At 43.6% G+C, this 120943-nt stretch overlaps 2 protein-coding genes and 1 long non-coding RNA gene across 6 annotated transcripts; 1 reads left to right on the top strand and 2 right to left on the bottom strand.

Annotated features, from left to right (window-relative positions):
- Nucleotides 1–818: 818 nt before the first annotated feature.
- Nucleotides 819–96582, bottom strand: LOC126547085 (pyruvate dehydrogenase phosphatase regulatory subunit, mitochondrial-like). Of its 4 annotated transcripts, XM_055062757.2 has the most exons (20): nt 96422–96582; nt 94942–95012; nt 92985–93112; nt 89530–89657; nt 82130–82211; nt 65949–66030; nt 64463–64544; nt 60514–60635; nt 47740–47854; nt 47367–47519; nt 37263–37387; nt 32499–32723; nt 29769–29898; nt 18646–18779; nt 18036–18184; nt 15879–16077; nt 8801–8890; nt 7875–8054; nt 6358–6648; nt 819–1203 (listed from the first exon to the last, which is right to left on the bottom strand). In XM_055062757.2, the coding sequence occupies exons 3-20, from the start codon at nt 93110–93112 to the stop codon at nt 1084–1086; spliced, it is 2535 nt and encodes an 844-aa protein (XP_054918732.1). In that variant the 5' UTR covers nt 94942–95012; nt 96422–96582; the 3' UTR covers nt 819–1083. The 4 variants fall into 4 exon arrangements, with proteins under 4 accessions (XP_054918732.1, XP_050050895.1, XP_054918733.1 ...); XM_050194938.3 differs by lacking the exon at nt 94942–95012; XM_055062758.2 differs by lacking the exons at nt 92985–93112; nt 94942–95012.
- A 2654-nt stretch (nt 96583–99236) lies between these two features.
- PheRS-m (Phenylalanyl-tRNA synthetase, mitochondrial) lies at nt 99237–110379 on the bottom strand. Its single transcript, XM_050195265.3, has 5 exons — nt 109721–110379; nt 106156–106309; nt 101881–102012; nt 100579–100739; nt 99237–100264 (listed from the first exon to the last, which is right to left on the bottom strand). Exons 1-5 carry the CDS (start codon nt 110306–110308, stop codon nt 99974–99976), a joined length of 1326 nt encoding a protein of 441 aa, XP_050051222.1. The 5' UTR covers nt 110309–110379; the 3' UTR covers nt 99237–99973.
- A 352-nt stretch (nt 110380–110731) lies between these two features.
- Nucleotides 110732–114132, top strand: LOC126547315 (uncharacterized). Its single transcript, XR_007602692.3, has 2 exons — nt 110732–110907; nt 113966–114132. It is a non-coding gene; the product is annotated as an uncharacterized lncRNA (long non-coding RNA).
- The last annotated feature ends 6811 nt before the right edge of the window (nt 114133–120943 follow it).

Consider the following 120943-nt stretch of genomic DNA (forward strand, 5'->3'; position numbering starts at 1 on the left):
TAAAACATGGAAGAGGTCACTATGTACAATAGTTATCAGCCATTAAGTAAGCATGCTTGCCATAGGCAGCCTACAAATTTCCTGTTTTAAATAAGACAAAGCAATTTATAAATTGCTTTGTCAATCTCACCATGTTTGGATTCTATCAAAACAATGTGCGGTGCTGTAGTATGTGCAATACAAGGTCCTTCAACAAGAAGTACGCTCTATGACATGCATCTGGCATGTGCAGTTCCTTTTATTTATTACTGTCATGGTTATGGTGCACCAGACCTGATCATACTTTTTTTTGTAATTCTCATTTATAAGCCTGTCAGTTGACCTGACATTTAGTTGACGGCATTACATGCATCAAATAATGAAAGCAAGCCTTTTGTTGCCAAACGAGCTCCATGGAATATTTCATCTAACACACACACGCACGCACACACACACACACACACACACACACACACTTAGAAATTAGGAATGTTCAATATTTGATTTGATATTCGATAGACATTTTACTCAAATATTTATATTTGACTTCATTTAAAATTTTTCTTATTTGAACACATGTAATACAAGTGCTGGAGCTTTACTTATGCAATAAAGGGGCAAACAATGGGAACTCACTTGTGAAAGAAAGTTCATCATCAAGCATTTATAAGAACTAACATAAAACCTTGTTTATGTCTATTTTTGGTGATATTATCTCCTTGCCATAAATGTTTTGACAGCCTGGGAACATTGGTAACAAGATCAACACTGTCACTTGCACTGGTGCACATGTTTTTCTTATATTAAAAGCAAGGAATAACTTGACAGGACAAAGTGAATGAATGAATTTGTTGTTTTATGGCGCAAGGGCCAATTATGAGGCAGGACAAAGTCAACACAGCAATGGGTGCACGTAATAAATAGAATGACATCATTCTGATTTGAGGCGAGGCTCCTAACATGCACAGTGAACACGACAGCACAGAGCACTGCAACATTCTTGCTGCTGTAAAGCAGAAGACATGCTTCCATGATATTGAAAAACCACAAACAAAATTCTAAACATGCAGGCCCTTGCTTTTGTAAGCAGCTCATTCTAACACGTCAAGGCAGAGTTCTGGCTTGAGGTTTGTAACGGTCACGTATGCCACCCATTGGTGCAACAGAGAGCTCAGGTGGTGTGACAGATGCTTGAACTGGAAACCTGCGCCCAGCAAGCTCCACCTGCAAAAGTTGAAGCAGGTTAGTGCTCTGCCAACACTGAAATTGCAAAAATTGCAACTGTGCCACATAACAGCCATTAATCATGTATACAAAGTGTCTGGAAAGTTGGTGTCTATTGTAAATTTCTGATAATATACAAAGTTTAGAAGTCAATTTTATGAACAAAGTTTATTTTGTAAGGCATACACCAGGAATATTTTATTGTTCTGAAATTCCCTATGGCTGCCAGCATGGTTCACAAGTTCACGCAATCCTTCAAGCTCTGCATTTACTGTTTTGTGCAGAAACTCTGGCGGTACACTGTTGAGGACATCGTGAATTCATCTCTCAAGTTCTTCCAGAGTATAGTGCTAGGAGGTAACACTTATTGCTTCACCAATACCAATAAGAAAAAATTGCACAATGTAAAATCAGGACTTTAAAACAGCCAGTCATGTGAACGAATGCAGCTATACAAATGTCCAGGAATGTGACTACCAAGATGGGGTGCACCAAATGGGGAAATGTGCCATCTTGCATAAAAATTGGGTCATAGATGTTCTTATATTTTTATATATGGGCAAAGAAGGCGAAACTCCATTGTGCAGCACTGAACAGTACTTTTCTGCATTTTTTGAATAATGAAGAAGAAACTAGACAACATTGGTTGACGTCATGCCACACAAAGTACTAATGCCACACAAAGTAATGCCACACAAAGTTGCAAAGATTCCAATGTGGCTCTCGAATTGTCTTTTCTCAAGTACTGGCAGTTGTGACAATTCACATCTGTCACATCTGTCATGTTAGGGTAGTCTCATGGGCAGCTTCAAAAGTGAATTTGTTGGGAGTTTTGGATTAAATTTTGTGCACAGCTCCCGCAATCTCACCCTAAGAAGAAGCAGCTGGCTGGCCACTTCTGCCACATCAGCTTTGGATTCTGTGTTAACAAGCTGAGAGTGGCAATTTCTGACAGTTCTTGCACTGACATACGCATCTTACTCATGGAAGCCATGCCGTTGCTGTTGCATGCATGCTAATGAATGCCACATTTTGTATAGACATGCCTGTTGAGCACATTCAAAAATGGCAGGTTGCTGCAACATCCAAAGAGTCTGTCATCTGCCTTAACTGGCATCACAGTATGCCGTTTGCAATCGTAACCGCAACAAAAACAAATCCTATATACTTCTGTTCAGAATAAATAAGTTCACCAATATAGATGCAGAGTTGTCAATGTTAAAAGAATTTTAAATAGGGACTGACTTTCCGTCAAACCTCTTATGTAACAAAGTCATACTTCTTGCTAAAAACTTCTTAACATCAAGAAATTCGTAAAGCCAAGCTTTCTGTTTCACTCCAGAGGCTCCTTCCTCTAACACTCCTGCTGGTTAAAACTCATGAGTGTAACCTGTGATAGCACACAATGCATGCAGAAGAGAGCAAAGCTGCTTTGTGGGCACATTTAGTGCTCGAACCTACTGGCAAATAGTGCCGCACAATTCACCTCTAGCAGCCAATGTTGAACCTCCACTGTTGGTTCGTTTACAGTGCTGTAGCAGCATGTAGTGCTCTTGCGCACTTTAGGGGTGATACGCAGTTCATAAAGTGTACCGTGGTAACTAGTGGTGGCAAAAAAATGAAGAAATACACCTTCCTGATGGCACCAACAGTAATAGAAGAAAGAAAAAATTCGGCAGCATGTTACACTCCTGTAACACGTGAAGGCAAAAGCCTGCGGCACACTTGGTAATGTGCCGTCTCGCATCGTCGCATTACTGCTTTCGCAGTTCGGCTTCTTCGGCTCATTTTGAATGCTTAGCTGCGGCCTCATGAGCTCGTATAGCAGGGTCAGACTAGCGCCAACGACGTTTCTCTTCGACTTTACATTGTATCCTCTCAGTAGGGGATTGAAACATATTTCTACGTGTAGCTGATGCACAAGGCTATTAACAATATATTTACATTTAGGCCAACGGTGGCCAAGGTGGCAACCCTACAGCAATCGGGAACACGTTGTCTTCCTCCCCTTCAGTACAGCCACACTGTGGCAGCTGTTCCCTATTATCACCACTGGCAGTAGAAGCATCGTCCCGGTGCTTAAGCTACACATCCTTGGTGAAAGGTGTCTGATGGGGCTTAAGAGGAAGCTTTAGCTCGAGTGCTCCTGTCTAAATACATGTAAAAGGAGAATTCGTTTTTCTCGGCAACCACTGCACCAAACTTGACGAGGTTTGTTGCATTTAAAAGAAAAACTTAAACGCTAGTGACTGTTGGTTACGAATTTTTGAGTTACGTCGTAAATTTTTTATTAAAAATCGACAAAAATCGAAAATTAAAAAAAAAAACGAAACTATCAAGTTTACAACTCTGTCACTCAACAACGAAAAAGGATAATACAATTCTGTGAATTGCATCTAATAGTACATCTAAAGCGGACAAAATTGATATGTTACACATGAATATATAAAAAAATTTAGTATTATAGAAATACAGCTTTTGCAGAACCCTTGTAACCAACGCAACCAATTCACGTAAGATGTAAAATGACATATAGAATTTGTCCGCTTTGAATGATCTAATGGATGCCGTTTACAGAACCGCGATATCTGTTCTTGATGCAGAGCTATGAATTTGTAAACTTCATGCTTCTATTTTTTTCAGACGGTCGAATATTTGAAAATCTTTTTAACAAAATTCAGGCCGTAAATCGAAATTACGCTTCCAACAGTCACCAGAATTGAACTTTCTCTCTCAAATGCAACACATTTCATTAAAATCGGTCTAGGGGTTATCTCAGAAAAATGTTTTTGCGTTTTACATGTATTTCAACAGGCCGCGTCGGAGTTGGGCCCGAGCTAAAGCTTCCTCTTAAGTCTCGCTACGTGAACAATGTCACTTGCAGCTGACAACGATCCCGAGGGGTCAGCGGGGATGATTTCATACGTCACATCGGTCACTTGTTGCACCACATGGTATGGACCAGTGTAACGTGACAGCAGCTTTTAGGAAAGGCGCACATGGCAAATGGCTGACCAGAGAAGAACCAGAGAACACAGAGAAAACCGCACGTCGCGATGGTGGCAATCACAGAGGCGTCTCTGATGCTCCTGTGAGGCCTCTAGACGGGTGTGGATGAGCTGCCGCACGTGGTCGGTGCATGCAATCACGTCGCAGGTGTATTCAGCAGCAGAACGTGCGGATGAAGTTCAATGAAGGCAGCAAGGTATCCAGGGGCAATGCAGGTTCTCGGCTGTATAGAGCGACCCCATAGCAATTGGGAACACGTTGTCTTCCTCCTCTTCAGTGCAGCCACACTATGGTGGCTGTTCAGTATGCTGTTCTGTGTGTTTTATGGGTGATTTCAATGAATGTATGCACTGTTTGCTTCACTTCGCTGAGCACTTGTAGGCTCAGCCTTACCGGGGTATGAGCCATTGAGAAGGTCATATGGTTGTTTTTTGTACCACTCGACTAGACGCTGCATTTCTGTACTTTGTATACATGATTCCAATGAATGTGTGCACTATACACTTCACTTTGATCAGCTATTGTAGCCTCTGCATTACGGGAGGGATGAGCCATTGCATTTTTTGCTTGCTTAGGGGGGTACAAGCCATTGCTGATGATGATAGTTTTTGTACCATTGGACCGGACAATGCATTTTTTTTTCAAAGGCATTGGGGGTATAAGTCACTTAAGGCTTTCGCCTTAATATGCGTTTTGTGCTGCTAAAGGGAGCTAAAAAACAAAAACACAGCTCCTCCTTGCTGACTGCCATAAAAAGAAAGAAAAGCTTATTTCTCGTATGTTATATGGTGGGAATTTTACCCCATTTGAACCTCTTTAGTTTTTATGGCTAGCCTTCAAGGTTGTGATGCGACACACCCAGATTTTTCATCTTCCATAATAAGCGGAATGAGCGGGCATGTGTCACAATAAGAATGCACCATGTGCCAGCTTTATACCAGGGCAACAGGTGGCACATCACGATCGCGGAACCTCCTCTCCAAATATGGCAACGTGCGGTTTTTTGTCCTTGGATACTCAGGGAATAATTGATTGGCCTAGCTGTGCAAGGAAGACGAAGACAGAAGAATACACGATAGGACAAGCACTGTCCTGTCTGCAATGTTAGGCCAATCACACATTCGTACTGAAAACTCTGGTGACCACTGAAGACATGCAGATCATAAGAGTAACATTGAAGGCAATTACAGAAGAGCAGCTCCAGAACTGCTTTGAGCTGCAGACGAGGCACTGAAATTAACATGTACAAGGACATTCACTCCTAGGAAAGATATCTTATTAACTAATCTGATATAACCTCAACATCTCCAAATTTATGAGAACGAAGTATTTTATTATACCTAATGCAGATATATATATCAATGAAAGACTAATCTGTAGGTATTCCGGCAGAACTTTTTGTTGGGCTAGTTTGTGCATCTTACTGAAGTACTAAAGCGCCAACAGATGTTTCCGCCAATAAAGCATCAGTTGTTAGTAAGCGCTCGTCCGTGTCTCTTGTGTTGTCTCTTTGGCGCTTTAGTACTTCAGTAATCTGTAGGTCTCTGTTGCAAATTTAGACTACCATGAGCACTTGATAATGTATCAAAATGAGCTGTTTTCCTTAAAGAGTGTACAACCTGCACGTTCTCGAAGTGACAGCATTGAAGACGGACATAGTGATCATCAGTAATAGGATATGTGGTTCACAACCTTTATTGTCATCCCTTGTATATCAATGTAAAAAATGCAGGCAAACAATGTATTATGCACATGATATGCAACACATTATAGTGTAGGTCTACATCTTGCATGACAGTTGCTTAATAACATGCTGGCTGCACATAAGTTTAAATAATGTAAAATGAATACTGTGCACTGAACAGGAACTTCCAGAATTTTAACATGCATTTGGTGAAAGCAACAGCTTTCACATCAGGTTTAATAAAAGTGGGACATAGTTGCACATGCAAAGTGCAAAAAAAAGAACTGATGTTAATTGTGGGTACATAGCATAGAATCTTACCAGATAGAGCATGTGCAGCACGTGTCAAAGCAAGAACCACTCTCATACTGCAAACATGGCTCCCAAGGATAATAAAACTATGCTACTGTGCACCTGCAAATGGACATAATGCAGGATCTGAATCAGAAGCAGCCACTTGCCTCAAAACTTCCTTCAGAGAAAAGGTTGTCTGGCAATAGTTCAAGCTGCTTGCTGCTCGGGTTGAACCAATGAACAAAGCCCTGGCAGACGTTGCGCCCCAGGGCGAAGGCATAGCTGCCAGATGTGGTGAGCCCCATGAAGCGGCCATCACGAAAAATGGGCTCCTGGCCCCAAGCCCAAGGATCTCGTTCAGAGTCATGGCCAGTCAGCTGGAAGAAGGCCAGTTGCCGACGCAGGCCTTCCACTGCCTGCTGCTGTAAAGCCTCTTGGCCAATAAATGGTGGCTCTTTCTGCATTAAATATACAGATATTTTTAATTACAAAACAATTTCTTGGATGCACCCACTGCATATTCTCACTTTATGACAAGGATGAATAAAGAAGTGCGAACTGGAGATATACATAAAAAGGTGCAATCACAAGAAAAGTGCCTGTGTGTGTGTGATTGCATCTTTTTTTGTCCATGTTCAGTTCACGCTTCTTTAGTCATCCTTTTGGAATACCAATGCCCAAACAGCCACTCTGGTGAACTTTATGACAAGGCTTTGTAGAGTGACATAACACTATGCACAACAAACTTTTTAGTTGCAAAACAAGGCCATGGGAAAATAATACTGCAAGCACATATTAGGGAAGTCTACATAACACTATAAGAAAAGAACTAAGAGGTATGTTTACCTCTGCACCTCCCTATTTCAATACATGTGAAATACTCTAATTTGGTCACCACTCAACCAATTTGAATGAAGTTCATTGCATTTAAAAAAAAATTAAATTAAACAAGTTGTCAGAAACAATTTTTTTTGTTTAGGCCTTCAATCTATTTTACAAAAATTGTCAGAAACTGTCAGTTGGCATGTCTCGAGGGAGCCCCCTCTGGATCTGCCAGTAGTCAGAAGTTTTCTATTCTTATAAAAATGTCATAGTGTATTTAGTACCCTGCTACTTCTTATACCCTGCTCTTAACAGCATATGTAATATGATCTGCAATATATCATAGTTTTTTAGAACATGCATTCAATTGTATATATAAAGTATTATATAATATCTAAGTTCTCTTATGCCCACATCTTTTGTGTCCTTCAAGAAAGTAAATACCCACAATATTACTACTTCAGATATCTAGTGCTTTTACATTAAGTATACTAGTAACAAAAGTGCAGCTCACTGTTGGTCTGTGAGCAGCACACAGCCAACTCTCTGGTCAAATAGTTATTTTCCAATGCCATTTTGTGTGCCCAATTCTGCATGAGTTTTGACCAAACTAAAGAGATTATACTTATAAGCCTTTGCAGGACTGAAGAACTAGAAACAACAAATACAAGGCAAGTAACTGCTGGGTGTTGGAAATATGACATTAAAACAAGTTAATCCAATAATGATAATCTTGGAACAGCTCTTAAGCAAAATAGTTAATTTTTCAAGGTTCTTGAATGCCCCCCTGGCAAGAAAATGCACAAACATCTGGTGAAAGCAGGAGCAACTTTTGCAACAGGAAAACAAGACCTGCACTTACCTGAAGCTTAACGCGAGCACTCCGATTAGCCTCCAAGGGTGTGACACTGCTATCGAGTTCTTCAGCCCAAAATGGAATAAACTTCTCAATCCTCAACATCCTTAGTGCGTAATAACCAACATCCAATATTCCATAGTCACGACCAGCCTTTTTTAACCTGCTGTAGACATTCTGAGCATACTGTAGGAGAAACAACACATACACAGAAACAGCACTGTCAGGACAACCATGTTTCCTTCAAACAATAAACACTCAATGCAACACTCAACACAACACTCAACACAACTTATAAGTGTACGTTGGAGCATACCTCAGTTACTCACAATTCAATACTGAACATAAATGTGATACAACCCAATCATTTGCATATATTCTACACATATTAAATATAAACTTGGAAAACAAGGTTTACAGCTGCTCATTTTATTTGACAGAATTCAACCCATATTCTTTGTATCCGAGAGTAGTGTATTGTATCTTTGTATCTGAAGGATGGGGGAAAGTGGTGCACTCTCGCATTTATAATCAAATTGCTGCTATGCAATGCACCAAACGTGTAGAGTGTCTCAAAGCACAATCTTTTATGAGCAAAATGCAGTGGTAAGGTTGTTATTCACTCGTGTCATGAATGTGTCTGTGGCCTAGTGGGTAGAGAATCAAGCTATTGTGCCTGGCGACCATGGTTCAAATCCCATCATCAGACAAAATTTTTTTTGCTTATGCTAAAACTCCCGATGAGCCTATCTGGCGAGACAGCCAGATGATGACATACCAAACCCTGGAGAGGTCGGCAAAGAAAGCCTAGCTTTAAAACTGTTCTTGAAGAATGTTATTTGGTGCTATTACTATTCACTTCACATTCTATTCAGAAGTAAGACCTATTATTAACATGCTTCAAAACTAGAACACATGTGCAACAGTGGTACCTCTGAGGGAATGTACATTGAGTAGCCAGGTTCTAAGGTGTTGTTATAACCCAAGAGCAGCACATTGGTCGAATATGCAAAATCCATTTCCTGAAAAAAATGCAGAGAAAAATAGGTATATTCATGCTGGATGATGTGTTTATGTGCTTTAAAATAAGGTATAATAATAACTTAATGTGGTACAATACAATTCTGCCACCAAAGAGGTTCAGAAAAGTCAAGAGAGAGCTCTGGACCTACATGTGTAAGAACACAGTGCACAATCAAAAACTGCATGAGTACCTACTTAAGTATTCACTACACGAGAATTTTCATAATTTCTCTGGGCACGAAGAATGCCCTTCACAGAAGTGACATTACAGGCAACGACTACGGAGGGGGCGAAGGGCTCGAGTCCCCCCCCCCTCCCCTCCGAAATTTTTCTGAGGGTTGTGCCCCCCCTCCGGAAATAAGAGATTAGCAATGGAGTCAGGCGGCATCATGTCTTCTTTTGTGCAGTTTCAGACAAATCGACTGAAGAACTACAGTTGCTTAAAAGTTGAAAGAACAGCACAACCTTAAATTTACATGGCTACATACATTTGTCTTGCACCAACAAAGGAGAAGGATGACAACACCAAGAGTTTTAGATCCAGTTCACCATCAGGGATTCAGACTGGCAACAGCAGCTTTTCAATCGTCTACTGTTCCAAGTCTCTGTGCAGGATCAAACGAACGGCCACTTGATAAGTGCAGGTGTTTCTTTCATGCACATTCTCTTCTAAGACTTTGAACCCTTTCCAAACACCCAAATCAACCCTTTACTCAGAACATCAACAATGAACTTACCTTTAAAAGTAAGCCCGGCTGAGACTACACATCATCCTTGCAAATATAAATAAAATGCTTAATGCAAAATTAATGGGACTCCGAGCTCCATAATGAACTCCACAGCATTAAACCCATGCTGAGCGAATGGCGGAGTGCCAAAGACAGGAAACGGTTCTACGAGGTGGTCTTGTGCCGTCTGGGAATTGGACTCACACACTTAACCCACAGCCACCTCTTAAGAAAGGGGGACCCATCAGTCCGTGAAGAGTGCTCGGACAGCTTATCATCGGTACATTCAGTGGAGTTTTTCCCACGGTCTCTACGGGAAGCCGTCCTTTCTCGCCTGTGTCTCCTTCACCACTGTGGCATGGCAGCCTGTTACGCAGCAGTTCCGGTGAATATTCTTCTTCTGCTTCGAATTCTGAGAATATATGTCAACCAGAGCAATTGAAATTGAATTGAAACCTGCCGCCAACTGTCGGAATCACAACCACTGCGGGACAAAAAATCGAGTGTGTCACTGACATCTGGAATCAACATGGCCATTAAAACTGCAGACTCGACAAACGATGGCTGCATATTCCATGAATGATCTATGTCACTCGTGCTCTACTCACTGAAAGGTATGACAACGATGTCGCTGGAAGCGACCTGTAAAGCCGCTATGGGTAATGCCAAACGTTTTTGGCGTGGCCGCCAAAGAAAGAAAGAAAGAAAGAAAGAGAAAGAAAGATGAGAATTTTCTCGAACAAGCTCGAAGGCCTGTGCACCCGCGAGCACGTCCCAGAGCACGGCCCAGGCCCTCCTCTCCCAGCGAGAGGAGGGCCTGGGTACACACGGACAGACAGTTTGAGGAGGCTCGAGCTCTTTGAAGGAGACAAGTGAGAGAGAGAAGCAACTTAGCACGTACTGCAGTGCCTACTGCCTTTCTCAGTACTGCCGCCCGTTGGCAGAACTTTCGGGCCATGTTATATAAGAACGTACTCAGCGTGCTTCATGTTATTATTTGGTTTTTAGGACAGGTTTAGAGCCGCAAAGCAGACAACCCCAGCTTATGGGAAGTCATAAAGTGTGAGCATTGAGCTCAAGTGTTAAGTGTCTAGTCAGCTTTGGTAGCTGAGTGCAAAGCTTTTGTTACTTCTCCGAGTGTGTTACTGTACTGTTTTTGAAGTGTTATATAAATCAAGTTCTTCTGTTTCTCCATGTGTCGTCCATCCATCGTCAGCAAGTCTGTCTGCGATACATCCCATGCCAAATCAGTGTGCACCTCGAGGTAGGTACCGAAGTGAAGAAAGAAGAGCCTTGAACATTACTGGACCTATTTGTTCCTTGTACATACACTGTTAACACGAACGATTGGTGCGCTTTCTTCTTTTCTTTACAGCGAAGCTGTACACCTCTAGCCCATGTATGAATGAGCCACATGTGTGCTCTCATGGGGGGGGGGAGTATCTGGGCTGGCTAATGTCCACGTAGTGAACAAAAATGCCTTGCGGCAAAGCTAACTTTATCACGAATGCTCTGCAGAAAACGACTGTAACACTTGTTTTATCAAAAATATATCCCAAAAATTATGACAATTGGCCACTAAGACAACTATCGTTACACCGAGGTTCATTTACTTTTCATAATTAGGTAGTTCACAGTGAAGTTGTAAAAGTTGTGGAATCCTTTATTCAAGCTGTCACAGCCCCTGAACTTAATTTATCACCTCCCATAAAAGCTGCATTTTGGTGCTTCATTGTTACAACCTCTGCCCTTTCAGTATTGTTCTTGTCTTGTATCGAGTTTGGTAATTCATTTACATTTTTGAAAGGTGAAGAGTTTATGATCTGTCTTTAAATGTTATACTGTTAGCTTATTGCGGAAATGTTTGTACTGCCCAGTGTTTCTTCGACACGAAGAGTTTAAAATCTCTTTTTAAATTTGGATTGTTAGCTTATCGTGAAAATGTTTGTATTGTCCAGTGGTTCTTACGAACATGTGCACTTGTTTGAATAAGAGTTAGGTCAATTCGTATTTCCTTTCTGTATAAATCACAGGGCTGAGATACCAAATATGCAAATTCTACTAAGCCTATAGGCCCAAGTGTTCCTAGTGCCATATGGTCCATATTGCCACCTGCAGTAGTGGGCACAGTGCAAGAGAAGAGGCAAGAACAAGAAGGAAGAAAAGTGCATGCTGCCCCTTCCCGCTTGATAGCCAGGTCCCACCGCCGTGTTTCTCGGGAGCCAGCTGTTTGCATTAAATGTCCCGAATACTCTTTGAAGACACGTGACAAAGTGGTGGAGCTGCAGGGTATTTCTATCTCATGCCGCAGACCCCTCCTGGAAGCGGAACGACCAGCCCAGTACCAATCGAGACTCCCGTCCATCGGGCCAGCCGTAGGATCAGGGGACTGCCTCCGGAAGACAACACAGCGATTGCAACCACCTGAACTGGCATGGATAGCACGATGACCGACCAGGTACACACTTCAGAACCCATGGGTTCCAAAGTCGTTCCATGGCGACGTGTTCGAAGACGTCGAAGACTGGATGGCTGACTTTGAGCATGTGGCCGAGTACAACGAATGGAACGATGTGACTAAACTTAGAAACGTCTATTTTTGCCTGGAGGATGGTACGCGCACGTGGTTTCAAAACCGTGAGGAGCAACTGACATTGTGGCCTGAGTTCCGGCGTCAGCTCCTAGACACCTACGTCAGTGCTGATCGCCGCGAATGAGCAGAACGCGCGACACAGGCCCGCGTCCAGCTTCCTAATGAAAGTGTCACCACGTTCGTCGAAGACATGACGTGCCTCTTCAGACAAGCAGACCCAGAAATGACCGCTGACAAGAAGTTGCGTCACCTGATGCGAGGAGTGAAGGAGCAGCTCTTCGCTGGTCTTGTGCAGAGCCCTCTGAAGACTGTCACTGAATTTTTATCTGAGGCTGTCAGTGTGGAGAAGATGCTTCAGCAGCGATAAAACTACTGCGAGCGGCAAGTGAACGCGACTTCTCATTCTGATATTTTCACGGCCACCGAAGGCAACGACAACAACCTCCGAGAACTCATCCGCACCATTCTGGGCGAAGAAATGCAGAAGCTTTAAGGCGCGTCACAGACTACGGTGAGCTCCATTGCAAGTGTTGTAAAATATGAAGTGCACCAAGCGCTCCGGTCCATCTTTCCTCTCGTTAACACCGCACCTGCACCGACTGAACACCGGTGTGCGACCTACGCAGAAGCCCTCAGACTCCCTGCTTCATCACCACCGTTATTTGTTCACGCCGCTCACCCAGTTGCACTTTTACCAGCCTAGCCGGCACATCACATCGCAGAACGACGCGTTCCTTCAGCGTTTCCCCTGCTGGCCCTCCTGCTGTGCTTCAGCCAGAGCAGCCAGTGCATTACGCCGACGATTGACACATGACCCCTCGGAAGTCGGAAGTTCGTTGCACACCAAATCGCCGTCCTCTGTGCTTCCACTGCGGTGAGGCAGATGATTTGTACCGTCAGTACCCATCTCGGGTTGCGGGGCTTTTCTGCCTACTCGCCGCCACCCAGACCTTGCCGACGACCACAGGATATTAAAGATTATCTGGCTCAACAGTGCACGCCACCGCCTACCGGGCAACAGTCACGCTCGCCGTCACCAAGGCGATTTTCACCACCACCCCAGCGATATTCGAGCACAAGATCGCAAAGTCCCCACTAGGAAAACTAACTACAGCAATCTTTGGGGGCGAGGCACCTGTGAGTGGACACGCTGAAGACCTCCGATCGACGCGAACAAGGATGGGCACCGATTCGACATCAACTACAGCTGAACAGAATGAACGGCTTTCGCTCGACATACCGGTGGTGGTCGATGGTTACGCGGTTAGCGCTTTAGTGGATACCAGCACAGACTTTTCTATCTTAAGCGGGAAGATGGCGACGCTTCTGAAGAAAGTAATTACCCCTTGGCATGGCTCACAGGTTCGGACGGCTGGTGGTCACGTCCTTACTCCACTCGGAACCTGCACGGCTAGAGTTTGGATTCAAGGATCAACATTTGTTGCGAGCTGCCTTGTCCTGCGTGAATGCTTCCATGATATCATTCTCGGGGTTGACTTTCTGCAAGAATACAGTGCTGTTATTGACCTACGGGGAGGTGTAGTCACCTTCTCAGCCGACTAAGCAGTCGACGGATACGACGACAACCGACATGACGACGGCCTTCGTGTTTCCGCCGAAAGCGTTATGCTTCTTCCACGAGCCAGTGTCCTAGTCAAAGTTATGTGCGGTGGAATGCGCGAAGGCAAAGTGGTCACAGAAAGCAACTTATCTCATCTACTGACACAAGGTGTTTGTGCGATTAGGAGTGTGCTACAGCTTAGTTAGCGGAACCCCTGACTCGCCTTACAAGGGGTGACACACCATTTGCCTGGACGAGTGAGCAACAAACGGCCTTCGCTGAACTACTTCAACGCATGCAGTCAGCACCCGTCCTGGCACCTTTTGACTACGACGCTGACACCGAAGTGCATACTGACACCAGTAACATCAATCTTGGCACAGTACTCGTCCAACGTCAAGACGGCATTGAAAGAGTAAAAGCTTATGCTAGCTGCTCACTGTCCCGTGCTGAGGACCACGAGTGCCTCAGAAAAAGAGTGTCTCGCAGTTGTGTGGGCGATCACGAAGTTTCACCCTTATGTTTACGGCCGTCCTTTCAAAGTGATGACAGACCACCATGCCCTGTATTGGTCAGAAAACATACGCAATCCTTCAGGATGACTGGCAAGGTGGAGCTTGCGGCTACAGGAATTTGACGTCACTATCGTTTACAAGTCTGGCTGCAAGCACAAAGACGCTGACGCACTGTCGCGTGCACCCGCCGAATCTCTAAGTCGAGAGTCAGAGGACGACGATGGCTTCCTGGGCGCCGTTACCGCATCGGACTTGATAAGGCGACAGCGAGACAACGCTGAAATTCGACCTGTCATCGACACCATCTATGTCATGCCCACTACCTGCAGTAGTGGGCACAGTGCAAGAGAAGAGGCAAGAACAACAAGAAGGAAGAAGCATGCGTGCTACCCCTGCCCGCTCGATAGCCAGGTCCCACCGCCATGTTTTTCGGGAGCCAGCTGTCTGCATTAAATGTCTCAAGTCCTCTTTGAAGACACGTGACAATATGGGACAGCTGTAACACTAGTACAAGCTATCACACAAAGCTTTAATGTGACAGGCCTCTAAGCAACACACTACTATGCAAATATTCTTGACAGGTATGGTGACCACAAAAGGATCTTAAGGCAATAAAAAGAAAAAAAAGAAAAAAAAGGAAACAAAAAGGAAAGGAAGCCAAGCTAACCATGACAACTTGGGTTAATGTGTTCATAAGCCATAACAATAAAAACACTGTGATAGCTAAGCTAAGCAAGGAACAGCTTCCATGGCAGATTTTTGAAAACTTGAACGCACAAAAAAGTCACAGTTTTGCACGACAAGTGAAGCATTAATTGTGATAGAAAATTATTAGACAGCTATACGAATCAAGGTTAGTAATTTAATCAGCTGCACAAGCTGTTGTAAACACTCACTTACAAACTAAATTAACAAGCACGTCACACGTGCACAGGCAAGCATGAACACATCTCATTCGATCACCGCAGGCACGCTGTCAGAATGGTGCCATGATGAAGACCAGCAGCAGCGGCGAGCGAATTCCCCCTCATGCTGCCTCTCACTTCAAAGCAAACTAGGAGAGCAAGAACACAGCACACATGAAGCCATCAGCTATCTCTGGTCAGCTGGCCTTTAACCCAGCACAGATGGCCACCAAGATAGGCGTGTGCGGCAGCACTCAGCCGCTGCAGCTGGAGTAGAAGGGAAATGTGCATTACTCTGCCCTCTTCAGCTTGCCCCCCACCTCTCACAGCGCGTGCTCATCTCCCCACTCCCCACCCTTGCACGTGTGAGATTGCACGCACCCTCCCCACCTTCTTCCCTTGCGAGCATGAGAAGACACCGCCACATCAAGCTACCCTCTTTCTCGATTCACCCTTGCAGGCTTTTGCTCGCACCTACAGCATACGGCACATGGCTGCAATGTTATCGCACTTGGACTTTATATGGAACATCACGGCGGTGGCGGAAATTTGCCTGGAGTGTTCATACAACTGCTATCGCAATAAAATGTTACTTAAAGCACTTAACTAAAATAAATCAATGAATAGTACACACAAATATAGGTGGATGATCACTAGTAAGCAGCTTATTGGATATTTGACCTACTTGGCACGTAAATGGCTCTACTTGAATTTCTTGGTCAGTGACTTCTTCTAAAAGGGCCCTGGATTTGGGCCCCAGAATGTATAACACTGTGTAAAGAGATGTAACATCTCGCAGTGACACTGAACCATCCCGTGGCAGATGCCGCCGAACCCATTTGGCAATGCGAGTTTGCTGCGCTGTTGGTGAAACCATGAAATAACTGCGGAGGAAAAAAAGTAATGAGCAAAATAACTTTCAGATCTTTCCAGCTACATCAAGATATCTTCAGCACATGAGTCACAAACCACCAATCTGGCACTACATAATCTAAAGTAGCTTGCCTGGGTCTGACTATAACAAAGGTGTACCTTCTGTGAAAGAAAGCTTTCCTAAATTTAACACAATAAAATTGAATTTTCTTTGTTTTGTGAGTACAGATAATGCTCTTTATTTTTTTAAATTATGCAGATCCCTCATACTGTAGAAATCAATGTTAAGCAAAGCATCTTGAAGGTAGCTGGCTATCAAGTATCATATGGGGTTCTTCAACGCGTTACCAGATGCACCAACATGTTTGTGTAAGGCAAGCACTTATATGTGTGAAGCAAGTTTCTGTATGTGTGACTAAAGCACGAAGACGACAGCAACAACTTGATGTTTTCTCTCTTTTTTTTTTTACTCTGGCAAAGAAACATTGCAATCTGTTTCGTTATGACCTGGGCCAATCCCGAAGGTGGTAGAATGTTGCACAGCATCTACGTAGCATTAGCTGCTATGAGGAAAGGACTAAGGAATGTAGGCCAAACCCTGAAAGTGGTGCCATTTAACAACAGTGCTAGCTGCCACGAAAAAAAAATGGGAAAAACTGGCCTGCTCTCACTTTTGTAAGCAACTTTCTGATCATATGCGACCACATGTGAAAGACAGTGGTATGTCTGTAGCCAAATCTTAAAGAGCTAGTTCGCATTGACATGAGAAAAGTATGCATGCAATTGTGGCCTAATGGTTGAAAAAAAAGAATCAGGCTTTTGTGCTGGTTGATCAAGGTTTGATCCCAGTATCAGGCACTTATTTTTGTTTTTGCTTTTTTTTACTTGAAGAGGTCCAAAACAATGTGAGACAGGAACCTACCTACCTACCTTCAAAGTGCCTCGAATGAGCCAAAAAATGATTCACTCTATATATATTGCTGTCCACTTGCACTTTAGAAATACATGCCTATAACAACATTTTAGCCTAACTTTTGGTGAGAATTAAGGTATCCAGTTGCACCCACTGTTATAGTCGCTATGCTAATACTCCATAAAGCATCAGCACACACAGCAAAGTCGGCAAAATGAAGTTGGAGAACAGCCATGGTGTGAACACACACACAGTGTTCACTCAGACTCAATGTGCAGTTAAATTATACAGTAATCGCAGCTGCCTCATACTGACAGCTGTTGTCAGAGGGGTAGAAAATGCATGTCAAACTGCTACGCTGCTGTTAGAACGAAATTGCTATGTATGCATGAAACTTTATCAAACACATTTAGGCCTTGCTGCTACTGCCAGCTCACAGAAGCCAACAGCAGTATTCACTTATGCACTCATGTGTTACTGACAACTTTTTCCTCAACAGGTGCCTGTGCTGCCCTCAGCAACATTTTTGGTTCATTGATGACACAATCAACTATTTGATCCAACAGTTCTGTTTCCCACTATAACTTCTGACCTCAAACTTATATAGGTAAATAATTAAGCTTGTCTTAGTCATAATTTCTCTTTCCCTATTCTTTGAAGAGGCTCCTAATGCATGTATATGATATACAGGGAATTCCATTAATAGAAAATGCAGCGCAAATGAACTTTCCAAATTTAGAAAAACTTCAGACTTTTTGTAAAGGTGGGATACTGTTTATGGAGGTTGAACATTGTTAGGCTAGAACTGGGAACCACTCTAGGAAGTAGATATATGCCAAAAGTAGAGGAAGAGGAAGACAAAGCATAGTGGGAATCGAGAAAATAGTGTCTAGCAGGCGGAACATTTAGGGCAGTTTGATGTGCCCATAATACTACTATACATATACACAGTCATCATGTAATGTCAATTGTACCTAGCTTTACACCGATGGTTATTCAGAGGCCTCAACACAAGCACCATTACATTACACCACAGATGCAATACAAGAAACATACCGATTTACATCCATGCGCACCAGGATGCAATCATTTTCATAGCCACCATGATCATTCTGCATGCCTGTCTGCACAATGTGCCCAACTGGAACATCAACGTCATTTGAGCAGAGCAGCTGCAGGAAGTCCACAACCTCTGATCCACCAGACTGCAAAGAACCACTCTCAAATAACTATCTGGCATAAAAACTACAATGCATAAAACTAGCATAACTATGGGTACGCAGCACATCAGTATTAAAGGGAATACAAGATTTTCATTTAAAGCTGGCATTTCTTTTTGTTCCTAAATAAAAAAAAAAGGCTTCATGAGGGGGATTCTTCAACATGACATCTATGCAGAAAAAGATATGAGTGGTGAGGTTCTGATATATATATATTTGCAGGAACAACTGTTTGAAAAAAGAAAGTGTCCCCTTTCACACTGGTACAGTGTGTACCAGTGCGAGATTGCCCATGCAACACAGCCTCCTGCATAATGAGACATACAGATATATAGAGAAAGGTAAAAGGAGAAAACAAGAGGGAAAGACACTTCCTAGCTTCCTCTATAACAAGGCCAAGATGGTATCTCAACACCAACCTGTAAAACAGAAAGATCAGCGCTCACCTCAAGGTAAAATTTTGTAAATGATGACATGTCACTTAGGCCCACTCTCTCTCGGCAGGCCACATACTCCCGATGCACATGCTCCAACCACGCAGGCTTCCCATACGTGGGCTCTGGACTGGTGTGGTTCTCTCCTTCAAGTGAAGAAACCATCTGCTGCAGCTTTTGTTCCCCCTTACATTATACACAACAAGGTGCCTCAACAGAAAGTAAACATTTTCACATCTATGTAAAAGAAAAGAATCTCTGCCAATCCACTCCTGCGAAGGTGGTTGGTCACCGAAGCTGTAGATATGTTGCACCTAATGCAGAGCAACTTGTCAAAAACTGATCCCATGATGTGTGCCCATTACGCACATTACTCTTCAAAGTGATATATGACACAAACACACGTTTCAATGCAGTTTACAAAACCTTTATTTCATTTATTACTTTGACATTACTGCTACAACTGCTTTGTGGTTGCTATAATACACACAGATGTTTTCCGTTCTTATATGAGAAATGTTTTTGGCCAAAGTTAAATCGATGCATGACCTGTTTACGGTAGTTGGTTGAATTGCATCGTTGAAGTAACTGAGGCCAAAGTTTTCCACGAAGTGGGTGAACCACTGCTTTGTTTCCGGTTTGGAGATGTCTACGTTAAAGCCCTCGACAACGACCACCAGCGAGAGATTGGTGGCAACGTACGGTGATCAACACGGAAGTGCGCACACCTCGTCATCAATCACGTGGTGTGACGGCTGTTTTTACTTGTGCGTTTCGTATTGAAACGCAAGCTGTGCTGTATGTTCGCTTCACGCCTCTGCCTTACGGTGGCATGATCCATTGCTCCTGGTCCTGCACTGCCACTGGGATCGGCCCACTGGGTTTTCTGTCGACATTATGGACATAAAAAAATCCCAGGATTCTAGCCATCGACAGCTTCACTGTAAAGGTATCAAACATGCACCGAACATATAGGTAGTGTCCACATCTACGCCCCAGTGACAGCTCTCTCTGGGTAACAGAAACGGACCTCAAAGGCTATGCTTTTACTGGCTGCATGCATTGGAAGTGATTGCAGAAGCTGGAAACAGGTCATAGATGGCATGTTTTGGACACTACCTATCCACAGTCACAAAGCTACTGCCAGCGAAAACCAATAAACAAGTTTAACATAATTGCTGTACCTGCATCAAAAACCTGCAAATTAGGCCATAAGGAGAGCTGTACTGCTGCATTTTGTTCACATTTGTCCTTATCGAAAGTTGGCCATTGTGGCCAGGAACTGTAGCTGCAATGCCATGCTCAGTGCGAAAACACTTTAGGCTCCATGTTACTGCATCAGATAACAATTATGCAGTAATTATGTTGTTTTGTTTGCTTTTTTTTAAATTCTATATTAAGCCACCAACTGCACATGGGAAGCATTGACGTTATAGTCGTGTTTTCAAGAAAAAATAAATGGTGCACCAGGTATGAGCAAAGTAGCATGTTGATCACTCCATATCATTCATTCATTGCTAATGCAGCTTACTCAAAGCCAATACCCAATGCATACTTCCAGCAGTAAGCTGACCTTGAAAGACATTTCCCATATAAACAGCTTGCCTTTACCCAAAGCCACTTCAATAGAACAAAGACAACCAAAAATTATGCATACCATACCTAAGCATGCAATTATGCAGTATTTTTCTGGGTAACAAATATAATGTGTTAGAATTTATAACAAGTCTCATTTAAGCAGTGACACTGTGGGTTAAATTGTTCATTAATCCACGTCCCAGTGACCCATCAAGACTGGTCATTGACATTTCTTTTCTAGTTTGGTCCGGTGCACATCCACCTGAAGTTTGTTTGATTTTGTGTACTTCACAAGTTGCAGTGTTTGAACATATGCTGGATAATGAGTGAACTCAAAAGGTCTATGCAGCGAACATTAGTTTATCTAGTGCTTATGCTAACTCCACAAGTTTTGCAATTAAGCAACAGCAAAAAAGAAAAAAGGGAAATGAAAGGAAAAGAAACTGCCAAGTCATAACAAGAGTTGTGGCATCAAATGGTGTAAATAACCAATAGGATGTTCTTTCCAATGCAATGAAACAAAAATAAGCAACTAGCAAATTAAACAAACAATAAAATGCCCTAAAACACAATAAAAGTTATCACATAAAAGCCAACAGTACTGAAGAATAAAAAAAATTTTTCTGTCAGAAACAACACCTCCCTACTGATATATATGAACCACCACTATCACATAAAAAGCTTTGTTCACACATACACATATCTCCAAACAGTGACCGCTGGAAACACACTAAACAACGGCCACCACAGTGGGAGCAAAATCTCATATGCATGTTGATTGCAGCACAAATGGGAGGTAAGCACATGACATAGAAGCACAGGACAGGCCTTGACTATTATTATTATTAACTTACATTTTATTAAGAACAGAAAACAATGACAAAAGACCAACCTGCATGTCTAAGCACTCAATCCAAAGCATGTTCCAGAAAATCTATTTCCCTCAAAAAAGGAAGAAGAAGAAGGTACTGTACACAATTATCCAAGTTTTTCCTGACGTGAAATGCTTTCACGATCTCACACACCCTCTGCTTTTACATCTTGTTATCATGCATGCGTGCTCAAATAAAGGTCTACAGTCCTACCACCTACAATGGGAAGACAGATGCAAGCAGGACATACCATTCATGTTGTCATTAAATCATTGCAGCTGTTCATTTGAACAACACCCTGTCTGCCCAATCTAAACCTTTTCATGAGAAAGGGGTATATGATACACCAACACATGTAATACAAGCGACAAAAAGATTTCTGTACTTTACATCACAATGACCCTTACCCTGTTGTTGGCTATCCTTTCTTTTGATCCCCATGCTGTTTCAACTTTTTCAGTCATCGAAAAACCAACACTACATCAAAACACCTTGATTTGTTTTGGCCCTGAAAAAGTCTTGCATGCATCAAATAGAGCAGTGATCATGAACAGAACACTCCTTAAAGAGTGACGGGTTTTTCAGATTTTGTCCTGTCTTCAACTTCAAAATGCTTGGTCAAGAAGTGCACATGGTCTTTGTCATTAAATGCACAGTGTATTGTTGAGAATATGTGCACTGGGGTAGCTGTGATGACCAACATGCATGGCATTTTGTATTGTTTAAAAATTATTGCAAAGGGCTTTGATGTGAACATTTTTTTCTGTGGATGAAAGAGGTGGAAGTCTGTGTGCAGCAACTAAAAGAAAGGCTAGCCAAAAACAGCACAAGGGCCATTGTGGTGTAAAGCACAGAAATACTCTTGTCACCAGTGTTACGTGTGTTATGTCTCTATACCCCTTTCTCATGAAAAGGTTACTATTGGGCAGATATGGTGTTGTTGAAATGAATGGCTTTGATGACATAATAACAACTTGAAAGGTACAACCTGCTCTCATCTGTCATTCCACTGTAGTGAACAAAACCGGGTGCGATTACAAAAATATTCAAGTAAATAAAAATCCAAGGACACCTAAGCACTTCTTACACGAGTTCTGAATGTGAAAGCTTCAATGTCCAATCGAATGCCACTGAGCGGTTCTCTTCAAGTTATGAACTTCTCGTGAGCAACCTAGCACGTTGAGATGCTTGGCCAACACCTCCTAGATTGCAGAAGGCTGGTGCACTTCGATCTATGACATCATGCTACCCTGCCCGACTATCATAAAATCTAATGGGGACGCTCCCGAGTAAGCTGCGGTGATTTTGACGTCACCACTTTCGGCAGGCCGGGCTTGGCAACGGAAGTTTAGGTCCAAGTAGCATGATGTCATTAAGCAGAGTGCACAGGCCTGCTATTTAGGAGGCGCTGGTTTAGCCCAGCAGGTAAAATACTTGGCTTCCGAGAGTGGGGTCATAGTTTCGAAACTCACTACAACCACTCACTCGTTTTGAATTTCTTCTGTTTTCTTTTGCATTAAGTCTTTTATAGCGATTACCAAGGCGAAGTTAGAACACAGGCGAGAGCCTGCGCAGACAAGGAGCACAGGGATAACACAGGCTTCCGAGAGTTGTGTGACATGGCGTCGCAGCCATGCCTTCTGCCCTCATGAAACACCTGGCGTGCCCAGCAGGTGTTCCCTTTCGCCCGCTCTGCTCCGTGGAAGCCCGCACATGACGTGGCGTCGCAGCCAATGGGAATTTAGATGTTGTTTCGCTGCTCCAGATGACAGACAGTGGATTTCTCGCTCAATGGACCATTTTATAGTTTCGCATCAATAACAATATGTTGCAAAAGTATCAAACACTTTTAAAAGTGAGTGGACATCATCACTTTCAATAACATTTGCTGGTTATGAATTCCATTCTTGTATAGTTCTAGGAAAAAAACTAATATTTGTAAATACTGTTAAAAGCACACAGTCCTTAGCACACCCAGGATTTTTGCCTGGGAGGGGAATGGGGGAGGTGTGTTACTGCACGAAGTTCTTGGAAGAGTTTCCAGCTGTTATGACAAATGTTCATGTGCAATACACAGTAAAGATTAAAGAGACTTTGATTTTGATGATATTGCTACATGCATATCGTGTGTTTCTTTCGGACGATACATGCAGGCCCCCCAAAGAAGAAGATGAACTGCTCCCAAGTCTCGAATTGTCGGCTGAACTGGTCAGCGCTGCAGTTGTTTTTATAAATATACTTTGTAAATAGCTTTTAGTGTTCAATACATCATTCGTGTAACATTTTCGTGAAGGTGTGGGGTACCAAAGCCTTAGAGCCTGTTTCACATGCATGTACCAGTTGAAGCGATTTGAGATAAGGAAGCTCACAATTTCCAACACGCTATCAGTATGCCTGTAACAGTTGCAGATAAACCTGGATGCAATTCACTGTACCTATTTTATCTTTACTATAGCGTTCTGTATAGGTGTGCATCACACAGGCATAAAGCATACCCTAATCAAAGTAGTGTAAGCTCTAAGCTTCACATGGATGAGGATTCCTGGGAGCTTAGGTGAATGCCCGATAAAGTTTTGAGCGCACTTGAACAAATGGCATTAATGTGTTTGTTCTAACACATATTATTAGTAATTGTTCCCCCTAAGTATATATATGCCAAGATTTAACCACTAACTATAGTAGGGCTAAGTAGTAGGCAAAGTGTAGGACAGTCTGTCAGTTACATATTCTCATCACTGAGCACTTACGTGAGTGCAGGCTTATTCGTTATTCCCAATTTTTCACACCAACTGACTGCAGTCGCTGACTGATAATTCGGACTCGATGGGGAGTGATGGGGATGCCCAAAGTATCGGGAGTCCAAAATGCCGGTTTTGCCCCAAAATAAGTGGCTTCATTCCACAAGTGGCCAAAAAAGGTGCGCCATATTCTTGCATCGTCACTTTCTGAGATACCTTCAACTTCACGTGTTTAGCGAAAGATGCATCAGCGTCTAGGAGCGACGGCATTCTTGGCAGAGGTCCAAGCACACCATCTTTTGCATGGCTAGCACAAGACGCGTCGCATCTACAAATGCCAAATTCATGATGATGAATTTGGCATTCTGTAGTGCAAGGACCAGGTACGGCCAAAGAGCACCAGGTCAGTGTTAATAAGTTGGCAATGAAATACATGATATAGATGTGATGTGGTGGTAAATGGCCTAAAAAATAGTCGCAGTAAGTGCATAAAATGTATATGTAATAAAATTCTCGCAATGACTAATGAGGTGCACTAGGAACATGAGAGATAAATGGAGAAAGGATTATATTATATACTAAAATATGTCCGTTATAAAAGTTTCCAAGAAGCACTACTGCGTACATGTAATAAAATTATGGCAATGACTAATGAGGTGTACTAGGAACATGAGAGATACATGGTGAAAGGATGATATTATATACTAAAATGTGTCAGTGACAAAAGTTTGCAAGAAGCACTACTGCCTTAACTGAGTCCTTGAACGCAAGGGTCTGGAGGCACGTGCTATACAGAACGATGCTATAACAGCAGCACCCTATGGTGAGAGGATATGCTATGAATTTCTTGCAAGACAACATTACTTAACGAACCTAAAACTGCTTTGGTGTCAAAAAATGGTTCTGCAATAAGAAACCGGATGGAGAGGCATATGCTTCTGGTATGCTATGCTAAAGGAAAGTGTTTCCGTCTCTCAGCTTCTGCTACTTTTTGACACTCCAGCAGAACATGAAGGACGGTCAGCGTCTCACCACATCGACCACAGACTGGGAATTCACCCCCAGTCAGCAAGTAATTGTGTGTGCTATATGTGTGCCCTAAACAAAGTGCCAAGTACGCTATCCTATCACAGTGCGGAAAAGCTGCCAGCCATTGATGTATCTGGTGCTAGTCATGCAAAATATTGTCAAATGAAAGTATCTTTCAAAAGTGATCATCCAAGAATATGGCCAAAGTTTGTCAATCTGTGTTCATGCGTGCTCATATACTTGCCCTTGGCCTAGACATATTGTGGCCACGATTTTCTAGCAATACCTTTTATGCAGTTCCTTTTCATGCTTTTCCTGCTTCATAAGTGGTCAGAGCAATGCTCAACACGCATTATAAGTGGGACCAGCTGACCATGAACCGTGGATAAGAGCAGCACTGATTCGAGTGGAAAGCATCACTACAATATCTTGGCACGTGTCTCGACTGTTGTCATGGGGTCATTGCAGATAAATGAAAGTAAAATCAATGCATGCACCGAATTCTCATCAGTGACTACTAGATGGACTAGGCTTCGCTAGTTTCAGTTTTGTGGAGCACCAGCGACATGGCTGACGACCATGCCGGCGACATCTCAAAATGAAAATACCGCAATCCCTTGTTGTAACGAAGTCAGCGGGACGGCAAAAAAATGCATTATAAGTGGTAATTTGATATAAGCGACTACTCGAGAAAAGCTAAAGCAGTCGAGCTTTAATTGCACCACAACTGCGACGAAGTCAAAATACAATGTATTCAGTAAAGCAAAACTTTATTCAGGTGCAAAAAAGGCAGGGAGCTTTGGCTGTTTCAAGTTCTTACCGGGTGCGAGCAACCCCTGCTCTAATTTGACCAAGCATAGCACGACGCCATGGTCGCCACCCATGCATTCAACCTTATTTCACAGCAGGCGTAGGTACTCCCACGTCTGCACCATAGTTGGCACTTCACATGGCTCATCATCCGCTGGCTCTTCATCCTCGTCAGGGCCACCAACAGTGTAAATTAGTATCTCCGCATCTGTCGCCGGGGCGACCACAAGAGCTGCAGCGTCAGCCAATGTGATTGTCTCGAAGTCGCCTTCTACCTCTTGGTCAGCAATTTTATGAACAGCCTCATACAGATCGCTGCAAGTCTGGTCATCGTCAGGCCGGTCATGGTCAGGGTCGCTGACAACGGCGCAGGAAAAGCCGGCGTGCGCAAAGCAGAGTTTTTTCCATGAAAAGTTCAGTAAACGGATCGCACCAAGCAAATCAATGTTGTACCTCTTGCTGGCATCATATGCTGTGAGCATGCGCTACAAAAGAGCCTTGTGGTACAACTTCCGGGTGGTCTCAATGATGCCCGAATCCATCGGTTGCAGTACCGTGGTTCTGTTTACAGGCAAAAATTCCACAGCGATCGCCTTGAGGTTAATGATCTTCCTGTGGCTCGGACAATTGTCAATTATGAAAAGCATTTGCCGATTCTTTGCGTCGAACCGTCTCTCCAGAATGCGCACATAGCCTTCAAAAATGGCAGCAGTCATCCATGCTCTCTTGTTACTTCTTTAGATGCATTTCCTGGGAATAGTTGCATTTCAGAAGCACCGTGGCTTCTCCGCTTTCCCCAGTATCAACAAAGGAAGCTTGTCCTCACCTGTTGCATTGGCACCAAACAGCACCATGACACGCTCCTTGCTCTGTTTTCCTCCAGATGAGGATCCACCAGCGATAGTGAACGTGCGATTCAGTAGCATTTTGTAGAGAAATGCAGCCTCATCTAGGTTGTAGATGTCTTTGTCTTCATATTTTTCAAGTAGAGCTTGGAGCCGATGTTGGAGCCATACATCTGTGTCATGGTTCACGACTGCGCTTTCGCCAACAATCAACTTCAAGGTCACATAGTGTCGTTTCTTGAACCGCTCAAGCCAGCTATTGCAGCACTTGAAATCTTTATGGCCCATTCGGAGAGCAAGAGCTTCGGCTTTTGCAGTAAGTGCAGATCCATGTACGGGGAGAGTTGCACTCCTAACGTTCTTCAGTCACTGTAGAAGTGCACCTTCCACTTCGGGGTGCTTCGAGTAATGATTCCTCTTTCTCCTTGCCGAGAAGCTCTTTTCAAAGCCATCCAGCACACCTTCCTTGTTTTTCAATACAGTTGGTAAAGTAGACGGCAGTATGCCGAATTATTTCGAGATGTCAGTTTCTGCCAGCCGTCTTTTTCGACTTTTTCTATCAGCAGAACTTTCTGCTCCAAGTCGGACACTTTCGCCCGGAGGCTGATAGAGCCATTTATCACTGTAGACCACAAAACCACATGCGAGGCATGCCTAATGAAGCACTTCGAATAACACACAATCACATGGCCTGCAGCACGGATACAAACGTATGTGCCGTCGGAGCCAAAGTGACTGAACGTGGCGGGCGATGCAGAAGGCAGAAGCTTATAAACGTCATCAGGGCATCTTGCTTTCTTCGTCAGTGTGCGCTGGTGATGGTGACGGTTGCAATGGCAGGCTTGGGATCAGCTTCACGTGTAGTGGAAGAAAGGTGATCGGAGTTGTGGAGACGAAGCAGGAACCGCAGAAGGGCACCCGCTAATGGAAGATTGTGCTCGGGAGGGCAGCTTTGGAGGAGCAGCAACGTTGAAACTGGCAGCAAGGAGGTGAGGAGTTGACATGAAGGAGAGTGAGAGGAGTGACTAACGTCCAAACGGCTTGCAGACTGGAGAGTCAATGAGTAGGGGAAGGCAGTGGCTGCTTTTATAGGGCGGGTGTGGAAGTCATGGAAGACTACGAGAGTCTCGCGCTGGAAAGCACCGCAAATGCCGTGGCTCGAGTCTGAGGTTGTGTTTGTTGTGCTCAAAAAACGATTAGCCGCTCATTGTGGGTACACAGCATGATCGTGAAAACTGAACGGTTTTGCATTAGGGGCTTTGCATGACCACTGGGGAATTTTTTCCCGAAGTATGCAGCCGTGAAGTTTACAAAATGAGAGTTTTTCAGCGCACCATTGTCAATGACACTGTGTTAATTCTATGGTTCGAGTGTCAGTATTCCCGCACCGTCGCGTCTGCACCATTGACAAATGTCTAGGAACAAAATTCAATGACCCTACCACATATTTAGACCGTTTGTCTAAACTTGATGGCGCGAATTGAGCATGATCGGTTCGAGAAAATTGCCAGGGAAACACCAGCTTGCGTCGCACCATGTTGACAGCCTGACCTAGCGCCGCTGGCGGCGCTAGGATTTTTCATGTTTTCGGCAAGCTATCGGTCGATTTTCACCGTCAAAAGTGCAACAAAGCTAGGGGCGGTGTTTTATTGTGATGCAGAGCGATTATGGCGAGCGGCAAACAAGTTTTTAGGCTGCCCCAAAGTCGTCTTCCCGATTTGTTAACACAGCTCCTTGCGTCGAACATGGCCCTTATAATCGGAGGGACACTTCTTTTGTTCTTTTCAGCCCATTTGAGCACCAGAGGTACTCTCTAGAATGGTAAAATTTGCTCATTGAGCGAAACCCATGGAATGCTACAGCACAAGCCTGCCCGTGGTTTTGGGCCACTTTTCAGCTTCTAAGAAACGACGGTTTTCTGGCATCGCAAAGCATCAGGAAAACTTTATTTTCGTGTGGATTATATCACGGGGGACACCAGCAATGCGAGTGCGACTGAGATTCCATGGTTCGGGCGCACCGCACCATGGAATTTGACAGCTTCCGTTCACTCCACAGTAAACAGCTGGGAGCACTCAGCATTCACTTGTACCCGTTATTACGCGGTCATCAGTCGTGGGTTTGGTACTTTTGTGGCCTGTTCTGTAGCTGCATGAGAATAATTCATCAGTGGCATTAATTTGACACTGCATGTGCAAAAAAGTCTTCGCTCGCCACTTCGCTCTAAGTGGGTCAAGCTCTTCATGTGCTTCGAGTAATGTGGATTAAAATGCATGTTTTTGGGTTGGGACCGGAAGAAATTTTAAATAAAGTGATATTTTGAGTAAAGCGATTTTGTTATAACGAGGGATTACTGTATACTATTTTGCTTCACTCGGTGGCCATACACTAGCACATGGTTGCACAGTCTGAGTTTGAATTATTGCATGACGCACTGTGACATGTCCATGCAGTGGGTAAAATGGCATGGACACCTGACTGTGGGTGAAACTGTGTGGAATTACATGTTTTACCCATGTAGCAGGCAAGAACTGCGTGTATAAAACCTATTGGTCCTGTGCACTTCTATCTTATATGCTTATTTCCAGTTTGTACTACAGCAAAATTAATGTCCGCCAAATTGTCCAACAGTCCCCATTGCTACAATCTTACATGCAAATTAAATTGCCTGTTTTAAGCATATCCAAATGCATTGTAATCTCAGTATTCTTGCCCTGCTTTACATCATATACGTTACCTTAAACCCCTTAATTTTTTTCTCTTGCTATCTGCTCATTCAATATTTCTTTATGCTATAGATCAGGGCATATCATAACAATATGCTGCAAGTGGTGTCATCTGTTGAAAGGACCACAAAGCAATAAGTTCTGCGTTTCCAGATCACTTAATATGAAATTGATTCCAGCAGTCACAACGATCATGTTCAACAAAAATCCATCTGGAAACCAACCGATCTTACGCTATGCTAATTTAAATAATGCGAGACAGTAGTGCAGCACAACACATTACAGAAATGGGGTATTTTACAGTCATAAGAGAATCTGGTATTCTTTCCCTGTAGCACAAGCACTGCTTGCAAGAAACACTACACATTCACACGCTTTAAATGAGCATAACACAAGAAGAAAACGAGCTGGCAAACTCAGAAAAGTTAACTAAGGACAGATTATGAATTTGTTGAGGTGTTCTTTGACAGAAATAGTGCAAAGTGTATCTAAAATGTCTCCACTGAAAAATAATTAGCTTAAACATCAGAAGCCTACCGAGAATGCGCTGAGGATCAAAAAACAATGCTCGTTCAAAACCCATTCTTTCACCAAGCACAGCACCCTGCTGTTCCTGAAGTGGCAGCAATGGTGAACAACGAAGGCGACGTCCTGTTCGAAATTCAGCCTGCAAAGCATTCCAAAGTCCATAATTAGGTACAAGAAAATGATATGTAATAAAACAGCTTGAACAATGTCAAAAAACAGTTCCCCATGCCAAACATCAGTCTTAATAAATATAGAAAAAGTTGTCACCACCACCATTATCACCATCAGCCTATTTATGTCCACTACATGGCGAAGACCTCTCCCTGTGATCACCAGTTGCCCTTGTCTTTATTATAAGATGGCCAGTTGGGCAAGTTGGTATGTTGTCACAGCGAAAACTGCCGAACCAGAGACAAGACACAGGAAGAACGACACATGGACTGTGCTTGTCTGTGTATCCTTCCTGTGCCTCATCTCTCATTGTGAAGTTTGCAAAGTTTGAATGTGTAAATGAAGGGAACTTTACTTACAAGCACAATGTAAAAATGTTACAAAAAAGAAAAGCACTTGGATGAAGAAATGATACACCTGTCACTGCCTGACTAAGCACCCTAGTTTCGCTGAGATCCTGCAATTAGTGATTGTCAAATTCCAAATAGAGAAACAAAAACAAAAAACTCATGCTTTATTTTACAGCCCTTCTTCAAGCCTGCCCAACAGATAAGCACACTGCTTTGCTGAAAAATATTTTTGGTTAATACTGCTTCCACCGTGCCATTACCGTACCAACTCGCCCAACTTTCTATCCTTTTGCTTCTACCATAGGGTATATTTTTTTTTTGGGGGTGGTTACTGCCCGACACATGGCACGGCAAGGTCAAATTTAACTAGGTTTTATAGAAACAGCAAGCATACTGGAAGAACAAATGGAAAAGTCCTACAGCGCTTATGTAGCTGGAATATTTGGCAGCACAAACACCACGAAGTAGCATAATGATACAACTCTAGCACTGCAACAGATTTCCAAAAGTACAATAGTTTTACATCCAATTAACTTTGTAACAACACAAGATACTTCACACAGGGTGACCGAAAAGTTCTCAGCCTATCAATGAAGTGTAGTCAAGAGCTCAATTGTTCCTGGCTATTTTTCAACAATAGTCCCTTTTCAGTGCCACACACTTTTTTTCCCCAGTGCTTCGGGCCCATTATCCCTACCTTGTAGAATGCTTCATCCTGCACGTCAAAAAAGTCCTCCGTCAGAGTCATGACTTCATCTTTTGATGGAAAGTGGGTTCCAACTAAGTGTTTCTTGAGCTTAGGGAGAAGATGAAAGTCTGAGGGAGCCAAATCTGGCAAATGGGGAGGGTGTGGAAGCAGTTTGAAGCCACAGGACTAAATGGCAGACATTGCAATGGTGGACTTTTGTGCTGGTGCATTGTCCTAGTGGAAAAGAACATGCTTAATTCTTCAAAATTCCAAGTCGTTTCACCTTGATGGCCTCACGCGAACACTTCAGTTTTGCAGCACAATATGCTCCGTTCACTGGTTCACGCTTTTTGAGGTACTCAGTCAGGATGACACCCCTCACATCCAAACCTGAATTTATTGGGGGTGAGGAAGGAGGGGTGTTTCCACTTTTTTATTGCACCTTGGACTTTGGCTGAAAGTGGTGTAGGCCGAGAAGTTTTCAGTCACCCCTTGTATTTCAGTTTCCCCCTTTTGTTAAAGAACAGAACAAGTAGCATTTATTTTAGCTCTTTCAGTCAATTTCTTCTATAAATGTCTGCAACAAAGTAAATGCCGATGCAGCAGCCCCTCCAGGTGAAAGGTGTTTGCATGTTACATGGGACTGACTTGAATTTTTGCGGGTGATGGAGGAGGAGTGTTTCCACATTTTTTATTGCACGTTGGACTCTGGCTGTTAGTCGTGTACCCATGCTTCGTCCATGGTCACAAAACATTTGACAAAAGTCACAGGATCTGCCTCAATGAGGGTCAACTTTTCAGTAGACATGACGTGTCTCAGGCGTTTGTTTTCAGCAGTCAGGATTTTCAGGAGCCACCAACTTGACACATTGTGCATGTACAGTAGAACTATAAGGACGTGTCCAACTCATTCCTGGGGCATCCCCACTTTCTCTGCAATAAAACATTCTGTCAGATGCCTGTCTACCATTATGAAAAACCGGATTGCTGCACCGTTTTCTTCTGTAGTGGCCATTGCTGGCCTTCCACTGCAAGAGGAATCTTGGAGAGAGGGGGGTTCCCCTCTTGAACTCAGCCACCTACTTTTCACAGTGGAATAGGATGGGGAATCCTCCCCTAATGTTTCCATCATGTCCTTGTGAATGTCATTTCCACTAGTGCCCTTTTTCAGCAGTTATCGAATAACTCCATGTTTGCTCATTTTATCCACTTTTCAGACAATGTTCACCTCCCCCATTTCAGTCTTTAATATCTGACACAAAGAATCAGCTATTTGCAAGGAATTTGATACGAGGCCTGGCAAGGACATATACAATGAGTTGCAATACTAACATTTGGCTAAGACAAATGCATTGTGGTTAGGCAAGGAAGTTTTCAGTCATCCCTTGTATTTCAGTTTTCCCCTTGTGTTAAATAAAAGAAGAAATAACACCTATTTTAGCTCTTTCAGTCACTTCCTTCAATAAACTTTTGCAACAAAGCATATGCCAGTGCAGCAGTCCCTCCTAGTGAAAGGTGTTGGCAAGTTACCTGAAGTGGGTGAGGAACCAGATATGTTCTTCCAACTGCCTCTGTGACACGCTCACGTAGAAACTTCACATTGTTGTGCAGGTCCAGGAAGCGACGACAGTCGCAAGGCAATAGGTATGCCCGAGGCGCGCCATCACACAGCCAAAGGGCTAATGCTCGGCCAATTCCACCAGCCATCTGTGTCTGTGCACCATTAGTGCCAACAGCCAGAAAGAGGCGTTCCACCTGTGTGCACAAGGAATACAGGTGACATTGTTCTCAATGATGTGCTAGTTATCTCAAATAAATTAAGCTTCATTTACAGGAGAACAGCATAGAAATATGATGAAAACAAAGTGAGGGATGAAAAAGACACGCTTTGTCTTCGTGCCTTACTTTCTCTACGTCATATTCCTACGCTGTTCCTAAGCAATGAACAACCAACAAGCCAAACTAGAAGCGCTGCTGAAATTAAGCTTTACACAGATACACAGAATATGATATTCTTGACGTCTTTTCTTTTTGCATTAAATTAAACCCTAGAAAAAATAGTCGTAAGTTCCAGAGTGCTCTCTATAATTTACAATACAAATTGTTCCTAAGAACCAGTTTCATTTTTAGTACTCAGGATGTAGATGTGCAATGATGTCAAGATACACTGGCTCACCCAGTTCCTGCGACCGCTGCGTTTGCCACAATGCAAACGCAGCTAAAATAAACGTATAGTGGCCTTGCTTATTCTTTTATGAACAGCATCATCATACCTAGCCTTACTGCCACATGATGTCAGCAAATTTCACTCTTTGTCACGATGTCACAATAGCCGATGATGCCACGTCCTGCTTAAATGCCGGACCTGGCATGGCCCAGTGGCTTAGTGCGTAGGGCACCCGGCTCGGCTGTGGGAGGTGCACGGTACAATCACCACCACTGAACATCCAGCAGCTTATAAGATGAGTACAAGCAATCCCTTGGCCAAGGTGTCATACTCTCCAGGGGTGCATTGCCCATACAGACTACTATGCTTTCTGTGCAAGAACCAAGAAAAAAAAACACCAAACAACTTCAAAAAAGGAGACTGATGGCCCCATGCCACCAACTCCCCATAGTGGGTGTCCTTCCAAGTGTCTGAAACTCCCGTAGTAGCCGAGCACCAGGCAGGAAGCATGCTTGTACCTATTTTACTGGTAAGTACCTGGAGGCAGCACTCGCCTGTTTCCAAAGCAGCAGCAGATGGTCAACTGTTTCATCAAAGCTGTGGTGGGGACAAGGGGCACCCAAAGACCCCCACAAATCTCTATAGGACCCCCTTTCGAGATTAGAACCCATATAAACAACCGAGCACCAGGTCGGGTACACCTCTACCAATTACAAAAAACAGTGCGTTTTCAGCAGCACCAGGATTCCCAGTGCTTTCCACATGCAAGCCAGACATTCTACTATTTCACCACTGCTGCAGTTTATGACTCGCCAATCTTGACCTACTTCTCCTGGAAGAGATAAAGCGAAACCACCTAAGAACCTTTACAAAATGCAGCCTGGAACTGAATGAGCATTTGAAAGCTGAATATTATAATTAGAAGTACAAATTGTTGGGCGTGTTGGTAATCCATCCTTAAGGGGGAATGGTGTGAATGAACAGGGATGAGATAGGAAACACAGACGAGTGCAGACTAGCAACAATGGTTTATGTTGAAAAACACACAAAATATATACTCTGACATAAACATGCGTAGCAGCTTAAAGACTAGAGGTTAAATAATCAATTTCTAGTTCGTGTAGACTCACTGATGGCCTCACCATGCACATGTCACCGGACTTATGAATAAACAAAGCTTCCGCAATCTCCCTATTTATTCTATCTTAGTGTCTTGACAGCACCTTAGTATCTCCACAGTCCTTCCATTTTTTTTTCTGGTCACGAAACTGCCGCCTCAGTTTCATATAGAACCAGCGCCCGCCGCTAGAGGCGCAACCGTGCATGAGAGGGCATGTGAACGCTGCTACCGCTGTGGTTGTGTGTGGGGCAGCCTTGGTATTCTAGCTTTCTCAACTTCCTTAACCATCGCTTTAGTTTCATGTAACTATTTTTAACATTGAATATGCTTAAATTGCTGCCTGAGCGCGTCTTCTGCCATGATATGAGCGCCCGGGAAGGAAAAAAAGCCGCTTATAACATGGAGCTTGCGGCGGTCTCAGACAAAAAATAAATAAATAAATAACAAATATATATATATATGGTATTTTAAGAGCCAGAACCGCGATACGATACGAACCGCGATACGACACGCCATAGTGAGGGACTCAGGATTGATTTTGATCACCTGGGATCCTTTAAAATGCACCTAAATTTAAATAAACAGGTGTTCTGCATTTTGCCCCCGTCGGAATGCGTTTGCTGTACACGGCCGGGCAGTCTCAGTCCAGATTTCTTCATCATCGCCGTTCTACCCGCCGTGGTTGCTCAGTGGCTATGGTGTTGGGCTGCTGTGCACTAGGTCGCGGGATCGAATCCCGGCCATGGCGGCCGCATTTCGATGGGGGCGAAATGTGAAAACACCAGTGTGCTTAGATTTAGGTGCACGTTAAAGAACCCCAGGTGGTCAAAATTTCCGGAGTCCTCCACTACGGCGTGCCTCATAATCAGAAAGTGGTTTTGGCACGTAACACCCCATAATTTAATTTTAATTTTAAATCATCGCCATTTGCCTCAACACTTCGGTGGGCTCCGCTTTTTAATATTTGCCTGAAATTAAACACCGTGCATTCGCAACAAAGCGCCAATGGTCCCACTTGTCACCAGATGCAAACATATGGGCTGTTGCACCCCCGCTTACCCGTAAGTAAGCGCCAACTCTCCATTGCGCATAGCGCCAGATTGTTCGCTGAGCACAGCTGTTCACTTTCTGTTAAACTGAGGCAGAGAAGGACTCTGACTGTGGGCAGTATCTTATAAGGAGATCAAAAGAATGAAATTGTTATTGCAAAAGGCTGCTACCGTAGAATACTTAATGACAAAGAAAAGGAAATTGAGCTGCTCCGTGGGCTTAAGATTTCTCTGCAAAGCGATGCCATTTCCGAATGAGATTTAGGTAGGATTAATGCAAGCCAAACTTCGCTACTAAATGTTTTTGGCGCGGCTTTTAGCAACAGATTAAGGCGAACGTGAAGTGTTAGGACCTGCACAGTTGAAACTAGCTATATTGTAATTAAGTAATTGCCTTAGCAAGCAGTCGTTTAGAAGCATCAGTAAGCCTAGCACTTATTCACGCTGCTTGTGGTTTCGACACAGAAACGACGAGACTAGGTATTTTGGTTCTTAATGCGCAACTATTTACAATATGTTAAAATGCTGCAATCACCGGTCCTAATATTCTTATCATGGTAAAAAAATGAAAAAAAACACTTTATAATTCGATTAAGAAAAGAAATAAAACGTGTTGGTGCAAAAACAACAAACAAGCACGATCATTTCTTTATCATGTAAAATAAGCGGAGCGAAATACAGACAGCACAGAGGCGTCCGGTCACGAATGGTCCACCATTCACAATGCAAGAAGTTTGTTAAAAGTATGACACTGATATAATAAGCATAAAGAAATAACATCAAATGTGAGAGATATGCATTGGGGGGCAGGAAACAAATACCAGCAAATGAATGACAATACAGAATGCATAATTGATTGTTTCTATAAACAAGAAAGTGTAAAGCATAAGCATTTCATAACACATGGCAAAACCACTCTCAAACGAGCATAAGTAGCCACATCACAAATACAGCAATTTTTTTTAAATGGCTTGTTAGAGATACCACTATTCTACTTCTTCAGCTGTTACTTGCAACACGTGTTCGGCATCGTTGTCCCACCCCGCCACTTCAACTAAACAGCCCAGCACTCGAAAAATAGCGCAGCACATGCACAGAACGCACCCAATCACTAAGCTCGCCTCGCACTGTGCACGCGTTTCGGTACGCGAATAATGCCCTCTGTGGCACAATGGCGCCGCCTCGCGGCACCTTTGGGCAGCATATGAACCTCTCCCATAGCGTGACGGCGGAGTTTCGTGACGAGAAAAACATGGAAGGACTCTGGTATCTCTTAGCAACGGTTTGCACTTACATTTTTTGCAATATAGGCACAGATTAGATGGTGGCTGCCCTTTCAAAGAAACTCTGAGGTCCATTAATCAGTTATTCAAACACCTTCCTGTATGGCCAATGTACCACTTCCCGCAGGACAGGGGTAGCGGCGTTCACATGCCCTCTCATGCACGGTTGCGCCTCTAGCGGCGGGCGCTGGTTCTATATGAAACTGAGGCGGCAGTTTCGTGACCAGAAAAAAAAATGGAAGGACTCTGGAGATACTAAGGTGCTGTCAAGACACTAAGATAGAATAAATAGGGAGATTGTGGAAGCTTTGTTTATTCATAAGTCCGGTGACATGTGCATGGTGAAGCCATCAGTGAGTCGATCTGCACGAACTAGAAATTGATTATTTAACCTCTAGCCTTTAAGCTGCTACGCGTGTTTAGGCCAGAGTATATATTTTGAGTGTTTTTCAAAATAAACCATTGTAGCTAGTCTGCACTCGTCTGTGTTTTCTATCTCGTCCCTGTTCATTCACACCATTCTCTCTTAAGTATGAATATTAGAAGTATTCATCGAAAAATACATGATTCTATAATGCAATTTAAAAATTCTGACAAAGAAAGCATACCTATGCAAATCAAAGAATACAACATTTTTTAAATAATTATACATATATTTTAACATTATTTTCTCACCTCTGAGGTTTCCCCTAATATACAATGATTGTCAGGTGTAAAAGTCTCTGGTGCAGTGACCAACTCAGCAAGCTCTAAGTGCTGAAGTTGTGGAAAGCGGTGCTGGAACTGGCTGTAGATACTCTCTGAAATGTTAAGAATAGAATGTGTCAGTGACAAAAGAGTCATATCTATGCCAATTACTGCTCTAATTCTGAAATAAATTAGGAAGCTTTACATTTTTGAAATCACGTTTTAATATGAACACACAAAGCAGGTCAAAGGAAAGAACTGGAAGGAATCAGTGAAGCTGCAGCTGCAATTCCTGTTTTGCAATAAATTTTGGGATTAAACCTTCTCCTACACTGTCTTAAGCAAGACGAAATTTTTTTTTTTAAAACCATGACCATTGCCATCGTCACTGACATACATAAAGACATCAGGGCAAGAAATTTGGTTAGGCTAAGTAGTAGTAGTAGCAGTAGTAGTAGTAGTAGTAGTAGTAGTAGTAGTAGTAGTAGTAGTAGTAGTAGTAGTAGTAGTAGTAGTAGTTATTTATTGTACATAGAAAGAAAGAAAAGGGAGTGGGGAGTAAAGAAAGGGGTGCAAGCATCGTAACTGTTTCACTTTCCAGTGGACACTTGAACTGTCCCATGGCTGTGGAAAAAGGATAGAGGGCAAAGAAATAGAGAAGAAGAGGGCAAATTTAAATAAACAAGACAATGTAAAGAAAATAGGATACAAGAAAAACATGCATGCTGAAGTAGATTCCTCAGGTTGGAATAACAAACATGCAACTCTTATCAAAACTTCAGGCACAGTAAGCGAGATAAATTATGTAAATATGTGGAACAATGGCAACTGCACCATCAAATTTGCTATGAAGCTTTCAGCCAAGGCACAGCCAGTTTGTTTGTACCTATCATCATCATCATCATCATCATCATCATCATCATCATCATCCTGTTTTATGTCCATTGCAGGACGAAGGCCTGTCCCTGCGATCTCCAATTTCCGCTGTCCTGCGCCAACCGATTACAGCTAGCGCCTGTGAATTTCCTAATTTCATCACTCCACCTAGTCTTCTGCCGTCCTCAACTGCGTTTCCCTTCTCTTGGTACCCATTCTGTAACCCTAATGGTCCAACAGTTATCTAAACGGCGCATTACATGACTTGCCCAGCTCCATTTCTTTCTCTTGATGTCAATTATAATATTGTTTATACCCGTTTGCTCTCTGATCCAAACCGCTCTCTTTCTGTCTCTTAACGTTATGCCTAGCAATCTTCGTTCCATCGCTCTTTGCACGGTCCTTAACTTGTTCTCAAAGTTCTTTGTCAGTCTCCAAGTCTCTGCCCCATATGTCAGCACTGGTAAAATGCACTGATTGTTCACCTTCCTTTTCAATGATAATGGTAAGCTTCCAGTCAGGAGCTGACAATGTCTGCCGTATGCGATTCAACCCATTTTTATTCTTCTATGAATTTCTTTCTCATGATCAGGGTTCCCTGTGATTAATTGACCTAGGTAAACGCACTCCTTCACAGACTCCAGAGGCTGACTGGTGATCCTGAACTCTTGTTCCTTTGCCCAGCTATTCATCATTATCTTTGTTCTTCTGCATATTAATCTTCAACCCCACTCTTACACTCTCTCTGTTAAAGTCCTCAATCATTTGTTGTAACTCATCTGCATTGTTGCTGAATAGAACAATGTCATTGGCAAACGGAAGGTTGCTGAGATATTTGGCGTCGATCCTTACTCCTAAGCCTTCCCAGTTATACTGTATACTAATCCAGGTACAACCTCTTCTTACACACTGTTTAAAGCCCACTAATATTTCAGCCTCTGCAGTGGTGGTGCTAGTGCCTTTTACTATAGTTTTTATCATAGTTCTGTGTAGCTTATCGATGCCAATTACTAAGTGTTATGTTAAGTTTGGGGTTTAACATCCTGGATTGGATTAGATTCTAGGGTATTACGTCCCAAAATCACGATTTGATTATGAGGCACGCTGTAGTGGGGGGTTCCGGATTAATTTTGACCACCAGGAGATCTTTAGCGTGCCCCCAATGCATGGGACATGGACGTTTTTGCATTTTGTCCGCATCGAAACCGTGATCATATGCTTAGCAGTGCAACACCATAGCCGCTTAGCAACCGTGGTGGCTGGTTTAATCTCCTGAAGCTACACAGTGGGCTATAAGAAATGCCTTAGTGAGGAGCTCCAGATTAATTTTGACTATCTGGGGCTCTTTAACATACACCCAAAGTATGGTACACTAACGTTCTCGCATTCTGCCCCCATCGAAATGCACAAGATTTTGCATTCACAATGAGCTGGACTGAAAGACCCAAATGAACTGGAAGCGAACATTAATGTGCTGATAAGCACTTTTAATACCAACACTGCAGAATGGTTGTAAAATTTCTTTTTTTTAATAATCATGAGTTTGACATCTAAAAAATAAATTAAATTTTGGAGTTCAATGTCTCAAAGCAACTCGGACTGAGAGATGTCATAGTTGGAGAGAGAGGCTCCACATTAATTTCGACCACCAGGGGTTTTTTAACAAGCACCCAAAGCATGGTATGTAAAGGCTTTCCCTGATAAAGAAAAATCATGTATAAAGTCTAAAAATAAATAGAACCATGTCTTTGTCATATGTGTAAATTAATTATTAAGTTTTTATTGCCACTTACCAATCCAGATTTCAGCAATGCAGCCAAAGGCGGCTCAACCATCAAGAACCATAATTTTCACTGTTGTTTCACAAGACACAAACATTAAATGTTTCACTGAGAACACAGACGGAATAAGCTAGATGTCAAGACACATAGGTAGTGTGGGGACGCTCGATTCTCTTGCGCCCCCTTATGTTGTTTTCTCCGCATGGCTCTCACATCTCCTGTAATCTGGCTTCTCTGCATAGCTGAGCATTGCTGGAGGTCAGTGTAGTGACAGAATAGTGTGAGATGATGCGAGTGTTGTGTTGCTAATGCCACCTAACGGCGGGATTACTCAGGTGCCTCTTCTTCTTTGGCTTGGGGTTGGCAGGGTGCGCAGACTTGTACACCTGTCGACACGCTCTGCGGGAGAGGGGCACTGGGATGGATGAACTCGATCGTTCTAACGTGCCACCGTTCACATGACTGTACACGCAAACGATTAGGCTTTGATGTTCCACATGGGGGGCGAACATATTTGCTCGATATAGTAACGTAGATTGAAGACGAGTCTTACAAAATAGGCACTTCTCTTTAATGGCGGGCCAGAAGAAGAGGGTGCAGCTTACCCGCTTTGTCGTCTTCCATGGCGCCGGCCGTTGCGTGCACCGTCCCGCGGTGCGGGAGCCCCACATCATTGTGTCAATTGCCCCCCATGCGAAAAGCAACCGTCTTGGTTGCGTGAAAAAGTTCTTTCTGCGACGACAAGAAAGGGAGCTCCTCAGGTGTATCTCGGTGTTCACGTGCGCGCATAGTAGTGTTTCATGCGCACTACATGAACAACTTAAGCGCGAGGACGACGACGGGGCGAACCGGGGTCAGAACTGCAGGGGACGACTTTGTAGGTCACGTCACTACCGCGGGAGCCCCACATCATTGTGTCAATTTCCCCCCATGCGAAAAGCAACCGTCTCGGTCGCGTGAAAAAGTTCTTTCAGCGACGACAAGAAAGGGAGCTCCTCAGGTGTATCTCGGTGTTCATGTGCACGCATAGTAGTGTTTCATGCGCACTACATGAACAACTTCAGCGCGAGGACGACGACGGGGCGAACCGGGGTCAGAACTGCAGGGGACGACTTCGTAGGTCACGTCACTAAGGCGGCGTGTAACCTTGTAGGGACCAAAATACCGGCGGAGCAACTTTTCCGAGAGTCCACGGCGACGGATAGGCGTCCAGACCCATACGAAGGTGCCGGTATTGTAATGGATGTCGCGTTGACCCTGATTGTACCGAAGGGTGTCGGCATGCTGTTGGCTCCGGATACGATGCCGAGCAAGCTGGCGGGCTTCTTCAGCTCTTTGTACGAACTCTTCTACATGTTCGCTGGTCGGGCTATTATCAGCCAGAGGCAGCATGGCGTCAAGTGTGGACGTGACGTGGCGCCCGTATACAAGCTCGAATGGCGTATACTGTGTAGTCTCCTGTAGAGCAGTGTTATACGCGAAGGTCACATAGGGTAAAATCTCGTCCCACGTCTTGTGCTCTACGTCGATATACATGGAGAGCATATCAGCCAGCGTTCTGTTCAGACGTTCCGTTAATCCATTGGTTTAAGGGTGATACGCAGTGCTCTTGCGGTGAGAGCAATGCGTCAGCTGGAGAACGTCCTGCATAAGTTCGGCTGTAAATGCTGTACCGCGGTCGGTGATGACAACAGACGGTGCACCATGTCGTAGGATGATGTGGCGTACAAAGAACTTGGCCATTTCATACAAGGTTGCTTACGGAATAGCTTCGGTTTCGGCATACCGGGTTAAGTAGTCGGTAGCGACGACTATCCATTTGTTGCGCGAAGAGGTCACTGGGAATGGCCCAAGTAGATCCATTCCTATTTGTTGGAACGGTGCTTGAGGAGGGTCCACAGGGTGGAGAAAGCCAGCCGGTTTAACTGGTGGTTTCTTGCGGCGCTGACAATCGCGGCAGGTCTTCACATACCGTTTGAAAGAAGAATAAAGCCGGGGCCAGTAATACTTTTGTCGTATCCTTGCTAATGTTTTTGCGAATCCCAGGTGTCCCATGCATGGCTCATCATGGCACGCTTGCAAAATGTCTTGGTGCAGTGCCGACGGCGTGACAAGGAGGTATGTATTGGGACCGCTTCCGCAGTTTTTCCTGTAAAGAATGTTGTTGTGCAAGTAGTACGATGATAAGCCGCGCACGAGTGAGCGTGGTAAAACACCTTGAACTCCTTGAAGGTGCTCGATCAGCGGCAGCAGCTCAGGGTCAGCGCACTGGTGCTCAGCCATCTTTATGGCGTCAATAACGCCGACAAATGGCAAGTCATGGTCAGGGTCCAATGACGTCGTAGGGAGTGGTGCACGTGACAAACAGTCAGCATCGCTGTGCTTCCTCCCAGATCGGTAGACAACTGTTATGTCATACTCTTGTAAGCGCAGGCTCCAACGGGCTAGTCTGCCTGAAGGATCCTTGAGGTTGGCAAGCCAGCACAGGGCGTGGTGATCACTGACAGCCTTAAAGGGTCTACCGTACAAGTAGGGTCGGAATTTACCAATTGCCCACACAACCGCTAAGCATTCTTTTTCAGTGGTTGAGTAGTTCTCAGCCTTGGTGAGACTGCAGCTTGCATAAGCAATGGGGCGTTCCGCACCAGCTTGCCACTGCACAAGAACTGCACCGAGACCCGTATTGCTGGTGTCAGTATGGATTTCGGTGTCAGCGTCTTCGTCGAAATGAGCAAGTATCGGGGCCACCTGCAAACGCTGGCGCAATTCATTGAACAACTGCTGCTGCTCGTCCGCCCAAATGAAAGGCACATCGTCGCGTGTAAGCCGTGTCAGAGGCTCAGAAATTCTCGAGAATCCCTTGACAAAGCGCCTATAATATGCACACAAACCAAGGAAGCGTTGGACAGCCTTCTTGTCTGTGGGTGGCGAAAACTCGGCGACGGCAGCTAACTTGTAGGGGTCTGGTTGAACGCCTTTAGGACCAACGACATGGCCGAGAAATTTGAGCTCTTGGAACCCGAAGCAGCATTTTTCAGGCTTGATAGTGAGGCCGGCAGTACGGATCACAGCGAGGACACTCTCGAGTCATGCGAGATGTTTGTCAAACGTGCTCGAGAACACGACGACGTCGTCCAAGTATACGAGGCAGGTTTGCCATTTGAGTTCAGCAAGCACAGTATCCATCATCCGCTGAAAGGTGGCAGGTGCGGAACAGAGACCGAAGGAGAGAACTTTGAACTCATAAAGCCCGTCAGGTGTCACAAACGCTGTTTTTTCAGGATCCAGTTCATCAACTTCGATTTGCCAATACCCTGATTTAAGGTCCAACGAAGAAAAAAACTTGGCATGTTGTAGACAATCCAATGCGTCGTCGATGCACAGAACCGTAGTGTGTTATCTTTCTTTCTGACTAACACTACCGGGGTGGCCCACGGGCTTGTGGACGGCTGGATCACGTCGTCTTGGAGCATCTCTTTCACCTGATACTTGATCGCTTCCCTTTCCACTGGAGACACTCTGTAAGGATGCTGACGAACAGGACGTGCAGACTCGTCCATATAATGCGATGCTTTGTGATGGACGTGCGCCATACTTTGGACGACATTGAAAAACAGTCCGCAAATTCATTCACGAGACTCTGTAGACGGTCTTTCTGATGGTCTGGCAGAACAGCGTTAACATGAATCCGTTCTTTTAGGCTGGGTAACTCAGATTGCTGAGACGATGTGATTTCCAATGTGGCAATGTCAGTAACATCAATGATTTCACGAAGAAATGCGATTGTCGTTCCTCGCGGTACATGCCGATACTTGTTGCTAAAGTTTGTTAGCAAAACGACTGAACATTTGTTTCGCACCTGAAGAAGCCCTCTGGCTATGCAAATGTGGCGCTCAAGAAGCAGGGGGATGTTGGCTTCAGCAATTCCTTCGGCGTCGTCTTCCATGTCGCATCGGACAAGTGCAAGCACGCTGCTGTTGGGTAGCAACGTGACGTGATCGTCAGCTACGCGAAGTGCGATGTCACTGCCGTTGTCATTACTGTTCGCTATGGCTTGCGTAGTAGCAAAGCTAACTCTGGACTCTTGCAGGTCAATGATGGCACCGTTCGCCTGAAGGAAATCCATGCCGAGCATAAGGTCCTTGGAACATTCAGGAAGAATGACGAAGTCACCGATGTACGTGAAGCCCCGAATGTTGACTCGTGCCGTGCACCAGCCCATTGGAGTTATGAGATGCCCTCCTGCAGTACGAATCTGAGTTCCGGTCCATTGCGTCGAAACTTTGTTCAGTGTGAGCGCGAGATTCTGGCTCAGAACAGACGTGTCCGTACCCGTGTCGATTAGCGCCGTGACTTCGTGGTCATCTATAGTAACTGGTACGTCGCAAGATACTGACACTGAACTACATTGCTTTCTCTGCGTCTCAATTACGTCATTTCGCGGTCGTCATGTGGAGGATCTTCAGTGTTCGTAACGTCAGCTACCTCACCTCCGCAGGTCGCTGCACTCAGTTTTCCCGGGAGGCAGGGCTGGGTGAGCGACGCCTTGTTGCGCTCGGCGTGAAGATGGGGCTGGAAGACCTGTATCGGGCAGGTGACAGTGACCGGGGGTCATGGAATCGTGGGCCAAACGAGCTCCTGGCGTCCGCGAGGTAGGCTTCAATCTCGAGTGGGCGTTCACCATTGCGCGGGCACGGCGCATTCAGTGAAAATCCACAAAGCCCAGCTCGGCGGTAAGGACAAGCCCTGAGAGGTGATCGGCTTCACCGCAATGAAAACACAAGGGTCTCCGGTCTGTAGTGCGCCATACGTCGCTCTTGCAGGGTGGTCGTGTTTCAGCCATGAATGGCGTGCGGCGAGTCCTGAAGTCAGCAGTTGATTGTTGAACGGCGCGCACACCATGGAAGTCTGGGACATCGCGCGCATCGTGAAAAGTCGGAGAAAACGAACTTCGTGCAGCTTCCGCATACGACATGCGAGGCTGTGGCTGCCGTACCTCGGGCTGTGGTGCCTCGCTTCGCTCCGGGACTTGTACTGCCTGCCTGATTTCTTCCCGGACGACCTCAGCCAGAGCGAGTCGCGGTACCGATACCGGAGCCACCTGTAGCTTTTGGAGCTCTTCTCGGACAACAAGCCTAACGAGCTCCCACAAGGCGTCAGTGTTGTCCAAGGGTATAGCGAGAGGCTCACGCGATAGGGTCGCCACGTTGCGGTTGTACTGCCTTGTTCGTTACTGCAGTGCCTTTTCCATTGATATGGCTTCCGCGAGAAACTCTGCGATGGTCTCTGGTGGGTTGCATATTAGGCCACCAAATAACTCTTGCTTGACACCACGTATCAGGTTCCTGACCTTCTTTTGTTCCGGCATGGATGGATCCGCGCGTCGGAAAAGTCTGCACATATCTTCGACAAACATTGCGACGCTTTCGTTCGGCCACTGTACTCTCGCCTGAATTGCAGATTCAGCTCGCTCCTTGCGATCGAGGCTGGCGTATGTGCTGATTAGCTGGCGTCTGAATTCGTCCCATGTCGACAAGGCCACCTCACGGTTCTCAAACCGTGTCCGTGCATAGTCCTCGAGGGCAAAGTAGGCGTTGCGTAGCTTGCGCTCTGGAGTCCAGCCGTTGAATTCTACGACACGCGAAAAATGATCGAGCCAGTCCTCAACATCCTCGAACGTGTCCCCATGGAAGGATGTGGGGATTCGCGGCTGGTTAAGGACGACCTCGATCGGTGCCGTTGAGGAAGGAGACGGAACTGATGTACTCATTTTTGTGACTCGATTGGGTAGAGGCTCGTGCTCAGGTGGCAGTCCTTGAAGTCGATGGCTTGTCCGTACGTGAACAGGAGTCAGCTTGACCGGACTTCGTACTGGGCTTGTAGGCGGTGTTCGATCTGGGAGTGGTAGCATGTACCCCGCACCTCCACCAGAAAAATGTAACGTAAATTGAAGACGAGTCTTACAAAATAGACGCTTCTCTTTAATGGCGGGCCAGAAGACGAGAGCGCAGCTTACGCGCTTCGTCGTCTTCCATGGCACCGGCCGTTGCGCGCGCCGTCCCACGGTGCGGGAGCCCCACATCATTGTGTCAATATCCTGTTGCAGTGAGTCATGCTTCTGAGATCCCACAATAGATACATAGTTTTTCAAGGTTAAAAAAAAGTAGGCGGCCATGTGTAAGTGAGCAGACAGTCAACACCACCCACAAAAACAATTACACAAACATGTACAGTAGTTTACTGCAACAGCCATCACAATAGCTGACAGTCTCCCAGGTCCAGGTCCTACAGTTTCTGCACTATACATTTTCATTTTCAGGGAAAGTCTCAACCATTGGATCAACTTGGCTCACTGAGCATGTGCCAACGTGCACATGCGTGCCTCTCTGCAACGAAGCTCTTTCACTTCGACATGGGTCACTGTAGATGCAACATTGGGTAGGCACTGCTGTTCCAAGAAACCCTTTGACACCAACTTGAAACACTGGGTATGTGCCACTCGGTCTGTGCTTGTCTTCAATGACCTCTTTGATGCCATCTTGGGTCATTGGGTAGGTGCCAGTATGTGCGTGCCACTCTTCAATGAATGTCTCTGACACCAACTTGGGTAACTAGCTATGAGCCACTGGAAATATGCCGCTCTACAATGATGAAAACATCCCTTAAATTTGTTTGCTGCTGAGCGGAATCGAAGCCACGTCACAAGGGTTCCTCAAGTACAGAAACCCAACATATTATCACTCTTAGCACTATTAGCATATTTGTGGCTGTGCCACAAATGCACTGGATATACACCACTTTTCAATGAATGCCTTTCACCCCAACACTTTAGCGAGCTGCGCCATGAATGCACTGGGTATGTGCCGCTCTACAATGAACCTCTAGCCAACTTGGATGACTGAGTATGTGCCACTAAGTGTGCAGCAAGCGAGGGAACGATTCTCAGCATTTGCAGGCACCAGCATGCCACCCTTCTCGTCTCGGAGGCCACACGCAGGCTTCTTGGTAGTGCCACTAGATGGTGCAGTGTCTCCAGAAAGAAGCACAAGAGAAGAGCCTGGTTGCTGCACAATGCGTTTTCAGCGTTTGCATGCACAGGTGGGCCATGCATTTCGGAGGCCATGCGCAAGCTTTGTGGCGGCGGCGTTAGATGGTGCCGAGTGTTCTTAGGAAAGTGCGAAAGAGGAGTCCCGCTGAAGTACTCGCCCCATACATAACTCGTTTCGACAGTGGCCATATGTCATGTTGCTATATTGATACAATGCTAACGCATTGACGTCGACAGTCATCGTGAGATCGGTTCTGCTGCAACTTTTTCCACAATGCAGCATCTCAGGTATAAAAGAAGGTTAAAAAGTTGGTAATCAGAGTAAACATATTGGTCAAATGAACAATGTTCCAGTTTTCAGTGTACCTGAGGAGAGCCAGAACTTACGAAATTGAGCATAGTCTGGTGGTAGGCGCACAAATTCAAAACGATCAGGGACATCGTAATGGAAGACTGGCTTGGCTGTCTCCTCAAATCCGCCAATCAGGAAGCCATCACCAAAGGATCTACAGTAGACACGACCGTCATAGTCCCACACAACTGTAGGCAGAAAGAACATAAATGATATAAAACATTTTACACTAAAAAGCTCACTAGAATTTGAGATTGAGAAATGTTAAGCTTCAAAACGGTACTGCGCAACACTCATGCAAATAACAATCAGGAAATGTTTATTCGTTTTTAATTGATAGAACATAAGTTAGCTTTTGCAATAAACCTGTATACTCTACAGTTAATTTACTATAAAAACACACCTCACCTGGAAGGAAATCACTTCGTTGGTCTAAAGGTTTAGTGATTGCAAATGAATGCTTAGCAGCATGAATTGGAACCATAAATTTGGGCTGACTTGCTTGTCCAAGCTCTCTAGACCACTGAAAAGAAGCATTCAAAACAATGTCATGCACTATACATTATACCAAGTACAGTAAATAAAGATAATATATGTCAAAGCTTGCAAGTCCTGGGTAGCTGTCTAACCTTTAATTATGTCATGTAGCTCAAATTCCTTGAGGGCACAAGAAAGCATTAATTGCATCAGCTTTAAAGTGGCCAGTTAAAGACATGGGCCAAATGCAATGCAGCCAGCTTTGGGCATGAAGTAGGACACACATTACATCAGAGAAATTCGTAGTGGTTATCAGGTGGTATAACAAACTGATGATGCACATGCCACTTGGCCCAGTGCAGTGGTCAAGGACCACACCATGACTGTGTAGCTGAAAGTCCAAGACATTAGGCAGTCAATAGGATAATAAGGTAAAGAATCTGAGAAGAACGCTCTACATTCCCAGAGATGCAATACCAGAGGACCAGGCTTATTCCATGTCAAATGAGGAGAAGTGCAGAGTAAATGAGGAAAGAATGGCCCAGGTACTGGTGTTCACCTAGCTTATGACAACACAGACATGGTGTGGCGTGCGACTAGTGCACTGGGTTTGCTGACCAATGTGTGAGTGGTTCATGAGACCAAATGGCCACCATCTTAGATTTCCGAGATGTAACAGGGAGCTATGCTACAAGACTGAAGCCGTACTGCCTTTGGTGCATGTATTGAATTGATTACATTAAAACATGATGTCATTCATTATTTGTTGTGCTTTCAAGATACTAAGCCTTCAAACTGTATAAAATGAGTCACAGCTATCCATTAAACAAAAAAGAAAAAGAGAGAGACAATAATTTTGTGTCAGTAATGCTTTAAATTACTATTATTTAGACTTATAAATAATTTAACAAATCAAATACTGCCAAAGCCTGATTTAATAAAGTCATCCCAAATCGCAACCTAGTGAAGCAGAAGGTTTTTCACAAAAAAGAGGGTTATATGGTCACGGCTTAGTAGGAGACGGGAAAGCCAGTGTAGAGGATGTATAAAAGCACTTTATAAGAGCAGTCAACGCAACGTCGTTGTCATCTCTGTTTTTCTACCCGCACATTACGTCAGCGTCATTTTCATTGCCTGGCACACACCCGTGGCGACCATATAAGATGTGGCATTTGCCCCTCCTTTGAGAAAAAAGAAAGGCATTGTCCCGATGCACCAACCTATGAAGGCAGTGCACAGATGGTGCAAAGTTGAGGTCATCAGGAAAAGTATAGCTTCATAAGAAGCATGTGTACAACCTCGGGCAGATGCCACTGGCGTTTGGAGCAGTTATGACTGTCGGGAACAACTTCATAATTCACATCGCTGATGCGGCGCAGAACTGTGTATGGCCCGAAGTATCTTCGCAGGACCTTCTCAGATAGCCCCAGCCGACGAATAGGAATCTAGACCCACACCTGGTCACCGACGTTGTATGTGACGGGTCTGTGCCGAAGATTGTAGTGTCTGGCATCATAGTCCTGTTGTTCTTGGATTCGCAAATGTACAAGCTGCCTGGCTTCCTCTGCGCGTTGCGTGATCTCCTCGGCACCAATCTCGTCGTCACCGCACTCGTGTGGAAGCATTGTGTCCAACATTGTTGTTACTTCCCGGCCGTAAACGAGGTTGAAAGGTGTCACATGTGTTGTCTCTTGGCGAGCCATGTTATTCGCAAATGTAACGTAAGGTAAAATCTCATCCCAGTTCTTGTGGTCGACATCGAGTTACATACTCATCATGTCTGCCAGAGTCTTATTCAAACATTGTCAGCCCATTTGTTTGGGGATGATAAGCCGTGGTCTTTCGGTGAGTGGTACCACTTAGTTGCAAAACGGTATCCAGGAGCGTGGCCATGAACGCAGCACCTCTGTCTGTTATGACCACTGTGGGAGTGCCATGCCTTAGGACAATGGCTTCGATGAAAAACTGTGCTGCTTCGGCTGCTGTTCCCCATTGGATAGCACCTGTTTTGGCATATTGAGTAAGATAATCTGTGACAACGATTATCAGTTTATTGCCAGCAGTGGCCAGTGGAAACGGGCCTAAAAGGTCCATGCCAATTTGTTCGAACGGCGCTTGCAGTATCTGAACAGGATGCAGCAGTCCAGCTGGCTTGCCGGGTAGGGGTTTGCGGTGTTGGCAATTCAGGCATGTCCGGAAGTAACGTTTCACGACCGCCACAAGTCGTGGCCAGTAGTAATTTAGCCTAATTCTTGCCAATGTGCGGGTATAGCCCAAGTGACCAGTGGTCGACTCGTTGTGACAGGCATGTAGGACTTCGTCGCGAAGAGCTGCAGGAATGACTAGTAGGTAGTTACTGCCACTAGGTGAAAAGTTCTTTTTATAGAGAACGTCGTAGCGCAAGCAAAATGAAGGCAGCCCTCTGGTAAATAACCTCAGCATGCTGCTTGTTTTCCCCTCTAAGAAATTGATAAGAGGAATCAGTTCTGCATCCTGACATTGCTGGCATGAAACGGTGACAGTATCCAGCATGCCTAGAAAAGCCGCGTTGTCATCGTCCTGCACTGCAGTCTCAACAGGAGACCAAGAAAGGCAATCGGCGTCAGTGTACCGCTTCCCCAATTTGTACACAACAATGAAGTCTAACTCCTGGAACGGAAGACTCCAGCGCAAAAGCTGACCAGCTGGATCATTTAAATTAGTCAGCCAGCAAAGTGCATGGTGATCACTGACAATGGTGAAACAGTGACCGTACAAACATGGGCGAAATTTCAGTATGGCCCATACCAGTGCGAGACGTTTTTTTTCTGTAGTAGAGATGTTAGCCTCCGTTCTTGATAGCGTCCTGCTGGCGTAAGCAATCATTCTTTCTATGCCGTCCTGCCGCTGTACAAGTACTGCGCCAAGGCCGACATTACTAGCATCTGTATGAAGAATTGTCAGGGTGTCTTCATCAAAGTGTGCGAGCACGGGAGCCGTCTGCAGCTGTTGCCGTAGGTTGTGAAATGCCCATGCTGGTGTTCGCCCCACACGAAGGGGACATCTTCTCTGGTGAGATGTCCTAATGGCCACGCGATGCACGAAAATTCCGCGAAAAATTGTCGGTAGTAGGCGCAAAGGCCGAGAAAACATTGCAAGGCCTTTTTATCAGATGGTGTTGGGAAATTAGCGACAGCAGCGATTTTATGAGGGTCAGGTCGGACACCTTCACAACTAACGACGTGACCGAGGAATTGAAGTTCTTCAAAATCAAAATGGCACTTTTCAGGTTTAAAAGTTAGGCCAGCTGAGCATATTGCTTCAAAGACCATCTTCAGTCTCTGTAAGTGTTCCTTGAACGTGGCGGAGAAAAAAATCATGTCGTCGAGATACACCAGGCAGGTTTGCCATTTGAGGCCTGAGAGCACCATGTCCATTAGTCGTTGAAACGTTGCTGGCGCAGAACACAAACCGAAGGGAAGCACCTGAAATTCATAAAGTCCGCCGGGCATCCCAAGAGTGGTCTTCTCACAGTCTCTCTCATCAACTTTGATTTGCCAGTAGCCACTTTTCAAGTCCATCAACGAAAAGTAATGTGCTTTTTGTAGCCTGTCCAGTGAATCATCGATACGCGGTAGTGGCTAAACGTCTTTCTTTGTGATATGGTTGAGTTTTCGATAGTCAACGCAGAAGCGTAGGCTACCGTCCTCCTTTTCCACCAATACAACAGGCGATGCTCAAGGACCCTTAGATGGCCGAATAACCCCGTCCTCAAGCATCATCTTCACTTGTGTTTGTATTGCCTCATGCTCTTTCGGTGCTACACGATAAGGATTCTGCCGAATTGGTCTGGCGTCGGCTTCGGTGACAATACAGTGCTTGGTGAGTGGCATCTGGCTAACTCGTGACGTAGATGAGAAGCAGCTCTTAAAGCAGGCATAGGCACGGTGGACGCTGCATGCTGCACCGAGAGGCAGTCTTGTATTGGGGTAAATTTGTCGAAGTAAGCAACAGCCATGCCTTTAACGATATGTCGACGTTCCCTGCTAAAATTTGTCAGTAGGAGTTCAGCATGTCCGTCGAGTACATTAATTACGCCCCTGGTGATGGAAACGCCTTGACTCAGTACCAGTGCGTCGATGTGTTCAGCGACTCCAGTCCCGGCATGCAAGTTGTTGCAGATTACAGACACGGGGGAACAGCTTCACGGCAGAAGCGTCACGTCGTCGTCGGCTATACATAAGCGGGGTCGCTAGTGTTCCGCGGGGTCGACATCGTCTGAGCTCGTAGAAAATGTAATGATGAGGCCGCAGACATGTATCACTGCACCGTACTTTTTCAAGAACCCATCTCCAATATAAGTTCCTTACAGCACTCAAAGAGAATGGCGGGGGTGGCAATGAAGGCTGAACCGGTGATAACTATTCTGGCTGTGCATTTTCCAATTGGTGTCATCAACTGGCCACCAGCAGTTCTGATGTTCGGCCCAGTACATGGCGTCTTCACTTTTCTCAGTCTGTCGGCCAGCTTTATACTCATAATCGAAAAATGCGAACCAGTATCGATGAGAGCAGCCACTTGGTGGCCGTCCATGCGAACGACAAGATTGGTGCTGACTGCGTCGGTTACAGGGGGTGTGGTTGGAGTTGTCGGAGTCTTAGAGTCGTCGATCGTCAGTGATGGGGACTCTTGGAAAGCTAGACGGTTTGCAACCTCACCTCCAGAGGTTGCTGCCTCTAGTTCCCCCGCGCAGGCTAGGGGACCTGCCCCTAGAGGTGTCAGGAAAATCGCGACAAGTCAGTGGGGTGTAACAAGCCAGAGATGGGGAACGCTATAGAGGCATCGTTGAATCTTCCGGCCAGAAGTTTGTAGAATTGCCGTCGCAGGTATGTGCAGCATCAAACAGAGGGTAATTGCAGTTGGGAAATGTTGGATAGCCAGCTGCATGGTAGTGGCACGCACGGTAAACATTTCCTGCTTTGCCGCAATGAAAGCATAGTGACACGTGTACTTGTTTATCCTTTCCGGGTGACCACTTGTCACCACCTAACAAACGTTACTGCACAGCGCAGGATGCACCTGAATGTATCGGAAGTTTCTGGAATGTTATTGATGGTTCCATCCACTGTCTGTCACCGAACCTTGTGTAATCTGATTGCATGTATGCGTGACGCGAATAGTGTAGAACTTTGTGGAAGACACGCGGGTCCCAGTGATTACTCTGGAACATTACATGTGTATAAAAGCCGATGCCCTTGACCCACTATTTAGATTTCGATGACCGCCGATCGTGTTCGTCGCTATTGCTCTCCTTTGAGTGTAACTTGCTTTTGTGGGCACACGTTCGCCCAATAAAACGCTAGTTTCACCATTCCCCGTTTTGCTTTCTTCACCATCACAACCATGTGACATCTGGTAGGGGTGCTTGTGCGCTTATGTATCAGACGCCCCCGCAACGCCGTGATCCAAGCCTGAAGCCCGAGGACAACACCACCGTTGCCAAGGACCAGCGAGCTAGCCGCAGGCTGCAAGGACTGCCCCCGAAGCATGGACGTTCGTCTGAGACGACTAGGATCATCGTTACCAAGTCAACGACCACAATGGCAGCACCAGTGTCCCCCATCGTGCTTCAACAACCTAGAGAGCCACCTACCTTCCGTGGAGCTTCGTTGGAGGATCCAGAAACCTGGCCGGACACTTTCGAAAGGATCTCGGCCTTCAACATCTAGACCTCTGAGGACAAGCTGCGCCACGTGTACTTCTCCTTCGAAGATGCCGCGAGGACCTGGTTCGAGAATCGGGAGTCGACCCTTACAACGTGGGAGCTCTTCTGAAGTAACTTCTTAAGGACCTTCACAAGCATCATCCGGAAAGAAAGAGCCAAGGTTCTATTGGAAGCCCGAGTGCAGTTACCAAATGAGATTGTTGCCATCTTTAAAGAAGAAATGAGCTGCCTATTCCGCCACGCCGACCCTGAAATGTCCGAGGAGAAGAAAGTCCGCCTACTGATGCATGGTGTAAAGGAGGAACTTTTCGCTGAAATGGTACGAAGCCCACCGAAGACCATCGACAAGTTTCTTCGCGAGGCCACCAGCATAGAGAAGACACTGGAAATGCGGCACCGGCAATTCAACTGCTGCACGAACTCGACAAACTACGCCGGAGTTCAGTCACTCGCCACCGACGACCTGCGTGAGACTATCCGAGCAGTCGTGCGGGAGTAGCTACAGAAGCTCTTCCCTTCATCACAGCCTCAAGTGGCTTCGATTGCCAATGTCGTACATGAGGACGTCCAACAACAACTCGGAGTAGCCCCTGAATTGCCACAGCCTCAGCCGCAAGCAATGACATACGCCACTGTAGCCCGCCATCACGCTCCCCCTCCGCGCCCATGGCTGGGTCCAGTGACGACACAGTTCCGTCGTCCACCGCCACCCCTGCTGCCAGCATGCCAACCCATCACCCCACGCAGAATTCCAAGGAAGACAGAGGTTTGGCGCGCCCCCGACCACCGTCCACTTTGCTATCACTGCGGAGAAGCCGGGCACATCTACCGCCGATGCCCTTACCACGAGATGGGACTGCCAGGGTTCGCCATCAACACACCGCGCCCACAGCAAGGCGAATGCCCACGTGACATCGCCGACTATCTCACTGCCACACAGTGGAGCCCTCGATGACCATCCCATTCGCCGTCACCAGGCCGTTAACTGTTGCCGCAGCGCTGTCCATACACTGGCCCAGCCCGGGGCTGGTCCGTCAGCCCATATCCACAAAACTAAAGGCAGCAACCGATGGAGGTGCGGTTGCTGTTCGTCGAACTTACGAAGATCCTCCGCCGCCGATGAAGACGCCGAAAAGACGATCTCGACGATATATCAACGAGACGCCACCATCCTGACAAAGCCATAAAGTCAAGACTACACTGATGAAAGACGACTTGACGACACGAGGTTCCAGCTTCAGTTCAACAGGATGCAGCTGTGATCCGACGCCAAGACCCAACTGCAACGCCAGACAAAACCACCGACCTCGACGTGCTTCTCGACGACCACACAGTGACCGCCTTAGTGGACACAGGGGCCGATTACTCCGTAATGAGTGGACACATCGCCACCCAGTTGAAGAAAGTAAAACTGCATGGGAAGGCCCTCAAATTCGGACCGCTGGAGGACACCTCATTACGTCGACTGGAATCTGCATGGCAAGAATTACCATTCATGACCGGACTTACCCTGCCACCTTCGTTATCCTCCAACAGTGTTCAAGAGACGTCATTCTCAGCGTGGACTTCCTGAACCAACACGGCGCAATCATCGACCTGAAGTCGAAATCGATAACACTGTCAGAAGATCAAGCGATACTGCCGGAGAGCTCTCGTAGTCACCACGCCTTGAGTGTGCTCCACGCTTGAGTGTGTGAAGATCAAGTGAGCATCCTGCCACACTTTAGCATTACTATTTCCGTCGGCACCGAAAGACCCGCTGAAGTAGAAGGCGTCATCGAGGGCGACTAACATCTACTGCTCGACCGTGAAATTTGCGTCGCAAGAGGGATCGCTCGACTCCACGGAGGGAAAGCAGAAGTGATGCTAACCAACTTCAGCCAAGAGTTCAAGCACATCAGCAAGGGCATGGCAATCGCATACATCGAGGAAATCATGGAAACCAGCAATGCCTTTGTCCTCTCAGGTTCTGCCGCATCTACCCCGACGACCATAGTTCCCGAACCAGACTACGACGTAAATCCAGATCTCCCCATGAGTAAGCAGCAACAGCTCAGAAGTCTTCTCCGATAATACAAATACTGCTTTTTGACGTCATTGAGGATTCGACAAACGCCAGTTGCAAAGTATCGCATAATAACCGAAGAGTGCACTCGACCACTCCGCCAGAGCCCTTACCAAGTTTCAACACGAGAACGTGAAGCTCTTAGGCAGCAAGTCGACGAAATGCTGCATGACGACATCATCCAGCCGTCGAAAAACCCGTGGGCATCTCCTGTAGTCCTGGTGAAGAAAAAGGACGGAACCTTACGTTTCAGCGTCGATTATCGTTGTCTGAACAAGATCACGAAGAAGGACGTATACCCCCTCCCGTGGATAGACGACGCATTGGATCGCCTCTGCAACGCTAAATACGTCTCGTCGATGGATCTCAAATCTGGCTATTAGCAAATAGAAGTCGACGAAAGAGATCGCGAAAAGACCGCCTTCATCATGCCAGACGGCCTTTACGAGTTCAAGGTTATGCCATTTGGACTGTGCTCGGCGTCTGCAACGTTCCAGCGCGTCATGCACACAGTGTTAGCAGGATTGAAGTGGCAGACGTGTCTTGTTTACTTGGATGACGTCGTTGTCTTCGCCGGAAATTTTGAGGATCACCTTAGGCGGCTTGCGACAATATTAGAGGCCACCAAGTCATCAGAGCTCACTCTGAAGCCGGAAAAGTGCCGCTTCGCTTACGATGAGCTTCTGTTCCTAGGCCATGTCATCAGCAAATCTGAAGTACGCCCCAACCTGCAGAAGACAGCTGCCATTGCAAAGTTCCCGCAGCCCATCGACAAGAAGGCAGTGCGTAGATTCCTTGGCATGTGTGCCTACTGCAGGCTTTTGTCGAGGACTTTCCACGCATCGCTGAGCCGCTAACACATCTAACCAAATGTGATGTCAAGTTCAAGTGGAAAACACCGCAGGCCGACGCATTTCAAAAACTCAAACGACGCATGCAGTCGCTGCCGGTACTTGCACACTTCGACGAAGACGCCGATACCGAAATCCACACTGACGTCAGTAGCCTAGGCCTCGGTGCCGTCCTAGTCGAGAGGAAAGACGGACTTGAACGGGTGATATCTTATGCTTGCCGGTCACTGTCAAAAGCTGAAGGCAATTATTCTACGACTGAAAAGGAATGCCTCACCATCATTTGGTCTATAGCAAAATTCCACCCTTACCTATATGGCAGGCCATTCAAAATCGTCAGCGACCATCACGCGTTGTGTTGGCTAGCTAACATAAAGGACCCTTTAGGACGGCTGGTGCGGTGGAGCCTCAGACTGCAAGAATATGATGTCATGGTAATCTACAAGTCCGGACGAAAACACTCTGACGCTGACTGCCTATCTGCGCCCCCATCGATCCCCCGCCGCAAGACGACGAGGACGACGACGCCTTCCTCTGAATAATAAGTGCGGAAGGCTTCACTAAACAGCTACGAGCAGACCCAGAGCTAAAATGCCTCGTCGAGTATTTAGAAGGGAATACCGACGTTCTCCCTAGTTTGTTTAGGCGCGGATTGTCTTTGTTCACGCTTCAAAACAACCTACTTCTCAGAACTTCTGACCTTCTCATCAGTCCACGCCAACTACCTTCTTGTTCCGTCAGCGCTGCGTCCAGAAGTACTGCACGCCCTCCATGACGATCCGACCGCTAGGCACCTCTGTTTCTCCCGGACACTATCGAGGATACAAGAAAGGTATTACTGGCCGTGCCTAACCGCTGATGTCACCCGTTACGTCAAGACATGCCGAGACTGTCAGCGACGCAAGATACCACCAACAAGGCCAGCCGGATTACTACAGCTGATCAAGCCTCCTTGCCAACCTTTTCAGCAGATCGGGATGGACTTGTTGGGACCGTTTCCGACGCCAGCATCCGGAAACAAGTGGATCGTCGTGGTGACGGACTACCTCACCCTCTTCGCTGGAACTAAAGCTCTGCCGAAAAGTAGCACAGCTGAAGTAGCAAAATTTTTCGCCGAGAGCATCCTGCTGCAACATGGTGCCCCAGAAGTCCTCATCACCGACAGGAGAACGGCCTTTACAGCAGAGCTAACCCAAGCCATTCTGCAATACAGCCAGACAAGCCACAGGAGGACAACTGCCTACCACCCGCAGACGAGTGGTCTCACGGAGCTCCTGAACAAGACCGTCGCCAACATGCTAGCAATGTACGTCGACGTAGGGCACAAGAAGTGGGATGCCGTCCTGCCATACGTAACCTTTGCTTACAACACGGCGGTGCAAGAAACAACACAGATCACCCTGTTCAAGCTGGTTTACGGCAAGAACCCGATGACGACTCTCGATGCCATGCTGCTGCACGTCACCGATGAAGAGAATCTTGACGTTGCCACCTATCTCCAGCGCGCGAAGAAGCTCGACAGCTCACCCACCTACTGATCAAGAACCAGCACCGTACCGACAGCCAACACTACAACCTCCGACGACGCTACGTCGAGTACCAGCCCGGCAACCGTGTTTGGGTTTGGACCCCTATACAGCGACGAGGACTTAGTGAGAAACTATTGTGTCGCTATTTCCGACCGTACAAGATCATCCGATGTATTGGCGCACTGGACTATGAGGTCGTGGCAAACGGCATTTTGCTATCACAGCGGCGCCGCTCACGACCTGAAATAGTCCACGTTGTGTGACTCAAGCCGTACTACCAGCGCTAATGAACTTTGGGAATTCGCATAACTGATCCTTGGACTTGGGTTTTTTTTTTTTTCGTTGTTTTGTTACTTTTGTTTAATAAGTGTCCTTTTGTGTTTCGCTCTCTTATATTTGTAGCATTGGGACGATGCTTTTTAAGCGGGGGGTATTGACACGTGTACTTGTTTCTCCTTTCCGGGTGACCGCTTGTCACCGCCTAACAAATCTTATCGCGCAGCGCAGGACGCGCCTGCATGTATCGGAAGTTTCTGGAAGGTTATCGATGGTTCCATCCGCTGTCTGTCACCGAACCTTGTGTAATCTGATTGCATGTATGCGCGATGTGAATAGTGTAGAACTTTGTGGAAGACACGCGGGTCCCAGTGATTACACTGGAACATTAGACGACTGATGTATAAAAGCTGACGCGCTTGACCCGCTGATCAGATTTTGACAACAGCCGATCGTGTTCGCCGCTATTGCTCTCCTTGGAGTGTAACTTGCTTTTTTGGGCACAAGTTCGCCCAATAAGACGCTAGTTTCACCATTCCCCGTTTTGCTTTCTTCACCGTCACAACTACGTGACAATAGTGGCCGGCGGTGAGCGGTGCGCCACAAATTTGTCTTTCAAAGCACGTAGCCGGCAGGGAATTCGCCATAAGACCGAGGCGCAGCGATCGGCTGTCAGTGATACGGCATAGCTGGCAGTGAAAATAGTCTCTGTCGAAAATAGGGCATTGGGGGTGGCGGTGATGGCTGCGTCATAGCGGTTGACGGTGTCAGCAGCATCGAAGTGGCGGGAGGTGGACAACAAACAGCTTCCACTTAGGTTAATCGTCACGGCACCGCCTGCCAGTCAGGCAAAGAAAAGGCCTGTCGAACTTCCTCCCGGATGATATCAGCGACAGCAGCCACCGCTGGTGCCATGGGAGCAATCCCGAGCTGCCAGATCTCCTCTCGCACAATCTCTCAGATGACTTCACGCAGAGACGCGCCGCAGCTCTCAGGTAGAATTGAAGCATTCACTGGTGAGTTCTTGCGATCATATTGGCAGTACCGCTGCTGAAGTGCCCGTTCGATAGCGGTAACTTCCTTGCTTCCTTGGTAAATTCAGCCACTGCCATCGGTGGATTCCTCACGAGTCTGGCAAACAGTTCCTCCTTCACTCTGTGCAAGAGGAGTGCAACTTCTTTTCTTCGGCCATCTCAGCATCTGCTCTGCAGAAAAGGCGGGCCATATCTTCTGCAAACATGGCAATGCTCTCACTTGGTTTTACAATATGGGATTCGAGAAGGCGCTGTGCGTTGTCTCTTCTGTCACTACTAGTGAATGTGTCTAGCAGCTGGGTGCAGAAGGCATCCCATGTGGTCAAACTCCTCTCCCGGTTCATAAACCACGTCCGCACACTGTCTTGAAGAGCAAAATAGACATTAGCCAGTTTTTGCTGGGAACCCCAGTCATTATAACTGGCAACATGCTTGAACTGGTCCAGCCAATCTTGGACATCTTCAAAAGCATCACCATGAAAACTTCCTGGGATCTTAGGATTCTGCAGAGTCACCTGCAATGGAGTTGCAGTGGCCATAGCGTAAGTAGGTAGACGTGTCCCTGCAGCGTCCAGCAAAGGGTTGAACTCGGGCGTCAGGCCTAGCAGGTGGTGACTGTACTGGTGAACAGGAGTTTCGACGAAGGTGATTCAACGTTCAATGTATGACTCTGCGATGGGTGCTGAGAATGAGAAAATTCTACCCAGCACCTCCACTAGTGTCATGGCCTAGTAGGAGATGGGAAAGCCGGTGTAGAGGACGTATACAAGCACTTTATAATAGCAGTCAACACAACGTCGTTGTCGTCTATGTTGTTTCCACCCGCGCACTACTTCGTCATTTTCATGGCCTAGCACATACCCATGGCGACCATATAGGATGTGGCAATATTAGGTTATAGTAGCTATGTACAGCCGGCATCTGCATTTCCTGTGGGTCTCGAAGCGTCCCCTTGTTTGGCTCAGTGGTGGGTGGCTGGCATAGCCGCCGAATATCCAGGAAACTCCATGGCAGAATCTTTTCCCCCTTACCAGATCACCCTCAGTATTTGTAAAACACACTTCGTTCCAACCAAAAAGTCCTGTCAGTTAATTTTTAGGTACAGAAAAAAGTGGCATCACTCAGGCCTCATTGTAGAGGAACAAAAGTGCCTAGTTTTCTGAAGCTTCCAGCTTCCTCAGAACTCTCATCATTGAAGTACATGTTTATAAAATAGCAAGAGGTCCATGCGACGATAACCACTCACCATGCCACCAGCAAGGATGAAATACTCGCAGCTGATGCATCCCAGTTCTGTTTCAGCTTGAACCACAATCCCCTGGTTGCCAACAACACGGTTCACATGGCAGTCCTCAATGTATGTTGCTCCTGAATTCACAAACAGCACATGCACTGCCACTGAACTTTTGTCTTAAATTCGTATCTGCTTCACATTTCAAGGACAAGACATAATGCCCAATAAATACAGAACATTAGGTACAGTCGCGATCAAAAGTTTTGGGATCAAAGGTGCCACTTTTTTTTTCTAGCCTGGGCATTCCAGATGAAATCTAGAGCACACACGTATGTGCGCGTGTTTGACCAATACAATGTATTTAATCAATTCCAGGCCGTGGAGCTGGGCTTCAATATATTTTAATTTTTTGCTAGTGCTGTGGTCCTCCCCCCCATTTTCTATTGCAACTGTACATAGACCTGGACAAAAAAGAACCTTTCAAACTGTTGTCTGATAAGGTTAGGTAATTTCACAAGAAACTTCCTAAATATATAATGGCAGCAGGCCTCAGAAACACGGATGTGCAATATTGTTACAGATTGGGCATTTTTATATCACTCTCACCTCTGAAATGTGACAAGACATCTTTTTTGACATGTTGTTGCCATTGAAATACGACAATAGCACAGGCATTGGCCACAGTGTGAGTACTATTTCTCAAATTCCATTGTAGATGACATGTGCCATTCTTTCTTTTTTTATTAAAATAAAAATAAAACAAAAAGACTGTCACCCTAGCAGCGGTGATGGCACTCCTCTCTACTTAACCCCGTAACTGGAGAGCACGTCTGCGGAGCATGTCTGTAGAAGTGCCGCCAAGTTGACCATGCCTAGAGGAGTGCCTCCCACAGATGCACGAGTCATACAAAAGTGCGATTAAAAAGAAACATATTTTTCAACAAGCAGAATAAGTTGTGCCAAGTCTCGGAAAAAAATAGTGAGTGGAGGTGAGATATTTGTTTTACAGATGACGCCACCTTGCTTTTGTAGACAGTGAAGTGGGGAGCTCGTGGTGGGAAGATCGTCTACACACATGCGCCTACAGATGCACAACTTTCTGAGTGCAGGAACTCTTGATTTTGGCTTTGAGCTCGACAGTGACTCTGACAGTGAAAGTAATGACAGAAAAGATGAGAACAACTTGGAAGAGCCAGTCACAACGCCTGTGAATTCTAGTGAATGGCATGACAGTGGAATCGCAAGAACTCGTTAGTTTTTTAAGGAAGTCCTGGGATGGACTTTGATGTTGATGTTGATGCTGCACTGTGCTTCAAGATTTTTCCCATAAAAACGAGCTTCTGAAGTGAAAAGGAGCAAAACAGGATGTAAATGACTAATTATTTGTGGCATATGAAAGTTTTGTAAAAAACATTCTTGTTTGAAACGAAATTTTGAGTAAGAAAATTCCCCAAGGCACAGTCATTCTTGAGCAAGCAATTCCTCAGTTAAGGAGTTAACATATGTTGGAATAAAGCTTGCGAGATCATCAATACATATTTCCCCAAACTGCATGCAAACATTTAGAATAACAGTGTTTGTTAACTCAGCATACAATTGTGTACCACAAAATCGACCTGTATGTTCCTCCTGAGCATAGTTCCTGTTCCTGCTTTCTTCTGCATGTTTACTGCTATGCAAGAATAAAAATAATCTGTCCAAACAAATCACATAAAAGTCAAGCCATGGGGTTTAACATACCAAAGGCTATGAGAGACACCATAGTAGGGGGACCACAGATTAATTTCGACCATCTGCAGTTCTTAAATGTGCACCTAAATCTACATGAGCACTTTTTCATTCTGCCCCCATTGGAATGTAGCTGCCATGGTTAGGAATCGAACCCGTGACCTCGTGCTCAGCAGCTGAATGTCAGCTATGGAGCCTTCGTGGCAGGTGTCTGAACAAGCAGCAGCTGAGTTAGTACTAAGTGCTTGTTTAGACCACTAAAGACCTGGGACCAAGCATTGCAATATTATTTTGGTGAACCTGGATGTAACCTTGTGACTGAATTTCCAACATGTGCCGCAGTGAAACAAACTCAAAAATGAAAATCTTCTTCCTTTCTTTTTAAATTGGTGCACAGACAACTTTAAGGAGAAAGCAGAGCTTAGGAGAGGCCTGGCTGTGTTAAAAAAGAAAAAAGTGGCAAAGAGCATGTTTTCTTCTTTTTTTTTTTTAACATAGGAGCATTGGAATTCGTGGCCCCAACATCGACGCCATCACAGCAGCCACGCCTTGGACGTCTTGCCTTGCTGTGCATGACGAGTGCATGCAGGCTCCACTGACTGTGCGCAGTCATTGGCTCATCTGCATTTGCACTGTACCCAAGACCAACTGAGTGTGTGACTTCCATGCAAAGCTGCCATTGCACAGCCCATGTTCGCAAAACTTTAGCTTTAATGCTGCATCTACCACTGCAAGAGGCCTGACTCAACACAAGCTTGACCCCTGTGGGCTCAGCGTGACAGCACAATTCCAGTGGGCCCAGCTGGTGGGCCCAGCTACAGAGGGCCCCCTTGAGTAGGGGCATAACCAAAAGGGTAGTAAAAGAAAAAAAAAAGGAGGAAGGCAGCCCAATAAGCTGGCAGAGTATTCACATCAGGCATCAGTGCCTCTCCTAAGCTTCTTTCCTTTCTGCATGAGTTAAGTCAATATGAGAGCTCATGGTGTCAACTACCAAAGACTTACCCAATACAGTAAACCAAAGCAAATTCTGCACTTCACGGTGGAAACTAAGAGATTTGTTATCTAACAACAAAACAATAATCATATCATGAGAAGCCAACAAACACTGACACCAAGGACAACATAGGGGAAATTACTTGTGTTTAATAAATGAAATAAAGAAACGATAAATTAATGGAAATTAAAGTGGATGAAAAAACAACTTGCCGCAGGTGGGAACCGAACCCACAACCTTCGCATTTCGCGTGCGATGCTCTACCGATTGAGCTACCGCGGCGCTGTTTCCCCATCCACTTTCTTGGGTATTTATGTGTCCTAGTAGAACCCTGGGAGTGTTAGCCAGCGCCATCACTCACATACCTTGGCGGCTGACGTGGAACGTCTTTCTTGCCGCAGGCGTCACGAGAACGTGATCTTTTTTGGGTGAAGGCAACTGGTCAATAAAGCCACACATGCTACCTGAAGGCATCAATGTTGCCGGATTCGAGACCCTCGTTATGTAATAAACGAGAAGAGAGGGGGTTAACTGAGGGTCCCTATTTTTATTAGTCATATCATGAGAAGCCAACAAACACTGACACCAAGGACAACATAGGGGAAATTACTTGTGTTTAATAAATGAAATAAAGAAACGATAAATTAATGGAAATTAAAGTGGATGAAAAAACAACTTGCCGCAGGTGGGAACCGAACCCACACATACATAACGAGGGTCTCGAATCCGGCAACATTGATGCCTTCAGGTAGCATGTGTGGCTTTATTGACCAGTTGCCTTCACCCAAAAAAGATCACGTTCTCGTGACGCCTGCGGCAAGAAAGACGTTCCACGTCAGCCGCCAAGGTATGTGAGTGATGGCGCTGGCTAACACTCCCAGGGTTCTACTAGGACACATAAATACCCAAGAAAGTGGATGGGGAAACAGCGCCGCGGTAGCTCAATCGGTAGAGCATCGCACGCGAAATGCGAAGGTTGTGGGTTCGGTTCCCACCTGCGGCAAGTTGTTTTTTCATCCACTTTAATTTCCATTAATTTATCGTTTCTTTATTTCATTTATTAAACACAAGTAATTTCCCCTATGTTGTCCTTGGTGTCAGTGTTTGTTGGCTTCTCATGATATGACTAATAAAAATCGGGACCCTCGGTTAACCCCCTCTCTTCTCGTTTATAACAAAACAATAAAGGCACATATAAATCAAGCACAGTGCATGCCTGCCAAGAATAAGAACACAAACCTCCTTGTTGGGCTAAGTCAGCCATCGTTTGGCATAAAGCCACAGGATCAACTATACCATCTCCAGGAACAAAAACCCCGCCCTGTGGGTAAGAAAACAGCAATGTTATTTTTATTATGTAACTGGCACAGCTTTTTCAGTAGGACACTAGCAAGGGTGACATCACTTGATGATAACATGTGCTGCTGGTAAAGTTAGCATTAGGCAAACAATAGCTCCGACAGAAATAACTGCAACAAGAATGAATAAAAGAAACTAACTCTTTACTGAGCAAACTTGTGCCCTGACATCAAAACACCACCTAACTTTAGTGACCACAATAGTCGCGAGCACAGTCAGTGGTTGCTGAATCTAATACCACTGGCCAAGTCCGTCCCCTATTTACACATGCGTCACCAGTCAGAGCAATCACTGGTTTTGCACAACAGTAGTTGCGTCACATATGCAATCTGATTAATTAATTAATTTATTTATTTATTTATTTATTTACCTTCAGAGCTTACATGAAGCATTATATACGAACTGAGAACGTTAGAAATTCGGCGACCCATTGAAACACTAATGGGTCAGTGTTAAGGGGGTTAAGTTTTAACTTTTAAGAGAATGGGTCCCTAGTTGGCTGTATCGAACACTTTAACGAAGTCAAAAAATTTGCAGCCTACCAGAAAGTTATTGTCCAAAGTAGCACGCAGATTATTATTGAATAGAAGCATAATTAGAAATGTGCTGCCATCAAATTGGAAACAACGTTCACAAAATTTCAGGTAACGGCAAAGGTGTCTTGCACCAAGCAATAACATGATAGCAACAATAATGTGGTGAAGGTGGCCACCAACAAAAAGTAAGCAATGCGGGCATTGCAATATAAAAGACCAACTCAGAAGATCCCTAACATTTAATAAAAAGATTCTGTCGCATGAGTGCGCTCTTGGGATCGGATGTTGGTGGCTCCACCGCATGGTGCTCACTGCACATGTTCCTCTAGTTTGAGCGGTCTATAAAGGAGTGACGCAATAAAACGATGTCAGTTGAGAGTGTAGCGCCTTGTCCTGTCGTCTTTCTTGTGTCTGTTGTTTTGCGCTAAACAAGGTATTCATGGATTCGCACCAACTAGCCCGCCAAAGCATTGTGCTGATTTAATAAAGGAAATATGAAAAACGAATGCATTTCCATAAAGAGCAGAGAGTGCTGAGGTTTATCTTGTAAGGCAATCTCAGCATGCTACAAAATGGCATCACACAATGTGCACCTACAGGTGCGCATGCTACAAATAGCTTAAACAAGATCAACAAAATTCAAGACCAAGAACAGGAACTTAAATTAGTACAGCAAAAAAAGGAGCTTTACAACATCTTCATAAGACCTGTTGACTCCTCATTTCATGCAGTACACTGTAAGTATGGCATACAGGTTGTGGAGCTCTCTCAATACAAAAGCGTAAATGCACTCAGTATTGGCAAACATCACCTAAAGTTTAAATGCTCACCACAAGGTCTTTGGTCAAAAGATATGGGTGGTGCTCCGAAAGTGTGGATGGCTGCTGAACTGTGCATTCGATTCCCCTTGCCCTGAGTAAAGATAGCACAAGTAATCAATAAGAAAGCCACTTTTATTCAAGTATTGAAATGCGCATCAAAGCATGCATCTTAAAATGACAAAAATTATGCAAAAGATAACTAGGTATGCTCACGCACAGCTTCTACACGTTTCTGTCTATTTACACCATGACTTACTACTACATCTGCTTACCTGCATCAATAACAGTACAAAACAACATTTTCAGCATCAACAAATAGCAATGTTTCTATCTTTCAGACAATGAGCAGCAATACAGGGAATACAGTTGAAATCTAATTTTACTAAGTCAGCAGAGACTGATTTATATACATAAAATCAGGAAAATTTAAAAACAAGAATATGCCAAATAGACAAAATGCTTTCTTTGCCCAAAAAGAAAGTGTCGCTCAGCCTTGCATTTAGTTCACAGTGAGTGAAAAGTGGCATCATGTATTTTTCACATGTTAGAGGATTACCTAGTGCCTCTTCAGTTCACGGGATCACCTGGACCATCCAGACTGCTACCCGATACTTCGTCATTGGCAGCTATACTCACGCAACTTTATTTCTCAAGTTTCTGTTGAGCTGTGTCCACACTGGCATCAGCGCTTACATATTCACCTGTGTAGACATGGCCGAGAGCAAAGTGATCAGGGCTGGTTTCAATGCTATTCTCGGTCATTTGGCAATGCTTACTTTCACACCATCGGTGAAGCAGCAATACGGCATGTTGAAGTCGATACCTGATACCTAATAGCATGTAGGAAAGACAACTGAGCCAAGATTTAAAAAATCACAGATGTACAGTGAAAAACTGGGTGGAAGTCACGTGTCATGAATGCATCAAACAGCAACAGTGTCAACATTGCTAAAGGAGCTGGCTGCAGCTCAAAGTAGAGCTGCTGTGACTAGCATGGTGCGTGAAGTAGCATTTTTCATTAGTGCCTCAATGATCGCCACATGTTTATTGGCATATGTAAGTCAACAAGGGAGCTTCAATTTGATGCAGTGCATTCATAACACTACACAAGATGTCCAATACAAGAAGCTCTGCACTCTTCTGGTGCACTCACAGTCTTTGTTGACTTTGGTAAGGAAATGCAGCAAAAGGGCATTTGAATGCGGGCAGAAAGAAAGAGAAGTTGCCGCATAAGCAGAAACCCTTTAGCATGAAATCACAGACAGTAATATAAGGGCTCCTACCCAGATTTCTTCCCTTCCTCCCCACTTGACAGGATCCCCAACAAGTTCACACAGCTTTTCACAAAAACTAGGATTGCACTTCCTGTGCCAATGTCCAGGGTCCGTGTTCATTCACGAAACTGGTGTTAAGTTTCATCATTAATGGGGAATTCACACAATGGAGAAATACACTTCCCCACTGCAGGGGCAGTGTGCACAATGTGATGGCGACGTCATGTCTTTGTCAGGCACCTCAGCCATATAGAGCTCCCCATGGAGACGAGATACTATTCATTAGGTTGTCACAAGAAGTTCCTCATCACTGGGGAGGGATGTACACACAGCCTATGCAGGTGCACCTACTTGGCAATGGTGTGCAACCTCACTGCTCACTGGGGATGGAAAGGAGGCTCGCCAGTAACAATATCATGGATAATTCCTCCCAGAATACAAAGGAGAAGTCCTCTGTGTGAATACCCCTTCACCAGTGTTTGTGACCAATGTCACAAAAGCAATCAGTGTGATAAAAAGGCAACTTCTGCAACTTTCGCCACTAAAAATTAAATTGTTGGGTTTAACATCCCAAAGCAACACATGGGCCGTAAGAGATGCCCATAGCAGGGTCTCCACAGTAATTTCAACCACCTATGCATTTTTAATGTGCTCACGAAGCAAAATACACAGGCATTTTTAAGCATCTAGATGCTTTTTTGGCTACCCTCCATGCATTCTACTGACTTTAATATGTAACGACGTTCATTGCGTGAATTTTTGTACACACTGGTTACCATAGCTATACACGGTGGCACCACACTCCCATGCAAACTTCTAAAGTGTTGGTTCCCATCAGCTACACACAGTGGCGCCACACAGGCCATACTGCTTCTAATTCCACTATGTAGCTACTGCATGGTGTGCATAGATCAATTTCTTCCAAACAGGTCATTTCCTCTTTTCAAACAAGAAACTAAAACTGAAAAGAACGAAAACACCACCCCCAAGAATCACATCTGTGACCTCACGTAAAAGCAGACTGCCACAGCCACTGAGCCACCATGGCAGGTTAGTGATCACCACTTGTAGACAGCAATCCCAAAAGAACTAGTAATTACAAAAAGAAAAAAAACATGGACACCAGTGTGCTAAATGCATAGTTACACTAAGAGCAAAACAAGAACAAAGTGAAAGTGGGAGCCAACATTTCGACAAGTGGACTTGTCTTTTTCAAAGTGTTATATGCTTTCCTTGGCACAGTATATATAAGTAGGGTTCTTCTAAAGGGGAGAAGGGGTAAGGCAGGTGGGTGCAGCAACAAGTGAAGGTGTGTTAGCGGCGAGGGTGTAGAATTGAGAATAAAGGAGTGCTGTGCACAAGGCCAGTGACATGGCCGTCTGTCAGCCACATGTCAACGGCCATGTGTCAGCCGGCGTGTCAACGGCGTGCACAGCACCCCTCTATTATCTGCTTTGCTGGTGGACGTGGGCTGTAAAACATGTGAACTTCCCCGTAAACTTGTGATCAGTGATTGTTTATCATTTTTCAGAGCCAACTGTGTTACTGATTTTGTAACCCATACACATGTATTTCTATGTTCTGGTGTATTGAATATGTTTTTTTTAGTCTGTATTACCTAGTCTCTATATCGGAGCGAATTGTGTTAGCTTTTTTTAGTAACCCTTACACACATTCTTCCTTTTTTTCTGATGTATCAAATATGTTTTTTTCTCTTAGTCTCTATATTATTTTCGGTCTTGTTATTGTGCATTTAAGTAATTAATTTATTCTGAGTGTCTAACAATGTTACGATTTTTGATGCAACCACCATGTATGCCTTGTAACGGACCATCGGCCCAGTCAAGCTGTTTTTCCAACAGCTTTTAGCCTTTGGGATCCACCAGAACACTTGTAATTATGGAAATAAAAAAAAATCTATCATGTCTCTGAAAGAAATAATAGAAGGAGTGGCAGAAACCGGTGTTCATGAAAAATATATATATTGTAACAGATAGGAAAGGCACGGACAAGCGGAAAGAAGAGAAGACGAAGAAAACGAAGAGTTGAAGAGGCCAAGCTGCGCTACTATCACACTACGATCATCCTCAATCGCCTGTAAATAAAACCATTTCTTCGCAACTCTTCGTAACAGTTGTGGTGGTAGGTGCAGGGTAATCGACACCCGAAGACGGAGGCTGAACCAGAAGTTCTTCGACGTAGCCGTCGCATTGCTGGACTCCCACTAAATCTACCAGAGTTGAATATGTCCCACGACACAGATGAACAACGGCCCATTCCAACAGCTGCGCCGACAAGTTCAGTTCTACAACTGAGAGATGCGCGTCCCTTCGCCGGAAGATCGGACGAAGACGTCGAGGAATGGCTCATCCATTATCACCGGGTGAGTGCAGCCAACAAGTGGAACAGCGCTTCTCAGCTTTCGGCTTTCGAACGTCGTGTTCTTTCTAACGGATACTGCGTTGCTGTGGTTCGACAATCACGAGGAAACACTCACAACATGGGGAAGATTTGTTTCCAAAATCAAAGAGCGATTCGGCGACTCCGCGACGAAAAAGAAAAGGGCAGAACACACGCTACTGCAACATGCGCAAGTGCCAGGCGAAACCTGCACGACCTACATTGAGGTGGTAATAAAACTGTGTAGGATGGTGGACTCTGGAATGTCTGAGGAAGATAAAGTCGGGCACATCCTGAAAGGAATTGCCGAAGACGTTTATAATTTCCTCAGCGCAAAAGACAGCCTGGCGTCCGTCGCTGACATCATTCGGCACTGTCGCACTTTCGAGCAGCTGAAAACGAGGCGCATTACACCGAAGTTTGGCAGGCTAGCCAATGTGACGACAGTTGCAAGTGTGGACAGCAACCAGCCCCTCGATCTTGCATCAACGATCCGACAAATAGTTCGGGAAGAGGTCAGCCTGCACGTGCAAGTGACACATCCAGGCACTCATAGCTTCCGCCTACCAGCAGATTTCGAGCCAAACGTGGCATCCTTCTCCCCGTATCCTGCGGCGAGGGGCAAGCACTGGTACATGTCCTTGCCAGGCATGAGGCTGCATTCGACTTCACGCATGGAGATGCACCCCTTCATTTACCGTCGTCCCGCACTCGTCACAGAATAAATACCGGCTCCGCACACCCCATCCGCCAGAAGCCCTACCGAGTGTCATCCTCCGAGCGAAAAGTTATTGCAGAGCAAGTCAAGGAGATGATGGACAAAGGTGTCGTTCAAGAGTCGTCTAGTCCATGGGCAGTCCCAGTAATCCTGGTCCGAAAAAAAGATGGCTCCTGGAGATTCTGCGTGGATTACAGACATCTAAACGCAGTGACGAAGAAGGATGTCTATCCACTACCGCGAATAGATGACGTCATTGATTGCTTACACGCTGCTTCTTACTTCTGAACACTTGATTTGCGATCGGGGTATTGGCAAATACCTATGGACCCTGCCGACAAGGAAAAGACCGCTTTCGTGACTCCAGATGGCCTATTCGAATTTAATGTTATGCCTTTTGGCCTTTGCAATGCTCCTGCCACCTTCGAAAGATTCATGGACACAGTACTATGTGGTCTGAAGTGGGAGATATGCATGTGTTACCTCGATGATGTTGTAATCTTTGGCCGCACGTTTGAAGAACATAATGAACACCTCAGCCTTGTTCTCGACTGCATCGAGAAAGCTGGACTGGTTCTAAACTAAAAAAAATGTCGCTTTGGCGAACGTCAAACACTGGTCCTGGGACACTTAGTCGACAAGGATGGCGTCAGACCCGATCCTCGTAAGATTGAAGCGGTGAGCTCCTTCAAGCCACCACAATCAGCACGAGAACTTTGCTCATTCATTGGCTTATGTTCATATTTTTGTCGTTTTGTTACCAGGTTTGCCGACATCGTTTACCCGTTGACAAGTATTTTGCGACAAAATGCATCCTTCAATTGGACACCAGAGTGTGACGCATCATTCTCTCAACTGAAGTTTATACTAACGTCAGCACCCCTCTTGCGTCACTTCGATCCATCTTGCCCGACTGAAGTTCACACTGATGCTAGTGGAATTGGGATAGGAGCGGTGCTTGTACAACGTCACAGTGGCGCAGAACATTGTTGTCGCATATGCCAGCCGTTGCCTGAGCAAATCTGAACGCAATTATACGGTTACGGAACAGGAATGCCTGGCAGCTGTTTTCGCCATACAGAAGTTTCGGTGTTATCTTTATGGTAGACCATTCAAGATTATCACCGACCATCATTCTTTATGCTGGCTGGTCGGTTTGCGTGATCCCTCTGGTTGCCTCGCACGTTGGGCGCTGCGCCTCCAGGAATACGACTTTGTGGTGTCGTACAAGAGTGGCCGTCGTCACGCTGACGCAGACTGCCTCTCTCGGATTCCTCTTCAGGCTACCGACTGCGATGCTGAGAATTTTGACGGCTGTCTCGCTGCTGTTACTTCTACGTTCCCTGACGCGGCAGACTTTCAGCGAGAACAACGGAGTGATGTTACCCTCGATCCGCTTTTTGTCGCCGCCCGTACTTCTCAAGGCAGCGGTCGCTTTACTGTCCGTGATAAATTACTCTACAAAAATAATTATTCCGGGCATGGAGCGCGTTTTCTGCTTGTTGTCCCCGAGAGCCTTCGCTCCGACGTTCTACCCGCCATGCATGACGATGTGACATCCGGCCATTTCGGCTTTGTACGAACGCTACACCGCACGCAGGAGCGCTTTTACTGACCCAAGATGTACGAAACAACCAAGCGCTATGTCGCTAGTTGTGAAACGTGCCAACGCCACAAGCGACCGACCACCGCAGCCCCGGGTCCCCTTCAGCCATTGACACCGCCCAGCATGCCGTTCGAGCAAGTAGGCATTGACCTTTTGGGTCCATTCCCGTTATCTGACAACAAGAATCGTTGGATAATTGTCTGCGTTGACCATCTTACACGGTATGCAGAAACTGCCGCCATACCGTCTTCCACCGCCGCTTGCGTGGCGGTTTTCCTGTTGCGTTCCATGGTCCTTCGTCATGGCCCACCACGTGTCATCATCAGCGACCATGGTCGCCAGTTCATGGCTGATGCCATTGAAGAGCTACTTCGTTTGTGCACTTCACAGTTCCGTCATTCCACGCCGTATCATCCACAGACCAATGGCCTCGTTGAAAGGACAAACAGAACGCTGACCAACATGCTTGCCATGTACGTCTCCTCCAATCATAAGAACTGGGACGACGTGCTGCCCTTCATCACTTACGCATACAACACGGCGAAACACGAAACCACAAACTATAGCCCATTTTATCTCCTGTATGCAAGGTTACCGCGAAGCCCTCTTGACACTTTCTTACCCTTCGTTCTGCACAGTGACGATTCTGTATCGAAGACGTTGTGTCTCGCCGAAGAAGCCCGTCGAATAGCTCGTCTTCGTACTCTGGCCTCGCAAAGTCGTTCGAAAGAGCGATACGACGACCGTCACGTACAAGTACCATTGGAAAAAGGTGACTTGGTCCTTCTTTGGACACCGCAATGCAAGCGTGGATTGTGCCAAAAGTTCTTGTCACAATATTCAGGCCCATTTATAGTTGTGGACCGCCTGAGCGAACTCACTTACATCATAGCTCGCCTACTGTGAAATGGTCAGCGATCAAGCAGAACTCAGCTGACTCATATTGCTCGCCTGAAGCCTTTCTACCCTGCTTGTGCATCCTGACTCGCCCTACGGGCTTCGTCTGCTTGCGGGGAAATGTAACAGATACGAAAGGCACGGACAAGAGTAAAGAAGAGAAGACGAAGAGAACGAAGAGTTGAAGAGGCCGAGCTGCGCTACTATCACGCTACGATCATCCTCCATCGCCTGTAAATAAAACCATTTCTTCGCAACTCTTCGTAACAATATATAAAAAGATACTGAAATGGAATGAATAAATAAAAGGAAAAGAAAGGAAAAAAAAAACACTAAGCAACCAAACTAAGTGTTGTTGCCTACAGCTCGAAATTTAGCATAGCGAATAGATTCTAAAGCTCCCTTTGAGACGTTTATGCCTATTGGTTGCAATGTCTTGAACTTATGGATAAGGTATGATTCTCTGTATTTTATTTCTCGTTCAGAACGGAAATTTGACTGTAAGATGTAGAGTTTAAGTTCATCGAAGTTATGACCTGGCTGGTTAAAATGATTGGCAATGGCTTTGGGAAGCTTTTTAGCTGTGTCTTCACGATGTCCGTTTAATCTGACGTTCATTGGTTGTCTCGTTTCACCGATATCTTGTTTCTTACAGAAGGAACACTGAAGCATATAAATCACATCCGAACTTGTACAAGTAAAGCTAGTTTTGACTTTGTGTGTGTATAACTATTTGTGGTGCTTTTAATTTTAATGTCACTTTGAAGGTGCCTGCAGGTTTTGCACCTGGAGTGACAACATGCTTTTATTACATGCTTTTATTTTTATAATGTTGGCTGACTTTTATGTGCACTAACTTGTCTTTAACGTTTCTGTTGCAGTGATAGGTAACCCTTGGTACATCAGGGAACGCTTTTCTCAGACGCTCATTACTTGATAATATTGGGTGGTATTTTCGTAGGATGTTGTTTATGTTTGGGAGTGCATTAGAATATTTTTTTATAAAGGCTGGTGGTCAGACTCTGGTGTAGGCTGTTTCTTAGCTAATTCTGACTGTCTCTCCAATCTTGACACGACATCATAAGCTCTATCGAGAGCAACTTGTGGATAGTTTTTTTTTTGCTAGTGTTGTTTTAAGGTAATTTAGGTGGTGGATATAATCGTTGTCTTTGTTGCAGATTCTTCTTCTTCATTTCACTTGTCCGACAAAAATTCCTTGCTTGCAGTGTCGCGGGTGATGACTGTTGTAGTCTAAATATTGCTGGCTATCCGTAGGCTTCCAGTAAAGTGTCATTCTCAGTTTTCTGTTTTCTATGTAGACTGTCATGTTGAGGAAGTTGATTTGGCTAGGAGAGTGGGGAGCAGTAAATTTAATACTCGGGTGAAAATGATTTAAATGGTTAATTAAGTCAGTTAACGCACCTGTGCCATGTCCCCATATTATAAATATGTACGTCAATGTAACGAAGATAGGTGTGGGGTTTTAAAGGGTAGGATTTCAACAAGTCTGCTTCAAGCTGTCCCATGAAAATGTTTGCATACGTGGGAGTGAATGGTGTTCCCATGCTAGTGCTGAAAGTTTGCAGGTAGCGAATAGAATTGAATTCAAAATAGCTGAGCGTGAGAACTAACCTAAGGAGCAACAGGTAAACTTCAGGAGCGTGCACTTGGGGATTGATTGCAAGGGATTTCGATATGGCTGCAATTCCTTCACTCATGTGTATGTTAGTGTAAAGGGCAGAAACATCGAAAGTGACTAGAACAGTGCAGTCGGAAAGGATTTGGTTGGTGTTGATGCCATCGATAATTCAAAGGAAGTGCGGCGTGTCTTGAACACAAGATGGGAAGGTGGTGGGGATGTTTGACACGTGGTTATTTAAGAATTTAGTTAGTGATTCGGTAGGTGTGTTGTTATTGAACACAATAGGCCGACCTGGGATTTCTGCTGTAAATATTTCTTCGACTGGAACTTTATGTATTTTAGGAAGATAAAAGCGGCCTGCTTCTTTGTTCTTGGGCATCGTGAAGCGATATTCAGATCGCGTGATTAGTTCCCTGGACAGGAGCTCCGCTATTGTGCTTTGCACAGTATTGCTGTAGTCTGAAGTTGGGTTAGAGTCAAGTTTTCTGTAATGGGTGTGGTTGCTCAGTTGTTTGGAGGCCTCATTCTTGTACTTTTCTATAGGTCAGATTACGATACTGCCGCCTTTGTCTGCTGGTTTTATTACAATATCATTCCTTTCCACGAGTTCTTTAAGAATTTGGTGCTGAGCAGGAGAGAAATTATTGCGTTTCTGGCAATTCCCCGCTGACTCTAGAATTTCCTTTCAGATTAGCTTTATGTATAAATCCAGGTCTGGGCACAGTTCTGCTTCTGGTGTCCACGTACTAGGTGGTCTAACAGAGTCTCTAGCTTGTCTTCCTACATCTGGTCTATCGAAAAAGAACTCCTTGATGCACATGCGTCTTGAAAACTCTGTGGAGTTCGCATTCATTTACTGTGTTGTTCGTGGGACAAAACATTAGACCCTTGTTTCAGGAGATCAACTTTCAGGAGATCAACTTCATCATAATTATTGCAAGCTGCAGGCACCTTCAAAGTGACATTAAAATTAATAGCACTGCAACTAGTTATACACACAAAGTCAAAACTAGCTTTACTTGTACAAGTTCGGATGTGATTTATATGCTTCAATGTTCCTTCTGTAAGAAACAATACATCGGTGAAACGGGACAATCAATGAACGTCATGTTAAACGGGCATCGCGCGGACACAGCTAATAAGCTTCCCAAAGCCATCGTCGAGCATTTTAACCAACCAAGTCATAACTTTGATGAATTTAAACTCTACATCTTACAGTCAAATTCCGTTCTGAACGAGAAGGAAAATACAGAGAATCATACCTTATCCATAAGTTCAAGACATTGCAACCAATAGGCATAAACGTCTCAAAGGGAGCTTTAGAATCTATTCGCTATGCTAAATTTCAAGCTGTAGTCAACAACACTTAGTTTGGTTGCTTAGTGTGTTTGTTTTTGTCTTTTCTTTTTTCCTTTCTTTTCCTCTTATTGATTGATTTATTTATTCCATTTCAGTATTTTTTTTTCTGTATATTTTTTTTCACGAGCACCGGTTCTTGCCGCTCCTTATATTATCTCTTTAAAAGACATGATATCCCACGACCACCAGCGAAGCAAGTAATAGAGGGGTGCTGTGAACGCCGTTGGCATGCTGGCTGACACACGGCCGTTGACACATGGCTGACAGACAGCCGTGTCACAGGCCTTGTGCATCAGCAGCAGCAGCAGCAGCAGCAGCAGCCTGGCTACGCCCACTGCAGGGCAAAGACCTCTCCGATACTTCTCCAACTACCCCGGTTACAGTGAATAGAATACGTACTTGAAGTGTGAATACCCCCAAGCGGCGCGTATGGGAATCGCTGAAGCCGCTTGGCAATGCTTCCGCTAGGTGGAGTGCTCGCCTGCTTAAACGTCAGGTCACCGCATGAAACGCATGCTTGTATCATCGACTGCGTGCGTGGTGTGGGCTTTATGCATTTTTTTCGTGCAAATGCTGCCTTGAAGATACACGATGAGCCGACAACAAAGTCATTGTTTTGTGCCCGGCTGCAAAAGTGGGTACAAATCATGCAAGGAGAAGTTGTCGTTGTATGGTGTGCCGAAAGAGAGGATGTATTTCAACAATGGCAGCGGAATATTCCAAGAGCAGACAGGCCTCTTGAGCGCAACGCAGCTGTCTGCGAGCTGCACTTTGACATACAGTTCGTGTCTCGTCACTTTGAGCATACCTTTGCAGCAAAACTGTGCACCTTGAGAGAACAAGGCCACTCTTTCTGCCTTGCGCTGTTCCGACTATTTTTCCGAATGTGCCTTCTTACCTGTCTAAACCCGTTCCCAGGAAAAGACATCCTATGGAGAGGCACTGCCTACCTATTCAAGAAAAGCGACAACGGATGAGCAAGATGCTGCAGCCGCTGCCAGGTGAGGAGTCTGATGAGCCTGCTACGGCTACTCCTGAGCCTCGACTTCTGTTCAATCACAAGGACATTGCTCTTCCGTCAGACAGCTGGGGAAAGCACGTGTTCAGCGGTGTGCCATTGAAGGTCGCATACAGTGTGTGCGTACCCGGGCCTGACATGAGTGTCCTGTGCGCCGAAAAGCTTGTGTTGTTTACTGTAACAGACGACACGGTGGCGCATGATGTGTTCGTGCGCGGAGTGAAACTTGTCACAGACGAGCCTGGCGACCCACCTTCGATTCTCCAGGCCGTTGATAGTATGCATGTATGTCCAGGGGCAGGATTTCTTGAAGAGTTCCCATTCACGTGTTCCAGCTCTAACTTGACAGTGTGGAATGGGAGCCTTTACAACAAGAAGTGCACAGGAACCTCACTTGAGCGGTGTGTAGCCTGCAAATATCTCCGGAGGATCCTGATGAATCAAAGATGCCGGAGAAAGAAAACTAAGTCAGAAACAAATGTTTCTAGAAAGGTCAAAGTGAAAACTCAAGCAGTGCAGCACTTGAAGTCCAAAGTGAAAGCGTTAGATGAGGTAATTTCGCAAATGAAAGAGGAAAATGAGAAGATTGAGGAAGCGTCACTTCTGAGAAAGACTGATAACCTTCCTCCGAAACAGAAAGCTGCCATCCTTCAATGTTTTGAAGCTGCAAACCGTAAATCACCAAAGGGCATGCGCTACAGCTCTGAGTGGGTTCTTCTTGAGTGGGTTCATTATGCGTATTAAGAGCCCAAGGCTGTATGAACATGTATGCAGGGAAAAAATTCTTACACTTCCCAGCCGCACTTGTCCCAGGAAGTTTATGAAGAAATATGAGAGCAGCTTCGGTTTTAACTCCACTGTTCTCAGGAATTGCAAACAAAACAAAAAAAATGGATGATTTTCAGCGCCATGGTGGTCTTATAATAGATGAGATCAAACTCGTCGAAAACCTTGGAGTGGCACAAGGCACTGGGAAAATTTATGGCTTTGTGGACCTCAGTGTGTTCACTCCTTACCATGAAAAGACCGTGCCTTGTGACCATGGCATGGTTGTAATGTTTCAGCCTTTGTCCAGGTCCTGGCACCAAATATTAGGCGTTTTTGCATCTAGAGGGAATGTGAAGGCCCGTTTGCTGTCCAAGATTATTTTGGAAGCAGTTGTTTTATCAGAAAAAGCAGGGCTTAAAGTGGATTATGTCACCTGCGACAGGGCTTCCTGGAACCATGCGATGTGGCATCAATTCGGTATACATGGTACGGCTGCAGCTGTCACACCATCAGTACAACACCCTACTGGAGATGGCAGATGCCTTTTCTTTCTGTCAGACTTTCCGAATTTGGTCAAATGTGCGAGGAATGGCTTCATAAAATGTGGATACAAAACGCCAGATCGTCACGTTGACGTGCAGCCAATCAAAGTTGCCCATCAATTGAACAAGTGTGCTATGACACTTAAAGCGATGCCCAAGATAACTCATGTACACTTATATCCAAATAATTTTGAAAAGATGAAGGTCAATTATGCTTTTCATCTCTTCAGCACCGAATTTCCTGCGTGGGCTTTTTTTGTACAAAGAGGAAACTTCAAAGTCTTGCACATGCAGAGAACCAACAGAACAGTTTATCTCCTTCATGCAGAAACTGATTTCTGTCATTACATCAAGAGTGTCCTCAACAGCACTGAGAAAGAACTCCGAAGACGAAGCAGTGCTGCAAAATGCCCTGTAACACATAAATAGGTGGGAAGCCAGCACGGGGCCCACAAAGGCAGGCTTTTTGTCGCAAAGCACAGCTGAAGGCCTTAGAGTAACACTCAAAGGTACATTGCAACTTCTTCAATATCTGACTGAATGCGTCGGATATAAGTACTTACTAACCTCACGTCTCAGCCAAGACCCCATTGAAAAGTTATTCGGAATAATTCGGCTGTTCTCCGGCTGCAACGATCACCCAACGTCATCGCAGTTCCTAACAGCAGTAAACTGCCTAAGTTTTTATAACTTGGTTAAAGCACTGGTCACAGGGAACTGTGCAGGAGGTGCTCCAACTTCCTTAGTCGGAGTGGATGAAGCCACCAACCATGTGGACACTTTAATTGACAAGGGAAAACTTGATGAGGCTTCAAGTGTCCTCAATAAGTCTGAACTTGGTGACCATGTCTATACACAGAAGACCAGCGACGCCAGACTAACATATTACTTGGCTGGATATGTGGCTCGAAAGAAGGTGATGGCTGCAAAGTGTTGTGAATGTTTCAATGAGCTGTTAACATCTGCTGAAGATGCAGATGAGGGTCTCTCCTCATTTACAGCATTTTGTGATCAGGGAGGCCTTCTGTATCCTTCAGTCCAGCTGTTTGCATTTGTAGAAGCATTAGAAGATGTATTCACAATGTGGTTTAGCTGGCACAAACTTCAGCGAGACAGCATGATGGAAATTCTTCACATCATGCAGAGTGTGCATCGTGTTGGGTGTCACGCATACCAGGAAGAACTTGCCAACAACATAATGAAGTTATTTCTTCTGACTAGGCTCCATTTTCTCACCAAGTCCCTGAATACGCACACTTCCCTATTCTAGACACTGTACCCCGGTCATGTGCTAATTGTGGCCATGTTGTCCCTGCAAATTTCTTAATCTCATCCACCCACCTAACCTTCTGCCGCCCCCTGCTACGCTTCCCTTTTCTTGGAATCCAGTCCGTAACCCTTAATGACCATCGGTTATCTTCCCTCCTCATTACATGCCCTGCCCATGCCCATTTCTTTTTCTTGATTTCAACTAAGATGTTATTAACTCGCGTTTGTTCCCTCACCCAATCTGCTCTCTTCTTATCCCTTAATGTCAACACCCATCATTCTTCTTTCCATAGCTCGTTGCGTCGTCCTCAATTTAAGTAGAACCCTTTTCGTAAGCCTCCAGGTTCCTGCCTCGTACGTGAGTACTGGTAAGACACAGCTGTTATACACTTTTTTCTTGAGGGATAATGGCAACCTGCTGTTCATGATCTGAGAATGCCTGCCAAACGCACCCCAGCCCATTCTTATTCTTCTGATTATTTCAGTCTCATGATCTGGATCCGCGGTCACTACCTGCCCTAAGTAGATGTATTCCCTTACCACTTCCAGTGCCTAGCTACGTATCGTAAACTGCTGTTCTCTTCCGAGACTGTTAAACATTACTTTAGTTTTCTGCAGATTTATTTTTAGACCCAGCTTTCTGCTTTGCCTCTCCAGGTCAGTGAGCATGCATTGCAATTTGTCTCCTGAGTTACTAAGCAAGGCAATATCATCAGCGAATCGCAAGTTACTAAGGTATTCTCCATTAACTCTTATCCCCAATTCTTCCCAATCCAGGTCTCTGAATACCTCCTGTAAACATGCTGTGAATAGCATTGGAGAGATCGTATCTCCCTGCCTGATGCCCTTCTTTATTGGGATTTTGTTGCTTTCTTTATGGAGGACTACAGTGGCTGTGGAGCCGCTATAAATATCTTTCAGCATTTTTACATACGGCTCGTCTACACCCCGATTCCGTAATGCCTGCATGACTGCTGAGGTTTCGACTGAATCAAACGCTTTCTCGTAATCAAAGAAAGCTATATATAAGGGTTGGTTATATTCCACACATTTCTCTATCACCTGATTGATAGTGTGAATGTGGTCTATTGTTGAGAGCCTTTACGAAATCCTGCCTGGTCCTTTGGTTGACAGAAGTCTAACATGTTCCTGATTATATTTGCGATTACCTTAGTAAACACTTTGTAGGCAACACACAGTAAGCTGATCGGTCTATAATTTTTCAAGTCTTTGGCGTCCCCTTTCTTATGGATTAAGATTATGTTGCCGTTCTTCCAAGATTCCGGTACGCTCGAGGTCATGAGGCATTGTGTATACAGGGTGGCCAGTTTTTCTAAAACAATCTGCCCACCATCTTTCAACAAATCTGCTGTTACCTGATCCTCCCCAGCTGCCTTCCCCCTTTGCATAGCTCCCAAGGCTTTCTTTACTTCTTCTGGCGTTACTTGTGGGATGTCAAATTCCTCTAGACTACTCCCTCTTCCATTATCGTCGTGGGTGCCACTGGTACTGTATAAATCTCTACAGAACTTGTGCACAGCACTCCTTTATTCTCAATTCTACACCCTCGCCGCTAACACACCTTCGCTCGTTGCTGCACCTACCAGCCTTACCCCCTCTCCTCTTCAGAACCCCACCTTTATATACTGTGCCAAAAAAAGCATATGTCGCCTTGCAAAAGACAAGAGCACACAAAAGGTAAAAAAGCAAAGAAAATGTATATGGCTAATTGTCAACTCACATGAAAATAAGCATAAAAGAAAAATGAGAAATGATGGATAGTCATTGTGAAGGAGTAAAAACCACAGCATAAAAATCGGACACAGTGCACAGGACTATTGTCCTGTCTTGTGAACTGTTTCGTATACTGTGTCATTGTATTTTTGTACTATAAATTTTAATTCATCATTATGAACCAACTTGCCCAAGAAAACATTTTGCATAGACATTGCATTGGGTGTTGCCAGATTAGGCAACACCCAATGTGAGTAGCCAAAACGTATACCCAGCATTGCCATTTCATGTTTGCAATTTGTGACATGTATGTCATATTCTATTATCCACTGCAGTGACTCAATGACAATTGCATCTTGCTGTAAAACACAAGACCATGGGTTGAATTCTCAGCCACTGTGGCTGTACTTTGCTGGTGATCAAAAAATGGAAGAATGCCCATGTACCCTGCTTTGGGTGCACATTAAAGAATCCTAGAATGTCAAAATTACTCCAAAGTCTCCCACAACAGCACCCCTCATAACCCGCTGTGCAGTTCCTGGACTTTCAACCCCACAATTTATTATTTATTCTTTATTGTGTTTGACATCTTTTACAGTTTTGCATTGTGCCTCTGGAACTTTTCTCTGTGTTTTATTTTGAACTATATTTTTTTCGCACACCTTCCTTGTGTGCATTCTTTCCTAGATATCTATTGTAGAATTTGGTTTGGAAAACCTATTTCATAAGACTGACTTCATGGTTGGGAATCAAAATTTGCAAGATTTGCAAAAACAAATCAATAGGATAGTAAAATTATGTTTAAACTGTACACTAAATTAACCAGTGCTCTTTATAACCTAGTTTTGTTAACCAAGCCTTGTATACATGACAAGGTATACCACATGGTCACGACTAATCAGTTGTTAGAAAATGGCCAATATATGCCACACATTATAAGAGACAAGGTAAGATTTATTTTACCGTGCCTCAGCCGCAAGTCTGAGGAGTGATGTCATCCGCTTTTCTGTGCTTGCAACACTCAGTGAGCCGCATCGTCTCCAACCTAAAGACACCAGCAAAGATGAAATGAAAACTTAAATTGACAATTTATGATAAATTATGCCATCATTAAAAACATATGTAGCAACCAAATTAAGTTGCAGAATAACAAACCATGCCAATTCAGCCCCATTACCATAATTTTCGGACTGAAGTCCACGTCTATACATATTCAAATATTGTAATTTCTTATGGCACAGACTATCTATGGGTATGGATTGTGCATAATGTATTTTTTTTTTAAAGATAATAGGCACAGTTGATGAAAACAAGGCCTGACTGAGCCTGGAACATTTTATCGTGCTAAATTGCATATTGAAATTAAATGTTAAAGCTTAATAATTTGCAGTCTAATAAGGAACCCAGGGTCTTACTATGCGTAAATAAATTTTTGCTTGCTGACTGTAAAGTGGTTTCAAACAGTTTTAAAAAATTAACTTTCAGCCAAAATTTGTCCCTGTGTACCACATGCAGTGGGCAGACTGTAGTCTAAGAAATATGGCACTTAGAACATGGCTGCCACTCAGAAAAAATGCACTCTGAAAATGCTGCAATACAGTAAAGACCAAACATATAAAAGAGCGCCCTCTGTCTCTAATTCAATTCTTGATATTAACATAATAACTATGTGCAAACCAGTTTATAGTCAGCACTAAATACGTTGGTGTTTCTTTTATGCGAGTATAACTGGAAGAAATTAGGGGATTGTTAAGTAAAGCTAGCAGGGATGACAAAAAGTCACTGTGGGCAAGAAAATTACGGAGGAATATTCAGTACTTTGAATGTCACAGGACATTAATGACAATCAGTGAGGCCCGAATTCTCAACCACATGTCATTTGCGGTGCTGCACCGCAAAGGCAGGGCAAGGAACCACGTTTGCACAACGCAGCATGAAAACCGTTTTATGGCATGTGTCGCGGGGGTTGTGTATAAGTTCCCTCTCATATGCAAAAGAGTTTACATAGGCCAAACCGGTCGATGTATTAATGACCGCCTGCGTGAGCACCACTCCTCCCTGGGGTCAGATAACGGTGCAAACTTTCCTCGCCATTGCAATGAATGTTCCCTTTGTTCAGCAATGTAACGATTCTTGGTAGGGGCAAGGGCAAAGAAGAGCAAGAAATCCTGGAAGCATACTACATCAGTTTACAACCTCGGTGCGCTTACTTGAAAAAGAATGTGCATTTCTAGGTCGGTCACTATAGATGCGATATCTTGTCTTTTCACGCTCAGTGATTAGCGATGCTGTAGTTGCGCATGCTCTGCTGGCCTTGCTGGGACTACGCTGTTTCTAATAAAGCTCAGTTGATAGTCCAGTCGTTGTGGTGTGAACCTCTCCTCTTGTCCTTTGTGTTTTGTGACTGGTTTTTTCTTTCAACTATGTACCAACTGGCCCGGATTTCAACCCTTCTGCACCACTAGTGGTGGCTAGCAGTGGAACGCTAGCAATGGCTCCCTTCTGGTTTCACAGGCATGTGCACACACAGGTGCAGCTGAGCCCTGAATATGTTAATCAGGTCTGCTCCTGACCATGTCAGCAGCTTCAACTGGCAACGGCTGGTGCGCATATATAGCACCAAGACAGCCAGATCCACAGCAATTACCATGGAATACAAATAAAAGTGGGATTTCCCTTTCAGCAATATTTCTTTCATTAATCATGTAAGCTGGACTACTCACACTGAACATAACACTGCTAAACTATTTAAAACATTTAGTTTTGAACAAGTCTTGAACATCACTAATTAGACCTCTAGTGTATTGATCAAATGATCATTATGGCTTTTTATGATACTAAATGCTACTCTTAAAACCTTGCTCAAATCAGTACAAAAGGAACCTCCAACACAACGTTGTGGGGGTTCCAGTCTGCGTGCGGCTAGGGCTGAAGGCAAGCTCCATATCTAGCCCCACGCAGTCGCTTCGTGGTACTCCCAACCCGTAGCGCAGGAATCGCGGCTACGCCGGGTTCGAACGAATAAGGCAACCAGCGGCGTCAACGGTAATAACGTTTATTGCTATTAGCAATAATGAACACTCGTAGAGGGACGTCCTTTCAGTAATAGTAGTAAATAGGCTTGCCTCGTCTGGGTGGGTCAGACAAACGAGGTCACTCACGGGATGCGGCAGGTGCTTTCGTCCAGGCGGTCCAGGTGTCGGCGTCCCAAGAGAGAGGGTCTCTGCTGGTGGCGCGCTTTTATGCCTTTTTACCTTTTTGCGAGGGGGAAGTCCTCCTCGCCCGCCGGATATGTTTCCCTTTCCCGTGAGCCGCGTGGGGGGAGAGGGGTACGCGCATCACCAGAGCGACGGAGAAAGGGAGGGCGCGTAGTGCCTCTCTCCCTTGTCTACGCCGGCCCGACCCGTCCGCCACGTGCGAACGGGACGCCCCGGGTACGCAGGAGGAAATGAAGGCGGGTGCTCCCCACAACGTATAGCTTTTCCCATAATTTAGCAAAGTGCATCCTCAGCAATAACAACAGCCAACCCTCTGTCACTCTTACTTTGTTGAGAAAGTTTGTCAATCTAGCTTTTTTTTTTTTTCACCTTAACCGTTTGTCTGGGTCAATTCTTGTCTGGACGCTGATCATCTACTAAACGTTGACTTGCTTGCACAAATTCACACAAAAGCTCACCTCTCATTTTTGTTGTGAAATACACTACCTGTGGGTAATATCAGAATAACTCAGCAGTAATAGCCACCATTACTGACTATTTATAATAATAAAGAGCTACTAAAACCAGCCTTTATTAGCCTGTAAACTTATTGTGACCAACGTCTCTTTACATCTGAAATTTTATAACTGATCCTTGGCTTTACAGCCAAACCTGTATATAACAAACTCAAATAAAGCAAATTATTCTCCGTATCAAGAATGAAAAACTTACTGACTGATACTCACGTTAAGATAACTCCCTAATAAAGAACTGGACATAAGGTATATCGAAATTGGCGCCTCTGCTGTCTGTGCCATCAGGCCCTTGAATGTGAGAGGCCACTTTGCCCGACGCTTCAGGACGCACTTTCAGTGATGGATGTGCTGCGCCGGTATGTGCCATCATTGATGGAGCTGGATTTATTTCTTTCTTTATTTATTTATTGAGTACCTGCATCGCCTTAGAAGGCATTACAGCAGGGGGGTACATACATATCTACATCAATTGACACTCATTTCAACACACAAAGCGCGGTAAAACGTTTCATTACATTGTATACCAACAATATTTGACGGGAGAGCATTCCACTCCTCGTGGTCCTATAAAAAAATTCATAACGCAAGGTGTGACCCTTAAAAGGAAATTCATGGAGTTTCAAGGCATGGTCTCTTCTACGTGAAATGTACGATGGTAATCTAATATATTTGTTCCTGTCAATGCCTATTTTAGAATAGTAAACACCGTGAAAAAAATTGAGTCTGAGGCACTTTCTTCTGTCCTTTAGATCTTGCCAATGAAGTCTGCGCTTGCCTTTGGTAATACTGAGGTTTTTGTCGTAATTACCAAGAACGAATCGAACCGCCCTATTCTGAATTTTTTCAAGTAAATCGACTAACTGACACGTATAAGGATCTCAGCAGATACAAGCGTACTCAAGTACTAAACGTACGTGAGTAAAATACAGCCGTTCTTTCAATTTACTAGGTAATTGGCCAAAATTTCGACGGAGGAAGCCCAACTTTCGTGCCGCCTTCTTTCTTACCTCCTGTACATGCCTGTTCCACCTTAAATCCGAGGTAAACCAAACTCCCAAGTATTTACATTCCGTAACCCTGTTTAGAGTAATGCTACTTAATTTGTACTCGTATGTCTTGTATGAATGTTTCCTTGTAAAGGTGATGTTTAAACATTTTCAAATGTTAAGTGACATTTCCCATTTCGCACCCCAAGTTCAAAGTTTATCTATATCACTCTGAAGTGCATAAAAATCACAATCACTATCAATAACCCTATATACTACGCAGTCGTCTGCAAACATCCTGAAAGATGACGTAATACCACTAGTGATATCATTTATATATAATAAAAATAAGAGGGGCCCCAAGACAGAGCCTTGGGGTACTCCAGAGGTCACTGCAGCAAGATCAGAGGAGATGCCATTGAGAACCACAGATTGTTGTCTATGTGAAAGATATTCAGATATCCATGCAATTACCTTTTTATGCAACTTGTAGGCGTGTAATTTGCTAATAAGTAGGTCATGAGCCACAACGTCAAATGCTTTATGAAAATCTAGAAAGATGCAATCAATTATCTGTCTTTTGTCTATTGCTTGGGCCAAATCATGAGTGAATTCTACAAGCTGCGTAGTACAAGAAAAACCCTGCCGAAATCCATGTTGGTTTGCATTTAGTAGATTATGTTTAACTAGATATGACATAATACAACTATATATAACGTGTTCCATTATTTTACATGTAATACTAGTCAAAGACACTGGCCTGTAGTTCTCAATGCAGTTTTTAGGCCTACTTTTGTATACAGGCACAACATTTGCCAATTTCCAGTCGGTAGGTACAGCACCCATGTATAAACATTTTTGGAAAAGACGGCGTAAATACAGGCATAACGATTCACAACAATTACTAACCATTGCTGCTGCTATATCGTCTGGTCAATTCGCCTTTCTGGGAGAAACATTTGCTAATAGCTTGCGTACACCTTCCAAAGCAAACTCAACTTCTGGCATTTCTTCATTGCATAGCGAAAAATCTAGACTTACAACCCGAAACTGGCGATTACTAAATACGGAAGAAAAATAACTACCAAATGCTTCAACTTCGCGCTTGTCATCATCGAGTACCGTGCCTAAGTATTCAAGAGGAGGGACAGAATTGTCGTTCTGTCCATTACTCCGAATATACTTCCAAAATTATTGACGAAAGTCTACATAATCTCATGCATCGAGAATGCAATTCTTTGTGATGCTTGGTAAGAGCTCAAGCACAGGAAAAAGTTACTGCTTACCACACATAGTTTTGTTCTCTACAAATGCATTCGTTCCTTGCTTCTTTTCTCTATTGGAGGTAACAAATCCGTATATAATGAATGCATCACAAAAGTATACGTTCGTTATAGATGAGCTTAGGTATACTGAATCACCTGACAAATATGTCGAACTATTTTTTATGTATAAACGTGTTCGTTATAGCCAGGTTCAACTGTAATTGCATTTAACTTGCTATGACAGGTCAGCAATAAGAATATGCCTAATACATCATGGAACATGACATTATAGAGAAATTTCGCCCAGTGTAAAAGACTGCCAGATTCTATTCTGTGTAAAAAATTGGGTATAAAGCTTTACACATGCAATGGCAGGGGTCAAGGTCATCACCCCATATTGTTGCACATACCATGGTGGCAGCACTATGCAAGGGACGTGCAGTCAAACCCACTAATAATAAACAGCAGGAAGTATCAAGGTTTATCCTATATATTCAAATCACATTAAATCAAAGTCACATCTGACCCAGAAATACCTTCATTATATCCAGTAATCATTACAAGCACTGATATCAGCATTTAAAAAATTGTGACAGGTTCTATGTGAACGAAATGCAAGTGTGGTGGCTCCAATGGGCCAGAAAAGGGTCTCTGGTTGGTTTTGATGGCCTGTCAGCAGTTTTCTGTGTTCATATATGGCACGTGAGCAATGTTAAATTACAAGGGCACTTTTCATTGTCATCAATATGCAACCGTGCAACTGGTATGATCACATGGGATCAGCACATTGGCTTGCCAGCTGTAGGCCAGCCGAGTCAAGCCAATAACACAAGTGTGTATGTGCATCCAGAATGTACCATTTCAAGTTCCTCTTGTTGAGCATTTGACATTTTTGGTAACAGAATACATATTTTGAGCAGCAAGCTGACAAACATTTGCTTTGCTGTAGCCAAATTTGTCTTGTATGGTGTGTTCTTTCTCTACTTATAGCAGTAGAATACTTACAGAAATAAACTATGGCCAATTAAATTTTATATTTACTTCATTGTGTCCAGTAACTTGTTATATTGGTGTTCATTATAGTATTGAGGTTCAACTGTATATCCAGAGTTTTCAATGAAGTGAACCCATGTGCAAAAAGCTTTCATCAATCACTCATCATGAAACAGCTTAGTTGTAAAACCAAACCAATAAAAAAATTTCTTAATTATGCTTCTAACAGGTATGGTATGTAGACTATGACTATAGGTTAGGGTTAAGCCAATCGGAGGCAAAAATGTTCCTTTTACTGATAGTGGGGGGTGTGCAGCAGCCACGCTGCCTTGCGTGGATGGCTCCAGTGGAACACGATATGGATTATGTAAACTTTTCAAACCGCACCATAGTGAACATACACTGTTGAATGGAGCAAAAAAAAAAAAGCAATCTTATATTACAGCCTTCACCCTAAGCCAAAGATATTGCTGTTTTCATTTTTTAAACATTGAAAAGATACTTAGTTTCCCTGGTAAACTTATCAATGCTGATTAACTTTGTAATGCCAAGTTCATTTTCTATTAACAATGTGTTAGTAGCACAATATATAAAAAACTATAATAGAGCTAAACTTTCCTGCCAAGTATTAAAAGTGACTGACTTTATAAACACAGCTCCTTCTTCTTTATTATAGTCTTTTTTCTTTTTTTTGCTCAAGGACCCAGACACATCTCAGCCTTCCACAAAATACATCTCTTGATTAAAGAATTATGTGGATTTAGATGCCAAAACCACAATCTGATTATGAGGCATGTCGTAGTTGGGGACTCCGGAAATTTGGACCACCTGGGGTTATTTGACGCACACCTAAATCTAAGTACATGGGTGTTTTCACATTCTGCCCCCATCGAAATGCGGCCGCCGTGCGGATTTGATCCCACGACCTCATGCTTAGCAGCCCCATCTCTTGGTTCGCCAAAGCAATTGACATAAAAGCCAGTCATCACTTCCACAGCAATAAAATGAAAGCATAAACCATAATTGGTTTTATTAAGCCACAGTGCATATTATTCAGTCTTGTTGAATTTTTCAACAATATATTTTGTGACACTATTACGACCTTCTAGCAGCAGCATATAAACACACTACAGTAAGCAAGCAAATGACACTCCAGGTCCTATCTTTATCATTTGCAGTTTCTCTCACAAGCCACTCCCCCAACCCTCTCTCTCTTTGACATAGTAAAAAAGCATAACCTCATGAAGAGAAGAAAAAAAAGACAGTTTTATCATGGCTGGTTGAAAAACCTAATAAGATAGTCCCAATCATAAAAGCGGTTATACAGTAGAAGAATAATGGTAATTAAATATATCAGGCAATAAAAACATAGATTATATTCCTCACCAATGTCATGTCCTGCATCGTGCAACTCCTGATAGAGCTTGGCACTGGAGCGTGCAAGGATTCCATCAATTGTTGGCTGCAGCTGGCCTACCAAGCCACTACTACGCCATGTTGCACCACACCCAATACTGCCAAGCAAACAAAAATTCAGTTCACAAGATTAATATGCCCACTAAGAAACTATATTTCTGTTGGTATGTTATACAGGGTGTTTTTTGTTTTTTTTTTCATTTTCTCAACAGAATTATAAGAAACAACCCATGGCATATAGCATAATTTTACTTCATGTGCTAGATTACTCTCAGAGGCAGAAATTATTTGCATCAGAAATCAAAATGAATACTTGACTAATGAACACATTTTTGTTAATTAATGTTCAAACTAATTATTTTACGGCACATATTGCAATTTATGAATCGTAGCCAGTGAGTTTGAAAGTTATATCCACTTGAAACGAATTCTGAAGATGGCATCAGTTTCAAGATGTGTTCCCAAAGATTGTGATGAAATGCATTGGTGCTCGAGTAATTTTTTAGCTTCAATGCACAAAAAATTGTTCTGTTAAAAAAGTAAGCGGCACAAGAGTGCACGTTTACCACAAGTTCGACAGCGTTAATATCGAAACTGGTGCTAGATTCAAAAGTGGTTCCAACTGGATGTTCCTTGTGAAATCACTGGCTCCAATTTGTATAGTGCAAAATTTGCACTAAAGTAATTAGTGATATTTGTTAGAGTGATATTTTGTTAATTAGCCAATTACACATTTTCATTTCCAGTGTAAGTGGTGCCTGCTTCTTTGGGTAATCCAGCTCAATGAGTAGATTTGTGCTATATGACACAGAAGAGGGGTTTTTTGTTCTTTTTTTTTTTATTCTGTTAACATTTTCAAAAAAACACCTACTATATATGGATGTACACTATAAGTTAGTAAATTAAAGGAAAAGCACATCACTGAATCACTCCAGATTGGTAGACTACTCTATCAAATTATATCTGCATTTCTACAATAGAAGAAAATTGCTTTTAAGCGAAGAAAATTAATGCCATACTTCAGGCCTAAACCTAAAGAAATTGATGCCATTTAACTTCACACCTAAACTGCTATGACTGTGGTGTCATGGTAATGTAAATGCTATTTAATGACATTTTCACACATTTCAGTCTAGTTCATGAAGACTTGTAATGAATTACATATAATTAATTACTAGTAATCAATTTTTTTTGTAATCTTGTAATTTAATGATTACTTTGTTTATTCTGTAATGTTCACTGTAATTCGGTTACATTTTTAGTAACCAATTACATGTAACCAGTTAGATTTTTGACAAAACAAGCTCCGAGAGGCGATGCAGTTTTGAGCACTTACATTTAGCGGGAACTACAGTGTCCAAAGGGATGAAAACCTGTACACGGGTTACCTCCTTCCCACAATCAGCGCCTTGCAGCTACAACTTAATCACCTGAATACGCACGCTTGCAGATTTGCCCACCTCTCTTCTCACCTCTCTCACCTCAGTCTCACCTCATAGTTTTTCTCTGATATTTCTCTGTCTCTCGTTCCTGGAAGTGCCTTTAGGCGGTCTTTATAGGCGGTAAGAGCTGCTGGTCAATTATCCTTCACTTAGTGCAGTCTATGACTTTTCTGACATAGATGTTTTTGACTGTTAAACACATATGTCTCTATCTGTTTGATATTAGGTGACTCATATACACCTATTTTTGTGATTGTAACACACAAACAGTATTTTAAGGGCTCAATAATAAGCAGCTTTGCATTAAATTACATTAAAAATTTGGCCACCTTTTCAAGGAATGTGAATGCATTTGCTGGCATTCATCTAAGTCTAAATGGCTAAAGAGTGAAGAGCACCAGGAGGAGGTCCACCAGATATTCAGCAAGAAATTGAAATGGCACTTCTATGGCTCGAGGCCAATGACCACTCGAACACTGATGCCAGGAAATCGTGAACCTAAATACGATTTTTCAGTTTTTCACTGGCCCGATTGGGAGTGCCTTCCCCTAGCCCCAGCAACAATGAAGTGCTACCCTTCACAGAGAACCCATATGCGAGTATCACGCCACTGAGTAACCACCATCTTGTGAGCAAGGTGTTTGTACGTTACTACAGAGCCCCATCTATCCAGTGTGCACATCAATAGAGTTTTCAGTGCCCCTCCATATGTCTTCACAAGAAAACGAGGGAAAATTACCGAATAAAATTTTGAAAAGCAATTCTTAGTAAGGAGAAACAATGTGTGAAGAGCTACAGAGGACGCAGTGAAAGAGCCAGGCCAGCCGGTTCTATTTAGTGTATCTGTGTAATGTTAATAATAATAGAAAGGAAGGTAACCTTAAAATAATTGATTAATTTTTAGTAATTGTTCAAGTACTTACGTGGGGCAGTAATTGGTAAACATAATCAATTACATTTTTGAACAAAGTAATTATAACCGGTTGCTTTTTTTCCTGTAATGTGTACAAGCCTGATTTCATGGAAAGAAAGCCCATAAAGATTGCCAGGTGAGCTCTTGTTCATTTTGAAATGTAGCCCTGTTTTGATCGATAAGCAATTAATTAACCTTGGCTGTATACTGCCCAAATGTATGTCACAAGGTGGTAGTGCAGAAATTGCAAGGAGGCACGGCCACTGTCTGACATTTTTATCTTTTCTGGCACACCTAGACTCTGCTTACAGTAAGAATGACACATTTCCAATTCAGAAAGTGTAATCCATAGCTTAACATATTTATTCTTGTATGCTTTGGAGCAATGCAGATGTGCAGGGCACTATGCAGAGATCCCCCCCAACTGGGAGCACTACAGCACATGGCTTACACTTTGCTTACCATGGATGCCATGCACTACAAGGTTTCTTCTAAGGGTAGATGCCTTTGCACAATTAGTAAATTAAAGCAGCATAACTGTTCCACCAAACTTTCACACCAGCAGTCAGTTCACTGACGCATTTTTGAGTGTAAATACACTGCATAAGTGATGCGAGGGCAATTCTCAATATACGAGACAATCATCATCATCATCATCATCATGAGCCTGGTTACGCCCACTGCAAGGCAAAGGCCTCTCCCACACTTCTCCAACTACCCCGGTCATGTACTAATTGTGGCCATGTCGTCCCTGCAAACTTCTTAATCTCATCCGCCCACCTAACTTTCTGCCGCCCCCTGCTACGCTTCCCTTCCCTTGGAATCCAGTCCGTAACCCTTAATGACCATCGGTTATCTTCCCTCCTCATTACATGTCCTGCCCATGCCCATTTCTTTTTCTTGATTTCAACTAAGATGTCATTAACTCGCGTTTGTTCCCTCACCCAATCTGCTCTTTTCTTATCCCTTAATGTTACACCCATCATTCTTCGTTCCACAGCTCGTTGCGTCCTGCATAAAAAGTCTTTTGTGAGTGCAGTTTTGCAGCAAGTTATAAACTAAATACTCACCGGCCTTTTTCAAGAACAACTATGTCTGTCCATCCACGTTTCACAAGGTTGTAGGCAATTGAGTTGCCTATTACACCAGCACCACAAATGACCACTTTAGCAACAGCTGGCAGAAGTCGCTCCACCATCTAATGCAAGGAAGAATTTATAAACATTTGCATGCCATGGCAAATTCTCCCTCTGTGATTAAGGCCACCATTTGTTCTTAGTTAGCACAATGACACCACAATATTCCTGTAATTATAGAAAGCATTAAGTTTCAAATAAATGGTTAGAATATGTTTTATTAAGCTCAGGTCTGTGCAGTGCTGGTCAAATAAGAGTTTTCTAATTTTTACTAGAAGAGAGAAGACATACAGAAACGTGGAACACAGATCACGAGTTGGTTTCTGTTTGAATAAACTGTTGCCTTCTATTTCACACCTTTTGTAATACCCATGTTACTTGTGCGCTCTGAATGTGTAATTGAGTGGCAACATCATCTAGGCCCTCTCTTACTATAGTCAAAGCCACATACAAGCCTCAAATAAATGTAATTTATCTACTTCCATGACAAGGTACCAACTTTAATTAGTAACAGCTTGTGCAGGGCAGCTTTTCTATTTTTTCCTTTTTTTTAATCTTGAGAAATTTGCTATGAGGCATTAGTGAAAACTCTTAAAAAAGGACAAAAACTAAAGACATAAAACCCTGCATGATGCAGGTAGTGCTACAATTACATTACAAATGTACTGTCTGTTATCCAATTATAGCCCTCTGGGACAATAGGCTTCAGTTTGGTCGTCATGAACATCTTGTAGCTTATGTCCAGAGTCCCAGAACACTCAGGAAACAATATTAATGCTAACAATTTTAAGGAGTTCAAAGGCAACAGATGTGAATAAATGAACAAACATTTATCAGTCAAAGCAAACAGGGTGGCGACCTCCCATGTGGTGGGGCCTACAGTCCAGGATTCCACGCGTTGCAGCCACTACCATCATTACATCTATTAGCCAGTGCTAGCTAGTGGCTATGGAATCAGTTAGCTGCCATTCTGCCAAGGAATGGGAGCAGGGGAACCAGAAGTAAGGCAGGAATGGCCTGGCACTGACAGACCATTTGGAAAGAAGATGTGTTGAATTCTGCAGTACAGGCAGTGTAGAGGTAGAAGAACACGAACATAGTACTTAGCCCCTTAAGGGTTCTTTTTTTTTTTTTAACTACCATAGAGGCTCATTTTTTGACATAATACGATTCAAGGACATAGCTCCTGCAACTACGTCTGCAAAAAGTGTGAAAAATCTCATCCAATAAAACTGATGATAGAATGTATACCGCCATCAATGTTGCAAAAAGGGCTCGTCATGAGCCAAAAAGTTACGATCGCCCATGATGGGCTGAGGTTGTCAAAATCTTTTAAGAAGTTCGAGTTTGGGAGTTCTGCCATACAACAGTCTATTGGCAAGAAAAGAAAGGGTGTGATATGGTGGAGTGTTATTGTGTAAGTCAGCAAGTTAAGAAGGAAACTAAAAGGTTGTAAGCAGAATCATCCCCGAAAGGGAAAAATTGTCATTTACCTCAGAGTAGCATGAAGCTACAAAGGAAACTCGTATTTGGGGGGCCTCTCAAAAAGCTTCGCAGTTGAAGAAAAATTTGTCCTGGCCTGGGGATCACACCTGACACCAATGCCTTTCTGAGGTAGTCACTCTACTAAACAGGAGGCCAGCAGATAACCAAACTAGGACGAATTCATCACCAACTTGAAGCATACGAAATACAATCCCGAATTCTGAGCAAAAATAGCCAAACTATTTTCAAATGCCTCAGTTGGCAACAAGCTTTACCTCCTCAGAAAGAATACATTTGCTTCTCTTATGCTGTCCCATCGATTATGTGTTGCCATCTACCAAAAAGCATGACTAAGCACAGAGACAAAACTAAGCTCGTCTGTGGCATTGTTAGAAAATGTAAGTACCGTTGACGAGCTCGGCTCATCCTAGGCCACTTCTATCTGAAATGCATGGATGAACCCAGCTCGTCCAAGGCCTGGAAGGGGTTAATATTGCAAATCAGTTCAGCAGGAATTTGCAAGGTACAGGAAGTTTCATGAAAGGGATCTGCTAGCTTCCTGGTTAGCTCAGCTAGTAGAGTGACCAGCTTGGAAAGGCGTTGGCCTGGGCTACAATACCCAGACCAAGACGATTTTTCTTCAACTTTGAACCTTTCCGAGACACCCATTATGGATTTCCTATGTAGCTTCATGCTACTCAAACATGGATGACATATTTTTTTCTTTCAGAAAACTCCCTTCACCTTGCGCACACAAGCAACACATGACAAAAAACCGTAAATAATAAGCAATTTAGCGGCTATTAAGTAGTATTCATATCGCTACGGTGATTGCCACGGCGGTCGCCTTATCGGTAACAGATGGCGCCACCATGGCGGTGCAGCGAAATCGGCATTTCATTTAACGGCGTCGCCGCAGCTAGACGACGCGCACTTCAGATTTATTGTGGACAAAACAAGCACGCAATGCCTGCGAATTTAGTATTAAACCAAATCCGTCACGAAATCCTATATCTGTGTGAACGTTCCGCATGAAAAAGCTGCGGTTTAGCGGCAGGGATCACGTATACCTGGCTCTCCTGTTTATGGAACACTCTGTACATCTCTACAGGCTAGTCGGTAACCCAACTTCAAGCTACTACAGCGTAAGAACAGAGAAGAAACGAATAACGGGGACGGACACGCTGTGCTTATCCATTATTCGTTCAATTCTTTTTTTTTTCACTGTAGTCGCTTTCTATCACTAACGCCACAGCTTTCACAGCCTTGATTGACACCAGCCACACCGGATATGCATGAAAAACCATACGACTTTATGCTGTTTTTTCACATATATCTTAAATACAGGGCAGTTAGTACTTTGAATAGTCTGCTGGACAACCGATTTTCTTCGCATAATGCACCCAACCCTTCAAAAATAGATACCCCACATCGCGTTGCAATTCTAACTAGCGCGACAGGAAATTTATAGCTAGTTCAGGCCAAAAGGAGATTAAAACGAGTCTATGCATGATAAAAAGAGAGTAGCTAGCGTGGGCTATCAATAATCCTGCAACCGCCTGCACGGTTCCTTCAGCGAGGCTTTTAAATAATAATAAAATAATAATAATAATAATAATAATAATAATAATAATAATAATGAGTTTATCACAAGCTTTGCCCCTGCAGAACCGCGCTAGCGCGCCAGTTACTACTTGCATCTCTGATTGATTCATATAAATTTGAGATGCTTTGAACCTTTGATTTTGAAGTCCACTGAATCTACTACGTCCATTCAGAACGGTTGCAAGTGGACGTGCACCCCATCTTCCATAAACTTAAAGGCATGCTTAAAGGTCATATACGGCACGTTGCGTAGCTCAGCAATAGAACACACTCTGACTTACTTTCAGATATTTAATAAGAAGGCTCGCCGACCTCGGCTTTTCTCACAGTCTTCCGATACATGCCCACGATCGAAAGACGTTTAGCAGTTCAGTCTTTCAGTCAGCTGTTTGTCTCCTTGTGCACCCGCGCTGCCTTATTTACAACCACTGTAAATATTACCACCATCCGACTGACTGCGAAAACTAAACTGCACCCATGACTGCACTCCACAGACCATGGCGGGAAAGCTATATATATTCAAACACCTAAAAATAACTGTTACCGCTCACGCCGCTGAAAGCGCGTTTTCCTACACTTTTTCACATCATAAACTGCGTGAATTCATGACGCCGCGTCGTTTCCACTCCCCACCCCTGTTTCGGGTACCATGGAGCTGCGGCATAAACTGTTTAATTTGAGTTGCGGTGGTAATGTCAGAAAACTTCGTGCATGGGAAGCTTTAAATGTAAACATCTTCGACGCAGATCTCTGTCTAGCGCATGCACTGCACGTCATGAAAGGATTCAAGAAGCAGTATGAGAAGTTCTAGACGCAGTTTCACTGTGCTGCCGCTTTGGGAGAGAGAGAGAGCAAATGATAAATAAAATGCAGGGAGATTTGGAGTACTGCTTAAGTCGCATGATGTCAAGCTTCAATGAACTATTGCGATAGGTAACCATTCGATTTACGCGCAGAAACTCAAAGCTGTGGCTTTTGATCAATTAAGCACTTAGCTAATTATGGATGAAACCAGCTGCTTGCATTAGAACTGCGACAGTCTGACTGGCCCATGTTGACTGGCCCAAGCTGGTTTCTGTTAGATGGTCAGCCACAAACATGCTTCTAGGAAATGCGTAATTACCAACGGTGACAATTGATAAATTGTGCACTTGAGCGCTGTAGCCTGTACATTTACGGACACAGTCTATTTAGAGCAAGAATGTCATAGGGTCAAATGTCTTGTCATTCTTATCCTTACAGCAAGATACAACATGATCACGTTAAATCAAGTTTTTTATCTACATTCTCTTCACTGCATGCTTGTAATCGGCCAATTTTCTTTCACTTGTCATCTTGGTAACCTGTTCATCATACAGTGCGAGTCTTTCATGAACTTTTGCTTGATCACTTATGCCGCTTCATCAGTCATTGCAAACTCACTTCAAACCCTCTAAATACTTGGGCGCAGCGTCTGTAAAATAAAAAACAGCACCAACGATTGTTTCAGAGACTTGGCTGCATTTCTTGATCTTGCTTTCTGCATGGCTACACCAAGATTGACACATCCCCTCAGTGAGCTGGGGCACGGGCTACCCCAGCAAATGCAGATACCTTTTCCAGTTGATGAATACCCAAGGGCAGCAATGAAGCCTGAAAGTTCAAACAATGCAAGCAAATGGGCTCTACTTCCCTGTGACCATGACTCAATGTGCCAAGCTACGTCTTGTACTAGCCCGCCAACTTTATTGCTCACTACCATGTTGCACCACAGTGTGTTTGAACCTTTATTTGGAATTTCAGCACAACAAGCCTATTGGTTTGCACCTTAAATTATGGGAGTGCCGGCAGAGCAATTAATGTTTTTTTCCCCTCTTTGTTTCAGAGAACATCCTTTTAGAGGCAATGATGTTCTTAAGTAATAAACTAACGCTTGTAATATCCAAATACATCCTTCATTCTTTCCGTGCTTTATTAGGCGGGAACTTGTTATTGCTCACCAACAGTACAAAAATACACTATCACTGTGCTAAGAATCAGCAAGCGAGCCTGGTAAATGCCAGCCACCATCTCTGGCTGCTGGTGCTACAGTGGCAGCTTGGCGTACTTGGCATATCTCGCCATTTTTAATGCATATGGCAGGACACACACTGTGTACTTTGAGCGTTAATGTTAATACATGACAGAGAAAGCAAGAAACAAATGGCCCTCTTGCTTCTCACTAAAACAGCTAGCATACTGATTCTGCAGATAAGCCACCAAAGCAAGCAGAACAGTGGCGCACTGCAAGGAAGAGCTTCAGTAGGGAAGAGAACAGCCTCCATGAGGTTTCTATTTTCTCTCCACATCCTCCTATGGGTAACACTGCACACAACACTGTCAAAATTCTAATGGTCAGTGCTCTAAGACCATGATGGTCATATAGACCACCTGTGTTTTTAGTTTGAACTAACAAAAAAAAAGAATGCCTGCGACATATAGCACTGTTCCACCTAAAAGGTGGATTTTCAGAAGAGGCATAAATTACCTGCATGAGAAATTATTCACTTCAGAGCACATGTTGCAGTTGCAAAATTGAAGATGAGCAGTAGTGAAGTCACATACGCTTAGGAGAAATCCAAAGACTAGCACTACTTTCATTATAGCTGTCCTAAAATGTGCTCAAAGTACATCAGTGTTCCAGTTCACTGTTTTCCAAAAGCATCCCTCTAGCAGTTCCGGATTACATTAACCGGTACACCAATGCATATCTTAGTAAACTTTGGAGACGGATACCTTGAAATAGGGACTACTATTAGGACGACTGCCAAACAAACATGACCTCACTATTGCTTGGCTTCAATTTCACAGTTCCAACATGTGCCCTAAAATGAATAATTGGAAAGTTAATGAGCGACTCAGACATAGCAATTTGTCATGTTAGTAATGTCTGCCTATTCAAGTAATCCACCTGAGCAGGCTAAATTGTGACATATGCTCCATGCGATTTTCTAAAATCTCTTCAAACTTCAAAAAAAAAAGAAAGAAAGATAAGAGAAATGGTATTTAGTTATGTCTACTGTGGTGCCCTTGCAACAAGCAAAAAAAGGTGAACTTGGGAAAGGGGAAGAACAAATATTACATGTGAGAAGCTTTATTACTAACATAAAAGCAGCTTAGAAAACAGGTAAACTGAGCAAGTTGGTACATATTCATGTTGAAACCTCAACACAAAAATTAGAACATAACGAAAAGGTGACCACACATGCTCGTCTCATGTGATCTCCTTTCCATCATCATCTAATTTTTGTGCTGAAATTTCAACATGGGTAAGAACAACACTCATTGGCTACATGGCTTTCAGAGTGCGTACATTTACGGTTGACATAATTGCCATAATCTTGCAGCAGTAAAATGGCTGATAAAGAATTACAATGTAACTTATGCTGAGCACTGAAAACAAAAGCATGAATGAGACACAATGTGCCATTAGAAGAATAGTTGGTACTTTGGATTTTTTTCCACTCATCAATAAGTCCATTAAGAATTATAGAGGCTTTTGTTATCCTGACACACTAAAACAAGATATTAGGTCAGGCTACATAAGTAGACTACATTTTTAAAATAGCAAGCAGAAGTAATCTTTTGACCTCAGACAAATAGTCAACCAAAAATTCATAATTACCACCAGCAAAAAATCACGAAAGACACTACACTGACCTATGTTTATTCATCAAAAAAAAAAAAGGCAGTTGACTGCCTCAGCACCATTTAGGCAGCCTGGGATCATCACTATGTCATTAACAAATATCCTGCCACTTAATGTACTCATCTGCATAAATTTTCACACAGGTTGGGCTATCCACAAATGCAGTTCACTTGATGCGCAGTTCAACACCAAGGAGCTCCTCTGCCTTTGCACCAATCTGCTTGTGAATGGCATTGGCTTCTGCTTGGACAAGCACCCGCTCCACATGTCGGTACACTATCCGGTAGCAGTGGCTGGTCCTATGGGTCTTTGGGTGGATGAAGGTATCTCTATGTTCCACACGTTCCACAAGGTCACCACCACAAGAGCGAACAATGTCAAAGAAGTCATTTGCCGCAAACTCGGGAGGTGCCCAGAAAGACATGTCGGCCAGGCATGGAGGGTGGCGGCTTAGTTCCTGTTGTTTCAACAGAAAATAAAACTCATTTCAAAATAGTCTTCTCAATAAGCCAAAGAATAACACATTAGCCATAATATAAAACACAAGAATAACTTCATGAAAGCATCTGCAACAGCAACAGCAACACAAGACAATACTGTATGTCTCAAATCTTGGCTGAAGCATGCAGACGAACTTGATTATTATGGAGCCACTGACTACACAAGCACTTGTGGCTATGGCAGTGATAATGACAAATATATTACATAACAATATACAATAGACTGCACAGATGTACCGTACTGGTCCTCTTGGAGCTCAACATGACTCACCCGGAAGACAACTGGCTGATAGGGGTCATTGTGTTCAAACTGGGCAAAGAAGGCTGGGTCAGTACTCCAGAAAGCACGGATGTCAGGGATGCTGTACAGGGCCATGGCAAGGCGCTCCAGGCCCACACCAAAAGCCCAGCCAACTTTGTGCTCCACACCAGCTGCATTGGAAAGAAAGAATGCACACATTCTAATTAGTTGCTTACCCTTTGCTTTTTTTTTTTTTCACACAGCAAATCGTCTATAGCCAGATGTATACATCCCAATAGCAAGTGAATGCGCATTTTCTATGAAACTACAGTCTTTGTTATAAAGAAGTTTCATCCGACACAAACGTGTGTACCTTCTCTATATCCAGTGTGTACGCCTATGTGTACACACGTAAGTGTACATGCTGATATCATGGAAAAAAAAAGAAAAACTTGCAACTGGGTCTATGCAAAAGAAATGCAAGTGTGATGCCTCTAATAGGCTTTGAAAGCATTGCCTGCTGATTTGGATGGTCCAGCGACTTGCCATGCCAATACGTAGCATGTGAACACCAAGAGATCACAAATATGAGCTTGGAACAATCATTAATACACAACTGTGTGATTGGTGTAATCACACAGGATCGGCCCGTTAGATTGCTGGCTATGTGCCAGCCAAGCCACTGACGAAAACGAACACACGTATTCAGAATATAGCATTTTAAAGTGCCTTTCCCGAGGGTCCAAAATTTTGCCTACCAGAGTTCATATTTTGAGCTGCCGAGCGAAGAAATATTTGCTTTGCTGTAACCAATATTCCCTCTCATCTTTTATTTTTGGTTTCCTCGTAGCAGCACAATACTCAATGAAATAAAGCATAGCCAACCAATATGTTTATTTACTTTGTTATATGCAATAATTCATCATAACCATGTTTATTATATCAAGGTTTGACTGTGACAGACTGCACAAAAATGGGCAATGTTCGGTAAATATATTAAAAATGTTTATATTAACTCTGGAAACATAGAAGCTGACAAAAAATTTTTGTGCATGGAATGTTAATCCCAGCAGCTTTGTAAAGGCTTTGAACAATGAAGCTTCAATTAATGCCACAATGCAGACACATGGCAGCACACAATCATTTTTGTGGAACCTCTTATTCTTTTGGAGTTATTCAACAATCTGATAATCTCCTGGAAAAGCTTGCACTTAACATAAGATAGTCTACTAACCAAATACAGTTTGTGTAACTGGCTACAATTTTGGACAAGAAACAGCATCAGCAAGTCATTGCAGTCATATTGGAAAGAGTAAAGACAAGAAAGTTCACCATTAAAAAGAATTTCTTGTTCCATGATGCCACAGCCCAACAGCTCCAACCAGTCCCCTTGAAACTTTGCCTCGAGCTCCCATGACGGGTGTGTGAATGGGAAATAGGTTGACACCCAACGGATCTCTGTTTCTGCTCATACAAGAAGAAAAAAAAAAGGAAGGTCAACAAGGGTGCCCATAAATGGCAGTGAGGTACTGCTATTTATAGGTGATAAGACTTTGCTCCATTTGCTGCAACAATAAAGCTCACATATTACAAACCTAAGCACCTTGCAGAATCTGCTTGCTGAATCCAAATGTGTGGTAACTGAACTGTCCAGAAAGCAGTCGGCTTTTTCAGCCAAAACAAAATCTGTTTATGTACAAAAATAATAGTTATGGTTGCCTGCTAGGGAGGTCCCAGCCCAATGACAATGGCTTCAAGTTTATTTTATGCGGAACCATGCTTCTTGCCAGGACCACTGCAGCATGCAAGTTTCATTGATTTGATATTGTCCACAGCAGTTGATGCACTCAGGGTCACTAGTTACAAAGCCAAGTTGGTGTAATTATCTAATGTTATGGTGCTACTCAAGCTTAAAACTTAATAGATAATAATATGTTCAATGTTCCACAGCATAAGTAGTACAGTTCACAGAAATTATATTGTCCCCTTAAACAGCAGTCTGCCATGACGCTGTATCTGCAGAGATAATGATGGGTGCCTGCAGGAACTAACAGCTGGCACTACATCACTGTTTGAAGATGTCTGGTGAGGTACGTCACATGATTGCCTTTCTATTCTTCCTTTCTCTGATATTCTGCCATTTTCATTTTGTAAGCGCGCTCTGCTGTTACCCATTTTCAATTTTTGCTTCTCTTCAGAGAAACAAAATTCTTTCTCGGCTTTTCATAGCCTCTCACATGGTGCCTAAGCTCATTGCAAAGCCATTAAGTGGGGCTTGCTCTCCTGATACTGAAATGCAGCTTGTGAACCAGGCTTCACTCCACCATGTTTTCACTGCAAATCACAGATAAGATTTGTAGATGCTCATACTATTTCGGACATGGTGCCATTTGCAAGGTCTGCAACCTATAGGTTATGCACGAGGTAATCCAAGATAGTAATCTGGAGGAGGATCGCAATCAGGACGACCCCAAAGTGTGTTGTAACACGCTGTGACAGATGTGCGACAATATGCCCTTTGGCATACATGAAGCTGTTTTCATTACGTGACATTATGAGCCACACTGCAACGGAAGGAAGTAGGATTATGTAGCTAATTAAAGCCTACCCCTTCCCCCTCCCCCCGAATAAGTATTAATTAAACACCCGCTTCATCATTTCCTATGGTGTTATAGACCCTTTTCATGGTGACCACATGGGCACCGCCATGTTCGATCACATGGTGATGCCTCCATTGCTTGCCTCAGCTGCCTCCGTGTTTACAATGGATGTCCAAACACTCCAGTGTGGTTATGCAAACCTCTGTTTCAGCGTATATTGTAGACAGTAATTGGGTGGACGACACGAAGCTTTGGCCACAGCTACAGAGGACACGTAAGCGCTTTCAGAGCTCACTACAGCACGTCCAAACGGCACAAGCAGCATACATGGTGTTTGACTGTTCTAAAGGCGGGGCTAGAAATGTGTTCCAAGCTGTCCAAACCTTCCACTTATGAATTAAATCAGGATCAGTATGTTTTGCTCTTCATTCTTTATCTGGCAAACACTTAGAAGCAGCGGCTTGTAATGTTTCTGATTCAGTTATGTTCCTCGTGCGGTCAGTATGGGATTATTTTCTACCTAATCACTCACGGGTGTGCTCAGTTGCAATAGACTTGTTCTTGCTGCGCACAAGGCTTGGAGTGTAGATGTTCTGTGGTTTGTAACAGCTTGTAGCAAAAACATATTATCACAAGTAATTCGTTTACTCTGTGAACCGTCACAAAACGTTCAGCTTTGAACATCCGTGTGTTGTTGCAGTGTAGTCGCTGTCACCCTTGTTTCTGTGCATTGATTCAAATAAGCGCCCATTCACTTATTCTTGAAACGTTGTCAATAGTGTGGGCATTTCGCATAGCATGCGAAAAACTTACTATGTCAGGAAGCGGTGCTACTCTCTTTGTCACTGTGTAACAAGCAGAACTCACTCTTGCCGATGTTCCGAGGTGGAAGTCCTTTCTTTGGAGGTTAGCGGTACAATGCTGGTGGATGAGTGAATTTCTTTTATCCTCAAGGTAAGCAGTGCATAGCAAAGACCTGGCAACAGCTAATCACACAGAAGCAGGGCAGAAGCGGTAATGGTTTTGTATTTATGTGCTTTCACTGAGGCAATGTGCAGCACACCACCGAAAAGTTCCATCTCGTACCTCTACAGCAAATTGCTCAGCCAAAAGGGTTTGTATCTTGTACTGCTGATGCCCATAATGGTGCAAAGGGCAGATTACAAGCAGAGGGAAAATAGAATTCTCCCCCTACATGCCCGACTCGGTGCTTTGTCACTCCGAAGTAAAAGCATTACATTTCTCAATTATTTGGCAGTGCTTTTAAGCATGAAGCACATCAACTAAAGCCTAAATGTGTTGCAAATCAATTCTTCAACCATGAACATCCCACAGGGTGAAAAATTTAGTCCCCAGTGTCTGCAGTAATTTTTGTTGTATGAACAATCAATATTTCAAATACTATATTTTTGCGCACTTTCACTCTAGGCAAATGTATTGCAATGCACACATGATGTGGCTAGTATTAATAAAAAGAAAGTGCAATGTATTGGAGGTCATTTTTCGCTTCAAGGCTTTGCAACGGTGTTATAAAAAAGCTGAATGGTTTTAATAAGCTGCATAATATTATCACTTCAATATAGGTACTCGGTATACTGTAAGAATGTGTTGAGCATTTCATAACATACTCATATAATTGTTAAGGAAGTATACTACAAAACTCTTACTTACTTAATCTGACCAGTATGCTGATAGGTTATTTTTAAAAAAACTAAAGGAAGTGCTTGCACCACTTCCTAGAATGGTACATAGCGTGCCTCAAAGGCAGGGTCACAGGCTTACTAATCCGTAGCCTCACCAAAAATTCTTTTTCTGCGGATTTTGCTAGAAAGACTTTTCACTGCGGACGACCAAGCCATGCAGCACATGTGCCTACCACTGCAGTTCTTGACCATCGTATGTGCAAAAGAGGTCAACAAAAGCACACAGCACGAGAAGTGCTGGCAGAGCTTGGACTAGCCACACGAGAAAACGTGGCCAAACCACAATGTTGTCTGATGATCCTCCTCGTGGAGTTTCTCTCTCTGATCATCGTGTGGTGCTACCATGCGTGGACCTTGCAAATTTCTCTAACATACCATGTGGTTTAATTAGGAAGAGCCAACACTTTTAAGACAGTACAGAGAAGAAAATATCATCTATGTTCTTTTATTTCAGCAATAAAATACAAGTGGTTAAAGACATAACTAAATGTTTGATAATCATGGGTGGTTAAATACCTAATCAAACTTAATAATTAACATGCAATTAATTACCTTATAGTGTAGGTTGCAATTCTGGAACTGAAACAAGTCAGTGCTCAAGGCACATACACTTGTAATACAGAGACTAACACCAGATTTGTGATATCCCTTGTGAAACCTGCAGTAAAATACCCCTCTCTCTCATACACACACAGATGCACACATACACGCACACTATTGATAATATTTTGTTAATATTGTCGAAATTTTCCCTAAAGCCCTCCTTCACACAATGTGGGACAAAGCTAAGTGGATGACCTATGGTTCTGTGATTCAGATTGAGGACAAATATCTCAATACTGGTGCACATCTCAGGATTCTAAGAGAGTGGACATGCTTTGAGCACTGCTGTCTAGCTAGCCTATTCTGCAATCGCAACAAGTGCCCTAAAGTAATTATTCAAGAAGGTACCATTCCATCATAGTTATTAATTAAACAATTGGTGATTATAATACACTTACTGACATCTGCCACCAGAAGTAGTTCAATGGTGAAAAAGGATGTTGTCAGCACTGCATTGTCTTTATACAAATTTTGGCACTTCTCATTTGAAGAAGGTGGTATATCTGATGTCGTATCACACCAAACAGAATAAGCAGAGGCTAGAAAGTTTAGTTGTCTATTTTTAGTGCATGTACATGCTACAAAAGAAATGGTCAAATCCTGTTGCCCACACATCAGTAGACTGGTAGCACTGACAGTATTTATTAAACTTTGGTTTTAAGTTTCCCATACAAGCATTGAAGCGAATAAGCCTTTCTTACCAGGGCCAAGCAGCTGCTGAGCGAGCCCCTGCAGGCATGTCTTGAGACTATGCTCTAGAAGTTTGGCTGCTTCACGTGTGTGCAGACCCTGCTTGTCAGACTCACGGTTACCACTTTCAAACAAGGACAGACCATGATTGCTCCCTGGAAACAGCTGAAAGGTAATATTTAATGTAATTAATAAATAGCCCATGACCAAAATACAGTGTTAGTGCTCAAGAAAGGATATGCACATAGCTCATTCTATGCACATAGCTCATTCTATCAGCTCCAGCAAAAATATAAGCCCTTGAACAATCATGATTTCTATCAAATGAAATAAATAAATAAACCATACGTGGGCGAATACCAACTTTTTCAAACACGAGTAGTAAATGTTGAATAGAATATTGTATAGCCAAACACAGACGCACATATTTACAGCAGGAATACTTATTTCGGTATGGTTAAGTACCATGCCTGTATTGACTAGTGCAAAAATGACAGCTATATATCAAGGAGAAATGATCAGTTTTATACACAAGGTAACTAATTGTCATTAAAGAGACTGCCCGAATAGCCTCTCAAGATGTTTAGAGCTTGGTCGCAAGGCATTGCAAGAATAAATGGCTGCTGTATGATTATAGCTTTCCGAAAATGGTAAATAAATGGTTGCTGGGAAAAAATAGGAAGTTGTGGAAAATAAGCTGCTAAAAGACTTGTGTGCCATAAACATGCATGAACAGGCTGTTGCAATGAAAGCATCACTGGTTGTAGCATAAAAAAGAAAAGTGGTACGTGACTAAACTTCCCAAAAACACTAAATGACAGATTACAAGCAAAAATTGGGTTGTCATGCGTGCTTCCACCATAAAGCCAAAAACAAAGGTTGCAATACCGACTTTGTATCTCCATTGCTTCATAAATTTTTGTCGCTGTTTCACTTCTGATAATTTGTGATACTTAGTAAAGCAGACAGAGAACAGTAGCAAGACTTTAACAGTAGGTTGTTGCAAAATATTTGGTTATTTTCGAGTATTCAAAAATACTGATTACTTCCTTTTCGAATACAAATATGAATACTTAATGTGCAATATTCGATACGTATTTGAAACTTCGAATATACCCCCACCCCTAAAATAAACAGGGTAGGGAGTGCTGTAAATTACTTTATGACAATTACTTGAAATAATTCATGACTTTGCCCTTGGTATAGATAAAAGTGGTTAAATCGATAAATATTTCTAAATCTTTCTATGGCGTTCGATTGTGTATTCCACTATAAGTTACACAGCTTTCTCAGATCAGGCATGATTACAAACTTGTTAAAAGACTATTTGAGTAACCGCTACCAATTTGTACATTATCAAGGTCAATCCTCAAATTATGTTGGAGCATTACCTGGGGTATATCAAAGCACAGTGATAGCACCAATCCTTTTTCTACATTTTTTTATAAATGACACAGCAGAAGATATAAATGCCACTGCGTGGATCCTATACAAGAAAATCAAGAATGCGCAAGCTCAATTAACAATAACGCTTTAGCAAGCTTAGCAATGGGTTTCAAGGATTGGCAGATGGCATTTAATCTAGGTTAGTTAGCATAGATGACTATAGCTCGAAAGAAAGCACTACTAACCATTGACTATGAAATTCGAGACACCAAGTTACGCAAAGTAGAAGAGTACGAGTATTTAGGTGTAATTCTAACCTCCGATTTAAAATCGGATGCTTGTGTAACTAACATTACATATAAAGCAATATCAGCATGTTTTTCTTTGAAATGCTCCCTCAAGTCAGCATCTCAACAAACCTAACTATTAGCTCACACATCCCTTGTGCATGCTGTGCTTGAATATAGCATCAGATGTTGATTTCCTTTAACAAACAATAATGCTGCAAAGTTAGAAAGTGTACAGAGGAAAGCCATCAAATTAATACGTAACAAATACAGCTGTTTCGACTCTCCCATTGAACTCTTGAAGAAATCTGGTGCACCTACAATCAGTGAGCGAGTGAGGCACCTGTGCCTAAAATTCATGTTTTTCCGCTTAGATAACACATTACAGATGAATAGTAGTCGCTATTTATTTTTGTCTAATGCAAGACGTGCTTGAGCTAAACACACCAGACATCTTAAAATACAGATTTCATTGCGATAGCTTCTGGTATTCACTCTTTCTGAGTGCAATGAGGAAATGGAACTTGCTCCCAAACGACACTGCGGATAGCCCATTCAGTGAAAATTTCCTCTATAAGCTTTTGGATTACATTTACTGTTCCTAAATTACATGGCTAAAATAATTACTTGCTCCTCGATGTTCGAATAACCTTATCCTTGTAACAAATGACATTTCCATTTTTGTGTAATGGATGAAAAAACTTTTTTTCTTGCTGCACGTTTGTGGGTACGTGCAATTCGCCTACACCACCTGAACCAGTTCATGAGGTGCTGCACCCTGCCATTCATTTCAGCGGTGCAGCAATGGCACCTGTTGAACCACGACATTCGTTTCAAAAGGTGCAGGGCTGGTTCATGATTTTACTGCACCCACTCGACTGTCGGTGCCGACTTGGTGCAGGCGTACAGGTGTGAAGCAGCGGCACAGCAGATGACGCAGCACACGGGCGTGAGCACCATTAAAATCTGCTTACAGACATCTGATGTGTCTACGCAAGTGTGGTGTGTATTTACACCCCAGAAGCCGATCATACCTGCAATTCAGCACCTCTCAAACTTACACACTCCGTGCACATTAGTCTGACATAACATAACGCCTGCGCCATGTCTGCAACTTTGCATTCGTTTCGAGTGTCTCGCTGGGCCTGCACCTCAGAAATTGAGCTGCACAATTTCTGAACTTCTCGTGAACTGCCATGAAATGGTTAACAGTGGTGCAGGCGTATCGAACGGACCCTGTGCTTGGTTGCATAGCACTTGACTGCTTCCATCCATGATTGTATGGTACCCGTGTAGTGCTTGATTGTTAATTAAAATGTGGTGTTTTATGTGCCAAAACCAGGATCTGATTATAGCGCTTGAATCTTACTACCTGTGACACAAAGTAGCACGTTTCGAAGTTCTCACTTTATAGTAATTTAGCAACTTTTGTTGTTTTCAAGCTTCAACAATATGTATTTTTTGTAAGCCTGTATGCTGGTATAGTGTTCCATTTTCAGCTACAGCCTTCGATAAAAACTAGTGAAGTTTGCATAAATAAAATTAATAAAAGTTTCTCCAAATAGTTTTTTTTTACGTGTTGATCCTCTGTGAGTTGAACACTTGCGAAGAGAAACGCCTCATGCAACTGAAAACGAGACACTAGTCGCAAACGCGCCAAGATATCCACAGAATGCGCATGATCCAGTTCACAGATTAAAGCCGTAAACTGCGACCACGTACATAAACAAGAGTCATAACAACTTGCAATCTAAACAATACAAATTACAGCGTGGCCACAGCGATGGCTATTCAGATACTTGCTCAGCCTCATTTCAGCACTAATATCAATGGGGCCGTTGCTAACCAGCGACCTCTAAAAAAAAAAGAGGAAGCTCGATGGCTGTTGTCTACAAACACTCACTTCGTCTGCTGAAAACAGCCGGACGCCTTCGATCTGGTGAAAGATCGGGTAGTGGTGTCTGTCGACCTCGTCTCTCCGATATACATCTCCAGCCACTAGAAATGCGTCAAGGCCTGCTTTCACTAGATCACGCTGGTGAGCTGATGTGTGCGCCCGCAGCATGAGCTCGTTGTTGATGTAGTAGCTGTCACTTTTGCACCGCGATGGATGAGAGGCTGGTACCAGCAGGCTGTCGAAATTCTGCTCCAACGTCACCACGGGGCTGAGTCGATCATAGACAGAAAATGCCGGATTTCCCCGTCGGTTTGTGTATTTCTCCTCGAAAAAATCGGTTATTCTCCTTTTAACCAGATACAAGGGATGACACTTCTTCAGGTGCAACTTTCGAGTGGTGTGCTCCAGGATGCGCACCGTGAGGTTACATTGGTCGCTGGGTTCGTACTGCTTGCCGTCTATGATCACCGGATCCTTACAAAGATGCCGAGGGCCCTCTGCAGCACTCGCAGTAGAGCACCACGCATTAATGTCATGGCGAAGGCACGTAAATGAGAGCAATCTTCGAAGGCCAGATTTACTCGCAACACGCATGTTTTCGTAACCGGCACTGAGGTGCGTAGCGTGCGAGCGTGTTATGTCCAGTATATCATACCGAAACCGTACCGAAACCAAAACATTGATATCGATAGTGATTGCTTGCGTACGGGTTAATCTAGGCGCGATCACCGTGGATAACGGTTCTTGCTTACAAATATTAAGAATGTCTTTGTTGATTTTACTCATCAAGTCAAAATAATTGCTGAATTTGTAAAACTACCAAGTGCGTTATTATTTAAATATAGATGTAAAGCTCTGCTTTTGCGAATTTTATCCCAAATATTTCTCAAGAAATACATGTCTCTAGCCATTGCCAAAATGTTAGTGAGTGCGAATCGTCGCAAGTTTCCGTCGAATATTTCTTGTAAGCGTTACTCTAATTAGTAGTTTTCTTACTTGGGCCGCTTGGGCCGAAAAGGCCGTGTCTGCTGTGCCCGGGGCACAGCAGACGAAAGGTGCCCGAAATGTCTACGTTCACCCATGACGTCACGTCCGCTATAACCCATGATGTCACATCCGCTCATTTCCATGGCGTCTGTCTTGCGGAGCCGGCTGCGCTGCGAAGCGGTTCGTATTCCGTGCCCACTTAGAGCGTGAGTAATTCATCTTTCCACGCTATATGCGTGTAATAAAGGATTGGGGCTGTGAGCTGTTTGATGCGTTACCATTAGGTACCTTGTGCGCATATTTTGCCTCATGGCCGCGTCAAATTGCAGCCGGCATGTGGAATGGGCCGTGGCATCTTATATGGAGCTGCTCATATGTGAGTGGTATTGCCTCCGTCAGGATCGTCAGTGCGTGCTCAGAACCATTCAGTAGTCTTTTTCAGGGGAGCGTGCGCGTAAGAACGAGGACGTGAGAAAACACTGGCATGACGAGCTGTTCCGTCAGATCGCGTTACGTCGTGCTTTTTGTCTAAGACCATCTCGCTCGAGCGAGAGGATCTTAGAACAGCATTACTACTGCTTTTTTACAGCTTTGCTGCGGCTCATTTAATCATCACCTGCATTCTTTTAATAATACGAATGGCATCGCTCCGCGGAAGAGCGTCTCTTGAAGTTTCCAAACAAGAGCCAATGCCGCCGTGCCTGCTGCATATACGCTTACCTTTCCTAACGCAGTTAAGACGCGGCACCAGCTCTGCTACTGCGTGATACAGGGTCACTATGATAAGAAAATTAAAAAGAACAAACGAAATTAATGCAGAAAATGTCAAACGTTGCCAAGCGTGCTAAACGGACCTGCCTCGCTAGATAAGTTGAATAAATCGGCGTCCTGAAGTCAGCTTCGCCGCAGTAGACTAGTGTTACGCGGTGAAGCATGTCAAGTGAAGAGTGACCGCTTTCACCGACATATATAATATGTGTTCCTTAATGATGTACGCGTGCACCTGCCGTCTCCTGTTACATTACGCGCGCCGAGGCGCCTAATAAGTGTACTGGCTGGCCTTCAGCGCTATTTCGGACATGGCTGTGATGCTTTGAACCTTTGGTTTGTCGGCCTCGTAAGCAATTGAGTTAATGTTTACACAGCCATTTGTTTCTGAACTGTTGATTTCTTCCATAATAGCTACGTAATTTCGTAGTCTCCTGTCTAACTGCTTTGGTCATATGCGAGTCAAGGTGTTTTCTTTAGCCGAGCGCAGTTTTCGAAAGCGAAACGACGCTTTTGCATCGATCAGCATATAGTGCCGTCGCCCATTTACAACACAGTCAATCAATGTCATTTTGTATGTCACTGGGAAACCGCCGAACGCAGGGAACTCACTCGCATGCGGGGAACTGCATAACTAGCCACTGGATTAGCGTGCCTCTTGGGAAGCTGCTTTGCATCAAAGGCCAGGTACCCTTGCTATGATTCACCGCAAAACATTTATCTCTAACTGCTTAATCTATTTGTATTGCGGTGAAGCTAACCTTACGGAACCGAATTTAGCAACGCTTTTTAGACTCCTGTATCTCTACCAGCCACTACCAAACGCTTGTCGGTACGTCTCTTGGCAAAGGTCCAGCTAAATCTCCCTGTTGGGAATTGGGGGGACTCACGTATATGAAAACTGCCAAGGAAAGCAGTTGCCCTGATGAAGGCACGCTCCCCTGTCGAAACATTTGCACCAGCCTGTTCGACCACCGTTATCACCGCAACATAGTTGTGTGTTGCGGTGAAGCATGCCAATATTGGGAAAGATTTACGTGAATCTGGAATGTATGGTTTCTGTTGGCGACGAACCTAATGTTCTACTCTCAACAAAGCAGATTTTTGCGGCAGGATGCATGGTGTCTTAAGAACTTTTGTTGGCTAAAGCCATACATGCCAGATTAGCTCTTGTCACAATAATACGCTTTACCGCAATACACAAGACGCCTCGCTGCAGGACACGCCCGCCGTAGTTAGCCAAAACCTTACGTGACCGTTCACTGCAAAACACCTCCTGTATTGCGGTGAATCGTAATAAAGCACATTTGTCAGTTTAGAATGTAAAGACCCTTGCCCTTCGCTTTTGTAATATTATGACTCAGTTTAATGAGAACATGTATTCACTGCTAAAAACATCCACATTGAACTAGAGATATGAACACTGATGGCAGCCTGTGTGATGTTTTATCTCTTTACTTCTTTTGTGTACCTGTCACGCTGCCATTATTAAATTTTCCTGTACTTTGTAAGGTGCTGACGTACATAACATTACATCGCAAGGAGCCACTGTGTAATTAGTGTTCAAGGACCAGTGTGATGGTTTTTCTCAAGAAAGGTTTGGGTTATTTTGTTGTGAAGGTTTTTTTTTTTAGAGAGGTAGCTTTCTGAGAAGAAATCAGATGTCAGGAAATAGACCTCAGTGGCACAGTAATCTTGGCTGTCTTTTGCTGAAACGTGCCCTAGACATAACTGAGTGATTTGCACTTGCAACTAGACAGCAGCCTTAGCTTGGGAGACCAGTGATATGGCATATTTTATCAAACTAGGCGGCACATTGCATTACCAGTCCGAACAGAGACCTGTTTAAATGTTTGTCACCTTTAACACCTAGATTTTCGACCATGAATTCAGAAAAATCTGTAGCACATTTAGAACCTAGATTTTAAATGCTGTATAAGTTGGCTTCTTGTTCACTGCAGCTGTGCTCGGCTTCTGTCCAAACGGGAGAGCACTTCTGCGCAGCTTATTAGGGAACATCCTTATTTACATACCTTCTTTTTATTTATCTTGCCTACAATAACAATCAAATGTTTATAGCACATGAATGTGCTATGCATGAATCTTAACTTACAATGCCATGTTCAACAGCACAGTGCATGTAGCTTGTGTTGGTTCATTCAAGCTAAGCATTGCTATAGCCTTTAACTGTAGGTATCATGGTATGAGAGCAGAGAAATGGATATGCAAAGACAGTTGGGTACATTGAGACAACATCTTTGTTGTGTGTGAAAAGGTGACAGATACACAATATGGGGAGAACGCATGCACTTTCATATTTTCTCGCGCACAAAAAAAGCCGGAGGAATAAGGTTTCTTCACTGTGCCATAGAAACTATATGTTTGCTCTCAAAGGTAATTCTGATTCATTGGATATGTTCCTGTGCTGTGTTTATTTTCTTGAGTGTGCTTTAGTTTTTGCACGTTAATGTTTCAAACTCGTTTTTGTTTTCACAGACTGAACATCCCACGTCTTGGTTTGACTTCCTGGTACGGGATACTTGCACTTAGCATGGAGTGATGAAGCAGAGCAGTGTACTTTTATTAAATGTGCAGATTTTAGCAGTATAACAGCCGTTCATTAAAAAAACATGTGTGCTGAAAATAAAGTGTTCTTACCCACATCCCTCGTTGTCTATTTATTTATTTATTTATTAATACTGTCAACCCTCATAGAGGGTCATAACAGAGAGGACAATCCAATTACATAAATCAAATATGGACAATGTCAATGTACGTAAAGTTGCTTAACACTTGTCAATTCACAGTGAATAAGATGTTCACTTGAATGCTGTTCAGCACACTTCTGACATTTATCAAAATACGTACAATGAATATCAAGTTGCACATATCACTTGGCACTTCAAAACTAAATCGAAAACTCCCATAAATATGCCTCAGCAGCATTTTCAAAGTCGGTGACATCTTTTAGGCTAACAATAGCGTTTGGCAATTGGTTCCACATTTCTATCGCATCCAGGAAAAAATGAGTATCGATATGTATCACTATTGATACGGTCGGCTTTATGACATAGTCGTGGTTAGTTCGCGGGTATCTTTTGCCTAGAGCATGTAGATATTTGAGCTTATCAATCTAAAGTTGATCCTGCATTATTTGATAAAGCACCTTCAGCCTATATTTTTTTCCTACGTACCTCAAGAAGATAGAAGTTGTAACGCTGTAACATAAGCGTGACCGATTCCTTCCTTCGGTATGTCGAACAAATGAAACGTGCCGCCAGACTCTGTATCCTTTCCAACTTCCTCTTAAGCGTCACTTGATGGGGACTCCAAACAACGGCTGAATATTCTAGTATCGTCCTAATGAAGGCGGTGTACGCAATAAGTTTTACATTACGCGATGCACGTTCCAGTTTTTTTTTCTCAGAAAATATGACTTTTGATAGGCAGTCATGCAGACGTTATCTATATGTTGGTTCCATGTCAATTTTGCTCGTATTCCTGTATTCTCATCAGCAAAACCACTTATATGGGGAACTGATCATGATAAGTGCTCATGAGCATTTTAAAGAACAGCCTTAAACCCTACTCATGCACTCGTAAAATGTATAGATGCAGTGAAATTGAAACAGAAGGCAAAATAGCAAACATGATGCAGTATTTGTCAGACAATTATGTCAGAAATTTTTGCATAGAACAATTTACTTAGAGCATACTAGCACTACAAAGTACCCATATTTCTTGTTAGGCATACATTACCACAAGCTTTTAAATGTGGTCACAAGAGAGATGCTGGCTTTAATGAGGAACTATAGAGGTTAAAGGCAGCCATGAAAATGTATTAAGAAATAATGCAATGCATAGCATTTACTCAGTTCAGAGAGCTTCCAAAGTTGCCATAAGGCCTTGATAGCTGTGGATGAGGGAACAGTTGTAGTCCAATTGGAGTATGAGGAATGAACATTAAGATCGAAACAAGTAACAACTTGTATTGCAATTAAAGAATATTGCTATACCTTTAAAAAGACAGTGAAATGAAATTTGTGTGACAATTTCCTTTTCCTTCTACTTCATTTAGGTTCAACATACTTATTTTAGTAACACAAAAAAGCAGAGGCGTGAAGCACATAAGAAAGATGCTAGTCTGTTTTTATATTCTGCCTTCTCTAAATTCAAAGTTCAGTAAAGTTAACTTAGAAAGCTACAGTGAAGCCATTGCATCTGCCTGTATGGTGCATAACAGCAGCAATCGCCAGCCTAACTGCTTGGGTTTACAGTGCCTTATCTGTATTGTATACCTTTTAAGTGCTGAGCTACTGGAAGATTGATTAAGGTGGCCAACATGCTGAACCAGTAGTTTACTGAGTAAAATACATGGAGAAGGGTGGAAAGATAGGACAGAGCACAGGGGATGTATTTCGTGTCCACCTAGTGGAAATGCCCATTTCATCCGCTGCTGAAGTTCTGATTGGCTGGGCTGGGGTAAGCATGAGAAGGAGACATGCTCCCCCAGCTAATTCAGCAGAAGAGGATATGGACATGTCCACAAGATGAATACTTACAAAGCTATTTAATAGAGTACTTCTGTAACCAACATGCCTGCTATGCCATCCTTGCTTTCAATGTCTGTCTTAGTAAAAGTGTGAAAGAACCAGGTTTGTGCATGAAAAGTCTTCCTGAGGGTGTGTGCCTTGAAGCCCATAGTGGTAATCACAGGAAACGGGGGTGGATCCAGAGTAGCACCAAAGGGCAAGCCTTCATCGAAACAAATATGGAGGGAAGTGACTGCATGCTCAAGCTTGTCAGCTCACAAGTTTGCCAAGACCAAGTGATGTCAGAAGTTGATGAAGCCTACATGGTTAATGTATAACCGCTTAGGCCAAAATTATTTAGATACTTTTTATGAGAACTACGTATTTACTGGAAATCTCAAAATAATTATGTTAGTGCAGAATACCTTCCACTAGTTGTGACTTCCTTGAAAGAATGAAAATGTTTGAGTTGTACTTGTGTGGTGCATGAAGTTACTTAAAAAAAAAAAAAACTCAGCAATGGAAACAAAATGCAAAGAGTAGTATTTGAAATAAATTGCCACCTCTTTAGGGCTAGATGAATTCAAATAATAATAACAATAAGCAAATGAAGATCGGGCATACAAGATAGATGCTTCGGCTCCCACTTGAAAGCCTTGTTCGCAAAGATTGCGAACAAAGCTCCAGTTGAACCAGTTCTTATTTTTCATTTTTATGGTTAGCACCTAATTTTAAACTACTTACCGTGCCTCTTTTGACCAAACCAGACAGGCTGCCGTCAAACTCTTCACTACTTCAATGCAAATAACTGGAGGTTGGCAAATACATTTTTCTAATAGGAATAGTAGGTAACGAATAGTCAAACACTGATGCATACAGTTACAGCAGGCATATTTATCTTGGAATTAAGCACCATGCTTATATTGTCTAGTAAAAAAAGGACAGCTATCAAGGAAGATTAGGATTATTTTTAAGCAAAAGCAATTATACCTCATATACTTGAAGCAGACGTAGTGCTTCTCAAGAATCACGTCCAAACTGCACACACTAAAACATTAAGCTGGGATACTCAAACAGACAAGTACATGTTTTGCTCGCCAAGTGACTTTTAATGTGCTCAATTATGTAAAGTGTGCTATTATATGATTAATGTAATTTGCTAATGTAAAGAAAGAACAAGCCAAGATCTCTTGCTTCATATATATGCGCTGAATCAAGAAAGTAATTAAGGAAGAAGAACACCAGAAATAAACACAAATATTTGTGTGCTTTCTGGCATAAAATAATTCTCATGTAAGCCACATAACATGCTTTCCAAAGCATCCCCTACCTTAACTTACAGCTGCATTACATGAAGGCACTTTCTAAGAACCCACATGCTTCATGATCATTCATTGTGTTAGTGACTCCTACTGAAGTAGACTGAGAACATATCTGGGCATTACATTCAATAGCTGATGTAAAGTGAAAAGACGGCTGCTTGTAGGTATGAATGAACCAAGTGAATAAGAAATGTAAGTTCTCAAACTTCTAGTAGTAAGTGTGGCAGCACTTAAGAAGAACATATTGCAACTAAAAATTGCAACACATGATGAAATAACTGAAATAGCTAGGGAGAGTTTAATAGACCAATAAACAGGAAACTGCAAATTCCCAACATTTCTGAATACTTTTCTTCACATGTACTCACCTCATAAGTATGACTTCCCTTAATGCTCGAACCTCTGCCTCAATTTCATAATTCCCCATTCTCGCTGCTTCGCTCATGCTGATTGACATCTAGCACAAAGGTTGGCAAAAGTAGCTCAGCATGTGCATGTGTTGTGAGGCAAGCTGCCCACATCTGGTAGCCGCATGCCAATTTCTCAGAGTAGATGAAAGGGAAGCCTTGAGGGTAAACCATAGAGAAGACGGATACCTTGGTTCAATGATAACTGAAAACACCAACATGGAAAATTTGGACAGCCCACAGAATCAGCAGAATTGACATAGTTTGGAAAAACTGAAAAGATGCATTATGATATTTATGTTACACAGGTTCCAGTCAAGTTGAAGATTTTCACTGTCTAATAAACTTACAAGACAATACATGACCAGCAATAATGTATGGAACCTAAACAATTTTAATAAAGTCATCTGATCCCGAAGAAGCACTAAACAAATTCTGCACTTTATTTTTATTGGCCGTTTCGACTAACACACGCACGGTAAATTTGGGAAAAAGTATAAATATCCGCGCAACCCATGAATGACGGAGGGTCTTCTAGAAAGTTTAAGAAAGAAGGAAAACATGTACAAGAAAACTAAATGTCAGCCCTTTAATACTAGACTAGCTAGACGCTATAGTAGATACTGTAAATTACTGAATGTTTTACTTAAACATGTGAAAAAAAAGTACTACAAAAATAAATTTGATCAGAATAAGGATAACCCCAAAAAGCAATGGCAGTTATTGAACTCTTTTCTTAACAAATCGTCTGTTGATGCCTCTATAACCAAAATAAATTACAATGGCCTCACTCTTTCTGAGCCCAACGAAATTGCTAATGCTTTTTTGGACTACTTTTCTTCTGTTTACACTAATAACAACACACATGCGCAGTTGCATAATAGTTTGAGCCGTACGACACAATCGTTCTTCTTGTTACCAGCTACACCAAATGAAGTGTGCTCCACGATTGCTAACCTTAAAAATACAGGGCCTGGCTTAGACAATATTTGTGTCAGGCATTTAAAACTGGTTGCGCATTTAGTTTGCGACACACTCTGTAATATCATCAACCTTATGTTCAAAGAAGGTGCATTCCCTTCATTTTTAAAAAATGCCAAGATTATTCCTGTTTTTAAATAAGGCGACAAACACGTACACAGTTAATAATTACCGACCAATTGCAATTCTTTCCTGCCTTAGTAAACTCATTGAGAAATTATTTGTTAAACGTCTTAATAACTACTTAACAAAGTTTAAATTGCTAAAGAACAATGAATTTCGTTTCCGCCCAGGAATTTCCACGAATCTAGCTGTCCTATCTCTAACTGACTACATAAAAAAAATGTATTGATTTGGGAAACTTAGTTGGTTCTGTATTTTTAGACTTCAGTAAAGCTTATGATACGGTTAACCATCAAGTCCTGTTTAATAAACTTGACTCTTATGGTATAACCGGTCCTGCGCTAACATTCTTAAAAAATTATTTACTTGACCGGCCATACACAGTACATGCAGCAAATACTTTCTCAGTAACAAAATGTATTAACCAAGGTGTACCACAGGGATCAGTTCTGGGCCCTTTGCTTTTCCTTTTATATATTAATGATCTTCCGGATTCTCTTAACTCCACCAACTACGTTCATTGCATTTTATATGCAGATGACACAACCATATCTTCATCTGACAAATCTGTTACTACTCTTACTTCTAAGTTAAATATTGCATTAAGTAACAATGTAAAATGGTTTAGCAACAATTACTTAGTTCTTAATCCTTTAAAAACTAAATTTATGTTATTCAAAAGTGCTCAAAGGGCCCTAACTTCTATTCCTGAAGTAAAGCTTGGAATTAATTCAATTCCCATTAGCACCGATGTCACTTTTCTTGGCATACATCTTGACCCTAACCTTACATTTCGCTCTCACTTCCAACATCTCAAGCACAAGACTGCGTTTGGTATACGTGCATTAATCAAAGCTCGCCCTTTTTTATCTCGTGAGGCTCTGCTAGCGTTGTATTATGCATTCATTCATAGTCACATTAATTACGGCATTGTTTCATGGGGCAACACATACGCTTGTCACTTATCATCAATTCAACATATCCAAAATCAGTCGATACACATTATCACTTCTAGCTCCATGCAATCCAATGCCTCTTTGTTACTTCGCGCGTATAATATCTTGCCTATTAATAATTTGTTCCAGTTTAACATACTCGTCTTACTCCACAAGTTGCTTCATAATAACCTTACGTTTCCGTTCATTGCAACTGACCTTTTGCAGAATAAAAATATGACCAGATTTGCGGCTAACAACAATTTCTTGTTACCCATGGTTCATACCAATTATGGCAAAAAAACATCTTCCTTCGCTGCAATTTCTCTTTGGAATGAATTACCATCAACAATAAAATACTGTACTTCTCTTGCAATTTTTAAAAATCATTTTAAGCATCATTTCCTGCGTTAACTGTGATGTGGCGGTGTACCTTTGACTTTTATCTCACATGTCATTTCTTGTATTTCACCCATGCTTTTTTCCGACTTTCTTTTATAACGTGCTTTTTCGTGTTTGATTGTAAATGACATGTCTAGTGATGTATTTGATCTGTAGATGTTGTTTATAATACGCTAACTTGCTGACTATTGATATCACCATCAATCTTGTTATTATTAACCGAGGGTCCCATTACAGTTCTCTCACTTTGGGACCCTCGTCTGTATATTTGTCATGTAATTACTTCTTTTTTTTTGGAACCAATAAATCTGAATCTGAAATATGAGAAGTCAGGATGGAGAAGTGACTAAATTGAGGATGCTAAAATGGATGAGCTGGAGGCAGATTGTGAAGACAGGTCTTAAAAAATTAACATTCAACACACACTTAAGTTGGCAAAGATTGGACTCAATGTTCAAGAAGAAATTGACTAATATAATTGATTGGTATACATACATGAGAGAGCAGCAACAATACAGCAGAGATAACTGTCATTCAAGAGGGAAGGACGTCAGTCTAAAAATTAACATTTGATCAGAAGAATGGTTATGCATGGGCTAAGGCTCATGTACAATTCTGTATGGTACGCATGATGTCAGAGCTGCATCGCATAAGGAACTGTGGCCTTACATGCCTCGATTATGAAATGATGTGGGCCAAGAGTGGAACAAGGATAGCACCAAGAGGGGGCCTCCTCCAAAAGTAGAACGGTAGGGAAACAGGGCGAGAGAGA

This window comes from Dermacentor andersoni, chromosome 1, assembly GCF_023375885.2.
Source record: "Dermacentor andersoni chromosome 1, qqDerAnde1_hic_scaffold, whole genome shotgun sequence".
In the NCBI taxonomy this organism is placed as follows: Eukaryota; Metazoa; Arthropoda; class Arachnida; order Ixodida; family Ixodidae; genus Dermacentor; species Dermacentor andersoni.

Bases quoted from the DNA above. Each gene is read 5' to 3' on its own strand.
- PheRS-m (XM_050195265.3), bottom strand. From the start codon at position 110,308: ATGCGTGTTGCGAGTAAATCTGGCCTTCGAAGATTGCTCTCATTTACG. The intron at 100,740-101,880 runs GTGAACTTTCTT...TTTCCAATGCAG, and splicing joins ACAAGAAATTCTTTTTAATG to CTGGTGTGGAGCACAAAGTT. The intron at 100,265-100,578 runs GTGAGTCATGTT...TTGAAACAACAG, and splicing joins ATCAGCCAGTTGTCTTCCGG to GAACTAAGCCGCCACCCTCC.
- LOC126547085 (XM_050194938.3), bottom strand. From the start codon at position 93,112: ATGGTGGAGCGACTTCTGCCAGCTGTTGCTAAAGTGGTCATTTGTGGT. The intron at 8,891-15,878 runs GTAGGTCAAATA...CATTTTTTTCAG, and splicing joins TAGAGCCATTTACGTGCCAA to GAAATGGATTTTGCATATTC. The intron at 1,204-6,357 runs GCAAGTGGCTGC...CAACTTTTGCAG, and splicing joins TCTCTGAAGGAAGTTTTGAG to GTGGAGCTTGCTGGGCGCAG.